Raw genomic sequence first — 144,179 nt, 5'->3', positions numbered from 1 at the left:
GGTAGTGAGTGAGGGCTAGTGGTAGTGGGTGAGGGCTAGTGGTAGTGAGTGAGGGCTAGTGGTAGTGAGTGAGGGCTAGTGGTAGTGAGTGAGGGCTAGTGGTAGTGAGTGAGGGCTAGTGGTAGTGGGTGAGGGCTAGTGGTAGTGGGTGAGGGCTAGTGGTAGTGAGTGAGGGCTAGTGGTAGTGGGTGAGGGCTAGTTCAATTCAATTCAATTTTATTTATATAGCGTCTAATACAACAGATGTTGTCTCTAGACGCTTCCCAGAGATCCAGAACATGAACATAAACATAAACATAAACCCCCGAGCAATTATTACATAAACAATGGCAGGTAAAAACTCCCCTAGTGGGAGAAAAACCTTAAGCCAAACCGTGTCAAGGAAAAACTCCCCTTTAGGAGGGAAGAAACCTTGAGCAGGACCTGGATCATAAGGGGCGACCCTCCTGCCGAAGGCCAGACTGGGGGAGTCAGGGACGTCAGCAGCACACAGCAGGCAGGTGGAAGCAGCAGCGGGATGACCAGAGGGGGGGGCGGGCGTCAGCAGCACACAACAGTCATGTGGAAGCAGCAGCGGGATGACCAGAGGGGGGGGGTGCAGGCAGGCGGAAGCAGCAACAGCAGACATCCACGTAGGCAGGTGGAAGCAGCAGCGGGATGACCGGGGAACTAGTGGTAGTGAGTGAGGGCTAGTGGTAGTGAGTGAGGGCTAGTGGTAGAAAGTAGGGGGTGTATTGGGATTGGCCATTCGGGTGCTGTAGGTCGTGCAGTTGTCCCCTCCCGAATTCCTGCAGAAATCACTCCGATGAGTTTCGGGAACAGTTTTATGGATTTTTTTCAGCGAAAAAGTGGTGATAGAAAATCAAAGAGTCTGGGATTGCCCTGAGATTCTCTGATTTCCTTTGCCTTGTCAGGCGTTTTCACTGGTGGATCAAAGCGATGACACTTGTATACAAACAAACTTCACAAAAAGATGAAAACCTCTGTTCACATCTCTGATCCGCAGTTAGAAAGTCTCTTCTTCCTGTTCTCAGACGTGACCCTGCGGCTCAGGAAGCTCCATGCAGCTGTACCACCTTCCCAACCGTGACAGCAGCTCTGAATGGCAGGATGTCCTGTGTTACGTTCCCCTGGGAGAGTCCGTCAGAGGTCAGCAGCCTGGCAACATTCACGGGCCACGGGAAGGTCCACCAGCCCTGCACAACCAGATGGATGCACCGGCATGTCAAACTGGCAAAGCTGACCAGCATACCAATAATATCACAGCTGTACAGATCGGCAGGATGCAGTGAGACATGCACTGAATAAATGTTTGTTAAACAAATAAATGAGAGCAATGTCAAATCTCTTCCATGGTTGAAGTTCATGTAAAATCTGCTGAAGCACCAATTTGTTTTTACCCTTCAAATTATTCACAGAAAACATTCATTTGAAAAATGCAGCTTCTGAACTCAATTTGCCCTGTTTTATGTAAACATATTTAAACTTCATTTAAGCAACCCTAACCCTTTTTTTTTTTTTCTTGTTTTTCTTGAAATGAGGGCTTTTTTGCCCCTTAAACGTGCCCAAAAATTAACCAAATTTTGCACCAAGCCAGGCCTGGCGAAAAATTTGATATTTAATGGTTTGCATTAATGGGCGTGGCCTAATGGCTCAACAGCGCCCCCCGGAAAACTTTGTGCCTCAAGCCCCAGAATACGGTTTGACGTACATGGACGAAAATCGGTACACACCTGTATCATGGGACAACTTAAAGAAAAGTCTCTTGGCGCCATGGCCGAAACTGAACAGGAAGTCAGCCATTTTGAATTAATCGTGTCATTTTGCCGCAATTTATGCCATTTCTTCAGCCGCTTCTTCGCCCAAACCGTAACCTCCATCCTGCGACGATGCGCATTTACTACGTTTAATTACTGGAAATGTGTCCCATTTCCATTTGCTTGGCAACTCAAAGTGACAAGGGAATGTGGCAGACCCAAATGCAGCACAACGGCGCAGAGTGTTCAGTAAAAGTCTTTATTAAAGTCAACCTCACAGCAGACGATAGAGCAGAGTTCAGTCCTCTGGATCGTGGTAACGCTCAGGGTCGCAGGAGAACCAATACCAGAAAACGGTCAGTCAGAGGAATTACCAGGCAGCCCAGGGAGGCAAACAGAAACCAGAGATGCTCAGGCAGAACTCGTGGTCCGGGACAGAAGGCTGAGGTGATTACCTGGACGGAGACAGGCCAACAGGTCGGGGTCAGGCAGTTCTCAAGTTGTAAAAAAAAAAAATAAGGGGGGATGTTGGATTTTATCATATGGGGACAGATCATTTGTGCTGATTACAAATAATATAATATATTACAAATAATAGCACTGACCAAAACACCTGCAGAAATACTGCAGGAATGACATAGCAGCAGTTAAATGCAGCCTTCTGTAAGCTTTAAATATCCACTGGGCTTACATCAAATACATCAAAACACAACAATAAAAAACACTTTTCTGAACTTATCAATATGACTCTGTCCTTCACAGGATAAGTAACATGGATCACTGCAAAAACTCACAATCTTAACAAGAATATTTGTCTTATTTCTAGTTAAAATGTCTCATTTTAGTAAAAAAATCTCATTACACTTAAAACAAGACTCATCACTGGAAAAAAACAACAATTTTCACCTGTTTCAAGTAGATTTTCACTTGAAATAAGTAGAAAAATCTGCCAGTGGAACAAGATTTATTTTGCTTGTAATAAGAAGATAAATCTTGTCCTACTGGCAGATTTTCCTACTTATTTCAAGTGAAAAATTACTTGAAACAGGTGAAAATTGTCAAATAAGTTATTTTTCTGGTGATGACTCTAAATGTTGAAATAGCAGTAAAACCACATTCATTGATGAAATGACATAAGGGATGGAAAAGAGGGATGCCAGTTTTACAGGGGGGATGATTTGGACCGTTTTTATTTCAGGGGGGATGATTTGGACCGTTTTTATTTCAGGGGGGGATGATTTGGACCGTTTTTATTTCAGGGGGGATGATTTGGACCGTTTTTATTTCAGGGGGGATGATTTGGACCGTTTTTATTTCAGGGGGGGATGATTTGGACCGTTTTTATTTCAGGGGGGGATGATTTGGACCGTTTTTATTTCAGGGGGGAGGATTTGGACCGTTTTTATTTCAGGGGGGATGATTTGGACCGTTTTTATTTCAGGGGGGATGCCGTCCCCCCTCACCCCCCTCATCCCCCCTCATCCCCCCTCAAACTCCAGTACTGACAACAGGTGATCAGTCCGGGGAAAAACACAGGCATGACACAAGAACAATCTGGCAGTGACTGGCTGGGAGTGGAGTGCTCAAGGTGAAGCCCAGGGCTGATTGCAAAAGCGTGAGAAACCATAGTGACATGAGGAGGCGGAGCTGGTAGGGGAGTGAGGCAGGTTATGGAGCTGGAATGGATGTGACACAAAGCTGTGGAGACCATGGGCCTCATGTACAAAGAGTGCAGCGCACAAAAAACGTGCGTATGCTACTTTCTACGCTCACGGTCGGATGTTCAAAAAGTGATTTGAATGTGGAAAGTTGCGATCCTTTCACGGACACAATCTGGCGTACGCACTTTTCTGAGGTTTTGTCCATTGGCGACACTCACTGGTGATGCAGTGGAGTGCAGAATATGAGGAAACGTGACGTCAACAATATGTTCACGACCACGTGAAGGACACGACAGTCCCGACATCACCAGATAACATACAACTAAAGGTAGGAGCACAACAATGTAACCTGCAAATCCCGATGGCAGCCGTGGTTCTGCTAGAGGAACCTGCTGATGCAGGATCAGGAGGGAGACAGTCTTCAGGCACCACAGCCATCGTCTGGTCCAGGATGAAGACTGGACCATCAGCTGGTTTAGGTCACCAAGAGCATCCTGAGTCGCTGCCCTGAACTGGACCAGCTGCTCTGGTTGACGCTGACAGATCGGACATATCTCTGTCGCCATGACGACCGTATGGGACGAGTACTGGAGATTAAAGCACATTCTGAAACATCCCATAGCTGTGTCTGAACAGACAAACATTGATTGGTACGAACTGATGGGACTCAGCAATGAATGAATAAAGTGTTTATTGAATGTTTAGGCAACTTTCAGAGTCCGGAGGCCGGGACCTAGACCGGTCTCTCCTCCTGGTGATGGAGGCCGGGACCTAGACCGGTCTCTCCTGGTGATGGAGGCCGGGACCTAGACCGGTCTCTCCTCCTGGTGATGGAGGCCGGAACCTAGACCGGTCTCTCCTCCTGGTGATGGAGGCCGGGACCTAGACCGGTCTCTCCTCTGGTGATGGAGGCCGGGACATAGACCGGTCTCTCCTCTGGTGATGGAGGCCGGGACATAGACCGGTCTCTCCTCCTGGTGATGGAGGCCGGGACCTAGACCGGTCTCTCCTCCTGGTGATGGAGGCCGGGACCTAGACCGGTCTCTCCTCCTGGTGATGGAGGCCGGGACGTAGACCGGTCTCTCCTCCTGGTGATGGAGGCCGGGACCTGGACCGGTCTCTCCTGGTGATGGAGGCCGGGACCTAGACCGGTCTCTCCTCCTGGTGATGGAGGCCGGGACGTAGACCGGTCTCTCCTCCTGGTGATGGAGGCCGGGACCTGGACCGGTCTCTCCTCTGGTGATGGAGGCCGGGACATAGACCGGTCTCTCCTCCTGGTGATGGAGGCCGGGACCTAGACCGGTCTCTCCTCCCAGTGATGGAGGCCGGGACCTGGACCGGTCTCTCCTGGTGATGGAGGCCGGGACGTAGACCGGTCTCTCCTGGTGATGGAGGCCGGGACCTGGACCGGTCTCTCCTGTTGATGGAGGCCGGGACGTAGACCGGTCTCTCCTGGTGATGGAGGCCGGGACGTAGACCGGTCTCTCCTGGTGATGGAGGCCGGGACCTGGACCGGTCTCTCCTGTTGATGGAGGCCGGGACCTAGACCGGTCTCTCCTGGTGATGGAGGCCGGGACCTAGACCGGTCTCTCCTCCCGGTGATGGAGGCCGGGACCTAGACCGGTCTCTCCTCCTGGTGATGGAGGCCGGGACCTAGACCGGTCTCTCCTCCCGGTGATGGAGGCCGGGACCTAGACCGGTCTCTCCTCCCGGTGATGGAGGCCGGGACCTAGACCGGTCTCTCCTCCCGGGACTTAGACCGGTCTCTCCTGGTGATGGAGGCCGGGACCTAGACCGGTCTCTCCTGGTGATGGAGGCCGGGACTTAGACCGGTCTCTCCTCCCGGTGATGGAGGCCGGGACCTAGACCGGTCTCTCCTGGTGATGGAGGCCGGGACCTAGACCGGTCTCTCCTCCTGGTGATGGAGGCCGGGACCTAGACCGGTCTCTCCTGGTGATGGAGGCCGGGACCTAGACCGGTCTCTCCTCCCGGGACCTAGACCGGTCTCTCCTGGTGATGGAGGCCGGGACCTAGACCGGTCTCTCCTGGTGATGGAGGCCGGGACCTAGACCGGTCTCTCCTCCTGGTGATGGAGGCCGGGACCTAGACCGGTCTCTCCTCTGGTGATGGAGGCCGGGACCTAGACCGGTCTCTCCTCCTGGTGATGGAGGCCGGGACCTGGACCGGTCTCTCCTCCTGGTGATGGAGGCCGGGACCTAGACCGGTCTCTCCTGGTGATGGAGGCCGGGACCTAGACCGGTCTCTCCACTGGTGATGGAGGCCGGGACTTAGACCGGTCTCTCCTGGTGATGGAGGCCGGGACCTAGACCGGTCTCTCCTGGTGATGGAGGCCGGGACCTGGACCGGTCTCTCCTCCTGGTGATGGAGGCCGGGACCTAGACCGGTCTCTCCTCCCGGTGATGGAGGCCGGGACCTAGACCGGTCTCTCCTGGTGATGGAGGCCGGGACCTAGACCGGTCTCTCCTCCTGGTGATGGAGGCCGGGACCTAGACCGGTTTCTCCTGGTGATGGAGGCCGGGACCTAGACCGGTCTCTCCTCCTGGGACCTAGACCGGTCTCTCCTGGTGATGGAGGCCGGGACCTAGACCGGTCTCTCCTGGTGATGGAGGCCGGGACCTAGACCGGTCTCTCCTCCCGGTGATGGAGGCCGGGACCTAGACCGGTCTCTCCTCCTGGTGATGGAGGCCGGGACCTAGACCGGTCTCTCCTCCTGGTGATGGAGGCCGGGACCTGGACCGGTCTCTCCTCCTGGTGATGGAGGCCGGGACCTAGACCGGTCTCTCCTGGTGATGGAGGCCGGGACCTAGACCGGTCTCTCCTGGTGATGGAGGCCGGGACCTAGACCGGTCTCTCCTGGTGATGGAGGTCGGGACCCAGACCGGTCTCTCCTGGTGATGGAGGCCGGGACCTAGACCGGTCTCTCCTGGTGATGGAGGTCGGGACCCAGACCGGTCTCTCCTGGTGATGGAGGCCGGGACCTGGACCGGTCTCTCCTCCTGGTGATGGAGGCCGGGACCTAGACCGGTCTCTCCTGGTGATGGAGGCCGGGACCTAGACCGGTCTCTCCTCCTGGTGATGGAGGCCGGGACCTAGACCGGTCTCTCCTCTGGTGATGGAGGCCGGGACTTAGACCGGTCTCTCCTGGTGATGGAGGCCGGGACCTAGACCGGTCTCTCCTCCTGGTGATGGAGGCCGGGACCTGGACCGGTCTCTCCTCCTGGTGATGGAGGCCGGGACCTAGACCGGTCTCTCCTCCAGGTGATGGAGGCCGGGACCTAGACCGGTCTCTCCTGGTGATGGAGGCCGGGACTTAGACCGGTCTCTCCTGGTGATGGAGGCCGGGACCTAGACCGGTCTCTCCTGGTGATGGAGGCCGGGACCTAGACCGGTCTCTCCTGGTGATGGAGGCCGGACCTAGACCGGTCTCTCCTGGTGATGGAGGCCGGGACCTGGACCGGTCTCTACTCCTGGTGATGGAGGCCGGGACCTAGACCGGTCTCTCCTCCTGGTGATGGAGGCCGGGACCTAGACCGGTCTCTCCTCCTGGTGATGGAGGCCGGGACCTAGACCAGTCTCTCCTCCTGGTGATGGAGGCCGGGACCTAGACCGGTCTCTCCTCCTGGTGATGGAGGCCGGGACCTGGACCGGTCTCTCCTCCTGGTGATGGAGGCCGGGACCTAGACCGGTCTCTCCTCCCGGTGATGGAGGCCGGGACCTAGACCGGTCTCTCCTCCTGGTGATGGAGGCCGGGACCTAGACCGGTCTCTCCTCCTGGTGATGGAGGCCGGGACCTAGACCGGTCTCTCCTCCTGGTGATGGAGGCCGGGACCTAGACCGGTCTCTCCTCCTGGTGATGGAGGCCGGGACCTAGACCGGTCTCTCCTCCCGGGACTTAGACCGGTCTCTCTTCCTGGTGATGGAGGCCGGGACCTAGACCGGTCTCTCCTCCCAGTGATGGAGGCTGAGACCTAGACCGGTCTCTCCTCCTGGTGATGGAGGCCGGGACCTAGACCTGTCTGTCCTGGTGATGGAGGCCGGGACCTAGACCGGTCTCTCCTCCCGGGACCTAGACCGGTCTCTCCTCCTGGTGATGGAGGCCGGGACCTAGACCGGTCTCTCCTTTGGTGATGGAGGCCGGGACCTAGACCGGTCTCTCCTCCTGGTGATGGAGGCCGGTACCCAGACCGGTCTCTCCTGGTGATGGAGGCCGGGACCTAGACCGGTCTCTCCTGGTGATGGAGGCCGGGACCTAGACCGGTCTCTCCTCCTGGTGATGGAGGCCGGGACCTAGACCGGTCTCTCCTCCTGGTGATGGAGGCCGGGACCTAGACCGGTCTCTCCCGGTGATGGAGGCCGGGACCTAGACCGGTCTCTCCTGGTGATGGAGGCCGGGACTTAGACCGGTCTCTCCTGGTGATGGAGGCCGGGACCTAGACCGGTCTCTCCTGGTGATGGAGGCCGGGACCTGGACCGGTCTCTCCTCCTGGTGATGGAGGCCGGGACCTAGACCGGTCTCTCCCGGTGATGGAGGCCGGGACCTAGACCGGTCTCTCCTGGTGATGGAGGCCGGGACCTGGACCGGTCTCTCCTCCTGGTGATGGAGGCCGGGACCTAGACCGGTCTCTCCTGGTGATGGAGGCCGGGACTTAGACCGGTCTCTCCTCCTGGTGATGGAGGCCGGGACCTAGACCGGTCTCTCCTCCTGGTGATGGAGGCCGGGACCTAGACCGGTCTCTCCTCCTGGTGATGGAGGCCGTGGACCTAGACCGGTCTCTCCTCTGGTGATGGAGGCCGGGACCTAGACCGGTCTCTCCTCCTGGTGATGGAGGCCGGGACCTGGACCGGTCTCTCCTCCTGGTCATGGAGGCCGGGACCTAGACCGGTCTCTCCTCCTGGTGATGGAGGCCGGGACCTAGACCGGTCTCTCCTCCTGGTGATGGAGGCCGGGACCTAGACCGGTCTCTCCTCTGGTGATGGAGGCCGGGACCTGGACCGGTCTCTCCTCCTGGGACTTAGACCGGTCTCTCCTCCCGGTGATGGAGGCCGGGACTTAGACCGGTCTCTCCTCTGGTGATGGAGGCCGGGACCTAGACCGGTCTCTCCTCCCGGGACCTAGAGGGGGCTTGCGCCTCAATGCCCCATAATACGGTTTGACGTACATGAACAAAAATCGCTACACACCTGTATCATGTCACAACTTAAAGAAAAGTCTCCTGGCGCCATGGCCGAAACCGAACAGGAAGTCGGCCATTTTGAACATTCTGAATTCATTGTGTAATTTTGGAGCAATATGAGCCATTCCTTCAAGAATTAATACGGCCCGAACCGTAACGTGCACCCAGGTGTGTTATACATCAAAATGTGCGTCTCTATCCTGCGACTACACGCATTACTTTTCTCTTTCAAAAGTGTTACCGTGGCGACGCTAGATGCCAAAAAGCACGCCCCCCTTCATCTGATTGGTCCATATTCGATAATTCCCCAAAAGTCACCATATTTTGCATGAAGGCAGGATTGGTGATAAATTTGATATTTCACGGTTTGTATTAATGGGCGTGGCAAAATGGCTCAACAGCGCTCCCCGGAAAACTTTGTGCCTCAAGCCCCACAATACGGTTTGATGTACATGCACGAAAATCGGTACACACCTGTATCATGTCGCAACTTAAAGAAAAGTCTCTGGCGCCATGGCCGAAACCAAACAGGATGTCGGCCATTTTGAATTGTGTAATTTTGGCGCAATTTATGCCATTCCTTCGGCAATTAATACGGCCCGAACCGTAACGTGCACCCAGGTGTGTTATACATCAAAATGTGCGTCTTCATCTTGCGACTACCCGCTTTACTTTTCTCTTTCAAAAGTGTTACTGTGACAACGCTATACGCGAAAAAGCCCGCCTTCCCTTCATCTGATTGGTCCATATTTGATAGTTCTCCAAAAGTCACCAAATTTTGCATGCAAGCCAGGCCTGGCGATAAATTTGATATTTCATGGTTTGCATTGCGTCTCTCCAGTGTTAGCGTCGCTCCATTGGTTACCCGTAAAATTCAGAATCCAATTTAAAATTGTATTACTTGCGTATAAAGCCCAAAACGGCTTAGCTCCGCATTATTTGCAAGACCTGATAGTGCCTTATGTTCCTGTCAGAGCTCTCCGTTCTCAGAGTGCAGGTTTACTTGTAGTTCCTAGAGTATCTAAATGTAGATTTGGAGGGCGGGCGTTCTGCTATCAGGCGCCACTACTATGGAACCAACTTCCAATCTGGGTTAAGGGGGCTAACACCACCTCCACCTTTAAAACTAAACTTAAAACATTTCTGTTTAGTAAAGCCTATAGTTAGTGTTTAGTAAACCTCTAGCTGGTGTTGGTAAATCTCTAGGTAGTGTAAACTTTAGTGTGTCAGAGTCGCTCCTGTGGTTTCTTGTGCTGGCCCCCCCCTTCTCCTCCCTTTTCTCTCTTTTGTCCATGTTGCAGCATCCTTTGCCGGACACCGGAACCTGCAGGTGGTCGTGGGTGGCTTGTAGCTTGCATTACGGAGCACAAGTCTTTCCCCGACCCTGCACCCCAACCTGGGACTTGCTGATTGGGCCGGAGCTTCGGGAGCTGCGTGCTGGCCTGCGGTCCCCACCCCTGGTCATCCCGTTGCTGCCCCCCCCTTCTCCTCCCTTTTCTCTCTTTTGTCCTGCAGGTGGCCATGGGTGGCTTGTAGCTTGCATTACGGAGCACAAGTCTTTTCCTGACCCTGCACCCCAACCTGGGACTTGCTGATTGGGCCGGAGCTTCGGGAGCTGTGTGCTGGCCTGCGGTCCCCACCCCCGGTCATCCCGTTGCTGCTTCCACCTGCCTGCTGTGCTGTTGCCGTCCCTGACCCACCAGTCTGGCCCTCGGCAGGAGGGTCCCCCCTGATGAGCCTGGTCCTGCTCAAGGTTTCTTCCCTCCTAAAGGGGAGTTTTTCCTTGCCACTGTTTGGCTTAAGGTTTTTCTCCCACTAGGGGAGTTTTTACCTGCCATTGTTTATGTAATAACTGCTCGGGGGTCATGTTCTGGGTATGGGTCTCTGTAAAGCGTCTAGAGACAACTCTGTTGTATTAAATTCAATTCAATTCAATTCAATTTTATTTATATAGCGTCTAATACAACAGAGTTGTATTAGACGCTATATAAATAAAATTGAATTGAAAAAAAAAAATTGAATTGAATTAATGGGCGTGGCCAAACGGCCCCCTAGAATACTTTTCTCTGCCATAACTTTTGAAAGGTTTGACATAAAGAATCGTGGGTGGTGTCATGGGACTCGGTATTGAGTCCTTGACCATAATTGGTGAAAATTAGCCCCGCCCCTTCTTCTGATTGGTTGTCCCTATTTTCTGCTATAACTTTTGAATGGTTTGACATAGAGAGTCGTGGGTGGTGTCATCAGATTCTGTATGGAGTCCTTGACCTTCATTGGCCTGAATTAGCCCCGCCCCTTCTTCTGGTTGGTTGTCCCGATTTTCTGCCATAACTTTTGGATGGTTTGACAAAGAGAGTCGTGGGTGGTGTCATTTCTGATATGCTTATGGGGGGCGGTGGCCGTGAGTGCGAGGGCCCGTTCATCGCTGCTTGCAGCTTTAACTTTTTTCTTGTTTTTCTTGAAATGAGGGCTTTTTTCCCCCTAAACGTTTTATCTGGTGATGGAGGCCGGGACCTAGACCGGTCTCTCCCGGTGATGGAGGCCGGGACCTAGACCGGTCTCTCCTGGTGATGGAGGCCGGGACTTAGACCGGTCTCTCCTGGTGATGGAGGCCGGGACCTAGACCGGTCTCTCCTCCTGGTGATGGAGGCCGGGACCTAGACCGGTCTCTCCTCCTGGTGATGGAGGCCGGGACCTAGACCGGTCTCTCCTCTGGTGATGGAGGCCGGGACCTGGACCGGTCTCTCCTCCTGGGACTTAGACCGGTCTCTCCTCCCGGTGATGGAGGCCGGGACTTAGACCGGTCTCTCCTCTGGTGATGGAGGCCGGGACCTAGACCGGTCTCTCCTCCCGGGACCTAGAGGGGGCTTGCGCCTCAATGCCCCATAATACGGTTTGACGTACATGAACAAAAATCGCTACACACCTGTATCATGTCACAACTTAAAGAAAAGTCTCCTGGCGCCATGGCCGAAACCGAACAGGAAGTCGGCCATTTTGAACATTCTGAATTAATTGTGTAATTTTGGAGCAATATGAGCCATTCCTTCAAGAATTAATACGGCCCGAACCGTAACGTGCACCCAGGTGTGTTATACATCAAAATGTGCGTCTCTATCCTGCGACTACACGCATTACTTTTCTCTTTCAAAAGTGTTACCGTGGCGACGCTAGATGCCAAAAAGCACGCCCCCCTTCATCTGATTGGTCCATATTCGATAATTCCCCAAAAGTCACCATATTTTGCATGAAAGGCAGGATTGGTGATAAATTTGATATTTCACGGTTTGTATTAATGGGCGTGGCAAAATGGCTCAACAGCGCTCCCCGGAAAACTTTGTGCCTCAAGCCCCACAATACGGTTTGATGTACATGCACGAAAATCGGTACACACCTGTATCATGTCGCAACTTAAAGAAAAGTCTCTGGCGCCATGGCCGAAACCAAACAGGATGTCGGCCATTTTGAATTGTGTAATTTTGGCGCAATTTATGCCATTCCTTCGGCAATTAATACGGCCCGAACCGTAACGTGCACCCAGGTGTGTTATACATCAAAATGTGCGTCTTCATCTTGCGACTACCCGCTTTACTTTTCTCTTTCAAAAGTGTTACTGTGACGACGCTATACGCGAAAAAGCCCGCCTTCCCTTCATCTGATTGGTCCATATTTGATAGTTCTCCAAAAGTCACCAAATTTTGCATGCAAGCCAGGCCTGGCGATAAATTTGATATTTCATGGTTTGCATTGCGTCTCTCCAGTGTTAGCGTCGCTCCATTGGTTACCCGTAAAATTCAGAATCCAATTTAAAATTGTATTACTTGCGTATAAAGCCCAAAACGGCTTAGCTCCGCATTATTTGCAAGACCTGATAGTGCCTTATGTTCCTGTCAGAGCTCTCCGTTCTCAGAGTGCAGGTTTACTTGTAGTTCCTAGAGTATCTAAATGTAGATTTGGAGGGCGGGCGTTCTGCTATCAGGCGCCACTACTATGGAACCAACTTCCAATCTGGGTTAAGGGGGCTGACACCACCTCCACCTTTAAAACTAAACTTAAAACATTTCTGTTTAGTAAAGCCTATAGTTAGTGTTTAGTAAACCTCTAGCTGGTGTTGGTAAATCTCTAGGTAGTGTAAACTTTAGTGTGTCAGAGTCGCTCCTGTGGTTTCTTGTGCTGGCCCCCCCCTTCTCCTCCCTTTTCTCTCTTTTGTCCATGTTGCAGCATCCTTTGCCGGACACCGGAACCTGCAGGTGGTCGTGGGTGGCTTGTAGCTTGCATTACGGAGCACAAGTCTTTCCCCGACCCTGCACCCCAACCTGGGACTTGCTGATTGGGCCGGAGCTTCGGGAGCTGCGTGCTGGCCTGCGGTCCCCACCCCTGGTCATCCCGTTGCTGCCCCCCCCTTCTCCTCCCTTTTCTCTCTTTTGTCCTGCAGGTGGCCATGGGTGGCTTGTAGCTTGCATTACGGAGCACAAGTCTTTTCCTGACCCTGCACCCCAACCTGGGACTTGCTGATTGGGCCGGAGCTTCGGGAGCTGTGTGCTGGCCTGCGGTCCCCACCCCCGGTCATCCCGTTGCTGCTTCCACCTGCCTGCTGTGCTGTTGCCGTCCCTGACCCACCAGTCTGGCCCTCGGCAGGAGGGTCCCCCCTGATGAGCCTGGTCCTGCTCAAGGTTTCTTCCCTCCTAAAGGGGAGTTTTTCCTTGCCACTGTTTGGCTTAAGGTTTTTCTCCCACTAGGGGAGTTTTTACCTGCCATTGTTTATGTAATAACTGCTCGGGGGTCATGTTCTGGGTATGGGTCTCTGTAAAGCGTCTAGAGACAACTCTGTTGTATTAAATTCAATTCAATTCAATTCAATTTTATTTATATAAATAAAATTGAATTGAAAAAAAAAAATTGAATTGAATTAATGGGCGTGGCCAAACGGCCCCCTAGAATACTTTTCTCTGCCATAACTTTTGAAAGGTTTGACATAAAGAATCGTGGGTGGTGTCATGGGACTCGGTATTGAGTCCTTGACCATAATTGGTGAAAATTAGCCCCGCCCCTTCTTCTGATTGGTTGTCCCTATTTTCTGCTATAACTTTTGAATGGTTTGACATAGAGAGTCGTGGGTGGTGTCATCAGATTCTGTATGGAGTCCTTGACCTTCATTGGCCTGAATTAGCCCCGCCCCTTCTTCTGATTGGTTGTCCCGATTTTCTGCCATAACTTTTGGATGGTTTGACAAAGAGAGTCGTGGGTGGTGTCATTTCTGATATGCTTATGGGGGGCGGTGGCCGTGAGTGCGAGGGCCCGTTCATCGCTGCTTGCAGCTTTAACTTTTTTCTTGTTTTTCTTGAAATGAGGGCTTTTTTCCCCCTAAACGTGCCCCAAAAATTAACCAAATTTTGCACGCAAGCCAGGCCTGGCGAAAAATTTGATATTAAATGGTTTGCATTAATGGGCGTGGCTAAATGGCTCAACAGCGCCCCCTAGAAAACTTTGTGCCTCAAGCCCCACAATACGGTTTGACGTACATGCACGAAAATCGGTACACACCTGTATCATGTCGCAACTTAAAGAAAAGTCTCTTGGCGCCATGGCCGAAACCGGACAGGAATTTTGAAATAATCGTGTAATTTTGCCGCATTATATGCCATTTCTTCGGCCGCTTCTTCGCCCGAACCGTAAAGTGCACCCAGGTGTGCATCAAAATGTGCGTCTCCATCCTGCGACGATGGGCATTACTTTTCTCAGTCAAAAGCGTTACCGTGGCGACGATAGACGCCAAAAAGCCCGCCCCCCCTTCTTCTGATTGGTCGATATCTGATATTTTCTGCCATAACTTTTGCATGGTTTGATATAGAGAGTCGTGGCTGGTGTCATCCGCTAAATGTCCACAAGTGCTTCCACTGCAGCCTGAACGTGCACAAGGGTGCGAGGGCCCGTTCATCGCTGCTTGCAGCTTTAATTTTTATTTGTTTTACTTGTTTTTCCAAGTTCCTTGTTAGGATGAATAATTGAAATCCACGCACTCTTTGTACATGATCTTCTGTAAGGTACACCCCACAGAAGGAAGTGATGAAGTTGTTCAGTCTACTCCAGAAATGCAGTTGATATAACCAGAGTTCATGTTAGGTGAGTGGCTATACTCCAACTCTGCAGCACTTTCACCAAACAATGCCACAGATGTTTCATTGAGATCTCAGGAAATTGCTGACTTAGCAAATAACTGACTCAGACTGGAAACATAGTTTAGAAAACTGTCCAAAAAGTGTCCAAAGAGTCTGCTCAAGGGGTTAGTTCGTCAGAAAAACCTCTGCTGGCTGAAATCTGAGTTGATACAGAAAGTGTGCGAATTCCATCTGCAGGATTTTCCTGTGCACAAACAACAGGAGGACTATTTTTTATTAAATTCAGTTTACTAGCGTCTGGTCAGACACTTAGCACTTATCTTCCTTATCTACATGCAAGTTCCCAAGACTTCAGATAAATCCTGTTTTTCTTCGCAACATGTATGCCAACATTGTTAAGTAAGCCACTGCCATGGCTTGTTAGAGCAGTTTGACACCGGGGGCTGTGGGACGGCTCTCAGGATGACACCATGACTGCATCCCATCAGAATGCCAATGCCCCTGGCCAGCTGAGTTCAGCTGCTTCCTGGGGATCAGGGTTTTCTCTCATGCGCCACTGAATGGGGATGGTGTGACAGCACTGAATTGGGTTCCTGTTTTTGTTCGTCAATCGAAAGTGATCTCCTTGCCAAGTTTCTGCCCACTTTTCACCTTTCTACCCACGAACACAGAACGAAAAGCAAAAGGAGAAATTAAAATGAGTGCGAGGCTGAGAAAATCCCCCCTGATCTTTGACGTTCCCCTCACAGACCACAGAAGGTTAGAAAAGGTTTTAGATGGAAAAGACACCTCTAAATGTCCAACGACAGAATTTGCTTGAGGGTTTTTCTCTTAAAGAGGAAGAACATTATTCTGATCAGCCAGAAACAAAAACAGACCAATTGTAACCCGACTAACGCCATCCAGTTCCAGACTGAGTTATCCATCACTTCCCCTTTAACATGCAATGTATTTCTGACGTCCTAGAATGAAGAACAGAACAGATATACAGTGTATTGTGAAGTTCTTTTCTGTAATGTTTTCTGTTATGCAATTAAAAAAACAAAAATGTCATACATACTGGATTCATTACAAATCAACTGAAATATTGCAAGCCTTTTATTATTTTAATATTGCTGATCATGGCTTACAGTTTAAGATTAAGATTCCCAGAATATTCTAATTTTTTTATATTTGAGTTTTCTTAAGCTGTAAGCCATGATTAAAATAATAAAAGGCTTGCAATATTTCAGTTGATTTGTAATGAGTCCAGAATGTATGACATTTTTGTTTTTTTAATTGCATTATAGAAAATTAAGGATTTTATCACAATATTCAAATTTTCTGAGACAGTCCTGTACAAATGTTGAATTTGCTTTTAACAACCCTCTGCTCAGAATGTGGCTGTGTGCAAAAAGATGACAAAAAACCATTGTGTAATTGGTGTCTGTGGTGTTATTTAGCATTTATAATTGACTATGTCAAATCATTTTACCAAACCAAATAAGTAAACAATAAAACAAAAAGGATTAAACTGTTCTGCAATGATTCTGCAGACAGTTTCCACATGAACTTCATTTAATTGGTCAGTCTATATCCATTTTTGAATTTTCGGCCTGCAAATCATTCTGAAAAGGGTTTTTATGGTTAATGACACACGTGAGATGAGCAGCCATGACATCCAGTCCCCCATGCATTGCATCAAGAACCAGTGTTCATTATAGTTGACACAAGTGCATGGACCATGGATTACTGTGGAAAACCTTTATGTAGCACAATGATATGACGCTACATTCATGAATGTCACGTAAAGGCAAAATATGTGGTGAGGTTGCACTGGACCACATGGTGTCACGTCTGGGGGTAAGGTGTGGACCCAAACGCAGGAGAGAGAGAGAGGCAGGAGGCAGGAGTTCTCAAAAAACAAAAGGATTTATTCCACAAAGGTAAAAACAAAAAGCACTGCTTGGCAGGATCTAAACTTAACATGAACGGGGATCAAAAATCAGGAGCACATGGAGGGAAGAACGGTACGGTCCGACAGGGAACAAGGGAATGACAAGACCAGATATACACAGGGGATAACGAGACATGACGAGGCACAGGTGCAGACACAATCAGGGCAGATGGGACACAGGCGGGGCAAAACAGAAACTGAAAAGCTGGGGGGAATATCAAACCTTGACACATGGAGGCAGGACATCAGAAGGAAGTTCATGTGTCAGCCCCTGGCATAAGACTTCTAAGCTGCTGAGTCGGGCTGTGTCCTGTAAGGGTTTGAGTTTATACACAGACCGTTTTGTATGTAACACAGATGCACGTCGGCACTTGAGGAAAGTAAACAACTAAACTGAACGCACCTCTCCGTCTCATCCTTTATATGTAAACTATAAAGTTTATGACGTTTACATAACAGGCTGTATCTGACATCATCACACTACAGGCCACCGATTGGTCGGGGGGTTGGAGTCAGACGTCTGAGTCAGGAGGAGGAAATCAGAGAAAGAGACTCTGACGGATTCTTGTATTTTATTCGACAGGCAATGGCAGCAAAAGTCTGTTTTGCGCTGCTCTGAGGGTCAGATGTTCATAAACCTGGTGCTGAGGAGAGAATTAAAAAGGGATCTAGACGGAGATAAGGAACGACCAGATCTACCAGGAGCTCTGTCTCTTCATAGCTACTAAATAATAATAATAATAATACATTTTATTTATATAGCGCTTTTCTGGGCACTCAAAGACGCTTTACATTAAAACAAAACACATAATACAAATTACAATTTACACAGGACAGTACAAAAGGACACAACATGAGACAGGACATTAATCACACATTAAAAGCAGTTCTGTAAAGGTGAGTTTTGAGATGGGATTTGAATGCTGGGAGGTCTGTACAGTCACGGATGTTTTTGGGGAGGGAGTTCCAGAGGGTGGGTGCAGCGATGGAGAAGGCCCTGTCGCCCCAGGTCCGGTGCTTGGTTCTGACTGGAAGGGACAGGAGGTTGGCGTCAGAGGAGCGGAGGCTGCGGGAGGGAGTGTAGCGGTGGAGCAGGTCGGTGAGGTAGCAGGGGGCCTGGTTGTGGAGGGCTTTGTGGGTGAGGAGAAGGATTTTGAAGTGGATCCGTTGAGGGATGGGGAGCCAGTGGAGCTTCTGGAGGACTGGGGTGATGTGGTCTCTGGAGCGGGTGTGGGTGAGCAGGCGGGCGGCAGAGTTTTGAATATATTGGAGTTTATTGAGGACCTTGGAAGTTGAACCGTAGAGGATGCTATTGCAGTAGTCGAGTCTTGAGGTGATGAAGGCGTGGATCAAGGTTTCAGCGGTAGAGAAGGAGAGTGATGGACGGAGACGGGCAATATTTTTCAGGTGGAAGAAAGCAGTCCTTGTGATGTGGTTGACATGGTGTTGGAAGGAGAGGTTACTGTCCAGGATAACTCCGAGGTTGCGGATGTGAGTGGAGGGAGACAGAATGGAGTTGTCCATGGTGAGGGTGAAGTTGTGAGCGGTTTTGGTGAGGGATTTTGGGCCGATGATGAGCATGTCCGATTTGTTGTAGTTGAGTTGGAGGAAGTTCGAGTGCATCCATGACTTGATTTCGGCGAGGCAGTTGGTCAGGGTAGAGTGGGTTGCAGAGGTGAGGGATTTGGTGGAGATGTACAGTTGGACGTCGTCGGCGTAGCAGTGGAAGTGGAGGCGGTGGCGGCGGATGATGTTGCCAAGGGGGAGCATGTAGAGGATGAAGAGTAGAGGACCAAGCACCGAACCCTGGGGGACGCCTTGTGACAGAGGGGCAGTGGAGGAGGAGCAGTTGTTGATGCTGATGAATTGATGTCTGTTGGTGAGATAGGATTTTAACCAGGAGAGGGCGGATCCGGTGATGTAGAGAGATGATTCCAGGCGGGAGAGGAGGATGGTGTGGCTGATGGTGTCGAAGGCTGCTGTGAGGTCCAGGAGAAGGAGAATGCTGAGGTTGCCGGAGTCGGAGGAGAGAAGGAGGTCATTGGTGACTTTGATGAGGGCTGTTTCTGTGCTGTGACGTGAGCGGAAACCAGATTGAAATGTTTCAAACAGATCATTGGAGGTGAGGTGGGTCTTGAGCTGAGTGGCGATGGCGCGTTCCAGAATTTTTGACAGGAAAGGGAGGTTGGAAATGGGCCGGAAGTTGTTCATGGTGTCAGGGTTGAGTCCAGGTTTTTTGAGGATGGGGGTGACAGCTGCCAGTTTGAGGGTGTCCGGGACTGATCCAGAGCTGAAGGAGGAGTTGACGATGTTGATGATGAGTGGGGAAATGGCTGGGAGACAGTTTTTTATAAATGTGGATGGGATGGGGTCCAGAGCACAGGAAGAGGTTTTCATGCCCATCATGACAGTGGAAAGAGACGCTGAAGACATGGGAGAGAAGTGAGACAGGGGCTGAGTGGTGGAGGGGGGGTAAACAGGTGGGGAGGTGGAGGGGGTGGAGGAGGTGGTCAGGTTACTGTATATGGTCTGGATTTTGGATTGAAAAAATGAGAGGAAGTCGTTGCACTTAGAGACTGTGAAGGAGTTGGAGATGTTGTCACTGGGTAGCGGCTCCAGCTGACTTTTCAGCAGTACTCTCATTGTTTAACTTGATATGGAACACAAGCCACAGATCCAGCAGCACATTTATCATTTCCTCCATGTTCTACATCTTTAGTGGTGTTGTACTAGTGGAAAAGTGCCAAAAATTAGATACCACCTCCCCCAACATGTCTAGAACATGACTAGTCACGTTCTGTGTTGTGAAACACAGTACGGTGACACCACTGTGGAACAACTAGCAGTGTAAATTGAACGTAAATATTTTGTATTTATTGATAGCAACAGTTTATCCTACTTGCCAATGAAGACTGTATTTAATTTCTCTATTTGCTTACAGATGTCTCCACTAGTGAAAGTGACATCAGTGTTGACCCTCGTTTTGGCTCTTATTTTATAGCACAATTTCATGGACTCCAGGTTTTTTTTTTTTTTACTGGAGAAGTTCCTGTTGGAGGTGAAATGCTCCATTTGCCCTCAGCGTTTGTGAATTCATCATCTTGCAACCCGAATGAGGTCACAGAGACATCACAATGTGACAGCGACTCATTCATCCAACATGTCTCAAAACCACTTTTGTCAGCAAAACACATGCAGGGTGTAACCAAACACATGACACAAGTTCTTTATTTGAAAATGGGCCACTTGGAGAACATGGGTGAAAGAATAAATTAACACACACAGGCAGAAGACTGTCTGAGCTACAGAGAACAGTGCATGAGTGAAAAATTGTTATCTACTCGGATTGTAGTACAAACTGTTGTGTTTTCTCTTTGTTTTGTGAATTTCAATTCAATTCAATTTCATTTGTATAGCGTCTAATACAACAGATGTTGTCTCTATACGCTTTCCAGAGGTTGAGAACATGAACATAAACCCCTGAGCAATTATTACATAAACATTGGCAGGTAAAAACTCCCCTAGTGGGAGAAAAGCCTTAAGCCAAACAGTGGCAAGAAAAACTCCCCTTTAGGAGGAAGAAACCTGGACCAGGACCTGGACCTGGACCTGGACCAGGACCTGGACCATAAGGGGGGACCCTCCTGCCGAGGGCCAGACTGGGGGGTCAGGGACGTCAGCAGCACACAGCAGGCAGGTGGAAGCAGCAACGGGATGACCAGAGGGGAGAGAAGAAGGGTGAGAGGCACCGCCCAGCGGATCATGTCGGTCCCCCCTGCAGCATAAGCCTATAGCAGCATATCTACCACCAAGCTATATTTGAGACTAACTATTATAGTCTTGTTCTATAGCTGCAACTATGACTACTATTCCCTTCCTCCTGGGGACCTCAACCCATTCCTTGGTCTCTCATTAGCCATGGCTCCAATTGGGATTCCCCCTAAAGCTCCAGATGTTGGAGATAACCATGACATTTGTTAAGTGTTTCTGTCTGGTTTTAAATCATGTCATAGCACAGAAATTGCTCTTCATAGAGTTTTTGATGACTCTTTCGGCTGTTGCTGCAGGGGATGGCAGGGAATGCAACCATTCTAGTGCTTTCAGACCAGTTTTCAGTGTTTAACACACTGGATCACAATATTTGGTTGTCAAGACTTGAGCCCCGGGTCAGCGTCAAAGAAACAGTTTTGAACTGGTTTAATTCCCAGACCTTTTCTGGGCACAATAGTGAATGTTCCTCCTCTGCAACTCCTCTACATGTTGTCTTTGGGGTCTGTTTGTAGGAAACACAATATTTACTTCCACTGATTTTTTATGATATGGGTTTCTTTGCCCATGAAGTCTGACAACAAAAGTCCACTACAACCTTTATCAAGCTGTCTTAGCGATCTTAAAACCTGGATGAATATGAACTGTCTTGATCTTAATGACAACAAGACGTAGGTCATTTGGTTTGGTTTATTCTGCCTTTCTGCTGCCACTCTTGGTCCTTTGGCTCCATGTAATTGCTCTGCGGTCAGAAATCTAGCATTTAATTTTGACAGCTCTTTCAAATTGGATAAACAGACCGGTAAATGCAGCTTTTTCCAACTATTGCCAAGATGAAAGATTGTCTCCCCTTATCTGACATGCAAACCGTTATTCACACTTTCATCACCCATCGTTTAGATGACTCCAGTGCACCGTACTGTGTATACATCAATTTTCATTTGCATTTAATTTCTGAACACAGCAACTTGTCTTTCCCCTGGCAAAAAAACGGTGACTAATTAATTCTGGTGATAGTATTTGTCCACTAGGTCTCTGAACACAAGGTGATTTTAAGTTTTAATTGTTGACTTTTAAAGTTTAATGGATTAGTTCCTTCTTTTCTATCAGTCTTCCTACACATCCACACCCCCACTAAATGCCTCAAGATCAAAATAAAAAACATACAGATGATTGGGCATATGCATTGGCAGATTCAAAGACGTGGGCTGATTTGCTTTGTAGTTGCACCTCTATTTTTATGTTCACGTCACTGATAAACTCACATTTCTTCCCCTTGGTTTTTGATTGTGAACAGAGAACTAGATTTGCTATACTGGTATTTCTATTTTACAGGTTGGTTATTCTTATTTGCTGTGTTTTTAAATTTAAATTATTGGCTTATTGTTTTTAATTATTGGACTGTAAAAGCACTTTGGTCAAAGTTGTTTTTAAATGTGTAATATAGATAAATGTGACCTTCAACTTGAGCTGTATTTGCGGTATTCATCCTTTTCTAGAGTATTATAGGCTTTTGGAGTAATGTAAGGTGGAAAGTCACTCTAGAGGAGCCAGAGACAGTGACTTGTCCACAATTTTGAAATTAGGCTGCAGCCTCCCTCAAAAATGTTGCCATTGATCAGAGATTAATACTAGATGAAAATAAGCATACGATGGAGATGTCCAAGATTCAAAATGAATGTTCCGCCAAAAAAAAAAAAAAGCTGTTGTGAATGTGCGCATGAATAATTAAATAGCTAGGTCCTGATTGGTTGTCAGTTCTGTGAATCAGCTGATTTACAGCAAAGTGGAGTTATGTGTCCAAGGTACGAATTTGCACTACTGACTAATATCAATGAAGCTGTTGGTGGTAACCCATGGAGGTCTCTGCTATTCAAGCTCATTGCGTGTTTCCGTCATTTAAGATGAACAATCACTCGTTTCTGCTGCTCTATTACTTCTGCAGATTTCATGGATGTCAGCAGGCATATTGTCTGATGTATGAAATCAAGTTCAATGTCAAGCTTAACCCCAGGTTAAACTTGAGCCGGTGCTAACTGATTCGGCATTGGTTCATAGTTTCTAGCGCAGGCTTGCCCTAAATCCTCCCCCGGTGATGCACCGGCTTCTGGTTGGCCAGGAAGTGTCATGGTTGGTCCTCCAGCCGTCAGTGGCTTTCCACATAGACATTTATACGTAGACGCCCCATTGAGCGCTGAGCCGTACGTCAACGTCGCCGCCATATTGGATGTTCAAGACTGCGCTGTAAACTAATACAAGTAAATGGACTTATTTTCATAAAGCGTCTTTCTACAAAGAAATGTACGTTTTACGTCTCATTTATTCATTCACACACGCACTAATATACTTGGGAAACAGTTAGGTAACAAATATAATATATTTAATTTTCTCAGACGGCAAAAATAAGAACTTTATTGATCCCACATAGGAGTAATTCATGTTATATCAGCTCACAAAAAATAAAGAAAAATCACAAATATAAGAAAAATAGAAAAACATATTTTCTCATCAACAAAACATATTTTACATAAACATATTTAACATTTTTCAAGTAACAAAATAACATATTTGAACCATTTTTCAGTTATTTTATTGTCTTAAAAAATGGTTCAAATGTTATTTTATTGTCTGAAAAATGGTTCAAATATGCTATTTTGTTATTTGAAAAATGTAAAATTTGTTTTGTTGATGAGAAAATATGTTTCTCTATTTTTCTTATTTTTGTGAGGGGGGATATATATTGTTTTTCGGCACTACCTTGTTCTCTATAGCTGATATAACATGAATTACTCCTATGTGGGAACAATAAAGTTCTTATTTTTGCCATCAGAAAATTAAATATATTATATTTGGTGCGTAATTGTTTCCCAAGTATATTAGTGCGTGTGTGAATGAATAAATGAGACGTAAAACGTAAATGTCTTTGTAGAAAGGCACTTTATGAAAATAAGTCCATTTACTTGTATTAGTTTACAGCGCAGTCTTGAACATCCAATATGGCGGCGCCGTTGACGTATCGCAGCAGCGGACAAAACCACTCGATGCGGCGTCTACGTATATATGTCTATGGTTTTCCACTCCACTCTCTCCTGCTCACTCCATCTGCCAGCCACGCCCACCTCGTCACTCACTCCTTTCACCTGCTCTCCCAGCTGCAGCCCCTCAGCAATCAGGACAGCATAAAAGCTCCTCACTCCAGCACTCTCACTGCCAGATCGTCACTGTTTGTAGATGCAAGACTTCCCAGCATTCCCTGTCTTGACCCCCCGTTGCCGACCCTGCCTGTTCCTGGATCCTGCCTTGTCTCCTGCTCTCCGTTGCCTGACCTTTTCTTCCGAACTTGACACCGATTGCTGCCTGATCCTTGTTTTGCATTCCTGCCTGCTCTTCGTCCCGGTTGAGGGTAATGTCCAAGACTGACTTCTACAAGGACACTTCTACGTATTTTTGTGTCAACTGTGCTGCAGCATCGGCGGTCTGATATTCTTGAGCTCAGCAGAAAGTGGGCTGGTGTTTTCCAAGTTTGTCCAGGCCAACACACAGTCAGAATACAGGGGGCCTGGGCATTGGGGCAGACCGGCGAGACAGATCAGGTAGCCGCCCTCGGGACCGGGTAGACAGATCAGGGGGCCATTCTCGAGGCGTCGGCTCGGGCCTGAACAGAGTCCCGGGCAGTGGCGTGACCTTGGACCTGGCTGAAGTGCGAGCAGGGTCCTTGGCCGGGGCCTGGGGGCCGGCTGAGGGGCAAGCCGTGTCTTGGGCAGGTGTCTGGGTGCCGGCTGAGGTGCATTCAGAACGCCCACTGGAACAGGTGCATCCAGGATCACCTCGGGAAGAGGGACAGGCTGGGGTACGTCCAGGACCACCCTTGAAACAGGGACAGGAGTGGATTGCCCTCACCCTTGTCTCTTTTGCCTGCACTGAGCCTGAACACTCTTGGGTCCACCGAAACCCAGACGCGTTCCCCAGAAGGGGGACTCCTCTTTCTTGAACCGTGGCATGTTACTCTGCCTCCCGGCGAAAAACTCCCAAAGGGTAATGTGCTCTCCTGCTGGGTCCATGCTGGCTGGTCCGTTCTGTCACAAGTTGGTATATGAGGACTCAAATGCAGAAGAGACCAGGAGGCAGGAGTTAAAAAAACAGGTGATTTAATATCAAAAAACAAACCAAAAGCACTGCTGAGCAGGGTTGACCAAAAAACACGAGAGCAGGGAGAAAAGCCTAACAGCAAACATGGAGGGATGAAACAGTACAGACCAGCAGGTAGCAAGGGAAAGACAAGACAAGCGGTGCGTCCGAACAGTATATACTCAAAAAGTATACTTTAGTTCGACAAACTTTTAAGTAAATATCAGTAGTATGCATTAATTCGGACGTACTACTCAGAGCACACACGGCACTTCCTGCCGTTGGGAGGGGGAGTTGTTACCATGGTAACAACTCCTCCAATGGCACTTTTACACTAGTACCTACTCAGCGCGCCACTACTCGCCACGCCCCCGTTTTGCGCTTTTACACTACGGGCCGAGGCGGGTGGAGGTGTGCCGAGTAGATACTTTTTCTGTACCTATTCTGCCGAGGTTCTAAGCGTCTTGAGTCGGCCCTGGATCTGACGTCATCACACTACAGGCCACCGATTGGTCGGGGGGTTCGGAGTCAGACGTTTGAATCAGGAAGCGGGAATCAGCGCAAGAGCGACTCGCGGCTCTTCATTTTATTCAACCAGCAATGGCAGCAAGTCTGTTTGGTATCCAACTCTGAGGTGCAGATGTTCCTAAACCTGGTGCTGAGGAGAGAATTAAAAAGGGATCTAGATGGGAGATTTGGAACGACCAGATCTACCAGGCGCTCGGTCACTCACGGCTCCCAGCTGATTTCTCAACAGTGCCGACACAAACAAAATTTTTTAAAAAGCGTTGCCGCTTGAAGCTTCTTTCACTCTCATTTTTTAACTTGATATGGAACACAAGCCACAGACCCAGCAGCACATCTATCATCTCCTCCAGGTTCTACATCTTTAGCGTTGTTGTCTTCTCCGTTTAGATCACACAATCAAATACGTCACAGCAGCTTCACTCCAACCTCCTACTTCTGATCTGGATGTTGAAAAACAAACGAGGACGAGGCGAGTGGAGGTAAGACGAGGCGTGACGAGTCGAGTTGCGCTGAGTAGGTACTAGTTTAAAAGCGCCAAAACACAGCTGCATTGCATTGTGGGAAGTTTCTGCTTAGCTAGTGTCCATCAATCCATACTAATACATTTCTCCAGAATGAGTATGGATAGCGCAAACTATTGAGTACGTACTAATGTTTCGGACGCACTAAAAAATCTCACATACTTTTTTTGCATACTCATTAGAGTAGAAGAATGCAATTTCGGACGCAGCCCAGATATACACAGAAGGGTAACGAGACATAGGTGCAGACAATCAGGGCAGATGGGAACCAGGGAAGTCAAGACAAAACTGAAACACAAAGACACGTTTTCAAAATAAAACTGGAACCGAAACAAACTGTGACAGAAACAAGATCTCAGCAGCCCTCCGGAGATGGCGCTGTAGTCTCTGAGTGTGTCACGGTGGTGATAAAGCCTTGCTCTCATAAGTCTGAATGCTGTTTGATAAGCTGAGTCTGTTTCAGACAGACAGAGTCAACTGAAACAGGTAAGGGAAGTAAGCAGTGATGCAGATGGACTCAGGGTGACTTTTGCCTCTTATATACCTTCAATAAAAGTAGGGAAAATTTCAGTTTTAACATATGAACACAACATTTTTTTTGAGGGATGGGGGGGTAACAAGAAATGAATGAAGCACACCCAGATTGATGGCTCATCCTATGGCAACATTTTTACACATCAGTCTTCCCAGTACTCTGCTTTTCTTGGCCAGCTTTGCAGGGAAGAGTGCAGCGGTATGACGCACACGCAGACCAGGGGTGAGTTCTGGGTTTACGGCGCTGGCTGGGTGTATTGGGGTGGTAACATACAGCTCAGGGTTTGCTATTATTTCAGCTTCCTGTCTGGCAGAGCTGTGAGAGAGCTGTGAACACTTGCTGCTTGGCTGTCACGTCTGAGCCTGATAAGTACCACAACAGTCCTGCAACTCTGCCTGGATCTACTGTTAAGACAGGGGCCTCATGTTCCAAAGTTGTGTCGATTTCTTCTTAAACTCTTGTGCAGAAATCTTTCAAGTTTTCTCTGAGCATCACAATCAAGGTGAAATTGAGGAGACGCAGATAAGAATGATCCAGAGAGACTGGAACAGGGAAAGTAAAACCAGAAACATACGTTCAAACTAAAACAGGAAGTAAATAGACCAAACAGTCCTCAGTAAAAGAATCAAGAAATGTAAGAAAACCTACAAAATACAAAATGTGAACCCAAAATAATAGCAAAACAACAAAAGAACACAGAAGTCATAAGAAAATAACACAGGGATGCCAGCAAAAACCCTGCATCCTTACCAGGGATTCACATCGAAAGCGGCAAAAATGGCCTGTGCTCGCCAGCGCACTAGCATCACACCGCTCACCAACACTTGCCGTCGCTAGCAGGCGCTTGCAGTGGGCGGGCTTCCAAGCTGTGCTTTCGAAGGGACAAAAGTGTATATACACATGTGGCAGCACGAAGAGGTAGTTTTGGTTACAGCAATATTTTAAAAGGATTTTTAATGTGGCCAGACAATGCCACCCTGGGAGTTTCACCCAGGGAATTTAAAGTAACGAGTTCAGTAGAAAAAGGCACTCAGGTCCGTCACAAAGTGAGGCAGAGACAGTCGTTCAATTATACAAAAATAGGTTTGTTTTATTATTCACAATTTTTTCTGTAAAAATGATCAATTAAAATAAGTCATTCACTAGGGGAGGGATTTTAAAAAGGGGACCAATCAGGGCTGAGACTTTCTGGTGTGGATGGGTCAACTAAGATGGGATTCCTAAAACACCACACGTGCAATAAAATAAATAAAGTGAAAAACTTAAACACAGCACACAACAAAAGGAAGGGGCACCACCACCGGACACCAATCCACCACCGTCGGCTCAGCACCTGAGAGGGGGGAGACCAGAGGACAGTTAGGGAACAAATTAACACAAAAAGAAAGGAATAAACTTAAATTAAACGTAATTAGGCTCAACAATGACTTATTGGCCACCCAAAATATACAAAATCACAAATACCTCAAAAGGAATATAAATAACTGAAACTAAACAAACTATAAATTCCTGAATGAAAGAAAATACAAATAAACAGAACCAACAAACACACAAAACCACAACCAATAAACCCAATTCCCACACTGTTCTCTCTCACACATACACACACACACACACACACACACACACACACACACACAGACACTAAAACGTGGCTGAACAGCAAACAGCGTGCAGAGCAGCAATACGCCCAGCCAGCCAACAGTCAAGCCAGACAGAGCGAACAGGGCGGGGTCGGCCGTGGCAGCGGTGGTTAGCTCGAGCAAGCAGCAGACGCAAGCAGTCATGCAGCAGCAAAACGGCGTCTGAACGTCACGGAGCTCGGGGGGGTGCAGGCAGGCGGAAGCAGCAACAGCAGACATCCACGTAGGCAGGTGGAAGCAGCAACGGGATGACCGGGGATGGGGGGGGGGGGGGCGGTAACACAGGCCAGAACGCAGCTCCCGATGCTCCAGCCTGCAAACATGCACAAAAGAGAAAAAAAGGGGGGCCGGCACAAGAAACTGCAGGAACGATGAACAAAGATGATAGCTATGAGATATTTATAATAAATAAAAATGGTAATGGAGAAGAGAGGCAGGGAAAAGGAGAGGAGAAGAAGGGTGAGAGGCACCGCCCAGCGGATCATGTCGGTGCCCCCCTGCAGCATAAGCCTATAGCAGCATATCTACCGCGAAGCTATATTTGAGACTAACTATTATAGTCTTGTTCTATAGCTGCAACTATGACTACTGACTCTAACACACTAGAGTTTACACTACCAAGAGATTTACCAACACCAGCTAGAGGTTTACTAAACACTAACTATAGGCTTTACTAAACAGAAAGGTTTTAAGTTTAGTTTTAAAGGTGGAGGTGGTGTCAGCCTCCTTAACCCAGATTGGAAGTTGGTTCCAAAGTAATGGTGCCTGATAGCAGAACGCCCGCCCTCTAAATCTACATTTAGATACTCTAGGAACTACGAGTAAACCTGCACCCTGGGAGCGGAGAGCTCTGCCAGGAACATAAGGCACTATCAAATCTTGTAAATACTGCGGAGCTAAGCCGTTTTGGGCTTTATATGCAAGTAATACAATTTTTAATTAGGGCCCGAGCACTTGCAGTGCGAAGGCCCTATTGTATTTGCAGGAATTTTTATTATTATTTTTCTTCTGACAAAGTGATGGCCTTTTTGGCCCCCTTAACATGCCCAAAAAGTCACCAAATTTTGCACCCAAGTCAGGCCTGGCGAAAAATTTGATATTTCATGGTTTGCATTAATGGGCGTGGCAAAATGGCTCAACAGCGCCCCCTTGAAAACTTTGTGCCTCAAGCCCCACGATACGGTTTGACGTACATGCACGAAAATCGGTACACACCTGTATCATGGGACAACTTAAAGAAAAGTCTCTTGCCGTCATGCCCGAAACCGAACAGGAAGTCGGCCATTTTGAATTAATCGTGTCATTTTGGCGAAATTTATGCCATTCCTTCGGCAGTTAATTCAGCCCGAACCGTAACGTGCACCCAGGTGTATTATACATCAAAATGTGCGTCTCCCTCCTGCGACCGCACGCATTACTTTTCTCTTTCAAAAGCGTTACCGTGGCGACGCTAGACGCCAAAAAGCGCGCCCACCCTTCATCTGATTGGTTCAGACAGAAAAAACTTTGCGCCTCAAGCCCCATAATACGGTTTGATGTACATGAACGAAAATTGGTACACTCCTGTATCATGTTGCAACTAAAAGAAAAGTCTCTTGGCGCCATGGCCGAAACCGAACAGGAAGTCGGCCATTTTGAACATTCTGAATTAATTGCGTAATTTTGGAGCAATATATGCCATTCCTTCGAGAGTTAATTCAGCCCGAACCGTATTGTGAACCCAGATGTGTTATACATCAAAATGTGCGTCTCCATCCTGCGACTACACGCATTACTTTTCTCTTTCAAAAGTGTTACCGTGGCGACGCTAGAACCCAACAAGCGCACCCCCCCTTCATCTGATTGGTCCATATTTGATAGTTCCCCAAAAGGCACCAAATTTGGCATGCAAGCCAGGCCTGGCGATAAATTTGATATTTCATGGTTTGCATTAATGGGCGTGGCAAAATGGCTCAACAGCGCCCCCCGGAAAACTTTGTGCCTCAAGCCCCACAATACGGTTTGACGTACATGCACGAAAATCGCTACACACCTGTATCATGGCACAACTTAAAGAAAAGTCTCTTGGAGCCATGGCCGAAACCGAACAGGATGTCGGCCATTTTGAATAAATTGTGTCATTTTGGCGAAATTTATGCCATTCCTTCGGCAGTTAATTCAGCCCGAACCGTAACGTGCACCCAGGTGTGTTATACATCAAAATGTGCGTCTACATCCTGCGACTACACGCATTACTTTTCTCTTTCAAAAGTGTTACCGTGGCGACGCTAGACGCCAAAAGGCGCGCCCCCCCTTCATGTGATTGGTCCATATTTGATAGTTCTCCAAAAGTCACCAAATTTTGCATGCAAGCCAGACTTGGCAATAAATTTGATATTTCATGGTTTGCATTAATGGGCGTGGCCTAACGGCTCAACAGCGCCCCCTAGAATACTTTTATCTGCCATAACTTTTGAATGGTTTGACATAGGAAGTTGTGGGTGGTGTCATGGGACTCTGTAATGAGTCCTTAAGCTTCGTTGGCCTTAATTAGCCCCGCCCCTTCTTCTGATTGGTTGTCCCGATTTTCTGCTATAACATTGGAATGGTTTGACATAGAGAGTCCTGGGTGGTGTCATCAGATTCTTTATGGAGTCCTTGACCTTCATTGGCCAGAATTAGCCCCGCCCCTTCTTCTGATTGGTTGTCCCTTTTTTCTGCTATAACTTTTTAATGGTTTGACATAGGGAGTCGTGGGTGGTATCATGGGACTCTGTAAAGAGTTCTTAAGCTTCGTTGGCCTTAATTAGCCCCGCCCCTTCTTCTGATTGGTTGTCCCGATTTTCTGCTATAACATTTTAATTGTTTGACATAGGAAGTCGTGGGTGGTGTCATCAGATTCTGTATGGAGTCCTTGACCTTCATTGGCCTGAATTAGCCCCGCCCCTTCTTCTGATTGGTTGTCCCTTTTTTCTGCTATAACTTTTGAATGGTTTGACATAGGAAGTTGTGGGTGGTGTCATTTCTGATATGCTTAAGGGGGGCGGTGGCCGTGAGTGCGAGGGCCCGTTCATCGCTGCTTGCAGCTTTAATTATTATTATTATTTTCCTGACAAAGTGAAGGCCTTTTTGCCCCCCTTAACATGCCCAAAAAGTCACCAAATTTTGCATCCTAGTCAGGCCTGGCGAAAAATTTGATATTTAAAGGTTTGCATTAATGGGCGTGGCAAAATGGCTCAGCAGCGCCCCCTTGAAAACTTTGTGCCTCAAGCCCCACAATACGGTTTGACGTACATGCACGAAAATCGGTACACACCTGTATCATGGGACAACTTAAACAAAAGTCTCTGGGCGTCATGTCGAGAAACCGAACAGGAAGTCGGCCATTTTGAATTAGTCGTGTCATTTTGGCGAAATTTATGCCATTCCTTCGAAAGTTAATTCAGCCCGAACCGTAACGTGCCCCCAAGTGTGTTATACATCAAAATGTGCGTCTCCATCCTGCGACAACACGCATTACTTTTCTCTTTCAAAAGCGTTACCGTGGCGACGCTAGACGCCAAAAAGCGCGCCCACCCTTCATCTGATTGGTTCGACAGAAAAAACTTTGTGCCTCAAGCCCCATAATACGGTTTGACGTACATGAACGAAAATCGGTACACACCTGTATCATGTCGCAACTAAAAGAAAAGTCTCTTGGTGCCATGGCCGAAACCAAACAGGAAGTCGGCCATTTTGAACATTCTGAATTAATTGCGTAATTTTGGAGCAATATATGCCATTCCTTCGAGAGTTAATTCAGCCCGAACCGTATCGTGAACCCAGATGTGTTATACATCAAAATGTGCGTCTCCATCCTGCGACTACACGCATTACTTTTCTCTTTCAAAAGTGTTACCGTGGCGACGCTAGACGCCAACAAGCGCACCCCCCCTTCATCTGTTTGGTCCATATTTGATAGTTCCCCAAAAGGCACCAAATTTGGCATGCAAGCCAGGCCTGGCGATAAATTTGATATTTCATGGTTTGCATTAATGGGGGTGGCAAAATGGCTCAACAGCGCCCCCCGGAAAACTTTGTGCCTCAAGCCCCACAATACGGTTTGACGTACATGCACGAAAATCGCTACACACCTGTATCATGGCACAACTTAAAGAAAAGTCTCTTGGAGCCATGGCCGAAACCGAACAAGATGTCGGCCATTTTGAATACATTGTGTCATTTTGGCGAAATTTATGCCATTCCTTCGGCAGTTAATTCAGCCCGAACCGTAACGTGCCCCCAGGTGTGTTATACATCAAAATGTGCGTCTACATCCTGCGACACCACGCATTACTTTTCTCTTTCAAAAGTGTTACCGTGGCGACGCTAGACGCCAAAAGGCGCGCCCCCCCTTCATGTGATTGGTCCATATTTGATAGTTCTCCAAAAGTCACCAAATTTTGCATGCAAGCCAGACTTGGCGATACATTTGATATTTCATGGTTTGCATTAATGGGCGTGGCCTAACGGCTCAACAGTGCCCCCTAGAATACTTTTCTCTGCCATAACTTTGGAATGGTTTGACATAGAGAGTCGTGGCTGGTGTCATCAGATTCTGTATGGAGTCCTTGACCTTCATTGGCCTGAATTAGCCCCGCCCCTTCTTCTGATTGGTTGTCCCTTTTTTCTGCTATAACTTTTGAATGGTTTGACATAGGAAGTCATGGGTGGTATCATGGGACTCTGTAATGAGTTCTTAAGCTTCGTTGGCCTTAATTAGCCCCGCCCCTTCTTTTGATTGGTTGTCCCGATTTTCTGCTATAACTTTGGAATGATTTGACATAGAGAGTCCTGGGTGGTGTCATAAGATTCTGTATGGAGTCCTTGACCTTCATTGGCCTGAATTAGCCCCGCCCCTTCTTGTCATTGGTTGTCTCTTTTTTCTGCTATAACATTTTAATTGTTTGACATAGGAAGTCGTGGGTCGTGTCATGGGACTCTGTAATGAGTCCTCAAGCTTCGTTGGCCTTAATTAGCCCCGCCCCTTCTTCTGATTGGTTGTCCCTTTTCTCTGCCATAACTTTTGAATGGTTTGACATAGAGAGTCGTGGGTGGTGTCATGGGACTCTGTAATGAGTCCTTAAGCTTCGTTGGCCATAATTAGCCCCGCCCCTTCTTCTGATTGGTTGTCCCTTTTTTCTGCTATAACTTTTCAATGGTTTGACATAGGAAGTCGTGGGTGGTGTCATTTCTGATACTTATGGGGGGCGGTGGCCGTGAGTGCGAGGGCCCGTTCATTGCTGCTTGCAGCTTTAATTGAATTTGGAATTTTACAGGTAGCCAATGGAGCGACGCTAACACTGGAGAGACGTGGTCTCTCCTGCTGATTCCTGTCAGCACTCGTGCTCCTGCATTCTGGATCAGCTGGAGCCTATTCAGCAAATTACTTGGACATCCTGCTAACAACACATTACAGTAATCCAGTCTAGAAGATACAAACGCATTAACTAGTTTTTCTGCATCACTCTGAGAGAGGATTTTCCTAATTTTTGCAATATTACGGAGATGGAAAAACGCTATTTTACAAACCTGATTAACATATGGTTTAAACGACAAATCCTGATCGAAGACAACACCAAGGTTTCTCACAGTTGCACTGGAAGCCATCGCAACACCATCTAGTCCCTTCCTAAGATGCTCTGGACCAAGAATGATAACCTCTGTTTTATCTGAATTTAGAAGCAAGACATTTCTGGACATCCAGTCCTTGATGTCCCTAAGACATGCCTGAAGTTTAACCAACGGTTCTGTCTCATCCGGCTTCATAGACAAATAGAGCTGCGTATCATCAGCATAGCAATGAAAGTGTATGCCGTGATTCTGGATTATACTTCCCAACGGTTGCATGTATAAACTGAACAAGATTGGCCCTAGCACTGAACCCTGCGGAACACCATAACAGACCCTTGACTGTTCTGAAGAAGCCTCATGTACATGAACAAACTGGAACCTGTCAGATAGATATGATTTAAACCAACGTAGAGCTGTCCCTTTAATGTACAGAACGGTACAAGCAGTGAGCAGCATGCAGCCAGCAGCAACACCCAAGCGAGCCTCTACACCCAGGGGCGGAAGTGACGGACGTCAGGTGACAACGAAGCCCGGCCTCCGGGAGCAAGAGAAAGACAGGTATTGCAACCCCCCTTTTATACCGTCACTGCCCACTAGAAGTGACGTCACAGGACCGAGGACTGTGTCCTGCTACACACATATCTTTATATATAGCGTGCTCTTTCACCATGGGTCACAGTTTGGGAAGTCTTCTTTATATTTCAGCAGTGCATTAGCTGAGGAAGCGCAGGGCCCGTCGCCGTCGGTCCATCTGGCAAGTGCTGCGAACCCGGCAACGGGGAATTTCATTGTCTGATAGTTGTATTGTGTTGATTATGTCGTCAGATAGATATCCTAAGGTTTCTTTTGACACCAGACAAAGTTCCGACTGCTTACCTTCCGTTCTGAGAGTTTCGGCGGATCTCCCGCCTTCCTCAGAGTGTCACGTGATGGGAAGTGACAACGTCCTTATCAGGTGTTGTTACTATACTGTCTTCCCGCCGCTCCAAGATGCTGGTCCATGTGAGAGAGCATGTATGCTCCCTCATCCCTGGTCATCGTATGTTGTCCTTGTTTCCTTATTTCTATGGCCTCCATGATCCAGCGCTGGTGTCTGTTATCCTCAGTGCGGATGATTCTGGCTTTGTCCCAGTTCATGATATGATTTTCCCTTTTACAATGGTCTGTTATGGCTGACTCTTGTAATGCCTTCTCTTTTATTCAAGATTCAAGATTATCTTTATTGTCATTGTAACAAGTGCAACGAAAGGTAGGGTGCAGGCCTTCAGTACAAAAAAAAAAAAACCAGTGCAATATTAACAATAATTAAAGCTGCAAGCAGCGATGAACGGGCCCTCGCACTCACGGCCACCGCCCCCCATAAGCATATCAGAAAAGACACCACCCACGACTTCCTATGTCAAACCATTCAAAAGTTATAGCAGAAAAAAGGGACAACCAATCAGAAGAAGGGGCGGGGCTAATTCAGGCCAATGAAGGTCAAGGACTCCATAAAGAATCTGATGACCCCACCCACGACTCCCTATGTCAAACCATTCCAAAGTTATAGCAGAAAATCGGGACAACCAATCAGAAGAAGGGGCGGGGCTAATTAAGGCCAACGAAGCTTAAGAACTCAGTACAAAGTCCCATGACACCACCCACGACTTCCTATGTCAAACCATTAAAAAGTTATAGCAGAAAAAAGGGACAACCAATCAGAAGAAGAGGCGGGGCTAATTCTGGCCAATGAAGGTCAAGGACTCCATAAAGAATCTGATGACACCACCCACGACTCTCTATGTCAAACCATTCCAATGTTATAGCAGGAAATCGGGACAACCAATCAGAAGAAGGGGCGGGGCTAATTAAGGCCAACGAAGCTTAAGGACTCATTACAGAGTCCCATGACACCACCCACGACTTCCTATGTCAAACCATTCAAAAGTTATGGCAGATAAAAGTATTCTAGGGGGCGCTGTTGAGCCGTTAGGCCACGCCCATTAATGCAAACCATGAAATATCAAATTTATCGCCAAGTCTGGCTTGCATGCAAAATTTGGTGACTTTTGGAGAACTATCAAATATGGACCAATCACATGAAGGGGGGGGCGCGCCTTTTGGTGTCTAGCGTCGCCACAGTAACACTTTTGAAAGAGAAAAGTAATGCGTGGTGTCGCAGGATGTAGACGCACATTTTGATGTATAACACACCTGGGTGCACGTTACGGTTCGGGCTGAATTAACTGCCGAAGGAATGGCATAAATTTCGCCAAAATGACACAATTTATTCAAAATGGCCGACTTCCTGTTCGGTTTCGGCCATGGCGCCAAGAGACTTTTCTTTTAGTTGTGACATGATACAGGTGTGTAGCGATTTTCGTGCATGTACGTCAAACCGTATTGTGGGGCTTGAGGCACAAAGTTTTCCGGGGGGCGCTGTTGAGCCATTTTGCCACGCCCATTAATGCAAACCATGAAAGATCAAATTTATCGCCAGGCCTGGCTTGCATGCCAAATTTGGTGCCTTTTGGGGAACTATCAAATATGGACCAATCAGATGAAGGGGGGGTCCGCTTGTTGGCGTCTAGCGTCGCCACGGTAACACTTTTGAAAGAGAAAAGTAATGCGTGTAGTCGCAGGATGGAGACGCACATTTTGATGTATAACACATCTGGGTTCACGATACAGTTCGGGCCGTATTAATGGTCGAAAGAATGGCATAAATTGCGCCAAAATTACACAATTAATTCAAAATGGCCGACTTCTTGTTCGGTTTTGGCCATGGCGCCAGGAGACTTTTCTTTAAGTTGGGACATGATACAGGTGTGTAGCGATTTTCGTACATGTACGTCAAACCGTATTGTGGGGCTTGAGGCACAAAGTTTTCCGGGGGGCGCTGTTGAGCCATTTTGCCACGCCCATTAAAGGAGCTTGAGGCCGGATTGTGGCAGGATTTATGAAAAAAATCCGTATACATTTTAAGTTTTCTAGTAATAATGTCAGATGAAGCGTTCCAAATCAAAAACAATGAGCCCTCTAGTGTATCTCTCCGTTGACTTGAACAGGCTGTGTGCTGCAAAATGTGCTGCAATTCGGTCCCGAATTTCCCGCGCTGTCCTGCGGATGTGACGTCACATGACGCTGCATGCGCGTTCTCCCCGTTCTCCCGTGCCGGCTTCACTGTTGGCTGCAGTACCCCCGACGGCCGTCGTGGTGAAGGGTGGCGCTAGAGAGTCTCATTTCTTAAAAGGAGCCTCAAGCTCCTTTAATACAAACCATGAAATATCAAATTTATCGCCAGGCCTGCCATGCATTCAAAATATGGTGACTTTTGGGGAACTATCAAATATGGACCAATCAGATGAAGGGGGGCGCGCTTTTTGGCGTCTAGCGTCGCCACGGTAACACTTTTGAAAGAGAAAAGTAATGCGCGTAGTCGCATGATAGAGACGCACATTTTGATGTATAACACACCTGGGTGCACGTTACGGTTCGGGCCGTATTAATTCTCGAAGGAATGACTCATATTGCTCCAAAATTACGCGATTAATTCAGAATGTTCAAAATGGCCGACTTCCTGTTCGGGTTCGGCCATGGCGCCAAGAGACTTTTCTTTAAGTTTCGACATGATACAGGTGTGTACCGATTTTCGTTCATGTACGTCAAACCGTATTATGGAGCTTGAGGCGCAAAGTTATTTCTGTCTGAACCAACCAGATGAAGGGTGGGCGTGCTTTTTGGCGTCTAGCGTCGCCACGGTAACGCTTTTGAAAGAGAAAAGTAATGCGTGTTGTCGCAGGATGGAGACGCACATTTTGATGTATAAAACACCTGGGTGCACGTTACGGTTCGGGCCGTATTAACTGCCGAAGGAATGGCATAAATTGCGCCAAAGTGACACGATTAATTCAAAATGGCCGACATCCTGTTCGGTTTCGGCCATGTCGTCAAGAGACTTTTCTTTAAGTTGTGTACTGATACAGGTGTGTACCGATTTTCGTGCATGTACGTCAAACCGTATTGTGGGGCTTGAGGCACAAAGTTTTCCCGGGGGGCGCTGTTGAGCCATTTTGCCACGCTCATTAATGCAAACCATTAAATATCAAATTTATCACCAGGCCTGGCTTGCATTCAAAATTTGGTGACTTTTGGAGAACTATCAAATATGGACCAATCAGATGAAGGGGGGCACGCTTTTTGGCGTCTAGCGTCGCCACGGTAACACTTTTGAAAGAGAAAAGTAATGCGCGTAGTTGCAAGATGAAGACGCTCTATTTGATGTATAACACACCTGGGTGCACGTTACGGTTCGGGCAGTATTAATTGCCGAAGGAATGGCATAAATTGCGCCAAAATTACACAATTAATTCAAAATGGCTGACTTCCTGTTCGGGTTCGGCCATGGCGCCAAGAGACTTTTCTTTAAGTTGCGACATGATACAGGTGTGTACCGATTTTCGTTCATGTACGTCACACCGTATTCTGGGGCTTGAGGCGCAAAGTTTTTTCTGTCTGAACCAACCAGATGAAGGGTGGGCGCGCTTTTTGGTGTCTAGCGTCGCCACGGTAATGCTTTTGAAAGAGAAAAGTAATGCGTGTTGTCGCAGGATGGAGACGCACATTTTGATGTATAACACACTTGGGGGCACGTTACGGTTCGGGCCGTATTAACTGCCGAAGGAATGGCATAAATTGCGCCAAAGTGACACGATTAATTCAAAATGGCTGACTTCCTGTTTGGTTTCGGCCATGTCGCCAAGAGACTTTTCTTTAAGTTGTGTACTGATACAGGTGTGTAGCGATTTTCGTGCATGTACGTCAAACCGTATTGTGGGGCTTGAGGCACAAAGTTTTCCGGGGGGCGCTGTTGAGCCATTTTGCCACGGCCATTAATGTAAACCATTAAATATCAAATTTTTCGCCAGGCCTGACTTGCATGCAAAATTTGGTTACTTTTTGGGCACGTTTAGGGGGGCAAAAAGGCCCTCCTTTCGTCAGAAGAAAGAAAGAAAGAAAGAAAGAAAGAAAGAAAGAAAGAAAGAAAGAAAGAAAGAAAGAAAGAAAGAAAGAAAGAAAGAAAGAAAGAAAGAAAGAAAGAAAGAAAGAAAGAAAGAAAGAAAGAAAAAAAAATTCCTACAGATACAATAGGGCCTTCGCACTGAAGGTGCTCGGGCCCTAAATATATAAAACAACATAAAAAAAAAATATATATATATATATATAAAAACAACAATATAAAAACAATATACAGACTTAAAGAATGTTTGAAGCATTTATGGCTCTGACAGCGGTTGGGAAAAAACTGTTTTTCAGTCTGTTTGTCCTGGATTTGATGGCCCTGTAGCGTCTTCCTGACGGCAGAGTCTCAAACAGGTAGTGGCCTGGGTGGGATGAGTCCTTCATGATGGTGTTGGCTCTCCTGAGGCAGTAAGAGCCGTGAAGGTCCACAAGTGTGGGTAGAGGGCACCCAATGACCTTCTCAGCTATTCTGGTGACCCTCTGGAGCTCTTTCCTATTTGCCACTGTGCAGCTGGCAAACCATGTGCAGAGGCAGTAGGTGAGGATGCTCTCCATGGTGGAGCGGTAAAAAGACACGACCAGTCTCTGGCTGATGTTGTTCTTCCTGAGGATTCTCAGGAAGTGGAGTCTCTGTTGTGCCTTTTTTACCACCTGTGTGGTGATCTTGTTCCAGGTCAGTTTATCCTCTATGTGGACCCCGAGGAAGCGGAAGTCACTGACCCTTTCCACAGAGGTCTCACCAATGTGAATGGGCTGAAAGTCCGTTTTATTTCGCCTAAAGTCTATGATTAGCTCCTTTGTTTTGGATGTGTTCAGGAGCAAGTTATTTGCTTTACACCACACAGTCAGCTGTTGCACCTCATCGCGGTATGCGGATTCGTCCCCTCCAGTGATGCAACCTACCACTGTGGTGTCATCCAATATGCATATTGCTCTTGTTTGAATTTTTTCCGTCTCCTTCTCGCATTCCTTTTGATGTTCTTTTCTTCTCGTGTTGAAACTTCTTCCCGTTTCTCCGATGTACATTTTATTACACGATTGGCATGGGATTTCGTATATTACGTTGCATTTTTTGTTGTGTGTGTTGTTGTTTGGAGGCCATAGAAATAAGGAAACAAGGACAACATACGATGAACAGGGATGAGGGTGCGTACATGCTCTCACACATGGACCAGCATCTTGGAGCGGCGGAAGGACAGCGGGGGGCGTGGCCCACCAGCGGGGGGCGTGGCCGAGCAGCGGGGGGCGTGGCCGCCATGTCAAACTTGGCAGGTTGGCCACTCCCTCATAGTAAAAACAGCTGATAAGGACGTTGTCACTTCCCATCACGTGACACTCTGAGGAAGGCGGGAGAACTGCCGAAACTGTCAGACGGAAGGTAAGAAGTCGGAACTTTGTCTGGAAAAAAGAAACCTTTCATTGAAGACCATTCATTGTCTGATATCAGAACTCCATTTTGAAGATGCTTGGTTTCTGCATTATTTCCGCGTAGATAAGAGTGAGTTTGATGCTTTCCTTAACAAGGTTGGTCCCCGGATAAACAGGATGGACACCAATAATGAGCACCACTGACACATACCGGGCAGTAGCCAATTTGGTCATATTGTTTAAACTGTGTTTTGTGATTAAAAAGCACTTTTTCTTTATGATTTTGACTTGGATTGATGTAGCAAAATAAAATTGTCCAGACCTTATAGCTCCTCAACCATCAGTTAGCCCACGTTTTTCACATTAGCAGAGCTCCGGGAAAAACACTTGTACATTAGCATTAGCTCCGGTAAAAACAGCAGTCAAATCAGCAAAAATATCAGTTTGCTAGATGAAATATATGAATTCCTGATCAAATAAGTGTGTTAGTGCACAGCTATGCTCCTGTACGCATGTGAATGAGTTTAAGTTTGTGTGTCCACTAAAGTACAATGTGCATTGAGGGTTTTTGCTTTGGGAATTCCTGTCTGTGATTGGACGCTGCCTCGGCGTCTTTGCTGCTCATTTGCATAAAGGTGAGATTTTCTCAACTTCAAACTGAGGCTCTGGACGCCTCCATCGCGCCGCTCCCAGCGCCTCCAACGCCTCTCGCATCGAGCTTTCATACACAATGAATGGCAGCTGGACGCCTATAACACCCGTGATGTTTCGGTGTGAATGCACAGTTACAGAAAAGAAGATTCACCGCAGTTCCTGCTAGACTGGTTTTATTAATCCATCTAAATCTGGACTCTAATGGACTGAATTACATTAATTAAAGTACAATGAATCGTATTTAACTGGAATAATTGGACTGAGTTGGATTGTACTTAAAAGGACGAGACGGAACTTGTTTGTTGTCTACATGAAGAGCCTTCAGATGATTTTTGTTGGAATTAAATAGTTAAATTGGAATGAATAAGGAGGTTTTTCATAGTAGTGTTTTTGGTTTCAAAACTCTCCAACATTATTTGCCTTTTTAATGTGCACAGATTTATTATTTCCTGTCTTGTTGAAAGAAAATATGGATGCTCCTGAACTAGACGTGGTCCTGAAGGCAGCATATAAGCTGAAGTCTCAGAGTTCTTTTTCTGCATTCATGTTGCCATCACAAAAGTGAAAATGAGCTTGAGACACTGATACAACCCCAATATCACCTTTGCCCCAGAACATATGAATACTGATCATTGTGACTCCATCACATCCTGGGACTGTGTAATGGTCCGTCTCTTCAGGCCTACGAGCTCAGAGATATCCAGGCCAGCCCTGGACTCTGGGACATACAGCTTCATTTTTGAAAAGGCATTGATGTAATCCGTCAGTGTAGCTCTGTATTGTAGCGCTCGCCAAATTTTATCGCAGTAATCTCTTGTGCACGTGGTTATGTCAGTTATTGATAAAAGATATGTCTTGTTGCTGTGTCGTTTGAGGAATCAGACATCACGTGTGTCTTTGAACTAGTTTAGACCTGTTTCCTTGTCTTTTATTCACAGAAACTCCTTTTAGTTTAATGATATTCTGCACTTCAGAAGGATGAACATGTAACCTTCCAATCTTTCTTTGAAGAATATTGTTTTCAAACATTTCAATTATTTTCTCACATCTTCTTGTACATTTTTTCTCATGCTTATTGCAGAAGTGGGATCTTTTGTCCATCTTTGCTCCTCAAAGACTCAGCGTTTCTTAAAAAACGCTTTTGTACCAAATCACCATGACAATCACCTGCATGAAATAACATCATTATATTTTCTGTAACCACTTTGTTGGCTCTAAATTGTTCTCAAACAAGATTTTGTTTTGAACTGTCTTACAGGCTTGACGAGTGAAAGTGGATGCATATTGATCAGTGAAAAGAGGCTGATGATTGCCTGTGTTTTGTTTTTCTCTCCGTATCATGTCTTGGGGGCTTGTACGTGCAGACTTGTCCTGCGTTACAAACATTCCAGCTGTTTGCTGCAGCTCAGCTTCCCACGAAACTCCCGCTCTGTGAGGGAACTTCAAAGTTGTCCTGGTTTTATTTTGGGTGCACAACACCTGCAGACTAAACTGAATGATCCATCCTCATATCTGGCTGTGCCTACAATTCTCTGTTTGTGTGTACAGGCGTTCATCCTTTCCAGTGGGTACGAAATATGGCCTCATCCTTTATGGAAGTCACAGAAATTCAAACAAAGCCAAGAGTGTCCACTTCCACAGCATCTTTCTGTGTCTCTGGCAAAGAATCCAGATGGTACGAGTCTTTACATTACAGCATAATGCTATTTCATTGTACATAGACTTGTTTGGCATGATGTGTGCTTCTTTGTGAAAAGCCGTCACAAAAGTACATTCACAGACACCACTCCCTGTGTTCTCTCTTAAAACCAGACGACATAACGGTGTCATTGTCTTTTGCCTGTGGTTCCAGAGCGACAGTGGCTGGTAAAAAGGCATTTCATTGACTTTGCACCCTTCATTTAGCAACACACATACTTTTATAATGATACATCCGACCCAGAGGCAGTAAATGTACAAAGAACAAGAGGCACATAACTGATAAGAAGGAAGGAATTGTGGAAAGCCATCTCTTCGAATTCCCGGGCTGCTTATGATGACATGCACAACTACTTCAGGCATTTCCTTTCATTTTGTTAAAAATTATGAGAATGTGATTGTTGATTCATTGCTAGCAAAAAGCAGTTTACGTGAGAGCAAAGCTCCCCGTTGTCTACCATAAAGGTTGTCTAGAAATACCTGTTTGCTTCAACTTTCAAAGCCAGTGGGATTAAAAGGCCTCTGCGGGTGTTTCTACTGTCAGACTTGTTGGGGCAAGGCATTTTTAAAAACCAGAGTTCTAAACAATAACTGGAGCTCTAGACCTCTTCATCTCCCGTTACTCCAGGTCGGTGCTTCTGGGATCTGAACTCAACTATTTTATCAGAAACAAAGCAGACTCGACACAGACAGCAACGTTTCTCCTGCAGAGACTGTTAGGGCAGTCCAAGCAAAATCAGGCTGCAGGCTTAGTTGTGGTTCCTCGAGTTTCCAACAGTTGAATGGGAGACGGAGCCTTCAGTAATCAATTTCTCTCTGGTGGAATCTGGATCAAGAGGCAAGATCCCTTCAAGTTCCCTCCAAGATCAGGCTTAAAACTTTCAAGCTATAAACCTCATAGTTAGGACTGGCTCAGATAACTGTCTTTCATATAACTGGAGTATAGTTGGGTTATTGGACTGAATTTGATAATATTTGAAGGACCATCTGGAGTTACAACAGCCTTAGTGCTCACTTGGTTAGCCGGGGCACCATTTATGGAGACTATCGTCCTTGTGCTGGCAGTTCCGGTTCAACTCCTCTGACAAGATTCAAAAATCTCATTCCAGTAAAGACAAACCAAGGTAATTTCAACGTTGTGTCTATATAAAGAGTGTAATAATTACTCGGGAGCTTCGCCTTTCGACTCAGCTCCTTCTTCACCACGACGGTCCAGTACATCGACCGCATAACTGCGGACGCTGCACCGATCCGTCTGTCAATCTCCCGCATCATCGTTCCATCACTCGTGAACAATACCCCGACATACTTGAACTCCTCCACCTGAGGCAGGACTTCTCCACCCACCCGGAGAAGGCACGCCACCCTTTCCCGGTGGAGAACCATGGCCTCGGTTATGGAGGTGCTGATTCTCATCCCTGCCGCGTCGCACTCGGCCGCAAACCGCCCGAGCACATGCTGAAGGTCCCGGTCCGATGAAGCCAACAGGACAACATCATCTGCAAAAAGCAGAGATGAAATCCTGTGGTTCCCAAACCGGAACCCCTCCGGCCCCTGGCTGCGCCTAGAAATCCTGTCCATAAAAATTATGAACAGGACCGGTGACAAAGGGCAGCCCTGCCGGAGTCCAACATGCACCGGGAACAAGTCTGACCTACTGCCGGCAATGAGAACCAGACTACTGCTCCGATCATACAGAGACCAGACAGCCCTTAATAGAGGGCCCCGGACTCCATACTCACTGAGCCCCCACAGAATGGCACGAGGGACACGGTCACATGCCTTCTCCAGATCCACAAAGCACATGTAGACTGGTTGGGCAAATTCCCATGAACCCTCGAGCACCCTGCGGAGGGTATAAAGCTGGTCCAGTGTTCCACGACCGGGACGAAAACCGCATTATTCCTCCTGAATCCGAGGTTCAACTATCGGCCGTATTCTCCTCTCCAGTACCCTGGCGTAGACTTTCCCGGGGAGGCTGAGAAGTGTGAACCCCCTATAGTTGGAACACACTCTCCGGTCCCCCTTTTTAAAAAGAGGGACCAGCAACCCTGTTTGCCACTCCAGCGGTACTGTCCCCTTCCTCCATACAATGTCGCAGAGGCATGTCAACATCCGCTGCTAGTCCAACACGCGAAAAACACATGCAAACGCACAACGAGCACACGAGCCCTGGAAATCTGCAAGGGAAAAAACAAACACGAGAACAGGCAGAGATACGAGCAGCAACTGTCCCAGGTCCCCGGGACCCAATCAAAGCTAGGCTAGGCTACCGCGACTATCATTTTTTTTTTTTTATATTTCTATCCCGGTTTTTTCCCCCATTTTATCACCTAGTGCTCCTACCTACACCTGGGGAGCATCTTTTCACCAGACAGGATGGGGCTTCTCTGGCCGGATGTAGCGCGTGGAAGGATCACGTTATTCCGGCCAGATCCTCCCCACCCCATCTGACTCCCCGGTTGGCCAGAGGGGGCAGTAGAGCCCAGGACTGCTGCATGTTTTTGTGAGGGAAGCTCACATTAACTACCCAAGGGAACACGGGGAGAACATGCAAACTCCTCACAGAAAGATCCTTTCACCAACCCCACCCAGGGTGTGGGCGCTGAAGTCATGGGGAAACTAACACGCACTTCAGCGCCCACAGCGTCCCCGGCGGGAATCGAACCCAGGACCTTCTTGCTGTGAGACGGCTGCACTACCAGCTGTGCCACCGTGCCCCCTCTACCGCGACTATCTGACCCCCAAAACTGCGGAGCTAGCATGCATGTTAACGAGCAGATGTGTATGTCTGTGTAGCTGTGTGTTTCCAGTCCAATCGATGCTCCACCTGAACTGTAACTGTGGTGGAGGAGGGAGGGCGCAACCCCACCACCCGAGAGACCAGAGGCCGACAAGGAAGAACCCGGAACCCAGACCACCAGCAACCCCACAGAGGGGAGAAGAGGGCGGGAGGAAACCCACCGCCAGCGAGGCCCGCCCCCTCCCAGCGGTGACCAAGGAAACCCGCGGGCGTGGCCCCCACGACCACGGGAGGAGGCAGCCAGGGAACCCACGGTGATGGACCGGGACCCAGGCAAACCCTAACCCCCCGGCATGGGCTGAACATGCAGCCAAGAGGCCCACACGCCCCAGGCCAACAACCCCCACGCGGCGAGAGGCCAGCCCGCCCGGAGAGACGGGGCCACCCCGACAGCCGACGCAGACAGGTGCACCCGCCCCTACGAAAGCAGCCCTCCAGGACCAAAGGAGCGCCCCGCTGCAGGTGGATAACATTTTTAATTGGATTCTGAGTTTTACAGGCCCTGCGATGGTGAACCCCTGCCTCTCACCTGAAATGAGCTGGGATAGGCTCCAGCCTATGACCCTGCAAAGGATAAAGCGGGTATCGAAAATGGATGGATGGATGACTTTTACAGGGAGTCAATGGTGTGACTCTAACACTGGAGAGGCGTGGTATCTCTTGTTGATTCCTGTCAGCACTCGTGCTGCTGCATTTTGGATCAGCTGGAGCCTACGCAAATTACTTGGACATCCTGCTAATAACACATTACAGTAATCTAGTCTATAAGATACAAACGCGTGAATTTGTTTTTCAAACTGGAATCTGGAGGTCCAGTAGAACCAGTATGGACACTAATCCCTTATCTGAGGCCATAAGGTCATTTATGACTCGATTTTTGACACTATCTTGATGCTTTTTGTTTGTTTTTTCTCCTCCTGATGCTTTTTTTTCCTTCTCTGATTTTTTGCCTTACGTTTCTTACTGCCAGATGGATAGTGACTCTTCATTTTGATAGACCCTATCTCATCCGGCTTGTTTACATAAAACACAGCAAGAGTGAGAGGTAGTAAAAAGTAAAAAAGTGGTTAATTAGTGGCCAAGGCTGTCAGCATTAAATTGTAGTGATTCATTTTCCTGCTTGCTGCCCTGCCTGTCATGTTGCCTATTAGTTTGTCTTGTGTTTAGAGCTTTAGTCTTGTTTGTTTTTTGCCTGTTAGTGTGTTACTGTGTCTCGTGTTATTAATGTTGATGTTACTGTTGCTGCTTCATGTTGTTTCTGTTTTTGTTTGTAGCAATTGTCTGTTGTTGAGCTTATGTTAACCTGTGTGTGTATGTATTTTAGCTTAGTCTCTTACCTTTTAATCTTGATTCTGATGTAGCCTTCTTATTCGGAAATGTTTTATTGATTATATCTTAATAACTTTTCTTTTAGGTTGACTATTTTACACCAGTCCAGGGACAGCAGATGCAAAATAGCCTTATTGGCTAATTCTGGCATATTTTACATTTTTTTTAAATGTATTATTAATGTGCATTGTCCCTGATAACTAAACCTTTAAATAAATACATAAATAAATAAGAGGCGGGGCCCCCGTTTACGGAGTTCTCCGCCGCCCGACCACTGTCATTCCAAATTCTCTTTTGAATCGAAATTGTTGCAATTTAAAGTTGGTCGGCCTTCTGGCTCGGAGCCCCAAGCATCTGCCTGCTATGCCAGTTGGCAAGTCTTTCCTCTGATCATACTTGCAGTGTCCAAGCATTCATTGTTTCATTTGTTCATACTGAAATGGCAGGGGGCGTGTCCCCCACTGTGCTACAGCCTCATTTTACAAAAGTGAATACTCCAGAGCTGTACCTTCATGTAGCACTGCAGAAAGAGACATAAAAAGAACACCACAAATCCTCGTGATTTACTCTTTGCTGTGGAAATTTCTCACCGCAAATGTTTGTATCGACCACATCTGAAAGAATTACAAAATCTTTTGTTGCTTGTGGATGCAATTAAGTGAACTCCCCAGAGCACAATTCATCTGGCAAAACTGTATTTGATGGAGTTGAGAGCTAAACCACATAAACACTGGAGATTAAATAACTGAAGGCACTAAATCAACTGAGTTTTCTGCCATCGTGAAGAAAAGTTGATTGATTTACGAGTGCAACAATCCAGAAAACATCAGTCATTAAATGCAGAGCAAAACGCACATGAACAAACAAGTTTGGCAGCATGTTTGTCATCATTATTTCTATAACAAACATTATGCATGACCTCTCCTAGTTAGCTCTACTTTATTTAGTGGATAACATGCATGTATCTTGTGCAAAAAGGCAGATACAGCTGCGATTTTCCTTCACTTGATAGTGATAAATGAGCTCATGCAAAAACTGTGCTGGTTCTTATTCCAGATTGAAGGCCTTTTCTTTTCCAGAGATTTTTGTGTAGAGTAACGTTATGAAATACAAACACCTCAGTAAGACACCTGTTGGTGCGTTTGATATTCAAGCTCTTATCTGCACTGACAGCAGTCTCATTAACATGCTGACAAGTTTTATTGCCAGGCTGATGAGATACAAATGTCCTGACAACAAATCACCGCTGCAGCAGTGCAGATAGATCATGTCTCGATGTGATTCTGTACACGTGTTAGGAAATACGACAGAGCCCTCGTGACATGAAGGGCCGAGAGAAGTTTGTGTTGAAATGGGACAAAGCATGTCCCACGTCTATCTGAGACCCTTCGGACAGTAAGAAGACGGATTGAAACCCTTTGGAATTGACTGGTGTTTCTGTATTTATTTGGCATAAATTAGTCACAATAATACAGGTAGATCAGCGCTACAATACGCTAACCACTTTAATAGTTAAAGCTGGTGCACCTTATAAATTCGACAGTGATCATATGATAATTACTTGAATTTTTATTTAAGTCCCCCATTAAACATCACACCAACACACTGTGGTAGAGGAAAGAGCGAACGAACCCTACAAGCTAATTACGTCAAACAAAGCTAATTTGTCTCAGTGTTTTGTACACCTGGAGTCCAATTAATGAATAAGATTTGGAGTTGGGGTTTCAAGCAGTACTCGAGTTGTAAAAATGATCAGGGGGGATGGTGGATTTTATCATATGGGGACAGATAATTTGTGCTGATTACAAATAATATAATATATTACAAATAATAGCAGTGACCAAAACAGCTGCAGAAATACTGCAGGAATGACATAGCAGCAGTTAAATGCAGCCTTCTGTAAGCTTTAAATATCCACTGGGCTTACATCAAATACATCAAAACACAACAATAAAAAACACTTTTCTGAACTTATCAATATGACTCTGTCCTTCACAGGATAAGTAACATGGATCACTGCAAAAACTCTAAATCTTAACAAGAATATTTGTCTTATTTCTAGTTAAAATGTCTCATTTTAGTAAAATAATCTCATTACACTTAAAACAAGAACCATCACTGGAAAAAACAACAATTTTCACCTGTTTCAAGTAAATTTTCACTTGAAATAAGTAGAAAAATCTGCCAGTGGAACAAGATTTGTTTGCTTGTAATAAGAAGATAAATCTTGTTCCACTGGCAGATTTTTCTACTTATTTCAAGTGAAAATTTACTTGAAACAGGTGAAAATTGTCAAATAAGTTATTTTTCTGGTGATGACTCTAAATGTTGAAATATCAGTAAAACCACATTCATTGATGAAATGACATAAGGGATGGAAAGGAGGGATGGCAGTTTTACAGGGGGGATGATTTGGACCGTTTTTATTTCAGAGGGGATGATTTGGACCATTTTTATTTCAGGGGGGGATGATTTGGACCGTTTTTATTTCAGGGGGGATGATTTGGACCATTTTTATTTCAGGGGGGATGATTTGGACCATTTTTATTTCAGGGGGGATGATTTGGACCATTTTTATTTCAGGGGGGGATGATTTGGACCGTTTTTATTTCAGGGGGGATGATTTGGACCGTTTTTATTTCAGGGGGGTGCCGTCCCCCATCATCCCCCTCAACTCCAGTACTGGTTTCAAGGTATTTTGATTGATAAAAGACAAATATTTTTAGTTTGCTGTTCATAAGAAGCATCTGTTGACGCATGCCTCGCAAAAGGGAGATCTCTGAACATATACAATCCAGATGAGTTGATCTGCATGAGGCTGGAAGGAGTTACTGAATCATCTCCAAGTGTTGAGACATCCATCAGTCCACAGTTAGACAAACCATCTGGAAAAGTTTGGCTGCTCTTCCAGAGCTTGACATCTAGCCAAGATGACTCCAAAGATACAACGCAGAATCCTCAGTGAGGTAAAGAAGATCCCACAAGGAACATCCAAAGACTTGAAGACATAACTGGAACTGGAAACATCTCTGCTAATGCAGACATTAGACCAGCGGTCGGCAACCCAAGATGTTGAAAGAGCCAGAGTCTTGTAAAAGCCTTACAATGAAGACAACACATGCTGCATGTTTCTATATTAGTATTAACTGGGGGAAGATTTTTTTTTTTCATTATGCCCATCGAGAAAAAAGTCGGAATGTCGAGAAAAAAGTCAAGATTTCGAGAAAAAAGTCGAAATGTCAAGATTAAAAAGGAAAAGAAAAATAAGAAAAAAAGAGAAAAAAAGGAAAAAAGAAAAAAGGAAAAAAGAAGAAAAAAAGAAAAAAAAGAAAAAAAAGAGAAAAAAAGAAGAAAAAAAGGAAAAAAAAGGTCAAACATTTTTGAAAAAGCTCCAGGAGCTCCATGTGGCCGCATGTGTGCAGGGGTTGCCGACCCCTGCTTTAGACAAAGGCCCTGGATAGCTCAGTGGGTTGAGCAGGTGCCATTTACAGAGGCTATTGCCCTTGTGTAGACAGCGCAGGTTCGAGTCCTGGCCTGCTGCTCTTTGTTGTTTCTCTAGCCCTTTCTCTACCCATTTCCTGTCCACCTGCTTACAATAAAGGCCACTATAATGAATAATAATGAATGACTTGGATTTATATAGCGCCCTTCAAGGCACCCAGAGCGCTTTACAGAAATCATTATTCATTCATACACATCCTCACTGGTGGTGGTAAGCTACGTTTTGTAGCCACAGCTGCCCTGGGGCAGACTGACAGAAGCGTGGCTGCCATATCGCGCCTAACGGCCCCTCCGACCACCACCAACATTCATACACATTCATACACATTCACACGGGGCAAGGTGGGTAAGGTGTCTTGCCCAAGGACACTACGACAGCAAACTGGGACAGAGCGGGATTCGAACCGCCGACCTGCAGATCATTGGACGACCCGCTCTACCACCTGAGCTACTGCCGCACAATATATAATATAACACAAACTCTTACAAAAATGTACAACGGTGCAGTGGAGTAGGAAGGTTGCTGCATCTCTGTTGTTGGTTATTATGGCTTTGAATTTGTTGTGGGTTCATGACAGAAACCTGGTATTAGGTCAGTGAGTAAGTCAAGGCAGGAGACAGGAGTTAAAATATGGAACAGCCTAAATAATGAATTAAAAAACTGTATCAATAAATACATTTAAAACGATGTATAAATCCAATATAATCGAAATATACAGAACATTAGTGTGATACAAAACTATATATATATATATATATATATATATATATATATATATATATATATATATATATATATATATATATATATATATATATATATATATATATATATTATGCTACATACTATATGAAACGATTACAATAATAAGAATAATTGTTGTTGTAATAATAACATTTATATACCAAAAAATATAATGATTGGTCTTTGGTTTCCTTTAGTTTTCACTCTTCTAGAGATTGTTGTTGATTATTTACTTTCTCTGTTAGTTGTTTTTCTGAGATCCGTCTTCTGTTTGTTTTTTACTGGATTTTTCTGTCATATTTACATTTGTCTTCCTTCTAGTTTTGCATGTGTGTTTACTTTACTGTTTTTGTTGTTGTTGTAGATTGTTTATTCTGGTTGTATTAGTACAGTAGTAGTACTGGTTGTATTAGTACAGTAGTAGTACTGGTTGTATTAGTACAGTAGTAGTACTTGTTGTATTAGTACAGTAGTAGTACTTGTTGGATTAGTACAGTAGTAGTACTGGTTGCATTAGTACAGTAGTAGTACTTGTTGTATTAGTACAGTAGTAGTACTGGTTGTATTAGTACAGTAGTAGTACTTGTTGTATTAGTACAGTAGTAGTACTGGTTGTATTAGTACAGTAGTAGTACTTGTTGTATTAGTACAGTAGTAGTACTTGTTGGATTAGTACAGTAGTAGTACTGGTTGCATTAGTACAGTAGTAGTACTTGTTGTATTAGTACAGTAGTAGTACTGGTTGTATTAGTATCAACTATGAAGTAAACAAAGTAAAAGGGTCTGCACAATAAGCTCAGGCTTCAGCTACACCTTTTGGTCGGTTTATTCCTTCTTTTTGTTATTATTTCTTTCCTACAAAAGAAATGAAATGCAATGTATTTATCAATGTAAACTGATCCACCAAATAAACTACTTCATCATCATCATCATCATCATCATCAAGGCAAGTTCAAGGCGCTTTACATAATGAAAACATAAGAGGTAAAGAGAAGAAAAAAAGATCATGAGACCAAAAAAGACCAAAGCTAGAGTTACAGTGTGGTACTGAAATGAACATTGTTTAAATTGTAAATTAAGAATAGTTTCAATATTTCCCTCAAATCAAGCTGTTAACAAATGCGTTTTCAACCTTGATTTGAAGGAACTGAGGGTCTCAGAGTTCCTGCAGTTTTTCTGGAAGTTTCTTCTAGATGCAGAGAAGTTTGTTTGTTTGGTTCTGGTTCTGGGGAGTCGGACACAGAGCAGACCTAAACCAGAAGACCTGAGAGGTTGGGATGGTTGCTATGGCAACAACAAGTCTCTGATGTATTTGGGTCCTAAAACATTCAGTCATTTATAAACTAATGTCTATTCTCCAGGGAGACAGTGTAAAGATCTCAGAACCGGAGTGATGTAGCCACTTCCTTAGTTCGGGTGAGAACCCGGCTGTAACTGCACACATGTCAGTTTAATGTTCTGATTTATTTATATATTTTTTGGTTCTTACCTGCCATTATTGTGCGGACGTATTGTTTGTATTTTTGTTTCTGGACGGTGCCACCTTTGGCGACACCAACTGGCAAAGCATGGTAACGGAGAAAACGGATGGTTGTTTCCACAAGTGACAAATTTAATGTTGGTAACAAATTAAATATTCACAAAGAAAACAAAGAAAGAAGAAAGGACAAGATTCAGCCCCTTTTGGTAGTGTGCAGCCTACGAGGTGTGTTAATTTTGTGTCTGTGTAATTATGTTAAGCTACAAGCTTTTGCACGTGTATTTACATGATTGCATTTTTATTTTCTTTAGTTCTCACGGGTCGGTCGGTGACCGGGAATAAACCCTGTTTTCTAAAACGAGCTCGGGTCTCATACTTTCTACCGGGAGGAGCTACAGTGAGAACTCGACTGCTTCGCGTGAGTAGCCGAGGAAGACGCTGCTGGAGCAGGTGATCCGCGGACGGGATGAAGCTTCTCTACGTCGCGGGTGCGCCGGTAATTACCGTCCTCGCAGCAGCCAAGGAGGCAGCCAGGAAGCTGAAGCTGCTATCGTGTGGATTTGTCTGAATAAACTTTGAGTGCCTTGCACAAGAGACTGAAATATTTATATATATATATAAATTTTATAAAAAAAATTTTATATATAAATTTTCAAGTTGTTCTTACCTTTATTGCTGAAGTGTGTTGACGTTCTTTGAAGCAAATCCTGCTAATGGCGAAGCTGTGTTTACCGCGAATTACACTGTAAAAATTGCGTACTTCGTTAAACCAAGTAGTGTTCATCGATAATTACACTGTCAAATTTTTTCTGTTAAAACAAGTCATGTAAATATTAGATAACAGCATCGCAGTAATTTAAAGGTGCATTACAAGTGTTTATTACATTTCTAACTTATCTGTGCTAGATTTAACACTCAATGGTAGTAATAAGAGCATAATTGAATAAGCCAAACTATTGAACAGAAAGGCATAATCATTTGCTACATGTAAAACAGAGTTTTAATTCAGCTACATTAAGGTTATTGGGCCATTCTGAAAATAACTACTAGGCTAAGAGTAATATCACGGTAAAAAAAAAATTTAAATTAAAAAAAATATAAATAAATAAATAACTAAAGTAATCAAAGTAAAATGTCACACATACATGAGAGTGACAGAAATGGTGGTAGTGAAGACATACAGCAACATGAAACAGACATGCAACCACAAGCATCTGAAAGCATCGAAGCTGCTATCCAGGCTTCTTCGCCAGAGCCACAAAGAAGTCAAAGAGCTCGCAAGTTGACGGTAAGGGGCCAAGAATTGCACAAGGAGCAATTAAAAAGGGTTCAACACCGTTTCATCAAGAGCTACGACAAGTGGAAAGCAGTCATTAAGGATGCTAAAGGACAGCTGAGTGAAGAGTGTCCAAACAGCCTGCTGCATGAACACATTACTAAGGTGAATGATGCTGCATATGACCTGAACAATGTCTATGAAGAGTTGAGACGTATTGATATTCCAGACTCTGACACACGTCGCAGAATAGACACCTGTGAAGCAGTAACAAAGACAATTAAAGCTGCAAGCAGCGATGAACGGGCCCTCGCACTCACGGCCGCCGCCCCCCATAAGCATATCAGAAATGACACCACCCACGACTTCCTATGTCAAACCATTCAAAAGTTATAGCAGAAAAAAGGGACAACCAATCACAAGAAGGGGCGGGGCTAATTCAGGCCAATGAAGGTCAAGGACTCCATACAGAGTCTGATGACACCACCCACGACTCTCCATGTCAAACCATTCAAAAGTTATAGCAGGAAATAGGGACAACCAATCAAAAGAAGGGGCGGGGCTAATTTCACCAATTATGGTCAAGGACTCAATACCGAGTCCCATGACACCACCCATGACTCTTTATGTCAAACCATTCAAAAGTTATGGCAGAGAAAAGTTTTCCGGGGGGTGCTGTTGAGCCATTTTGCCACGCCCATTAATGCAAACCATGAAATATCAAATTTATCACCAGGCCTGGCTTGCATGCAAAATTTGGTGACTTTTGGAGAACTATCAAATATGGACCAATCAGATTAAGGGGGCACGCTTTTTGGCGTCTAGCATCGCCACGGTAACACTTTTGAAAGAGAAAAGTAATGCGCGTAGTCGCAAGATGGAGACGCACATTTTGAGGTATAAGTCACCTGGATGCACGTTACGGTTCGGGCCGTATTAATTGCCGAAGGAATGGCATTAATTGCGCCAAAATTACACAATTAATTCAAAATGGCCGACTTCCTGTTCAATTTCGGCCATGGCGCCAAGAGACTTTTCTTTAAGTTGCGACATGATACAGGTGTGTACCGATTTTCGTTCATGTACGTCAAACCGTATTATGGGGCTTGAGGCTCAAAGTTTTTTCCCTCTGAACCAATCAGATGAAGGGTGGGCGCACTTTTTGGTGTCTAGCGTTGCCGCGGTAACGCTTTTAAATGAGAAAAGTAATGTGCGTCGTTGCAGGACAGGGACCAGTGCCGATCCTGGCTCCCAGGGGGCCCTAAGCAGGAAGCGGCGATTTGGGCCAATTTGGGCACGATTTGGGCCGATTTGGACTGATTTTGGCCAGTGTTTTTGCAGGGTTTCTTTCACCTTAAAAACTGTTAAAATCCATATTCAGAGTAGGTAGACAAACACATCAGAATGAGGTAGAAACATTTATTGAATATTACACCAAAACTCCAGAGAATGTGGTGCAAATCTTTCTCAGCAAACTTTCTTTTTTTTTTTTTTTGCTTCTGGGGAGGTTCCTGGAACAACATATTCTGAGATTGGAGTATGTGGCCAAATACAGATATATGCAGTACTCGAGTTGAGGGGGGATGGCATCCCCCCCTGAAATAAAAACGGTCCAAATCATCCCCCCTGTAAAACTGCCATCCCTCCTTTCCATCCCTTATGTCATTTCATCAATGAATGTGGTTTTACTGCTATTTCAACATTTAGAGTCATCACAATAAAAATAACTTATTTGACAATTTTCACCTGTTTCAAGTACATTTTCACTTGAAATAAGTAGAAAAATCTGCCAGTGGGACAAGATTTATCTTCTTATTACAAGCAAAAAAATCTTGTTCCACTAGCAGATTTTTCTACTTATTTTAAGTGAAAATCTACTTGAAACAGGTGAAAATTGTTGTTTTTTCCAGTGATGAGTCTTGTTTTAAGTGTAATTAAATTTTTTTACTAAAATGAGACATTTTAACTAGAAATAAGACAAATATTCTTGTTAAGATTGTGAGTTTTTGCAGTGATCCATTTTACTTATCCTGTGAAGGACAGAGTCATATTGATAAGTTCAGAAAAGTGTTTTTTATTGTTGTGTTTTGATGTATTTGATGTAAGCCCAGTGGATATTTAAAGCTTACAGAAGGCTGCATTTAACTGCTGCTATGTCATTCCTGCAGGATTTCTGCAGGTGTTTTGGTCACTGCTATTATTTGTAATATATTATATTATTTGTAATCAGCACAAATTATCTGTCCCCATATGATAAAATCCACCATCCTCCCTGATTCTTTTTTACAACTCAAGTACTGGATATATGTAATACTGAGGCTCTTGGTCATAGTTTGAGAACCACTGACACTGACATAAATAATAAACTGTTGGCTGGTTACCTGACTGTTGTTGACGCAGCTCATCATTCCGTTGCTTCTTTTTCTTTTTTTCGCACCCTGAAGGATATATCCTTTTTATTTTGCAGTCTGCAGTGTTGGTGTTACTGTTACTACTGTAACTCTGAACTAGGTTTTCTTTCTAGCGCCGGCTCGGTCGCCGGCTCGTAAACGTAAACAAACAGCTGCTGGCTGCTGCACCGTGCACGCATGAGATTGAACGTCAAGTTACGTTTTTGGATTCACAACGCACCACTGCGCAAATACCGTAGCAGCAGCTTTGGCGAGGGGTCTGTCTGTAGTACTCAGATAGTGGGAGGGGATCCGTACGTTCTTTGCCTAAACTCCGCAAATTCGCTCAGGCAATTGGGGGCCCCTGGCCGTCGGGGGCCTTACGCAATGTGCGTACTCTGCGTATAGGAAGGGGCGGGGCTGACAGGGACGCACATATTGATGTAGAAAAAAAAAAATTGCTGACAAAAAAGTCTGGATACTGCGGGAATCGAACTCTGATCTCTGACTCCAAAGACGGGAAAGCTCTGGCTGAGCTAAGACTCAGCTTCTCATTTCTATGTGACCTACTGACTTAGGAGAGACCAACATATCGATATTTAGTAATGTAAGTCTGGAGCAGTTTTTTCTAATTTTTTTAAATATTTGTAAGTTATAAATATTAGTAAAACCCTACTATTTTAATTATTACTTTTTCTGTAACTATTCTGCCAAGGTTGTAACCGGGCTGAGCTGGGAATATTTCTGACGTCACCACATTACAGGGAGCTGATTGGTCGGGGGGCGGGGCCGTCATCACCCTACTCGCCACTGATTGGTCGGGGGGCGGGGCCGTCATCACCCTACTCGCCACCGATTGGTCGGGGGGCGGGGCCGTCATCACCCTACTCGCCACCGATTGGTCGGGGGGCGGGGCCGGCAGACGTTTGAATCAGGAAGCGGGAGTCAGCGCGAGAGCGACTGGCGGCTCGTGGCGATTTTATTATAAAAAAGGGACAACCAATCAGAAGAAGGGGCGGGGCTAATTCAGGCCAAAGAAGCTCAAGGACTCATTGCAGAGTCCCTTGACACCACCTACGACTTCCTATGTCAAACCATTCAAAGTTTATAGCAGAAAAAAGGGACAACCAATCAGAAGAAGGGGCGGGGCTAATTCAGGCCAATGAAGGTCAAGGATTCCATACAGAATCTGATGACACCACCCACGACTCTATGTCAAACCATTCAAAAGTTATGGCAGAGAAAAGTATTCAAGGTGGCGCTGTTGAGCCGTTAGGCCACGCCCATTAATGCAAACCATGAAATATCAAATTTATCACCAGGCCTGGCTTGCATGCAAAATTTGGTGACTTTTGGAGAACTATCAAATATGGACCAATCACATGAAGGGGGGGCGCGCCTTTTGGCGTCTAGCGTCGCCACGGTAACACTTTTGAAAGAGAAAAGTAATGCGTGGTGTCGCAGGATGTAGACGCACATTTTGATGTATAACACACCTGGGTGCACGATACGGTTCGGGCTGAATTAACTCTCGAAGGAATGGCATAAATTTCGCCAAAATGACCCAATTTATTCAAAATGGCCGACATCCTGTTCGGTTTTGGCCATGGCTCCAAGAGACTTTTCTTTAAGTTGTGCCATGATACAGGTGTGTAGCGATTTTCGTGCATGTACGTCAAACCGTATTGTGGGGCTTGAGGCACAAAGTTTTCCGGGGGGCGCTGTTGAGCCATTTTGCCACGCCCATTAATGCAAACCATGAAATATCAAATTTATCACCAGGCCTGGCTTGCATGCCAAATTTGGTGCCTTTTGGGGAACTATCAAATATGGACCAATCAGATGAAGGGGGGGTGCGCTTGTTGGCGTCTAGCGTCGCCACGGTAACACTTTCAAAAGAGAAAAGTAATGCGTGTAGTCGCAGGATGGAGACGCACATTTTGATGTATAACACATCTGGGTTCACGATACGGTTCGGGCTGAATTAACTCTCGAAGAATGGCATATATTGCTCCAAAATTACGCAATTAATTCAGAATGTTCAAAATGGCCGACTTCCTGTTCGGTTTCGGCCATGGCGCCAAGAGACTTTTCTTTTAGTTGCGACATGATACAGGAGTGTACCAATTTTCGTTCATGTACGTCAAACCGTATTATGGGGCCTGAGGCGCAAAGTTTTTTCTGTCTGAACCAACCAGATGAAGGGTGGGCGCGCTTTTTGGCGTCTAGCGTCGCCACGGTAACGCTTTTGAAAGAGAAAAGTAATGCGTGTGGTCGCAGGAGGGAGACGCACATTTTGATGTATAATACACCTGGGTGCACGTTACGGTTCGGGCTGAATTAACTGCCGAAGGAATGGCATAAATTGCGCCAAAGTGACACGATTAATTAAAAATGGCCGACTTCCTGTTCGGTTTCGGGCATGACGGCAAGAGACTTTTCTTTAAGTTGTCCCATGATACAGGTGTGTACCGATTTTCGTGCATGTACGTCAAACCGTATCGTGGGGCTTGAGGCACAAAGTTTTCAAGGGGGCGCTGTTGAGCCATTTTGCCACGCCCATTAATGCAAACCATTAAATATCAAATTTTTCGCCAGGCCTGACTTGGGTGCAAAATTTGGTGACTTTTTGGGCATGTTAAGGGGGGCAAAAAGGCCATCACTTTGTCAGAAGAAAAATAATAATAATAATTAAAGCTGCAAGCAGCGATGAACGGGCCCTCGCACTCACGTCCACCGACCCCATAAGCATATCAGAAATGACACCACCCACGACTCTCTATGTCAAACCATTCAAAAGTTATAGCAGAAAAAAGGAACAACCAATCAGAAGAAGGGGCGGGGCTAATTCAGGCCAATGAAGGTCAAGGACTCCATACAGAGTCTGATGACACCACCCACGACTCTCTATGTCAAACCATTCAAAAGTTATGGCAGAAAATCGGGACAACCAATCAGAAGAAGGGGCGGGGCTAATTCAGGCCAATTATGGTCAAGGACTCAATACCGAGTCCCATGACACCACCCACGACTCTTTATGTCAAACCATTCAAAAGTTATGGCAGAGAAAAGTATTCTAGGGGGCGCTGTTGAGCCGTTAGGCCACGCCCATTAATGCAAACCATGAAATATCAAATTTATCACCAGGCCTGGCTTGCATGCAAAATTTGGTGACTTTTGGAGAACTATCAAATATGTACCAATCAGATGAAGGGGACGCGCGCTTTTTCGCGTCTAGCGTCGCCACGGTAACACTTTTGAAAGAGAAAAGTAATGTGCATCGTCGCAGGACAGAGACGCACATTTTGATGTAAAAAAAACACAAAAATTGCTGACAAAAAATTTCATCATAGGTACAGCCAGGCTCGAACTCTCAACTTCTGGCACCAAAGACCACAATGCTGCGGCTGAGCTATGTCTCAGCTATCCCTTTCACTTCGACTTACTGCCTTAAGAGAGACCAACATAGCGATAAAATGTCTGGAAATTTTTTTTCCTAATTTTTTAAATATTTGTAAGGTATAAATATTAGTAAAACACTACTATTTTTATTACTTTTTCTGTAACCATTCTACGGAGGTTCTAACCGGGCTGAGCACGGGTCTATTTCTGATGTCACCATATTACAGGGAGCTGATTGGTCGGGGAGCGGGTCGTCATCACCCTACTCGCCACTGATTGGTCGGGGAGCGGGGCCGTCATCACCCTACTCGCCACTGATTGGTTGGGGGGCGGGGCCGTCATTACCCTACTCGCCACTGATTGGTCGGGGGCGGGGCCGTCATCACCCTACTCGCCACTGATTTGTCGGGGGCGGGGCCGTCATCACCCTACTCGCCACTGATTGGTCGGGGGGCGGGGCCAGCAGACGTTTGAATCAGGAAGAGGGACTCTCTATGTCAAACCATTCCAAAGTTATAGCAGAAAATCGGGACAACCAATCAGAAGAAGGGGCGGGGCTAATTAAGGCCAACGAAGCTTAAGGACTCATTACAGAGTCCCATGACACCACCCGCGACTTCCTATGTCAAACCATTAAAAAGTTATAACAGAATAAAGGGACAACCAATCAGAAGAAGGGGCGGGTCTAATTCAGGCCAATGAAGGTCAAGGAGTCCATAAATAATCTGATGACACCACCCACGACTCTCTATGTCAAACCATTCCAAAGTTATAGCAGAAAATCGGGACAACCAATCAGAAGAAGGGGCGGGGCTAATTAAGGCCAACGAAGCTTAAGAACTCATTACAGAGTCCCATGACACCACCCACAACTTCCTATGTCAAACCATTCAAAAGTTATGGCAGAGAAAAGTATTCTAGGGGGCGCTGTTGAGCCGTTAGGCCACGCCCATTAATGCAAACCATGAAATATCAAATTTATCGCCAAGTCTGTGTTGCATGCAAAATTTGGTGACTTTTGGGGAACTATCAAATATGGACCAATCAGATGAAGGGGGGTGCGCTTGTTGGCGTCTAGCGTCGCCACGGTAACACTTTCGAAAGAGAAAAGTAATGCATGTAGTCGCAGGATGGAGACACATATTTTGATGTATAACACATCTGTGTTCACGTTACGGTTCGGGCTGAATTAATTCTCGAAGGAATGGCATAAATTTCGCCAAAATGACACAATTTATTCAAAATAGCCGACATCCTGTTCGGTTTCGGCCATGGCTCCAAGAGACTTTTCTTTAAGTTGTGCCATGATACAGGTGTGTACCGATTTTCGTGCATGTACGTCAAACCGTATTGTGGGGCTTGAGGCACAAAATTTTCCGGGGGGCGCTGTTGAGCCATTTTGCCACGCCCATTAATGCAAACCATGAAATATCAAATTTATTGCCAGGCATGGCTTGCATGCCAAATTTGGTGCCTTTTGGGGAACTATCAAATATGGACCAATCAGATGAAGGGGGGGTGCGCTTGTTGGCGTCTAGCGTCGCCACGGTAACACTTTCGAAAGAGAAAAGTAATGCGTGTAGTCGCAGGATGGAGACGCACATTTTGATGTATAACACATCTGGGTTCACGATACGGTTCGGGCTGAATTAACTCTCGAAGGAATGGCATATATTGCTCCAAAATTACGCAATTAATTCAGAATGTTCAAAATGGCCGACTTCCTGTTCGGTTTCGGCCATGGCGCCAAGAGACTTTTCTTTTAGTTGCGACATGATACAGGTGTGTACCGATTTTCGTTCATGTACGTCAAACCGTATTATGGGGCTTGAGGCACAAAGTTTTTTCTGTCGAACCAATCAGATGAAGGGTGGGCGCGCTTTTTGGCGTCTAGCGCCGCCACGGTAACGCTTTTGAAAGAGAAAAGTAATGCGTGTTGTCGCAGGATGGAGACGCACATTTTGATGTATAACACACTTGGGGGCACGTTACGGTTCGGGCTGAATTAACTTTCGAAGGAATGGCATAAATTTCGCCAAAATGACACGACTAATTCAAAATGGCCGACATCCTGTTCGGTTTCGGGCATGACCCCAAGAGACTTTTGTTTAAGTTGTCCCATGATACAGGTGTGTACCGATTTTCGTGCATGTACGTCAAACCGTATCGTGGGGCTTGAGGCACAAAGTTTTCAAGGGGGCGCTGTTGAGCCATTTTGCCACGCCCACTAATGCAAACCATGAAATATCAAATTTATCGCCAGGCATGGCTTGCATGCCAAATTTGGTGCCTTTTGGGGAACTATCAAATATGGACCAATCAGATGAAGGGGGGGTGCGCTTGTTGGCGTCTAGCGTCGCCACGGTAACACTTTCGAAAGAGAAAAGTAATGCGTGTAGTCGCAGGATGGAGACGCACATTTTGATGTATAACACATCTGGGTTCACGATACGGTTCGGGCTGAATTAACTCTCGAACGAATGGCATATATTGCTCCAAAATTACGCAATTAATTCAGAATGTTCAAAATGGCCGACTTCCTGTTCGGTTTCGGCCATGGCGCCAAGAGACTTTTCTTTTAGTTGCGACATGATACAGGTGTGTACCGATTTTCGTTCATGTACGTCAAACCGTATTATGGGGCTTGAGGCACAAAGTTTTTTCTGTCGAACCAATCAGATGAAGGGTGGGCGCGCTTTTTGGCATCTAGCGGCGCCACGGTAACGCTTTTGAAAGAGAAAAGTAATGCGTGTTGTCGCAGGATGGAGACGCACATTTTGATGTATAACACACTTGGGGGCACGTTACGGTTCGGGCTGAATTAACTTTCGAAGGAATGGCATAAATTTCGCCAAAATGACACGACTAATTCAAAATGGCCGACATCCTGTTCGGTTTCGGGCATGACCCCAAGAGACTTTTGTTTAAGTTGTCCCATGATACAGGTGTGTACCGATTTTCGTGCATGTACGTCAAACCGTATCGTGGGGCTTGAGGCACAAAGTTTTCAAGGGGGCGCTGTTGAGCCATTTTGCCACGCCCATTAATGCAAACCTTTAAATATCAAATTTTTCGCCAGGCCTGACTAGGGTGCAAAATTTGGTGACTTTTTGGGCATGTTAAGGGGGGCAAAAAGGCCTTCACTTTGTCAGGAAAATAATAATAATAATAATTAAAGCTGCAAGCAGCAATGAACGGGCCCTCGCACTCACGTCAACCGCCCCCCATAAGCATATCAGAAATGACACCACCCACGACTTCCTATGTCAAACCCTTCAAAAGTTATAGCAGAAAAAAGGGACGACCAGTCAGAAGAAGGGGCGGGGCTAATTCAGGGCAAAGAAGATCAAGGACTCATTACAGAGTTCCATGACACCACCCACGACTCTCTATGTCAAAACATTCAAAAGTTATAGCAGAAAATAGGGACAACCAATCAGAAAAAGGGACTGGGCTAATTGTCACCAATTATGGTCAAGGACTCAATGCCGAGTCCCATGACACCACCCACGACTCTCTATGTCAAACCTTTCCAAAGTTATGGCAGAAAAAAGTATTCTAGGGGGCGCTGTTGAGCCGTGAGGACACGCCCATTAATGCAAACCATGAAAAAAAAAATCTGATCACTCAAATGAACGACGATCATACAATACAGCTGTATCTCATGGTCCAGAATGTATGATATTATATTAATCTATTATACCATATTATATTACATGTTGTTATTTCATATTAGCGTACCCAGTAATATAGCATATTGTATTATTGCATTGTATGTTGCTTCATTTCATATATTTTTGACTGTATTATATTGTAAAATTATATATCATAGCGATTGCATTATTATATAATTTCAATTTATAACACTAATATACAATTCCTCACACACACACTCCTTCCAAATGTTTCTTTTTTTCTCCATTATGACAATTGTATGCTGTCATCCGTTATGTTTTTTGTTTTTAAGCTTGTTATGTCTGTTATTCAAATATATTAATACATTCATTAATATGCTATACTGTATTTTGTATTGTGTATATTGTGTGTGTGTGTGTGTGTGTGTGTGTGTGTGTGTGTGTGTGTGTGTGTGTATATATATATATATATATATATATATATATATATATATATATATATATATATATATATATGTGTGTGTGTGTGTGTGTGTGTGTGTGTGTGTATACCTGAAGTGTGACTACCTGCAGAACGTATTTTAGCATGAAAGCTTGCATATTTAACGTACATCAAGCATCCTGTATCATAGCTACATGTCTGCCGTTTGTAACAAAGCAAACCGCGTGAAAATCGGTTGAAAATCAAGTGAGTTATAGTTATTTTACTTATGCAGACACCTCCTTCCACAATAGAAGTGAACGCTCTAGAGTTAAAGCGATACCGATCCAAGATGGCGGCCACGCCCGACGTTCTCAGGCAGTCAATGCGGCGCCTCGACCAAGATGGCGGCCGCGCTGAACATCAGCCCCTCCCCCCGCGGGAGCTGCGCGCGCAAACTCCACTCAAATTCAAAAGTTATGGCAGAAAATCGGGAAGACCAATCAGAAGAAGGGGAAAGAGAAAAGTAATGTGCGTCGTCACAGGACAGAGACGAACATTTTGATGTAAAAAAAAACACAAAAATTGCTGACAAAAATTTTGGCATTTCAAGCCAGGCTTGAACTCTCGACCTCTGGCAGCAAAGACCGCAATAATCTGGCTGAGCTAAGTCTCAGCTATTCCTTTTATTTGACCTACTGTCTTAGGACAGACCAACATAGCGATAGAATGTCTGGAACTTTTTTTTTCCTAATTTTTTAAATATTTGTAAGTTATAAATATTAGTAAAACCCTACTATTTAAATTATTACTTTTTCTGTAACCATTCTGCCAAGGTTGTAACCGGGCTGAGCCGGGAATATTTCTGAAGTCACCACATTACAGGGAGCTGATTGGTCGGGGGGCGGGGCCGTCATCACCCTACTCGCCACTGATTGGTCGGGGGGCGGCGCCGTCATCACCCTACTCGCCACTGATTGGTCGGGGGGCGGGGCCGCCATCACCCTACTCGCCACTGATTGGTCAGGGGGCGGGGCCGGCAGACGTTTGAATCAGGAAGCGGGAGTCAGCGCGAGAGCGACTGGCGGCTCGCGGCAATTTTATTATAAAAAAAGGACAACCAATCAGAAGAAGGGGCGGGGCTAATTCAGGCCAATGAAGGTCAAGGACTCCATAAAGAATCTGATGACACCACCCACGACTCTCTATGTCAAACCATTCAAAAGTTATAGCAGAAAATCGGGACAACCAATCAGAAGAAGGGGCGGGGCTAATTAAGGCCAACGAAGCTTAAGGACTCATTACAGAGTCCCATGACACCACCCACGACTCTCTATGTGAAACCATTCAAAAGTTATGGCAGAGAAAAGTATTCTAGGGGGCGCTGTTGAGCCGTTAGGCCACGCCCATTAATGGAAACCATGAAATATCACATTTATCGCCAGGCCTGGCTTGCATGCAAATTTTGGTGACTTTTGGAGAACTATCAAATATGGACCCAATCAGATGAAGGGTGGGTGCGCTTTTTCGCGTCTAGCGTCGCCACGGTAACACTTTTGAAAGAGAAAAGTAATGCGTGGTGTCGCACGATGGAGACGCACATTTTGGTGTATAACACACCTGGGTGCACGTTACGGTTCGGGCTGAATTAACTGCCGAAGGAATGGCATAAATTGCGCCAAAATTACACAATTAATTCAAAATGGCTGACTTCCTGTTCGGTTTCGGCCATGGCTCCAAGAGACTTTTCTTTAAGTTGCGACATGATACAGGTGTGTATCGATTTTCGTGCATGTACGTCAAACCGTATTGTGGGGCTTGAGGCACAAAGTTTTCCGGGGGGCGCTGTTGAGCCATTTTGCCACGCCCATCAATGCAAACCAGGAAATATCAAATTTATCGCCAGGCCTGGCTTGCATGCCAAATTTGGTGCCTTTTGGGGAACTATCAAATATGGACCAATCAGATGAAGGGGGGGTGCGCTTGTTGGCGTCTAGCGTCACTACGGTAACACTTTCGAAAGAGAAAAGTAATGCGTGTAGTCGCAGGATGGAGACGCACATTTTGATGTATAACACATCTGGGTTCACGATACGGTTCGGGCTGAATTAACTCTCGAAGGAATGGCATATATTGCTCCAAAATTACGCAATTAATTCAGAATGTTCAAAATGGCCGACTTCCTGTTCGGCTTCGGCCATGGCGCCAAGAGACTTTTCTTTTAGTTGCGACATGATACAGGTGTGTACCGATTTTCGTTCATGTACGTCAAACCGTATTATGGGGCTTGAGGCACAAAGTTTTTTCTGTCGAACCAATCAGATGAAGGGTGGGCGCGCTTTTTGGCGTCTAGCCCCGCCACGGTAACGCTTTTGAAAGAGAAAAGTAATGCGTGTTGTCGCAGGATGGAGACGCACATTTTGATGTATAACACACTTGGGGGCACGTTACCGTTCGGGCTGAATTAACTTTCGAAGGAATGGCATAAATTTCGCCAAAATGACACGACTAATTCAAAATGGCCGACATCGTGTTCGGTTTCGGGCATGACCCCAAGAGACTTTTGTTTAAGTTGTCCCATGATACAGGTGTGTACTGATTTTCGTGCATGTACGTCAAACCGTATCGTGGGGCTTGAGGCACAAAGTTTTCCGGGGGGCGCTGTTGAGCCATTTTGCCACGCCCATTAATGCAAACCTTTAAATATCAAATTTTTCGCCAGGCCTGACTAGGGTGCAAAATTTGGTGACTTTTTGGGCATGTTAAGGGGGGCAAAAAGGCCTTCACTTTGTCAGGAAAATAATAATAATAATAATAATAAAAATTCCTGCAAATACAATAGGGCCTTCGCACTGAAGGTGCTCGGGCCCTAATAATAATAATAATAAAAATTCCTGCAAATACAATAGGGCCTTCGCACTGAAGGTGCTCGGGCCCTAATAATAATAATAATAATAATAATAAAAATTCCTGCAAATACAATAGGGCCTTCGCACTGCAAGTGCTCGGGCCCTAATAATTTAAACTGCTAAAAGTTATCTACTCAGAGAAACTGATGAAGATCATGGGACTGAAAACCAAGACAGCAAGGAGAGAGATAGAGAATCTGTGTTTAAGTCTGCAGCATCAGATAGAACAAGCATCTCTCACCATAGCAAATTGAAGTCCACCAGGTCTTCTGTTCATTCTCGAAGTGACTCAAAGGTCTCATCCAGAGGCTCCAGCCAGTATTCTGCTCACAGACGGGAGGCTGCTGCTGAGGTTGCCGCCAATGAAGCTGCCTTGCAAGTACTATTAGAGAAAGAACGTCATATCAAAGAAATCGAACAACTTGAGGCTGAAAATGCAGAGAGGCAAAGGGCACTACAGGCCAAGCGACGAGAATTGGAGCGATTGGAGACAGTAAAGAATCTAGAGGCTGCCAAGGCACGTCAGAAAGTGTATGAAGAAAGTGAATGTTCAGATGATGAGATAGATCAACTGCTTCATCATCCTGTTCCGCTGAAAGAGAAGGGAGAAATTAAAGTTGAAAGTTACCTGTCTCCGCATAAACGTCCAACACAAACACTGACACAACTAGAAAGAGAAGACAGCACAATGGCTCTTGTGAGAGTGTTTGCAGAGTCCATCAGTGCAAGTCGCCTTCCTATACCAGAACCGACGACATTCAGCGGTGATCCACTCAGATTCAATGACTGGAAGACTTCATTTCAGACACTCGTTGACAGAAAAAACATACCAGGTGAAGAAAAGATATATTACCTGCGAAGGTATGTGAGTGGCACAGCCAAGAAAGCCATAGAGAGCTACTTCCTGCTAGGCACAGAGTCAGCCTATCGTGCAGCATGGACCATCCTAGAAGAGAGATATGGCAATCCATTCCTCATCGCCAAAGCCTTCAGGGACAAGCTTGATTCATGGCCCAAGATAAACTCCAAGAGCAGCATGGAACTTCAAGAACTTGCTGATTTCCTCCGCAGCTGTGAGGCGGCCATGTCTCAAATCAAGAGCCTTGAAATACTGAATGACTGTAATGAAAATCAGAAGATACTCGCTAAACTTCCAGACTGGCTGACCTCTAGATGGAATAGGAGGGTCATGGAAGTGCAAGAGCAAAGTCACGAGTTCCCAAGCTTCAGCAACTTTGTTCAGTTCATCGCACGTGAAGCCAGAATCGCTTGCAACCCAATAACATCTCTCTATGCTCTCAAGCCAAGTGAAGGTGAAAGGAACAAGATTTTGAGGAACTCCGGAGCTCCAGGAGCAAAGGTGCTGGCAACAAACTCAAATGAAAAAAATGTTGTTGCCAGTTGCGCTTTCTGTGAAAGGACAGGTCACAGTTTACTCAAGTGTTTCAAGTTCATGGATGAAACAGTCTCTGCACGAGTTAAGTTTGTTCAGGAAAACAAGTTGTGCTTTGGCTGTCTGCAATCTGGCCATCGCTCAAAGGAATGTGAAAGGCGACAGACCTGCAACATATGTGAAAGGGGACATCCAACTTGCCTCCATGATAACCGCACTAGAGAAAGAAAGATGCTAACAAAGGCTAATGGAGCAGGTAACCATGACAAGCCTAAGGACAGAAGTACTGAACAAGACACGACAACCACAAGACAAAGACAAGACAAAGCAGTGAGATCCTCCTTTGAGGCAATGTCAAACAGAGTCATACAGAACTTCAAAGACACTCATACATCCACAATCATTCCAGTGTGGGTGTCAGCCTCAAGTGAGCCTGATTGTGAAATTCTTGTGTACGCACTTCTAGACACACAGAGTGACACAACCTTCCTTCTTGAAGAAACTGCGAAGGCTCTGCATACAAATAATGAACCAGTTCAGTTAAAGCTGTCTACCATGGCTTCAAGAAACACCATCGTGCCATCTCAAAGAATTACTGGCCTGCAAGTAAGGGGATTTTACTCAAACAAGGTAATTCCTCTGCCAGTTACCTACACAAGATACTTCATACCTGCAAATAGAGAACATATTCCCACACCAGAGACGGCTAAACTTTGGCCTCACCTTGAACACATTGCAGCCGAGATAGCTCCTCTTCAAAGTTGTGACGTTGGTTTGTTAATTGGCTACAACTGTCCTCAAGCTCTCGTTCCAAGACAGGTAGAGTCTGGTGAAGGAAATCAACCATTCGGACTGAGAACGGACTTGGGCTGGAGCATAGTAGGCTACGGCAACCTCCATCTCAATTATGGAGATGCAATAGGAGTAAGTCATCAAGTTGTTGTGAAGCAAGTAATTCCAGAGTGTCAGTTGGCTTCAAATGTCCCAAGTGAAGTGCCTTATGTCTGCAGAACACAGATAAAACAGGTAGTCTCACCTGTAGATGTCATCAAGGTCCTGGAGTCTGACTTCGTCGAAAGAGCTTCAGATGACACAAGCATCTCTCAAGAAGACCTCAGATTCCTGTCACAGATGCAAGGGAACATCTGGCTCAACGATGATGGTCACTATGAGATGCCTCTACCATTCAAGAAGGAGAGACCTAACTTACCAAACAACAACATCTGCGCCATCCACCGTCTCAGATGCCTAGAAAGGAAACTAAAAAGAAATGAACAATACTACAAGGACTATAAAACATTCATGGATGACATCATAGCTCGTGGAGATGCAGAAAAGATTATTGAAGAAGACATCAACAAGACTCCTGCATGGTATATACCCCATCACGGGGTGTATCACCCGCAAAAGCCCGGAAAGATCCGCGTCGTCTTTGACTGTTCTGCGAGATTTCAGGAGACTTCCTTAAACGACCATCTACTAACTGGCCCGGAGTTGACAAACAACTTAGTCGGAGTCCTTTGTCGTTTTCGTAGAGGTCCTGTGGCGATAATGTGCGACATCGAGCGCATGTTTCACCAGTTCTTTGTGAAGGCAGAAGACCAAGATTATCTACGCTTCCTTTGGTGGGAGGAAGGAAATTTGGAAGCTCAACCATCTATCTATCGGATGAAAGTCCACCTGTTTGGTGCAGCTTCTTCCCCAGGCTGCGCCAACTTTGGACTCAGACATCTCGCTGATGAAGGACGGGGAAGATTCAGTGAAGACACAGTTCAGTTCATCAAGAGAAATTTTTATGTTGACGATGGGCTGGCAAGTGTCGCATCACAAGAGCAAGCCATCCAACTAGTGAAGGAAGCAAGAGAACTCTGCAGCACGGGCAAACTCCGGCTGCATAAGTTCATCTCAACGAGTGAGAAAGTCATGGCCACAATTCCTCAGGAGGAATGTGTTGCAGCAGCCAAGGATCTGAACATGGCGCTGGGTGAACATCATGTGGAAAGAGCGCTCGGCATTCAATGGTGTGTGACCTCGGATGAATTCCAGTTCCGAGTAGTAGTCAAACCGAATCCACTCACCCGAAGAGGAGTCTTGTCCCCGGTCGCCTCAATATTTGACCCGCTCGGATTCGTTGCACCATTCATCCTGGTAGGAAAAAGGATTGTCCAGCAGATGTGTCGTGACAAGCTCAGTTGGGACGGCACCTTACCTGATGACCTGCGACCTCTCTGGGAATCTTGGCTCCTAGACCTGAAAACCCTGGCTGGTGTGAAGATCCAGAGGTGCTACGTACCACTAAACTTTGAAGCCCTGCACTATGAGTTGCATCATTTCTCCGATGCTAGTGCGTCAGGATATGGAGAGTGTTCATACCTCAGAGTGATCAGTACATCAGGAGAAGTGCACTGTACACTAGTCATGGGAAGATCAAGAGTTGCTCCCACTAAGGTGACGACCATACCGAGACTAGAGCTATCAGCGGCAGTGGTGGCAGTCAAGGTCAGTGACATGCTCAAAAGAGAGCTTGAAGTGGATTGTGTACAAGAAGTCTTCTGGACTGGAGAAGATTTCATGTCTTCGTAGCCAATCGTGTAGAACGCATCAAACAGAGTACAGAATCTGCACAATGGAGGTATGTAACTTCAGAAGAAAACCCAGCAGATCATGCCTCAAGGGGTCTCTCAGCGGACCAGCTGTTAACATCTAACTGGTTCACAGGCCCAGACCTGCTTTGGCAGATGAAATTACCAACAGGAGATGTCAAGGTGGGAGAGATCCCAAGTAGTGATCCAGAGCTCAAGAAGGCCCAAGTTTATGACACACAGGCAAAGGAGGTGAGGTCACTATTGGATCGCTTACACAAGTTCTCAGATTGGTCAAGGTTGGTGAAGGCCATCGCTTGGCTAAAACGCCTTGCTAAAGCAATCAAAGGTCTGCAGCCAAGGTCCGTTGAAGCTACAAGTCTAGAAGAAAGGAGGCAAGCACAGCTAGCAAAAATAATGCTGGTTCAAGAAACAAACCTCTCTCAAGAGATCCAGTATCTCCAGCACCACAAGGAGATACCACAAAAGTCCAAGCTGCATAGACTGAATCCATTCCTGGATGATCAAGGCATCATTAGAGTTGGAGGCCGCTTGACTCATGCTTCTTTACATCCACATGTAAGGCATCCCGCGGTTCTTCCAAGAGACAGCCACATCTCATCATTGCTGGTCAAGCACTATCATGAAAGAGTGCACCATCAAGGCCGGGGAATGACCACAAATGAGCTCCGTTCCAACGGCATATGGATCCTCGGATGCAGCACTCTGGTCTCATAATATATTTACAAGTGCACCAAGTGCAGGAAATGTAGAAGAGGTTTGGAAGAACAAAGGATGTCAGATCTTCCTGTAAACCGAACAGAAGCCACACCACCATTCACTTTCTGTGGCATGGATTGTTTCGGTCCGTTTTACATCAAAGAAGGGAGAAAGGAGTTAAAGAGGTACGGACTGTTGCTCACCTGTATGTGCTCCAGAGCAATTCACATTGAAATGCTCGATGACTTGACCTCGGATGCCTTCATTAATGCCCTGCGTTCTTTCATCGCTATTCGTGGAGCAGTGCGGCAGATAAGGTGTGATCAGGGGACAAACTTTGTTGGCGCGAGGCGAGAATTTGTTGATGCTTTAAAGGAGATGGATCAAGAGGAACTCAAAGAGAGAGGATGCGAGTTCATCTTTAATACCCCAGCCTCAAGTCACATGGGCGGAGTCTGGGAAAGACAGATCCGCACCATCAGAAGTGTTTTGATGTCTATCCTTGAACAGTCTGCCAAGCTACTGGACTCCTCCTCTCTACGAACCTTTCTTTATGAGGTCATGGCAGTAGTGAATAGTAGACCGCTGACTACGGATAACCTGAATGATTCATCCAGTCCAGAGCCATTGACACCAAACCACATTCTGACCATGAAGTCCACAATCCTATCACCTCCGCCTGGGAAGTTCGTCAGGGAAGACCTCTACCTCCGTAAGCGATGGCGTCGATTTCAACTCCTGGCCAACAACTTCTGGTCACGCTGGAAAAGGGAGTATCTTTTGAATCTCCAACATAGACAAAAGTGGACTAAAGACCGCAGAAATGCACAGGTCAACGACATTGTTCTGCTGAAGGATGATGGGATACCGCGAAACAAATGGAAGTTGGCCAAGGTTACGCAAGTTCATCCTGGAAAGGATGGGAAAGTGAGGACGCTCACGTTGTTGCTAAGTAATCCCACGCTGGACAGAACGGGAAGACGCACTTCCAAACCAGTCTACCTGGAGAGACCTATTCAGAAGACGGTCACGCTGTTGGAAGCTGAATAAAGAGCACAATCTACCATTCACTCACTCTCAGTTTATTAGCTGGCTTTATTGATTGTTACTGATTCGTAACAATCAGTTAAATAAAGTTAAAGTTAAAGTTAAATAAGTTTAAGTATTCAAGTTATGTTCATACACAGTATATGTGTCTTTCATAAGTAATTCTTAGAAAATCACTTGTGATTTGGTGGGAGTGTAACTGCACACATGTCAGTTTAATGTTCTGATTTATTTATATATTTTTTGGTTCCTACCTGCCATTATTGTGCGGACGTATTGTTTGTATTTTTGTTTCTGGACGGTGCCACCTTTGGCGACACCAACTGGCAAAGCATGGTAACGGAGAAAACGGATGGTTGTTTCCACAAGTGACAAATTTAATGTTGGTAACAAATTAAATATTCACAAAGAAGACAAAGAAAGAAGAAAGGACAAGATTCAGCCCTTTTGGTAGTGTGCAGCCTACGAGGTGTGTTAATTTTGTGTCTGTGTAATTATGTTAAGCTACAAGCTTTTGCACGTGTATTTACATGATTGCATTTTTATTTTCTTTAGTTCTCACGGGTCAGTCGGTGACCGGTAGGGGTGTAACAATATATCGTGCCACGAAATTTCGCGATACAAAAACGTCACGATACGTGTCGTGGAGGTGACAACCTGTATCGCGATATTATGTTATTAATATTAATCTATTGTGTTGACTAGAAACGCGCATCCGACCGCGGCCGCGGCTGCGCGGACCAAAATCTTCCTCCGCTCAGGAGAAAGTAGTCCCGTTTTGCGGTCCTGTTTTGAGCTCTGAACCTTTACTGATGTAAGTCTGGTGTAGAGTTAAGCCTTACCTTATTAAATTAAACCTTTTTGGGGTCGTGAGTAGGATAAACACGGAGACAACTTCTGCGTGAGTTTGCGTGTACTTCAATGTCCGCTCAACAGCGTAGGATTTCAGAACATCAACACAACACCTAGTGCTGTATCACTCCGCCCAATCTAAAACATACTAACAACTGATATACTGACTAGTGTAATTATAGTCCCTGATTTACAGAATAGGCTATAAAGAATATATTTACAAAATAATGAACCCTGAATTACCAAAATAACCTTCTTAACAAAAATGAATCTCCTCTTACACTTATAAGGTGAGCAGGAATAAATCTTTTTATGATGTAAAATTGTATGTATTTATTTACTTGTATTTATTTATTCAATTTTAGTTGTTAAATTTCTGGAAAAGAAAAAAGTCAAATCATACATGAGAGAAACTATTCAGTTTGTGGCAAAATATTTTTATTATATGAAACTGAAGATCATAATGCAAACCTGACATTTACTTTTAGTTCAGTTTGTGGAAAATGGTTGGCCTGGCTTTCTCTTTAAAACTTAAACAGTTATAAAGCATTACAAACTGTAAAAATAGGGCAAACGCACAGCATTGTTTTGTATTATGTGTCTTTCAAATAAAAGACATTTTTTTCCAGTTATATATTCCTCATTCAAGGTTGTTAAAAAATACTGCTATAATATCGTATCGTATCGTTATCGTGACCTCAATATCGTGTATCGTACCGTATCGTGAGATTAGTGTATCGTTACACCCCTAGTGACCGGGAATAAAACCTGTTTTCTAAAACGAGCTCGGGTCTCATACTTTCTACCGGGAGGAGCTACACCGGCAGCAGCGTTCTGGATCAGCTGGAGCTGTCTGATCGACTTTTTATGCAGAACTGTGAAGACAATGTTGCAGGAATCAAGTCTACTGAAGATAAACGCATGGATGAGTTTTTCAAGGTCCTGATGAGACATTAGTCTTTTGATCCTGGATATATTCTTCAGGTGATTGTAGACCCACTTTGTCGTTGTTTTAATGTCTCTGAAGGTTCAGGTCTGAGTCCATTACTACAAGATTTCAGGCGTCATCAGTGGTTTGTAGCTGTAATAGCTGAATCTGTGTGCTGACTCTGCTGTGTGCTGATGCTCTTCTTTTGATCCTAAAACAATTACTTCCGTTTGGTTTTTGTTTAACTGAAGAGAATTTTGGCACATCCAATCATTGATTTGTTGACATTGTAACGTACACCTGTGGGTCATCTGCATAGTTATGATAACTGATCTTGTTGTTTATTATGTTGTGCCACAGAGGGGGTGATGTTTCAGTTATCAAAGAGCTGTTAATAGTTGTCCTTCGACAATTATAAATAATTAATAAAGTTGATTATTTATCAAATTGAATTATCAAAATGAATTAACCAAAACGGGGCACCACCTGACATAATGAGGAAAATGATAACTAAACAGCAAAATCAGTCTCAAGGTAAGTTATTGTTCAGAATAATAGTGAAGAAAGGAGTCCGAGCACAGACCTTTGCAACCAGCAGTTATGACAAATATGTATAAAATAAACACAAACAACTTCTCTCAATCAAATGAATCAGAATCTATTTACACAAGTGTTAAAAGATGATAAAACAACACTTATGATAAATTCTGATGGCTAAACTACGCAAAAACAACTAACTAACAGTAAACACAACTTCAACTAACTAACAGTAAACACAACTTCAGATTATATATATATATGTGTGTGTGTGTGTGTGTGTGTGTGTGTGTGTGTGTGTGTGTGTGTGTGTGTGTGTGTGTGTGTGTGTGTGTGTGTGTGTGTGTGTGTGTGGTGACTGAGTCTCACGTGACTCAAAATGGCGGACGAGATTTCGTCTCATCCAGTGAAAACAAACTCGGAGGCTTTATGACCAAGATAAGAGTGTACGTGTGTGTGGGGGGTTAGTAGGAGAGGATGAGAGGAGAAAAGTAAAACCCAAGACACTAGAATAACTTCTCACCACCAGAAAACCATGTTTTTCTGATGATTCCCACACGCACAAATGTAAAACTAACTTCACATGTGCACTCTGGTCATTCAACTGGGACATGAGGAAAGGCATTGTTTTCTGTTGTGGAAGAACATGCCATCAAGATCCAGCAACGTGGATGCCACATTAGAAAAATGATAAAGTAAACAAACACACTTAAACTAATAAACACAGTTGTGACGGGATCAGCGGTCTGGCTCACAACGCAACCAAACTTGTTAAATATGTTGATGTTTCTCTGCCCAGACACAAAACAGCCTTTTACATGGATCTTTGTAGTTGAAGAAAAAGGGTGGTTTGGTCTGGCCGGTCAGCATTCCTTGGTGAACAAAAAGTTGATTACACTCAGCAGGGGATCCTGATAAAGAGCGACTCTGTCTCTCCGGGTCCTTGTCTCCGTGTGGATGAGGGGATGCAGTATAGATACAGCAGCTGGGCCCTTCTTCAGCTCCAGGTCGGTCCAAAGGCGTTCACGTCGGGGCGTCGTAGGCTCTGCGTTGGTGTAACGTGGAACCATAAATCAGCCTTCAGTTACCCCTTTTACACCAAGCTGGTTCCAGGGCTGGTTCTGGGCTAGAGCCGACGCGCCGTACGCCGTAATTTCTTAACAGGCGTAGCTACAACTGATAGATTTAATCTATTAAACCAATATTTATCTTCCTAAATGATTTATTTCATCCAGCGTAATTCTCAACAGAGCTGCAGGTTTCTCCCCCGGGAAGACGGCGCAGGTTGAGCCGGCTGAGGAGCTGCTGTGCCCCGGGGCTGCCGGCTCTCGAGTCAAATTTCTTAACAGGCGTTATTTGGATAAACTGAGCCCAGGTTGGGGATCTTAACGGTTACTTTTAAGCCTGAAAAAATATTAAAACTTAATAAAGTGCCATATTAACAGCGCTACAGCTGAAATTAAAACAGCTTTTGGCTCTCAGCTTCCTGATCAGGGTAGGGATTAAACAGAGGGGGAGTGGTGGTGACGTATACAGTAACGTAATGACGTGGCTCTCTGGCCAGCACCAGCTTGTGTAAAAGCAAACAGTTCTCAACCGGTTCTTACTAGAACCAACCCGCGAACCGGCTCTAGCACCAGCACTAGCACCAGCCCTGGAACCAGCTTGGTGTAAAAGGGGTAAGTGTGTGCTCTGTGTGCTGTTCTGAACTTCTCTGTTGTGCTCATTTTGCTGGGACGTCGGGTCCCTCCGCCGAGACACAACTTTTGCGGTGTGTGTTCATTGTTGTGTCTAAAAATGATACGCAGTGCCCACCTAATCAGAAACGGTACAGATATTTTGGGATTTTTTTTATATATATAAAAAAATTTAATTATAAAAAAATAAAGGATCCCCATAACTTTGATTGGGTGGGCAGGACACACGTTTGGGTGGACACAGCCCACCCCTGCCCCCCCCTAAAACCGGCCTCGAGTTCCAGTACTCAGAAGTCCGACGGGAGGATTATGAGCGTATAGTGTGAGCAGACGGGAGGATTATGATCGTATAGTGTGAGCAGACGGGTCGCATCCGAGCATCGGGTCGTACAGTGTGAGACCATAAATCTTGGGCTGTGAACTTTTGAACTCAGCGATCTAGTCGTGAGGTGTGAGATGGGGCAGTCTCAAATGATTTAAAATATCGCACAGTGTATGCCCAGCTTTAGTGATGAATGGAAGATTTGAGATGGGTCTGTAATTTAGCATTAGCAATTTGTCCAGATTGTTATTTTTCAGCAGTGATTTGATGGCTGCTGTCTTCAAGGTCTTCAAGGTCTGGGGAACAACACCTGACCGCAGGGATGAGTTCACTATCTGAATCAGATCAGATGCCATGACGGGTAAAACTTTATTGAAGAAAGCTGTGGGTAAAACATCAAGACAAGAGGATTGGTTTAGCTGATACACAATATCCTCCAGGTTGTTGGAGTTAAACGGATGTTTTGTGTCATTTTGTGCAAATTGGTTTTAATTGGAGACAGCACTGTGTCTGAACTTGATGCTGATGCACTGATTGCTTTTCTAATCGTCTGGATTTTCTCGGTAAAGTTGGTAAACTGATTGCTGGCCCTTGTAGAGGAGTTCAGATGCTGCTGACACAGGAGGGTTTATTAACCGGTCCACAAACCAGGCACGACTATTATTGATGTTTTTGTTGATGATTTCAGAAAAGAAGGATTCCCTTGCATTCGTCAGTTAGAGATTATATCTATGAAGTCTCTCTTTATAGATGTCATAGTGAACCTGGTGTCCAGTCTGTCACCACTTTTTCGACACTCCTTTATTCACTTCTTATTAGTGGGGCATTTCTCTACTGAGATTTTTTCTTACCAGAGACGACCTTCACCTTAGTGGGAGCGATGGAACCAATGAACCGTTTGACATCATTTACAGCTCTATCACCCGCCACCATCAGGGGTTGAGGTCCATTACTGAAGGTCCTCTTTCTGAAGCCGTTTAAACTACGATCTGGTCTCGTAGATGACTTTTCCTTCAGGGAGTCAAGGTCTTGCAGAAGTGGAGAAAACCTGTTTTGTAGGGAATTCATTTGTTTTCTGTCAGCCACAGTCTGCTGCTGTTTCCTTGTTGGTGCTGGGGTTGAAGAAACATTTCTCTTCAGCGTCGGCCAAGTCATTTCATCCAGGTGCTGAGTTCTTCCTGTCAGCCTTCTGCCCAGGTCTGAAGAGAGAGAGTTCCAGGGAGGACTAGTGTCAGCCTGCTCTTTTGTTGTGGGTCATCGGTAGAGTTGTTTCATTTCCATATAAAGCATCAACCTCAGCATTCACTTTGGGGAATTTTCATTTCCATTACTGCAATTTTCTGGAGAGGTTTGTTGTACTCATCTGTGGAAAAGGGAGGCACCTTGGGCTGATTAGCTGGTGTTCCCAGAAACAGATGCAGCTGCTCCCACAGTTGCCTCGCCCTCCTCTCAGAAAAGATTCAAGAAAAATAATAAAAACTGCTTAATAATCCTAGTCCTAGTCACCGCTCCTGTTCATAATTTTTATGGACAGGATTTCTAGGCGCAGCCAGGGACTGGAGGGGATCCGGTTTGGGAACCACAGGATTTCGTCTTTGCTTTTTGCATGATGATGTTGTCCTGTTGGCTTCATCGGACCGGGACCTTCAGCATGTGCTGGGGCGGTTTGCGGCCGAGTGCGACGCGGCAGGGATGAGAATCAGCACCTCCAAAACCGAGGCCATGGTTCTCCACTGGGAAAGGGTGGCATGCCTTCTCCGGGTGGGTGGAGAAGTCCTGCCTCAGGTGGAGGAGTTCAAGTATCTCGGGATCTTGTTCACGAGTGAGGGAACGATGGAGCGGGAGATTGACAGACGGATCGGTGCAGCGTCCGCAGTTATGCGGTCGATGTACCGGACCGTCGTGGTGAAGAGGGAGCTGAGTCAGAAGGCGAAGCTCTCAATTTACCGGTCAATCTACGCACCTACCCTCACCTATGGTCATGAACTTTGGGTAGTGACCGAAAGGACAAGGTCGCGGATACAAGCGGCCGAGATGAGTTTCCTCCGCAGGGTGGCTGGATGCTCCCTTAGAGATGAGTTTCCTCCGCAGGGAGGAGCTCGGAGTCGAGCCGCGGCTCCTTCACATTGAGAGGAGTCAGCTGAGGTGGCTTGGGCATCTGTACCGGATCCTCCTGGACGCCTCCCTAGGGAGGTGTTCCAGGCATGTCCCACCGGGAGGAGACCCCGGGGAAGACCCAGGACACGCTGGAGAGACTATCTCTCTCGGCTGGCCTGGGAACGCCTCGGACTCCCCTCGGAGGAGCTGGAGGAAGTGTCTGGGGTGAAGGAAGTCTGGGCATCTCTGCTGAGGCTGCTGCCCCCGCGACCCGGGAACGGATAAGTGGCGGACGATGGATGGATGGATGGATGGATGGATGGATGGATGGATAAAAATCCTAGTTTAAGTCCAACTTCCTTGCAGATTTCGTAGGAAGTAAGAAAATATGATTAAAAGAAGCAAAGCAAGCTGAGTAAGCGTCCCCACTGTAAGGAAGCAGGAAGTATAAGGAATGAGGAATGATTTGAGAACCGGCTTCGGTTTAATTCTTGGAGAAAAGGTCACAGTCTATAACTGTTGATGCTAAAGCCAAGCATGAAGGAGCAAGTGACTCAGTACTATGTTTGGGACAAAATGGACACAGCTTAACAAGATCCCAACAGTCAAACTTGGTGGAGGGAGCAATACGGTAAATGTTACTGGTCTGAGTTTGCCCAATGCTAAGACCCAGCACCATTAGATCATTCTTATTATGCTTTACACAAAACTAGGGATGCCCCGATACCGATACTGGTATCGGTATCTGGGCCGATACTGCTCTCATATACTCATACTCGTACTCGCAAAAATTCCCCGATACCCTAGCACCGATACTTCATTGTTGTTGTAGTTACTGGTTAGTGCCGCTAGGGGGAGATGTTGAGCCGCCCCGCGGCTCCCCGGGTCTGTCTGCAGCCTGGCTGAGCAGCTACAGCCACAGAGCTGCTGCTCAGCCAGCTGTTCCGTGTTTCAGTTTGTTCTATCTTCTTTAATTATACAAACTGGAAGATTGAGTATTACCCTTACTAACAGGGAACTTTATTAAACACTCCACGTAATTCACAGTACAACATAAACAATCCCATTGTTACATTCCGGTTAGCCGTTAGCCGTAAGCCGTGTTAGCCGCGCCGACAGCCCGCAGTCTGCCTTGCTTCTGTCATCGTCCCTTATTTTGAAATATGTCCACCCTGCTGACATCCCGCTTGATTGTCGCTATCTTGCCTGAAACGGCACTGCCAGTCTCACCCACGGGCACCACTCTCTATAACCGGACTGTAACAATGGGATTGTTTATGTTCTTCTTCTTCTTCTCTGTTTTATTGGCGGATCGCAACCAACTGTAAGGGACATACCCCACCTACTGTACGAGAGTGTGTAACTTCATTTCATTTAGCCTGTTTTTTTAATTCTATTTGATTGTTTATGTTGTTTCACACGGACGGCTTCAGGTGAAGCACCGCACATGCTCAGTTGATGTTCCTGCGATGAGACTAAAGCGCAGAGGAAAGACCGGCCAGCTGAGTTTTGTTTAAAATTAAATTTCTGTTGCAAATAAAACCTGTCTTCCAATTCATTGCATTTTTCATTGCATTTTTAGCCTAGTTATTTTTGATGTAGAAGTATCATATCGGTACTCGGTATCGGCGAGTACACAAATTAAAATACTCGTACTCGGTGTGAAAAAAATGGTATCGGGGCATCCCTACACAAAACAAAGAAAAGAACGAGCACCTACATTTGCAGATGACTGCATTTGTAATTGCAAAAAATATGTTATCTGAGCAACTGTCTGAGAGACAATACGAATAAGGCAGAATGCTCAGCGACTGGGATAAAAATAAGCCTCAGGAAGTAGCCAGGTTATTTATCAATGTCTATTTAAACCGTCTCCCTTCAGCGAGACGACTTCAACAGGAGATTGCTTTAAGACTCCATCCATTCTTACTACAGGAGTCTGTAGGATTGATTTTTGTGCTCAGCGGTTGTTCTGGCACGACCGGGAGCCAAGAGCTGGGAGGGAATATTGTCTGTTCCCAGAGGGACTGGATCAAGGGGGCTCAGCCTTATATGTGCAGACAGAACCATCGATTCAGAGCCTCTGAAAACACATTTTCTTTTGTAAATCCGAAACGTGCTTATTCAGCCACGAGAGACGTTTTTTCATCTGTAATAAGGCCCTAATAGACGATTATTTTTGTAGCATATGGTATTCTTTTAATGGAATATAATATATTGAAGGTATATTTTCTTAAACTTTGCATTTATGAAATATTTTTACCTTGGTTACCAACATTCATACCTTGTAGTGATGCAGAAGCTTTTAATAAATACAAAATCTTCCATCTATCCATCCATCCATTATCTATACCCGCTTTATCGTTTGCAGGGTCACGGGGGTCTGCTGGAGCCTATACAAAATCTTATGACTTAGTTCTAAAAAAGGGATAAAAAAAGGTTTTAAAAGTTAAACAGTGATGTTTTAGGTTCATTACGAAGTTCATTACGAAGTCCATGTTTGTGATGAATATAAAGATGATAAGAAACTTTGTGAATGCTTGTAAACAGTATTTAATACTGAGATTCAGTGAATGGCTCGATCCAAACATGTACTTGACACTTTTATAAGGTTATTAACACCTTTACATATGTAAATAAGTCTATTAGTTTATGTCTATGACATAACATGAAAGTACTGTACCTTTTTGTGCTTGTGTCACACCTTTATTCCACCTCACTGCAGTTAGAAGGTCCTGGTTTAAATCTGGGTTGGACTTTATGATTTTGGATTTCTGCATGTTCTCGCCTGGCTTATGTGGGCTCTTCCTCTGGGTCCTCCAGCTTCCTCCACCAGCCCCAAAACATGTAGGTTAGGTTAGCCGGTGACGCGAGTGCAGCGCTTCTCATTTTAGGCATGTTTTAGACGGTTCCCGGCTCCAGGACACCTAACATAAATGGCTCATTAACAGACTAAATGAGAAGCTGAAGAGTGATTCGTTCATTTGCATCAGGTATGGTGGAGCAGGGGATCATCTAAAACAGTGGTCCCCAACCCCCGGGCCACGGCCCGGTACCGGGCCGTGGGTCATCTGGTACTGGGCCGCACAGAAAGAAAATATAATTTCTGTAAAATCCCTAACTGATGATGGATGACTCTCAAACTGATGGTTCACAATGTTTTCATTCCTTGGATGTAAATACACTGCAAACACACCGTAAGAGCTATAAAGAATAAAATAAAATAGAGTTAAGGCGCCTTCAAAATAAAAGCACTAAATATCTGTCTCCTTAATATATAAGAAATAAAATAAAAGCCTGGCTTTAATTAACGTTAATGAGAAAACAAACATAAAAACACATTGATAGAAATACTCATATTAAAGGTAATTTACAATTTCCATTTGTATTAAATTTTTTCGAAAATGACGTTTTATTATTATTATTATTATTATTATTATTATTATTATTATTATTATTATTATTATTATTATTATTATTACTATAGAGAAAATCCCACAGTTTTTAATGCCAATCTTGTCATTTTATTTAGTTTCAGCTACACCTTTAGATTGGGCCGTGAAAATATTGTCAGACATTAAACCGGTCATGGTACAGAAAAGTTTGAAGACCACAGGTCTAAAACACGGAGGGCGCCGGTGCCGGTGGACCAAGACTGAGACTGACAGCAAGAATGAAGAGGCATCAACATTGTTATCATGGGAAGTATCAGACGATACGAGCTGACAGAGACGGAGACCAGGAGAAGCTAAGTGCTTGTCAGGAAGAGACGGATGATCTTGGACACGTGATGGCGAACCGTTGTATCCCAGATGTTAAAGTGTTGGCTGTAAGTTGGGTTCCGCGCTGTCTCCTGACCCTTCACGTATGTTACCTGCTAATGATACACATCAGTGCTGTTGTTGCCAGGCAACAAACACAGTATTCCAGCGCACTGGTGACAATCTCTGGAGGTTTGAACCAATCCTCACCCTCTGCTATAGCTTTGCTTGTCTGCTGGTGTGTGGTTTCACTTTTTCTTTCTTATACAGGACTGTCTCAGAAAGTTAGAATATTGTGATAAAAGTTCTTCAATATTAAAATTTTCTGAGACAGTCCTGTATATCGTCCTTCATCTTTTTTCCTTTGGAGATTAATACAAAAATCATCAAATTCATTTCAATTCAGTTCAATTACACATAAAACCGTTTAATTTATTCATAAAAGACAGCATCTCCTGGACTAGAAAGCACTGGATTTTCTGTAAATGCTTTCATAGAGGAGAAGTACAGATTTGACATACTTTTGTGTTTATGTATTTGAAAGTTTCATCAGACAAAAATACAGCAAAAGCAGTGGAATCCAGTACCGTGTCAGTTTTAAGGTAACACTTTTCAAGTGCCTCATTAGCCATGTCATCGACTGTGTTACTGCTTGCAACTCCAGAGTTTTTCCAACTTTTCATGCTAACGATAAGAACCTGTGTGTCTGTTCCAGCTCATCTAAAGACGGTAGCATGCTTAGCTTTTACATCTTCTTCATCAGCCTGTCAAAATGAGCACTAATAAACCTCCACATGCCTGAAATTGCCAGCAATTACGGGAGACAGAGTGCCACCGAAGTCACTTGACTACTGTAATTGTGATGAAAGGACAGAAATTGAAGTTTTTCTGGAAGTAACAAAGTATTATCTTTTTCCTTCAGACATAAAGCTGATCAGTTATAGCCAAAATAAGATTCACTTGCTATTATAATGCATTTTTCTTGAAGACAAAACAAACATAATAGTGTTTGGAACCAAGGAAGAAAAATTAAATGTCAACACTCATCATCGAGCAATAAAGATTAGAATTTAAAGCTGCAAGCAGCGATGAACGGGCCCTAGCACTCATGACCCCCGTCCCCCATAAGCATATCAGAAATGACACCACCCACGACTTCCTATGTCAAACCATTCAAAAGTTATTGCAGATCGGAAGTATCACATATCGACCAATCGGAAGAAGGGGCGGGGCTAATTCAGGCCAATGAAGGTCAAGTACTCAATACTGAGTCCGATGACACCACCCACGAGTCTTTATGTCAAACCATTCAAAAGTTATGGCAGATAAAAGTTTTCTAGGGGGCGCTGTTGAGCCATCTTTCCACGCCCATTAATGCAAACCATTAAATATCAAATTTATCGCCAGGCCTGGCTTGCATGCAAAATTTGATGACTTTTGGAGAACTATCAAATATGGACCAATCAGATGAAGGGTGGGCACGCTTTTTGGCATCTAGCGTCGCCACGGTAACGCTTTTGAAAGAGAAAAGTAATGCGCGTAGTTGCAGGATGGAGACGCACATTTTGATGTATAAAACACCTGGGTGCACGTTACGGTTCGGGCTCTGAAGCGGCTGAGGAAATGGCATAAATTTCGCCAAAATGACGACGATTAATTCAAAATGTTCAAAATGGCCGACTTACTGTTGGGTTTCGGCCAAGGCGCCAAGAGACTCTTCTTTAAGTTGCCCAATGATACAGGTGTGTACCGATTTTCGTGCATGTACGTCAAACCGTATTGTGGGGCTTGAGGCACAAAGTTTTCTAGGGGGCGCTGTTGAGCCATTTCGCCACGCCCATAAATGCAAACCATTAAATATCAAATTTACCGCCAGGCCTGACTTGCGTGCAAAATTTGGTGACTTTTTGGGCATGTTTAGGGGGAAAAAAGGCCCTCCTTTCGTCAGAAGAAAGAAAGAAAGAAAGAAAGAAAGAAAGAAAGAAAGAAAGAAAGAAAGAAAGAAAGAAAGAAAGAAAGAAAGAAAGAAAGAAAGAAAGAAAGAAAGAAAGAAAGAAAGAAAGAAAGAAAGAAAGAAAGACGACTACAAACAAATTCCTACAGATACAATAGGGCCTTCGCACTGTAAGTACTCGGGCCCTAAAAGCCTGTTAAAGGACTAAAGGCTAAAGGACTGATGTTTCAGCAGGACTTGGAAGAGCCTATTTAGCTTTTATATAGACTGGACTACTGTAATGCTGTTACAAGAGACCAGAGTCCTAACCCAAGTACTCGCTAAAAGCAAGAGACACGAGTACTCGCTAAAAGCAGGAGACCCAAGTCCTACCTAAGACCAAGAGACCCGAGTCTTCGCTAAGATAAAGAGACCGGAGACCTTGCTAAGACCAAGAGCCCAAAGTACGCGCTTAAAACAAGAGACCCAAGTCCTCACCTAGACCAAGAGACCCTAGTCCTACCTAAGACCAAGAGGTTGCTGATTACATCTGGCAGGGGGACTACCGATGTAAATCAGCCTATGGCTGCAATCTGGGTGCATCTACATTTTATTTTTTTATTAAAAGAAAATGTTGATTGATGTACACTGTCCCTACCAAAATAAATAAATTGAAATTGAGACCTGAGTCCTAGATAAGATCAAGACTCCAGAGTCCTCGCTAAGACCAAGAGACCCTAGTCCTAGATAAGACCAAGAGACCCGAATCCTAGCTAAGACCAAGAGACATGAGTATTCACAAAGACCAAGAGACCCAAGTACTCGCTAAAAGCAGGAGACCCAAGTCCTCACAAAGACCAAGAGACCCGAGTCCTACCTAAGATCAAGAGACCCTAGTCCTAGCTAAGACCAAGAGACCAGAGTCCTAGATAAGATCCAAACACCCAAGTCCTCACAAAAACCAAGAGATTTGTGTCATCGCTAAGACCAAGATACCCGAGTCATAGCTCAAACCAAGAGACCTGAGTCCTGATGTCCAGGCCCGTCTGAAGTTTGCTAGAGAACATTTGGATGATGCAGAAGAGGATTGAGAGAATGTTATATGGTCAGATGAAACCAAAATAAAACTTTTTGGTAGAAACACAACTTGTTGTGTTTGGAGGAGAAAGAAAGTTGAGTTGCATCCAAAGAACACCAAACCTTCTATGAAGCATGGGGGTGGAAACATCATGCATCATGCTTTGTGTGTGACTTAGCACCCTTCCGGTATTGAAGTATTGTTGAGCTTTTACTAGAAGTCATGAGGGAAGGCGCTCTTCCACTGCCAAAGGTTTATTTTTTGCAGATTGGCAAAACCCAAGATGGTGCCCAATGAGCGTAACAAGTAACTACCATCCCAAACTTTACACACATCTTTGGCCATTTTGAGCACACCAGCTGCATGTTTCCAGCTTATTTGGACACACTCATGCACTCAAAACAGTAAATATGAGAGCAAGTACGTGATTTGGAGCCTCCAGGGTTCCGTTGAGTCTGCCACACATGCCCTGCTGGCTCATTGGAAAGCTGGTCCAGATCTAGATATCTTTACTGCTCGGTGATGTTTTAAAATTACTTTTGAATATGAGAATGCACCTTTGACGTCAGTTGTTAACAGCTACAGATGTTTTAACCTTTGTGCTTTCTTCGGGTCAAGGAAGGAAGGAAGGAAGGAAGGAAGGAAGGAAGGAAGGAAGGAAGGAAGGAAGGAAGGAAGGAAGGAAGGAAGGAAGGAAGGAAGGAAGGAAGGAAGGAAGGAAGGAAGGAAGGAAGGAAGGAAGGAAGGAAGGAAGAAAAGAAGGAAGGAAGGAAGGAAGGAAAGAAGGAAGGAAAGAAGGGAGGAAAGAAGGGAGGAAAGAAAGAAGGAAGGGAGAAAAGAAGAAACGAAGGGAGAAAAGAAGGAAGGAATGAAGGAATGAAGGGAGAAAAGAAGGAAGGAAGGGAGAAAAGAAGGAAGGAAGGGAGAAAAGAAGGAAGGAAGGAAAGAAGGTAGGAAGGGAGAGAAAAAGGAAGAAAGGGAGAAAAGAAGGAAGGAAGGAAAGAAGGTAGGAAGGAAGGAAGGAAGGAAGGAAGGAAGGAAGGAAGGACGGAAGGAAGGAAGGAAGGAAGGAAGGAAGGAAGGAAGGAAGGAAGGAAGGAAGGAACAGGAGAATGAGGTCATTTTGACCCAAAGACAGTAGACCAAAGGACTCCCTTCCTTCATTCCTTCTTTTCTCCCTTCCTTCCATCTTTTCTCCCTTCTTTCCTCCCTTCCATCTTTTCTCCCTTCCTTACTCCCTTTCCTACTTCCTTCCTTCTTTCCTTCTTTTCTCCTTCATTCTTTTCTTTCCAGCACGCAACCCTTTCAAGGGTTAAAGTTGTTAAAGTTGTTAAAGCTATATTTTCATAAAGTAAAATTACCGCTAGTTTAAATGTCACAATTAAGTTGTTGCTCTGCTCGCTTTTCTTTTGAAAATAACTCGTAAGAACCTGCTTTCCGGTGCTGCATGCTGCCAAAACAATGCTTCAGATCATCCATTTAACAGTTTTGACTTGATATTTTCCAGTATATTTTTAGGTCTGTTAGGGCCTGAGCCAGACAGATCCTTTCCCATCGTCAGTGCTCCACGCTCTCTGATTTTATACACCAGTGATCTCACTTCCTCTGTGAAAACTGAGTGAAATAACAGTTTACACTTCCAGACCATTGATAAATGAAAGTTTTTCAGGCAGTGTTGTCTGAAGGATCAGAGAGCAATTCGGGCTGGTGCCCTTGTCCTTTACTCTCACATTTCTCCTCATTCCTCGACATTGATATGTACTGTAGATGGAGAAATAAGCAAATCCCTTTCAATCTTTCTTTGGGGATCCTCGTTTTTACACATTTCAGAGACAGAGAAACACTTAATTTTGTTGACCAAGTGGAGATCTGTCCATCTGTGCTCATCAGCCCCCCTTTTGACACTGTTTTTCTACCATTTCTTCTCCTTTCACCTGCTTACTAGCACTAAATTGCACCGTATCATCCTAAGATGTGTAAATATATGTATATTAGGAAATGAAATGAAGTGGATGAGACAAACTAGGAGACATCTTGGTTTCATAGCATCTGTAAATGAGTTTGGTCAGTCATTCTCCACATCATTCCAACTTTTACTGATGTGCTGTTGTAAAACAACCACTGATGGGACTAACCGGGTGTATAGCTGTCTGGGAAATCTTTCTTTATGTGACTATAAAATTTGTGAAAAGTTATCATTTATCAAGCCAAAGGAAAAGTAATAGTGTTGATGTTGTTTAATTGAAGGTGTCCCTGTGTCCTTGGAACACTATCACCAACTTATGTCTTTGGGTCAAAAGGACCTAATCCTCCTAGCCTTCTTCCCTCCTGCTCTCTCCTTCCTTCTTCCTTTCCTCTTTTCCTCCTTTTTTACCCTCCTTTACTCCTTTTTCTTCCTACCTCCCTTTCGTCATTTGTTCCTTTATTAGCTTCTTTGCTTTTCCTTCCTTCTTTCCTTATTTTCTCCATTCCTTCCTTCTTCCCTTCTTTCTTTTTCTCCCTTCTTTCCTTCCTTCCATCTTTTCTCCCTTCCTTACTCCCTTTCCTACTTCCTTCATTATTTCCTTATTTTCTCCTTTCTTCCTTACTTCCTTCTTTCCTTCCTTCCATCTTTTCTCCCTTCCTTCCATCTTTTCTCCCTTCCTTACTCCCTTTCTTTCTTTCTTTCTTTCTTTCTTTCTTTCTTTCTTTCTTTCTTTCTTTCTTTCTTTCTTTCTTTCTTTCTTTCTTTCTTTCTTTCTTTCTTTCTTTCTTTCTTTCTTTCTTTCTTTCTTTCTTCCTTATTTCCTCCCTTCCATCCTTTCTCCCTTCCTTACTCTCTTTCCTACTTCCTTCTTTATTTCCTTATTTTCTCCTTTTGTCCTTAATTCCTTCTTTCCTCACTTCCATCTTTTCTCCAGTCCTTACTACCTTTCCTACTTCCTTCCTCCTTTCTTCCTTCCTTCCTTCTTTCCTCCCTTCCATCTTTTCTCCCTTCCTTACTCCCTTTCCTACTTCCTTCCTTCTTTCCTTATTTTCTCCTTTCTTCCTTACTTCCTTCCTTCCATCTTTTCTCCCTTCCTTCATTCCTTCTTTTCTCCCTTCCTTCCATCTTTTCCCCTTTCTTTCCTCCCTTCCATATTTTCTCCCTTCCTTACTCCCTTTCCTACTTCCTTCCTTCTTTCCTTCTTTTCTCCTTTCTTCCTTCCTTCCTTCTTTCCTTCCTTCCATCTTTTCTCCCTTCCTTACTCCCTTTCCTACTTCCTTCCTTCTTTTCTCCTTTCTTCATTACTTCCTTCTTTTCTCCCTTCCTTCTTTTCTCCTTTCTTCCTTACTTCCTTCTTTCCTTCCTTCCATCTTTTCTCCCTTCCTTCATTCCTTCTTTTCTCCCTCCACCCTCCCTTGACCCCAAGACAGCACAAGGGTTAATAATAGTGTTGATATTGTTTAATTTAACCTTGGAACACTATCACCAACTTAAAATGAAAACAACATCAGACATAAAGCACTTCAATAATGAGAAAAGTAAAAAGATGATCCTTTCAACCAGAGATTCCCTACTGTGGTAGGGAATCCCAGTCCTGGCCGTCTCCGTCTCCACCAGGCCTGGAGGTGTCAGAGCTCTACCGTAATCCTCCCGTGGTGAAAGGTCGGCCAGACCTCGGCCGTCGGGCTGCAGGCGTTGCTGTCAAACGCAGGCGAGTAAATGTGGACGTGCACGTCAACGCGACAGCAGCAGCAATGCCTCCAGCATTCTACCCGCCAAGTTCATTAACGCAATGTCCAAGGACATCTGTTTAGCGGACGGGCTGTTACTCCATCTCACCTCATCGGGCTGTTCCTCTGGGAAATCAGCCTGGAGAGTTAGAGACGGCGTCAAAAGCAGCTTCTCTGCCGTTCGCAGGGTCATCACTGTAATGAGGATCTCAGCTGGGAGGAACCGCCATGGAGGGAAAGAGATATATACATATACACATGTAAGTATAACAGTGGCCTTATTCACTTGATTTCTGTTGAGGTTTTTAGTTGATGGTCTTAGATACGACACCCCAAGATAAGAGATAAGAACCATATTCTGATTAAAAACCAGAGGTATCAAGTAACGAAGTACAAATACTTTGTTACCTTACTTAAGTAGAAATTTTGGTTTTGTTTCATTCCCTCCTGACTGCCAGTGGCAGTAAACAGAGTGGATATGTCTCCTCGCGCTCCGCGCAGGTCGAGATTTAATAACAACAGTGTCACGTGAGTGACGTATAGGCTACCTGTGCGTCTATAAATAGCGCCCGGTAGACTACATCCGGCCTCTTGAATCTTCTCGCTGTTAACCTGACGTACATCGCGGGTTAATCGCTCCGTAGATCCGTGTTTCGGATCTATATTTTCTGCAGGTTCGGGGAGGTAAGCTCAACTCTGGTTGGTGGTGTTTGACAGCCTGCCTGTGACTCTTGGTCGGAGCGCACGTTGTGCCCTCTAAGGCTGTGGCTGTCAAGCCATCTTACCTCTCCCTTTTTCCATCTGGAGGATTCGAGCGCCCGTGTCTCGGGCTGGCTCGCTCCCCAGCCACACAAACGGTCTTGAATTGTTTGTTGTTGGGCTGATTCTTCCACATGCTAGATGTCCCAGCCGCGTTCAGTGGTCAGCCCACTGCTCTCGTCTGTTGGTTCCTAGCCTGGCTTGGTAAGTATTTTTTACTTAAGCTTTAAAAAAAAAAAAAAAAAAAAAAAAAAAATATATATATATATATATATATATATATATATGTATACATTTAAAAATATATATATATATATATATATATATAAAAAAAAAAAAGAAGCTAGTCCAGAGGTTCCGGACGCGTTCTCGCCTGGATTGCCTAGCTCCACACTAAATTGTTTGGATTAAAAACAGTGGTGTGGGGGTCTGTTAGATGTTCTGATCGAGTCTCGGTTCTCGCCCAGATTTCCTAACTTGACCCTTTTATTTTTTGGAGGAAGCGATGATGGCTTGTACATCGTGTGGCACTCTACTGTTGGTAGAGGATGGCCATGAATTGTGCCCCCAGTGTCTGGGGGTGGGGCACCTGAGGGAGGCCCTCTCCGACCCCTGCATCAACTGCAGCATTTTGCCGCTCTCGGTGAGAGAGGAACGGCTGCGTCAGGTGGAAGGCCTCCTGTTAAGGAGCGACCTCCCACCCTCTGGGCCCGCTCATGTCAGTGCAGGTTCCCGCAAAAAACACCGGGACAAGCGCAGAGCGGGGCCCCATGATGAGCGCAGTGGCCCTGCGCAGAAGAAGGCGAAGGATGCTCCCTCACGCAGTGAGATGGAGGATTTACGGGCTGAACTGGAGCAGCTTAAGGCCTTAGTGAGGGAGCGGGCTCTGCCCTCCCCACCTCTGGCGGTCCCCTGGGAGTCAGATTGTGGAGACGATGCTATGTCTACCAGGGCTTCAAACTCCATGTTTCAAGGCCGTGACAGTGTGTTTAGCTCTGGCGAGTATCCCTCCCCTGAGCTGCCGTGTCTGGTGGTTGACCCAGCTAGCATACAGGCAGAGGCTGGCTCGGAGACATCCCTCAGGAGCTCTGGGAGCACTGAGCTGGGAGAGGGCCCCTGCCCTTTGCAGGCAACACTGCGTGCGGCCCTGGCTAAGGTCGGGCTGGATGATGCGCCCGCTGCCCAACCGGCAAGCAACCCATTCTTTCGCCGGACTCCTCTAGCCCCGCCGTTTGATGTCCCGCCCTCGCCTGCTTTTTTGCAGGAGCTGCAGCGCTGCTGGGCAGATCCAAAGGCGTTTGCCTACCATGGCAAGGATGCGAGGACTTTGGCCTCCATGCGCCAGGCGGAGCAACATGGCCTGGTTCACATGCCTCTGGTGGACCCGTGTATCGCCTCACTGGTCCTCACTGTCCTAGGCCTCAGTGCCGGGTAACGGATAGCCTTCTCTCGACGGCTTATGATGCGGCAGGCCGCATGGCTCGCATTGGGAACTCCCTCTCCGTGCTCCTCCTCGCCCAGTCCCAGATGTTGCAGTCGGAGCATGAGGGCAGGGAGTTGGGTGACACGAACGACGCTGCGCTCCAAGCCTTCGGGTTGATGACCAGAGAGCTTGGCCGCCTGATGTCCACCCTGGTGGTGACACGGCGTCAGGTGTGGCTGGCGCAGGCACCCATGTCTGACGATTGCAGGCAGACGCTACGGAAGCTTCCGGTAGTGCCGGGCCAGTTGTTTGGGCCAGAGGCAGAACGGGCTTTGGAGTGCAGGAAGCAGTCGGGTCAGGCATCAGAGGCCTGGAGTCGTCGGAGTGCGAGCATGGGACCCCCAGCTCAGCACTCCAGGAGACGGGGCGCACAAGACCTGCGCCGCTCACATCCCCCGAGCCCCCCTCCGCAGCCCTGGCAGCACAGCCGGGTTGCTGGGGGTGGTGGGCGTCAGCCCAGGGGCGCACACCCTCCACCTCGCCGGTCTCAGCGGGTGCAGGGGCAACACCAGCGTCCCCCCCAAACCCCCAAATAATCCTCGAGGCACTCTATGAGGGCCTCGGGCCGGCGGTGGGCAGGTTTTCACATCAGCACCTGGCCTATTGGGCAGCCCATTCTCAGGATGTATGGGTTTTGAAAACACTGTCCCAGGGCTACAGGTTGCAGTTCCGCCGCCGGCCCCCACCACCCTCCGGGGTCAGGGAAACCTCAGTCAGAGACCCCGGGAGGTCCCTGTGTTTGTCACAAGAGATAGCCAAACTCTTGGACAAAAAGGCCATCACAAGAGTTCACCCACATACACAGAGCAGTGGGTTTTACTCAACATACTTCCTCATTCCGAAGAAAGACACTTCTCTTCGGCCTGTGCTGGACCTTCGGGGCCTGAACCAGTACCTGAAGGTCCTCCCATTTCGGATGCTGCGTACACGCGACGTCCTTCAATCTGTCACTCCAGGGGAGTGGTTCACCTCCATAGACCTCAAGGACGCCTACTTTCACATCCCAATACACCCAGACCACAGACGGTTTCTCAGTTTTGCCTTTCAAGGCCACGCCTACCAGTTCACCGTCCTGCCTTTCGGCCTGTCCCTGGCTCCTCGCATCTTCACCAGATGCATGAGGGCGGCCTTGACATCGCTATGCCTGTCGGGAGTAAAGATTCTCCCATATCTGGACGACTGGCTTATATGCGCCCCCTCGCTCCAGGAGGCGGAGCTGATGACATCCAGGGCCCTCACACATATCGAGGCTCTGGGCATGTCGGTAAATTGGGAGAAGAGCTTGTTGCGTCCTACGCAGCAGACCACCTTCATCGGCCTGTCCCTCGATTCTGTATCGATGCAGGCACGCCTTACTGCAGAGCGGGCAGAGCGGATTCAGGACCTGCTACGGTCCTTCCGCCTCGGGATGAGGTTGCCCGTCCACGCATGGCTCGGACTGCTGGGGATGCTGTCGGCGGCCTCGGCTGTGACACCTCTGGGGCTGCTGCACCTGCGCCCCCTGCAGATGTGGTTCAACAGCCTCCAGATGGACCCTCGCCTTCACAGGTGGGTCAAGGTCAAGGTTACACACCAGTGCCTTATTCATCTCCACCGGTGGCGGGACAGCACCTTTCTATTGCACGGTGTTCCTCTCGGCTCAGTCCCTTCGAGGCGAGAGGTGGTGACAACAGATGCCTCACCTCAGGGTTGGGGTGCGGTATGGCAGAAGAGGTCAGTCCAGGGGGTTTGGGGCCCTCTGTGGCGGGGACGGCACATCAATGTCCTAGAACTCCGGACTGTCTACTTGGCGCTGAGGCACTTATTGCCCTTTCTCAGGGGCAAGCATGTCCTATGCCGGACAGTCTGTTAAAAACTGCTTCAGCTAAAAGTGAACTAAGAGGATGATTAGAAAATGACACCGTCTTCACTCGTATGGCACGTCTTGTCCAAAGAGACAATAGATGAAGAGGAGTGAGCATGGATGCTAAGGATGAGAAATGGCTCCACATCTAGGACTTCTGCATCCATGTCCTGCGTCCATGGAGATAAATGCCTTCTGTTCTCCCGAAGGTCCACCAGCAGGTTTATCGCTGATAAGAGTTCGGATTATTATGAAAGACAATATGAAAAAAGACAAAACTGTTCCTACCAAATATATCACTGCTGCAACTATTCTACCTAAATAAATACATTTTAAAAACTTGATGGCTTGATGAGGATCTTTCACAGGGACGTGCATTCTATGTGTGTTACTTTCTCTTCTTCTGAAGAAAAAAAATGTAGTAGGTCAATCATATCAATAATAAAAAAGAGACACCAAATGTCGAAAATGAGATATTTTACCACTTCATGAAAAATATTAGTGCATGTTAAATTTGATGACATGAGCAACGTCAGGTAGAACAATTGAACTGCCAACATATCAATGGGTATAAAAAGAGCAAATAAGAGACGCAGAACCGACAAACTTAGGTTCACCAGGCTGAAAAATACTGCATATGCAAATTGTAGAATGATTTCAGAACCAAGTTCATCATCTACAGTACATAATATGAAAAAGATCAGAGATCTGGAGGAATCTCTGTGTGCACAAGACATGACAGAAAATGAGTGATCTTTGTGTCCTCAGACAGAGACGCATGACAAACAGACATGACTCTGTGAGGAAATCACTGCACAGGAACACTTCCACAAATCACTGACTAATGTTGATTAAAGTGGTGTCATGCAAAGAACAGCCATATGTGAACATTATACACAAATATTGTTTCCTACTCTGAACTTGGACCTGGGCATTCAGGGTGTTTTTGTTGTTTGTTGTAATTATCTGTATTCAAAAAGGTCCTAATGGAGTAGCAAAAAGTAAAACCGGCGTGCGCACACACACACACACACACACACACACACACACACACGATCACTCTCTGGTTTGATCTCCTAATGCAACTGTTTTCTTTGCAAAAGTATAAAAATGTTGCTCTTTCTTAAAGTGAAAGACTGAAAAGTTTAGTTTTTAAAATACACTCTTGAATTTTGAGACGACTGAAAAGGAGAAAAATGTTAAGGACCTTGAACAAAATGCTTTTATGTTTTGTAATTCCTGAGATTGATGACTGATGACTGAGATTCTCAGCCCGTCTCTAAGGGAGAGCTCCTGCAGAGGAACCTCCTGTCTGCTGCTTGTATCAGTCACTACCGACCCCTCAGGACCAGGGGAGGGGAGGAACATAGTCCGACTGCTAAACCCTCCGGCTCAGCTCCTTCTTCACATCAACAGACCGATGCAGAGTCCCTGCAGATCCCAAACTGATCCTCCTTTCAATCTTCCCCTCCATTTTTCTCTCACTGGTGAACAGTGGCGGATGGTGATAAAACATGTTGGGGGGGCGCACTGGCGAGTGGGGATTACAACACAACTATAAACTCTACTGGAACATACATTTTTTTACGTTATTTTTTATTACATATTACTACATATACATATACATGTAGCATATTTTACATAAACAAATTTTCAAGTAACAAAATAACATATTTGAACCATTTTTCAGATTTTTTCAGCTATTATATAGAGATATTGACAGATATTATCTGAAAAATGGTTCAAATTTGTTTTGTTGATGAGAAAATATGTTTCTCTATGTTTCTTATTTTTGTGAGGGGGATATATATTGTTTTTCGGCACTACCTTGTTCTCTATAGCTGATATAACATGAATTACTCCTATGTGGGATCAATAAAGTTCTTATTTTTGCCATCTGAGAAAATTAAATATATTATATTTGGTGCCTAACTGTTTCCCAAGTATATTAGTGCGTGTGTGAATGAATAAATGAGACGTAAAACGTACATTTCTTTGTAGAAAGGCGCTTTATGAAAATAAGTCCATTTACTTGTATTAGTTTACAGCGCAGTCTTAAACATCCAATATGGCGGCGACGTTGACGGATCGCAGCAGCTCCATGGGAGGAGGAGGAGACATGTCTATGGCTGTGACTCCGTTTGTAGTGAGTGACAGATGCAGTCGCGCGTCTACACTGTCAGGGGTGTGACTTTGATTGACAGCTCATGAATCAATCAGATTGGATGAAGAATGACAGAAAACACGATGATTGGCCACGGGCGCAGGGAGCTGCGCAGGAAGCTTGTTCACCAGCCACTGCTGGTGAACAAGCTCCCGAGCTACTTGAACTCCTCCACTTTGGGCAGTAAGTGATCCCCGACCGGGAGGGGGCGCTCCATGTTCTCAGAGTTAGAAGAAATGATTCTCAGCCCAGCTCGGAACCTCTCCAGTGAGAATTGAAAGTGTAGGTGTGACGCAGCCAACAGAACCACATCATCTCCAAAAACTAGAGAGCCAATTCTGAGGTCAACAAACCAGACCCCTCTACCCTTTGGCTGCAGCTAGAAATTCTTTCCATAAAAGTAATGAAAAGAATGGATGAAAAAGGGCAGCCCTCATGGGAAATGTTTGTTACACAAACACGTATCAACGGGAATTTATCTTTCTTTCTTTCTTTCTTTCTTTCTTTCTTTCTTTCTTTCTTTCTTTCTTTCTTTCTTTCTTTCTTTCTTTCTTTCTTTCTTTCTTTCTTTCTTTCTTTCTTTCTGGCTCATTTCTTTCTTTCTTTATTTCTGGCTCATTTCTTTCTGGCTCATTTCTTTCTGGCTCATTTCTTTCTTTCTTTCAGGCTCATTTCCTTCCTTCCTTCCTTCCTTCCTTCTTTCACGTACTGTACGTTGTGCGTGGATTCAACAGAACCATTAATCAGTTTTACACAAAAACGTCATCAACGGGAATTTATCGTTTTTACCACGAGATGACAAATTCTTACCGTGGGGAATTTTTTTGACGGTTTATCGTGAACGGTAAAATATCGCCCATTCCTAGTCCCCAAGGAACGGGATGAAAACCACACCACTCTTAAATCTGAGGTATGACTATCCAACTCATCTTTAGTCCCACTAAACAGACCTAACCAGGGAGGTGGAGGAGTGTGATCTGTCTATAGTTGGAGCAAACCCTCACCCCCCCTTCTTAAAGAGGGGTACCACCACCCCAGCCTGCCAATCCAAAGGCACTTTCCACACGATGTTGCACAAGCGTGTCAACCAAGACAGCCAAACAACATCCTGAGCCTTAAGGAACTGAGGGCAGATTTTATACACCCCTGTAGCCTTGCCACCAGGGGAACTTCTCCACCAACTCAGTGAACTCAGGCCCAGAAATATGAGAGCCCACCTCCAATTCAAGTCAATTTTATTTATATAGCGACTAATACAACAAAAGTTGTCTCCAGACGCTTTCCAGAGACCCAGAACATAAACCCCGAGCAATTATTATATAAACAATGGCAGGTAAAAACTCCCCTAGTGGGAGAAAAGCCTTAAACCAAACAGTGGCAAGAAAAACTCCCCTTTAGGAGGGAAGAAACCTGGACCAGGACCTGGATCATAAGGGGGGACCCTCCTGCCGAGGGCCAGACTGGGGGACTCGGGGACATCAGCAGGAAATAGCAGGCAGGTGAAAGCCGCAGCGGGATGACCGGGGGTGGGGGCCGCAGGCAGGTAGAAGCAGCAGCGGGATGAACGGGGGTGGGGACCGCAGGCCAGCACACTCCAAGTTCACAAACTCTGCTTTCTCATAGGCAGGGGTTGTTGGTGGGATTGAGGAGGTCTCCAATGCATTTCCTCCACCAGCTTAGAACACATCCCAACTCAAGGTCAGCAGTGCCCCATCCCCACCATTCAGTGTTGGCGGTCTAAAAGCAGGTGGAGTGCGGAGTGATTAAAGCACGATGCGTCTCCGTCAGGTCATTTCTTTATTATATACAATAATAAAACACAATTCACTAGCAAGGACCACGCCATCAACAGAATACGTTTAAATGATTTATTGATACGAAGATGATGACGATGACGATGGTGATGATGATGGCGATGACGATGACAATGACGATGATGATGATCTATGGATCGGTCGATGCGTTGTGGGGAAGCTGGTAGGGAATCCGCCGCAGCCCCCGGGCAACGACGAACCCCCTAGGAATCTATGAGGTAGAGAAAGAGAGGGAAGAAGGAGAAGAGAAAAGGGGTGGGGGGGAGGGGTGCAGAGACGAGAGCGAAGATAAACTGAGGGTTAGGCTGGTATTTGAAGGTTTGCCGGAAGAGGCGTGGTGCCGGAGGAGGCGTGGTTGAGGCGTGGTCCTGCTCCCGAAATTCGCTTGTTAAGCTCCAATTCACTAGCAAGGACCACGCCATCAACAGGATACGTTTAAATGATTTATTGATACGAAGATGATGACGATGACGATGGTGATGATGATGGCGATGACGATGACAATGACGATGATGATGATTTATGGATCGGTCGATGCGTTGTGGGGAAGCTGGTAGGGAATCCGCCGCAGCGCCCGGGCAACGACGAACCCCCAAAACCGTGGATTATTTAAGGAGATGAGACTGGGCGGATCTGAGGTCGCTAAGATCTGAGCGAATGTAGCGATGATAGTTGGGAGGACCATCGGCCCATGGGCTGTATGAGGTGCTCTGGGATACGTGGCGGGAGGCTGAAGTGGCGGCTCCGATCCTAAGGAGTGACCGGAGTAGTGCGTTGGGGAGATGCCAGATAAGGAGAGTATATGGCGGAAGCGATGGTGAAACCAGAACTGGTGACGACTGTCCTGACTCGGACGCAAGGATCTGTCGAAGATGCTCTGTGTTTTCCAGGAAGACAAGTAGTTGGCCAGGGTCTCGAAGTATTCAGGGGAGATTGGTCTTCGGGGATGAGAAACGAGAAAGAGAGTCGGTGATGGTGGTGGAGTGACCGGGGACATGTGCTGCATGGAGGATAAATTGATGTATGGCTGAGTGCCAGACTAGACGGCGCATGAACAGCATGATGGATGTGGAGTTGGAGCGTCCTTTATTAATTATGTCGATACTTATCGATATGAAGATGATGGCGATGATAACGGCGAAGAGAAGACGATGATGATGGCGATGAATGATGATGGCGATGATGATAGCGATGACGATGATGATGATGGCGATGATGATGGCGATGACGAAGGCGATGACGAAGGCAAAGGCGATAACGATGACGATGAAGATGGTGATAACGATGACGATGACGATGCCAATGATGATGGCGAAGATGATGGCGATGATGATGGCGATGATGATGGCGATGATGATGGCGATGATGACGAAGGCGATGATGAAGGCGAAGACGAAGGCGATAACGATGACGATGAAGATGGCGATAACGATGACGATGCCAATGATGATGGCGAAGATGATGGCGATGAAGATGATGGCGATGACGAAGGCGATGATGAAGGCGATGACGAAGGCGATGACGATGACGATAACGATGCCAATGACGATGCAAATGATTATGGCAATGACGATGGCAATGACGATGATGATCTATGGTTCGGTCGATACGTTGTGGTATTCGTTTGCACGCTCTGAGGGCCATCCTGCTGCGAATCATCTGCCATCGTAAGCCCCCAAAACCGATTGAAGGAGCAGCATCAGTGTATGGATTGATGTCGTGGGGGTGAGCCAGTTGGTCATCATGAAGAAAGTGATCCCCTTCCAGGTGGCAAGGAGGTTGAGCCACAACGAAGCTCGGCACGGCTCGAGTTGTCTGGGGAGATGGGAAGGCAAGTGGGAGATGAAGGCCCGCCCTTGGGGAATAATGCGCATGGCAAAATTGAGGTGGCCCAGGAGGGAGAGGAGTTGGCGTTTGGTGCAGCCTGGGGCTAACAGGAAATAAGAAGACCGATAAATAAGAAGACCGATTCGGTTGAGCTTTTCGGTTGGAAGAGAAGCCTGAAACAGATCCGTATCAAGAGTGATACCGAGGAATTCGAGGTAGGTGGAGGGGCCCGCCGTTTTCTCAGCGGACAATGGAACCCCGAGTTCGGAGAAAACGGAAGTCAGGGTGACCAGGCCAGAAGCGGGGTGGCGATGAAAGAGGGGTAACGATGAGGAATCATTCAAGAGATGGACGAGGAAGGAATGCCGTGGTTGTTGGAGAGGATCCAGCAGAGGGCCTCTGAAGGTGTCGAAAAGTTAGGGGCTGCTCTTGCGGCCGAAGGTGAGCCTGACTGCAAGTAGTATGCACCTCGCCAGCAGACGCTGAAGTACACCAGCCCGGAAGCGGGTGGCGATGAGAGAGGGTGCCAGAAACCCTGGCCGGATCTAGCGGCTGTAGTTGGTGGAGGTGGGCTGGGGGGGGCAGTGGCATCCCGGTGCCAGTAACCCCGGCTGAAGTTAGCTGTTGTAGGTGCTGGAGGTGGATTAGGTGCTGGAGGTGGGCTGAGGGGGCCAGTGGCATCCCGGTGCCAGTAACCCCGGCTGAAGTTAGCTGTTGTAGGTGCTGGAGGTGGATTAGGTGCTGGAGGTGGGCTGAGGGGGGCAGTGGCATCCCGGTGCCAGAAACCCCGGCCGGATCTAGCTGCTGTAGTTGGTGGAGGTGGGCTGAGGCACCGGGTGGCATCCCGGTGCCAGAAACCCCAGCCGGATCTAGCTGCTGTAGTTGGTGGAGGTGGGCTGGGGGGGACAGTGGCATCCCAGTGCCAGAAACCCCAGCCGGATCTAGCTGCTGTAGTGGCATCCCGGTGCCAGAAACCCCAGCCGGATCTAGCTGCTGTAGTGGCATCCCGGTGCCAGGGACCTTGGGGAGGGGAGGGAGGAGATTGCTGGTGTGGGTGGAAATCCGACCTGCGACGACGGCTATGGGCTGATCCGGATTGTCCGCGTCCTCTTCCCTCCGATGGCGGAGGTGGGCTGGAAAGGCTGGAAGACGGTGAGCTGCAGTGATGCCGGATGTTCAGAAGGGATGAACCGGGTGGAATGTGGACGACTGAAGAGACAGAAGTTTCTGGGCGGCTGTCGGGCTCGGGAGAGCGGTGTTTCGGGCACGGCGGCGGCTGAGGAGTTTACCTCCTCCGAAACATGGCGGGGTGTGCTAGCATCCCGGTGCTAGTAACACCGCTGAGTTAGCTGTTGTAGGTGCCGCGGGTGGGCTGACGGGGATGCTAGCATCCCGGTGCTAGCGGCCCCGGCTGAGTTAGCTGTTGTAGGTGCTGGGGGTGGGCTGGGGGGGGTTAGCAACCCGGTGCTAGTTACCCCGGCTCCGAAGTTAACTGTTGTAGGTTTGTTTGCGCAGGTTTGGCCGGAACCGGAGAAGTGCGGGAAGCGAAAGCGTTGGGATGACGGGCGGCGGGACCAGCCGCGGACAGGGCGAAACGAGCAGCTGCCCGCGGGGCCGGAACGAGTCGAGGAAGAAAACCGGGCCGAAATGCGGTGGGAGGGAGGCCAGGCACTGGCCGGAACTGGGGAACGGCGGGAAGCGAAAGCGTTGGGATGACGGACGGCGGGATTAGCTGTGGACGGGGTGAAATGAGTAGTTGCCTGCGGGGCCGGAACGGGTTGAGGAAAGAAACTGGGTTGAAATGCAGTGGGAGGGATGCCGGGTACCGACATCACGATTCCGGTGGCCCCCAACCGAGGTAACCTGTTGGGACTGATGGAGCTGGGAAGCAGAGGATCCTGGCAACCCGGTGCCAAGAGCCCCTTCTAGCGCTGGCGGTTGAGGCTGCTGAATGAGCATAGTGGGGGTTTCTAGCATCCCGGTGCTAATAACCCCGGCTAAGTTAGCTGTTGTAGGTGCCGGGGGTGGACTGGGGGGGGGGGGGGGGGGGGGGGGCTAGCAACCCCGGCCGGATCGCTGCTGTACTTGCTGGAGGTGGGAGCTAACAACCCGGTGCTAGCAACCCCGGCCGGATCGCTGCTGTACTTGCTGGAGGTGGGCTGAGGTAGGAGCTAGCAACCCGGTGCTAGCAACCCCGGCCGAAATTAGCTGTTGTACTTGCTGGGGGTGGGCTGAGGTGGGAGCTAGCAACCCCGGCCGAAGTTAGCTGTTGTAGTTGCTGGAGGTGGGCAGTGTAACGATGGAATCGTTTATGTTAGGGCTAACCGCGGGCTCCGCGTGTGGCTGAGAGAGAGAAAAAAGGGTTAGAGGAACACGTGCGCGGCCGTCAACCTGCGCTCTCGGGTTGACGGCGAGGAGACCCAGGAGAGGAGTCGGGGACCCGCGGCGACGATCCGGATGTTCAGGAGCGATGGACCGGACGCGGACCGCTGAGGAGACGCGGCTCGGCCGGCCCCACGGCCGCCAGGGAGAGCGGCGCTTCGCGGCGCGGCGACGGCTGAAAGTTTTTCTCCTCGGGATCTCGATCGGCTGGTGTTTGCTGTTGGTACCCTGCAAGCCGATCGTTGTCCGATGGTGATAACGACACGAGATCCATGCCGGCCGTCGAGGACCCCGCCGGAGCGTGGCGACGCCGGGACCGGTGGATTGCGCACCTGCGGCGCTTCCGGCATGGCACGGCTGAAAGTTTTTTCTCCTCCGGATCTTGATCAGCTTGTGTTGGCTGATGATCCCCTGCAAATAAGTCATCATCCGATGGCGATGATGACACGAGATCCATGCCTGAACGGGTGAGTAACAATCTGAGATACGAGCGTGTAGTAGTGTTGTTGCTTGCGGTTCTGGTTCGGAGAACGAGAGCAAACGTGCTGCAGAGACGAGAGCGAAGATGAACTGAGGGTTAGGCTGGTATTTGAAGGTTTGCCGGAAGAGGCGTGGTGCTGGAGGAGGCGTGGTTGAGGCGTGGTCCTGCTCCCGAAATTCGCTTGTTAAGCTCCAATAAAACACACAAAATTGTCGCCATTACGCATGGGCTTCATTTTACAACATTGCATTGTCACATTCCCTTTTACTCTTCAGTTATTTGTAACTTATAGTGGGGAGAACAAGTATTTGATACACTGCTGATTTTGCAGGTTTTCCCACTTGCAAAGCATGTAGAAGTCTGTAATTTTTATCATAGGTACTCTTCAACTGTGAGTGATGGAATCTAAAAAAAAAATCCAGAAAATCACATTGTATGATTTTTAAGTAATTAATTTGCATTTTATTGCATGACATAAGTATTTGATCACCTGTCAACCAGTAAGACTTCCGGCTCTCACAGACCTGTTAGTTCTTCTTTAAGAAGCCCTCCTGTTCTCCACTCATTACCTGTATTAACTGCACCTGTTTGAACTCGTTACCTGTATAAAAGACACCTGTCCACACACTCAATCAAACAAACTCCAACCTCTCCACAATGGCCAAGACCAGAGAGCTGTGTAAGGACATCAGGGATACAATTGTAGACCTGCACAAGGCTGGGATGGGCTACAGGACAATAGGCAAGCAGCTTGGTGAGAAGGCAACTGTTGGCACAATTATTAGAAAATGGAAGAAGTTCAAGATGACGGTCAATCTCCCTCGGTCTGGGGCTCCATGCAAAATCTCACCTCGTGGGGCATCAATGACCATGAGGAAGGTGAGGGATCAGCCCAGAACTACACGGCAGGACCTGGTCAATGACCTGAAGAGAGCTGGGACCACAGTCTCAAAGAAAACCATTAGTAACACACTACGCCGTCATGGATTAAAATCCTGCAGCGCACGCAAGGTCCCCCTGCTCAAGCCAGTGCATGTCAAGGCCCGTCTGAAGTTTGCCAATGACCATCTGGATGATCCAGAGGAGGAATGGGAGAAGGTCATGTGGTCTGATGAGACTAAAATAGAGCTTTTTGGTCTAAACTCCATTCGCCGTGTTTGGAGGAAGAAGAAGGATGAGTACAACCCCAAGAACACCATCCCAACCGTGAAGCATGGAGGTGGAAACATCATTCTTTGGGGATGCTTTTCTGCAAAGGGGACAGGACGACTGCACCGTATTGAGGGGAGGATGGATGGGGCCATGTATCGCGAGATCTTGGCCAACAACCTCCTTCCCTCAGTAAGAGCATTTAAGATGGGTCGTGGCTGGGTCTTCCAGCATGACAACGACCCGAAACACACAGCCAGGGCAACTAAGGAGTGGCTCCGTAAGAAGCATTTCAAGGTCCTGGAGTGGCCTAGCCAGTCTCCAGACCTGAACCCAATAGAAAATCTTTGGAGGGAGCTGAAAGTCCGTATTGCCCAGCGACAGCCCCGAAACCTGAAGGATCTGGAAAAGATCTGTATGGAGGAGTGGGCCAAAATCCCTGCTGCAGTGTGTGCAAACCTGGTCAAGAACTACAGGAAACGTCTGATCTCTGTAATTGCAAACAAAGGTTTCTGTACCAAATATTAAGTTCTGTTTTTCTGATGTATCAAATACTTATGTCATGCAATAAAATGCAAATTAATTACTTAAAAATCATACAATGTGATTTTCTGGATTTTTTTTTAGATTCTGTCACTCACAGTTGAAGAGTACCTATGATAAAAATTACAGACTTCTACATGCTTTTCAAGTGGGAAAACCTGCAAAATCGGCAGTGTATCAAATACTTGTTCTCCCCACTGTAAATTCCTCAGTACATTACTGGTCAAAATCCACTATACATAGTGTTAACAGCACTTCGCGGGTCTAAATACCCCTTTAAATAACTCTGTGGTACACACAGGGTTACCCAACGCATTTGTGTCAATAATATATACAATATTCAAATAAAATACAACAGAAGTCACCTTAATTGGTACCTTAATGAGCGTTCGACTTGACCGTGCACTATACGTGCTCGTCGTGTAATGGTGGGCGTTCGGGAATTTTCCCGTTTCTTATGCCATTTCGTACAAAACCAATTAAGCAGTTAAACCTTTCTTCCTTAGTTCTTATAACAAGAAAACAACAATATAAAAACCACATTCTTCGGTCTTAAACCGTATACTGACCTGTAAAAAGAAGGTGGAGTGCGGAGTGATTAAAGCATGATGCGTCTCTGTTCTCCGCCAGGTCATCTCTGAAGTGGCCGAGGCAGGTGCACCACTTTTACCGCACCCCGGAACCCCTGGAGCGACCACAACGTTCCGCCCCGCTGCTTCCCAGTATAAAACGTTCCCCTTCACAACGGTTATTACACATCAAATACAATACATGAAAATAAAATACACTTCTTAATGAAGGTGTCCCATTTGTACACAAAATAAAAATCACATTATTGTGACCACTCCCTAACAGGGGTGTCACACTTGGAATGGAGCCCTGCCCCCAGGCCTGGCCTCAGGGTGGGATGATGGTGATCCGTGTCCCGACTAGAGTAAATGGCGGTCCACGTTTTTCTTCTTCATGAAGGGGGGTTTTGACCATCCACGTAAATGAAGAATATGCACAATTGTTGTATCTGTATATTATTATCATTTTCTTTATTTGGTATGGACATCACAATTACATAGGACAAACCAAATGCACTGTTTGAGTGTTTCAGCATACATGCTAATTTGCAACACTTGTCCACAGGAGGCTTTTAAAAAAGTACAGACAATAAAATATATAATAAAATTAGAGGATGACATAAGATATAAAGCAAAGACAACATAATTCCAGAGCAGAACCAGACCTGACCTATTCATGTAGGCACTGTTGTTTAGATTTGAGCCATAGTTTGAGTCCTCTGTTGAAAATATTGCCAAAATATTGCTGCGTTTCTAATTTTAAATTAGTGGGTAAAGAATTCCAGAGTTTTGCACCTTCACAGAAAAGACAGACTCACCAAAAGAGGTCTTATACTTTGGGATACGACAATCACCGTTGGTGGAGGCCCGTGTGGTTACTCTACCTAGTAACTACTTCAGAGAACAGGGGGAAACATGATTATGGAAACATTTAAAAACCAGTTTAAGACTACTAAAATTCACAAAGTTTTCAAAAGTGAAAAGGTTGTGTTTTCTTAAAATTTCACAGCGGTGCCATCTCATAGGTTTCATAGGTTTAATTTTTATTGCCTGCTTGTATAATGATATTATAGGTTTTAGAGTTGTTGGAGAGGCAAATGACCATGATGTGATGCAATATGACAAATGTGAAAAGATCATTGCATGCATGCACTAGTTAGGAGATAGACTCTCAGGGCATTGCTTTGGAAAAAGGAAAAGCAAAATACATGTTTTGGTGACTGAAATCGAATCCTTTGTAAAACTCCAGGGTGAAAGTATTTAAAAATGTGGGTTTCATTGTTGTCATGTGCAGGCAGTAGCAGAGTCTTCGGTTTGCCACGTCAGATCGTCTATCATTTTCTCTGTTGTTTTTTTACTACACAAGTTCAGATGTGGGATTTCAAAGTTTATCAAGTTTAGTACAGCAGACAATAATTAGAGAAAAGAACAGCTTTGTTTGAGTCGGTATATCAAAACTTTAGAAGGACACTGGATGATCTCTGCAAACAGTAGGGTGAAGGCTTGTCACAGAAAGTCTCAACATTCAACACTGAGATCCAACACAGTACTCACAGGACTTTAAATGTTTTTAAAGGCTTTTTGATTAAAATGGTCGATCCATGCATCATTCCTTGTTTCTCCAAATGTTTATGTTCCACCGGCGTAAATGAGAACCCAAAGGATTTTCAAGGTTTGTGTTCTAAGTCTTGTTTTCGTGTTTAAATTCATGTATTTTTGCCAGATAAACTCTTAGCAATAGGAAGTGAATTTCTTCTGTGAGGAAAGATGGGAATGTCAGAGGCTCAATACACACCCCAACCCTGTTCTGTTTAACACTTTTAGATGTGTTCGTAGGGGAAATGGGACAAAATAAGTAAATGGTAAGTTTTACTGCCAACACTTTTGGAATACGTTGCAGGCCTGAAATGCAAAAGTAGATGTAGATCAACAAACCAAATTACACAGATGAGAAAAAAACAAATACAGGAGTGTCTCAGAAAATTAGCATATTGTGATTTTCTGTAATGCAATTACAAAAACAATTAAAGCTGCAAGCAGCGATGAACGGGCCCTCGCACTCACGGCCACCGCCCCCCATAAGCATATCAGAAATGACACCACCCACGACTTCCTATGTCAAACCATTCAAAAGTTATAGCAGAAAAAAGGGACAACCAATCCGAAGAAGGGGCGGGGCTAATTCAGGCCAATGAATCTCAAGGACTCCATACAGAATCTGATGACACCACCCACGACTTCCTATGTCAAACCATTCAAAAGTTATAGCAGAAAAAAGGGACAACCAATCAGAAGAAGGGGCGGGGCTAATTAAGGCCAACGAAGCTTAAGAACTCATTACAGAGTCCCATGACACCACCCACGACTTCCTATGTCAAACCGTTAAAAAGTTATAACAGAAAAAAGGGACAACCAATCAGAAGAAGGGGCGGGGCTAATTAAAGCCAACGAAGCTTAATGACTCATTACAGAGTCCCATGACACCACCCACGACTTCCTATGTCAAACCATTCAAAAGTTATGGCAGAGAAAAGTATTCTAGGGGGCGCTGTTGAGCCGTTAGGCCACGCCCATTAATGCAAACCATGAAATATCAAATGTATCGCCAAGTCTGTCTTGCATGCAAAATTTGGTGACTTTTGGAGAACTATCAAATATGGACCGATCAGATTTCAAAATGGCCGACTTCCTGTTCGGTTTCGGCCATGGCTCCAAGAGACTTTTCACAAGAGAAGTTGTGCCATGATACAGGTGTGTAGTGATTTTCGTGCATGTACGTCAAACCGTATTGTGGGGCTTGAGGCACAAAGTATTCTGGGGGGCGCTGTTGAGCCATTTTGCCACGCCCATTAACGCAAACCATGAAATATCACATTTATCGCCAGGCCTGGCTTGCATGCAAAATTTGGTGCCTTTTGGGGAACTATCAAATATGGACCAATCAGATGAAGGGGGGCGCGCTTTTTGCCGTCTAGCGTCGCCACGTTAACACTTTTGAAAGAGAAAAGTAATGCACGTAGTCGCAGGATGGAGACGCACATTTTGATGTATAACACACCTGGGTGCACGTTACGGTTCGGGCCGTATTAAGTCTCGAAGGAATGGCTCATATTGCTCCAAAATTATGCGATTAATTCAGAATGTTTAAAATGGCCGACTTCCTGTTCGGTTTCGGCCATGGCGCCAAGAGACTTTTCTTTAAGTTGCGACATGATACAGGTGTGTACCGATTTTCGTTCATGTACGTCACACCGTATTCTGGGGCTTGAGGCGCAAAGTTTTTTCGGTCTGAACCAGCCAGATGAAGGGGGGGCGCGCCTTTTGGCGTCTAGCGTCGCCACGGTAACGCTTTTGAAAGAGAAAAGTAATGCGTGTTGTCGCAGGATGGAGACGCACATTTTGATGTATAACACACTTGGGTGCACGTTACGGTTCAGGCCGTATTAACTGCCGAAGGAATGGCATAAATTGCGCCAAAGTGACACGATTAATTCAAAATGGCTGACTTCCTGTTCGGTTTCGGCCATGTCGCCAAGAGACTTTTCTTTAAGTTGTGTACTGATACAGGTGTGTAGCGATTTTCGTGCATGTACGTCAAACCGTATTGTGGGGCTTGAGGCACAAAGTTTTTCGGGGGGCGCTGTTGAGCCATTTTGCCACGCCCATTAATGTAAACCATTAAATATCAAATTTTTCGCCAGGCCTGACTTGCATGCAAAATTTGGTGACTTCTTGGGCACGTTTAGGGGGGCAAAAAGGCCCTCCTTTCGTCAGAAGAAAAAGAAAAAGAAAAAGAAAAAAAATTCCTACAGATACAATAGGGCCTTCGCACTGAAGGTGCTCGGGCCCTAAAAATGTCATATATTCTGGATTCATTATAAATCAACTGAAATATTGCAAGCCTTTTATTATTTTAATATTGCTGATCATGGCTTACAGTTTAAGAAAACTCAAATATCTCAAAAATCTAAAAGAATTAGAATATTCTGGGAATCTTAATCTTAAACTGTAAGCCATAATCAGCAATATTAAAATAGTAAAAGGCTTGCAATATTTCAGTTGATTTGTAAAGAATCCAGAATGTATGACATTTTTGCTTTTTTAATTGCATTACAGAAAATAAAGAACTTTATCACAATATTCTAATTCTCTGAGACAGTCCTGTATATAGGGTTGAAACTGTCAAGACAGACTCTTGAAGCCCAGCAATTGAGCTGAGGGAAAAAAAAAGCACCATTACGAATGACTCTGTTGGTGTAAAGGTTGAGTCTTCCCTTTCTAAGTTCTGTGCAAAGTGGGAAAATGAAAGTGCATGTCTGTGGTTTTGTGAGGAGTCAGCTCTGCCACAGTCTGGCTGTGGCACACATGGCCCAGCTTGTCCTCTCTGTGGAAACTTCCTGAATGCTCAGCATTCTTGTCAACTTCAAGAAAAATTCACACAGAACCTAAAGCGGTAAACAGGAAGACAAGTCCACTGAGTGATAAAAAAAAAGAATCTTTACCAGCGGGATCATGAGGGCAGATCAGGATCTGGGATAGACATAGGACAGAAAGTAGGCCGAACCATTACATGGTGTCCTCTATGATGCCCAGCTGCTGTGATATATTCATCTAAAGTTTGTTTTTTTTGTTTAATTTGGGCAGATATTGTGTTACTTCCTTTGGGGAGCAGAAAAAACAGCCGTGCTGGCAGAATGAGGTGCACTAAGAATTGCGGTGGACGTTTCCTGCACATTCAGCACCTTAAATGAATGACTGTTGCTCCTCCTCTTTTCACAGCCTGTTAAAAACTCCTGGTGCGTATCTGCTTCGCATCAGGATGTGGGATGCAATTACAGTTACTGGGTTAAGAAAGAGGAGCCGCAACGGGGCACACCACTTTGTTTATTCCCAGGTGCCAACTTCCTTGTTCCAGCACGGAGCCCCCGGGTTAACTCTGAGTTTGCATATAGAATCTGATTTGAATGCATAAAGGTTATGTGCACATGAAGAAAAAAAATCATAACTATCATTAAAACTTGGAGGCACAAACAACAGTTTTTTATACTGTATAGAAGGGCTTCAAGTAAGCACGATAAAGGAAACTAGAGCAAAGCTGAGCAGTAGTGCTAACCGACAAATGTTTGATCACATTTGAAGACCTCAGTTAAACAGGCAGGTTGAAGTACAGTACATTGCTTTTCATGTTGACATTTACATGTTCTCTAGATGGAAAGTCATCCCTTTGTATCTGTTTGTTTTAAGTGAAGACTTCTGCACTTCCACAAATAAGTGAATCCAAAGCAACATCAAGCCGCTGATGTCCAGAACCAAACATGCAGCTTCTGGCATGGTGGATTTCCCGTGCACCGATGGCACTGATGGCCACCAAAAAAAAATCTTTTTATTTTGAGTGTGTGTGCTGATAAGAGTAATTTGTCCATGAGGAACAAAACGTTGACTGGAACACCTGTCTACAGCTGGAAATGATTGTCCATGGTGACCAAAACACGTGTCTACAGCTGGAAATGATTGTCCATGGTGACCAAAACACGTGTCTACAGCTGGAGATGTTTGTTAATGAAAAACAGAACACCTATCTGCAAGGTCGCGGATACAAGCGGCCGAGATGAGTTTCCTCCGCAGGGTGGCTGGACGCTCCCTTAGAGATGAGTTTCCTCCGCAGGGTGGCTGGACACTCCCTTAGAGATGAGTTTCCTCCGCAGGGTGGCTGGACGCTCCCTTAGAGATAGGGTGAGGAGTTCGGTCACCCGGGAGGAGCTCGGAGTCGAGCCGCTGCTCCTTCACATTGAGAGGAGTCAGCTGAGGTGGTTTGGGCATCTGTACCAGATCCTCCTGGACGCCTCCCTAGGGAGGTGTTCCAGGCATGTCCCTCCTCCCTAGGGAGGTGTTCCAGGCATGTCCCTCCTCCCTAGGGAGGTGTTCCGGGAATGTTCCTCCTCCCTAGGGAGGTGTTCCGGGCATGTCCCTCGTCCCCTAGGGAGGTGTTCCAGGCATGTCCCTCCTCCCTAGGGAGGTTTTCCAGGCATGTCCCTCCTCCCTAGGGAGGTGTTCCAGGCATGTCCCTCCTCCCTAGGGAGGTGTTCCAGGCATGTCCCTCCTCCCTAGGGAGGTTTTCCAGGCATGTCCCTCTGGGAGGAGACGCCGGGGAAGACCCAGGACACGCTGGAGAGACTATGTCTCTCGGCTGGCCTGGGAGTTGGAGGAAGAGATGGAGGAAGAGCTGGAGAGATGGAGGAAGAGCTGGAGGAAGAGCTGGAGGAAGAGCTGGAGAAAGAGTTGGAGGAAGAGCCGGAGGAAGAGCTGAAGGAAGAGCTGGAGGAAGAGCCGGAGGAAGAGCTGGAGAAAGAGCTGGAGGAAGAGATGGAGGAAGAGTCGGAGGAAGAGCTGGAGGAAGAGATGGAGGAAGAGCTGGAGGAAGTGTCTGGGGTAAAGGAAGTCTGGGCATCTCTGTTGAGGCTGCTGCCCCCACGACCCGGGAACGGATAAGCGAAAGAAGATGGCTGGATGGATGGATGGATGGATGGATGGATGGATGGATGGACGGATGGATGGATGGATGGATGGATGGATGGATGGATGGATGGATGGATGGATGGATGGATGGATGGATGGATGGATGAACCTATCTGCAGATGGAGACGTTTGTCCATGAAGAACAGAGGACACCTGTCTACAGGTGGAGAAGTTTGTCCATGAGGACTGAAACACCTGTCTACAGCTAGGAATGATTGTTTGTGGGGACTCAAAACACCTGTCTACAGGTGGAGATGTTTGTTCAAAGGACCAGAGGACACCTGTCTAAAGATGGAAACATTGTCAATGAGAACGGGATCACCTGTCTGCAGCTGGAGACTTTTGTCCATGAGGACCAGAACACCTGTCTACAGGTGGGGACCTGTGTCCATGATGTCTGGGACAGCTATCTTCAAGTAGAGACATTTGTCCATGAGGACCAGAACACCTGTCTACAGGTGGACACGTTTGTCCATGAAGACCAGAACACCTGTAGACAGGTGGAGTTGTTTGTTCATAACGACCAGAGAACACCTGTTTAAAGATGGAAACATTGTCCATGAGGACCAGAACACCTGTCTGCAGCTGGACTCGTTTGTCAATGAGTACGGGAACACCTGTCTAGAGGTGGAGAACTTGGTCCATCAGTACCTGAACACCTGTCGGCAGATGGACACGTTTGTCCACGAGGACTGGAACACCTGTCTGCACCTGGAGACGTTTGGCCGTGACGATCAGAACACCTGTCTGCAGATGGACTTGTTTGTCCTTTGGTACCAGAACCCCTGTCTAAAGGAGGAAATTTGGCAATGAGGACTGGAACACTTGTCTACAGGTGGATATCTTTGTCCATGAGGACCAGAACACCTGTCTATAGGAGGAGACGTTTGTTCATGAGGACAAGAGGACACCTGTCTACATTTATTAATAAAAACCAGAACATCTGTCTGTAGATGGACAAGTTTGTTTCATGAGGACAAGAACACCTGTCTACAGCTGGAGAATTTTGTCCATGAAGAACAGAGGACACCTGTCTACAGATGGATACGTTTGTCCATGAAGAACAGAGGACACCTGTCTACAGATGGATACGTTTGTCCATGAAGAACAGAGGACACCTGTCTACAGATGGATACGTTTGTTCATGAAGAACAGAGGACACCTGTCTACAGATGGATACGTTTGTTCATGAAGAACAGAGGACACGTGTCTACAGATGGATACGTTTGTTCATGAAGAACAGAGGACACGTGTCTACTGATGGATATGTTTGTTCATGAAGAACAGAGGACACCTGTCTACAGATGGATACGTTTGTCCATGAAGAACAGAGGACACCTGTCTAAAGAAAGAAATATTGTCCATGAGGACAAGAACACCTGTCTACAGGTGGAGACGTTTGTCCATGAGGACCAGAACACCTGTCTACAGGTGGAGACGTTTGTCCATGAGAACAAGAACACCTGTCTACAGGTGGAGACATTTGTCCATGAGAACAAGAACACCTGTCTACAGGTGGAGACGTTTGTCCATGAGAACAAGAACACCTGTCTACAGGTGGAGACGTTTGTCCATGAGAACAAGAACACCTGTCTACAGGTGGAGACGTTTGTCCATGAGAACAAGAACACCTGTCTACAGGTGGAGATGTTTGTCCATGAGAACAAGAACACCTGTCTACAGGTGGAGATGTTTGTCCATGAGGACCAGAACACCAGTCTACAGGTGGACAGGTCTCACTGAGAGACTCATCACTGATTGAAGTGAGTGCAACTACAGGTGAAGTCGGGGGTCTGTACTTGTTTGGCTAGTTTCAATAAAGCACTTGGAATGTCCTTGTATGTTGTACATGAAATTCAAAAGTAACATCTGATTTGCATTGGTCGTGTTCAGTCAGTTCATATTCAGGACTACTTTTGTTTGGTTCCAGTTATTGCAGTGTCCCCTCTGGGCTCTTTCATGGAGGGTTCCACGTGCAGATGTGTATGTGTGCTTGTTGTCTAACGGATAGACAGAACCGCTCCATTGCAGTTAGCCGTACTCGCAGACATGAACCGTTGATTATCTTTATTCATGAGATAAGTACATTGATGACACTCAGGGGAAAAAGGCTATTCTCTTCACATTTAAATAATGATAAGCTATCTTATTTAAATGTCACTCTTCTCATCTATTCATGTGAAAATACACAATACATAATACAGTTTCACTTCAGAAGAAACTGCTTACTATGGCCTCAAAGAGTAGTATTTTTCAGCAGATGTATGAGGCAGTGGTTAGAAGGTACAGTATGTGCATACCTGCCAACATTGGGCTGTGAAACAGAGGGAGATTTTCTGGGGTAGCGGTTGGAATGCTCCCCGCCCTGATACAAACAAGACCACTTTTAATGAGCTTTAAATACATAGCTACAATGAAATGTGCTAAAATGCACCTCCCAAAATGACTCTACAGCCTTCTTGGAGGCAAATGTGTTTAATATTAATAACAATAAAATACAATATACAATTGTACATACAATAATAACAAAAAACAATGCTGTCAATAATGTCGTCTTCTAAACCACACACATACTGAATCACACACTGAGGTGGTGGTGTGTGTGTGTGTGTGTGTGTGTGTGTGTGTGTGTGCGTGCGTGCGTGCGTGCGTGCGTGCGTGCGTGCGTGCGTGCGTGCGTGCGTGCGTGCGTGCGTGCGTGCGTGCGTGCGTGCGTGCGTGCGTGCGTGCGTGCGTGCGTGCGTGCGTGCGTGTGTGGGCGTGTGGGCGTGTGTGTGTCCAGGACTTCAGTTTTCCAGGTCTTTGTCACCCAAGGACCTGTTGTAATTGTAGGTGTCAGACTTTGCAGCTTCAATCACTTTCTTGGAGGAACATACTTGTGGCCAGGGCTGGTATGGTTTATCTTGTAAGAAAGGATTGCGCAAAGAGTAGAATTATCCAAACTCATTGTGTTTTCTGTGAGGATGTTTTCCACCATGAATGACCTCTCTGAGCTTGCATTCCTGTGAGGGATGCAGAGCATTGATGAATCAGTGATGCCAGATTTGTAAAGCTCTCCTCTTTCCCTAGAAGAACCCAGAACCTTCAACTCTCTCTTCCTGTGGGAGATCCTTGCTTGCTATGACTTAATACTCCACCAACTCTTCCCTCAGATTTCTTTCAAATCATTTTCTCAAACAAGACAAATTTTAAAATGTTCAAATAACAAAACATATTTGAACCATTGTACAGACAATAAAATAACATTTGAACCATTTTTCAGACAATAAAATAACTGAAAGAATCTGAAAAATTGTTCAAATACGTGATTTTGTTACTTGAACAATTTAAAATATGTTTATGTAAAATATGTTTTGTTGATGAGAAAATATGTTTCTCTATTTTTCTTATTATTATGAGGGGGATATATTGTTTTTCGGCACTACCTTGTTCTCTATAGCTGATATAACATGAATTACTCCTATCTGGGATCAATAAAGTTCTTATTTTTGCCTTCTGAGAAAATTAAATATATTAGTGCATGTGTGAATGAATAAATGAGACGTAAAACATACATTTCTTTGTAGAAAGGTGCTTTATGAAAATAAGTCAATTTACTTGTATTAGTTTACAGCGCAGTCTTGAACATCCAATATGGCGGCGTCGTTGACGTACGGCTCAGCGCTGGATGGGGCGTCTACGTAGATATGTCTATTGTAGCAAGGCTTGCTGCTACGGGGTCACCCGACAGGACAGAGGACGCAGGGTTTAGTGCAGGAACTCCTTTATTCAATCACACCGCCACACAACCTTCTCCCAGCAGACCTCTGGCTGGTGTGCAGCCACTTCTTATGTAGCCAGGCAGGGTGGAGTGGTTGATTGGGCACAGGTGTGCCCAATCGGCTGAGTGGCTGCTCCTCCACCCTGCCACATCTATGTTCTCCATCCCACTCATTTTGTGTAGCCCGGGAATGGACGTGAGCTTGGACGTAGCAGTGACGTATGGCATGCAAGGCACGTAGGTCGGTGCTTTCGGGTTGGGTTGCCAGGTTGTCAGGTATCACGACACATGAAACTCCATTGACTCATTTCACTTTAAAATCGGGAGATAAGCGGGAGAAATTACAAATCGGGAGCAGGGCGGGAGAAATGGTTGAAAATCGGGAGACTCCTGCATAAATGGAGAGTGTTGGCAGGTATGGGTATGTGGTAGACCTTCAGCTTCATGTTAGGTTGGTTTTCATGGTTTTATGGGAGGGCTCAGGAGGTGGAGGGGTTGGAGGGGTTGGAGACAATCCCTGCAGAGCGATGTCTTGCTCACACTGGACTACAATGACCTCTGAACCTGCAGTAAGTCTGAAATTACACCCCGACATCTGTGTCTAGTTCAGCCCACTCACGCTGGATAAGTGAAGTGTGTTTTACCGGGATTTACAGGAAGTGAATTACCTTTTATTAAACATTATATGTGAATATTGAGTTAAAAGAGTCTGACCAGACAATCGGGATATTTCAGTGACGACATCACATGTGACAAAATCAGAAAATGGCGTATCGGCCTATTTTTAAGTTGCCACGGTAAGAGTAAACCTAACGATAAACGTAATTGAAGCTTTTCCCAAATCTGGGAACTGTCAAGAGCTTCTGATTGGTTGATTTCCTAGCTCCGACGGGGTGGGAAACTCTAAAAACTGGATCCTGAGCTGGACAGGAAGCCTGTTAAGGGTTCCCCACACAGGGGTGACCCCCTCCCACCGTTTCTTTCCTGTCAAAATGCGAGCTGCTGCATTCTGGACGGATGGTAACTGATGGACCAACAGCTGATGGATCCCAAAGTCAGGCCCGGTTCTACGAGGGTGCATAAGCATTGCACCCTCAGTTTATGTGTTTGCATTTTCAGTTGAAAAGACAAAAAAAAAAAACTGACAAGTGCGCGCGCGTTAAGCCTCATTTTTAGTCAAAAAATCTCATTACACTTAAAGCAAGAGTCATTACCAGAAAAATAACTTGTTATTTGACAATTTTCACCTGTTTCAAGTAAATTTTCACTTGAAATAAGTAGAAATATCTGCCAGTGGGACAAGATTTATCTTCTCATTACAAGCAAAAAAATCTTGTTCCACTGGCAGATTTTTCTACTTATTTTAAGTGAAAATCTACTTGAAACAGGTGAAAATTGTTGTTTTTTCCAGTGATGAGTCTTGTTTTAAGTGTAATGAGATTTTTTTTTACTAAAAATGAGCCATTTTAACTAGAAATAAGAAATATTCTTGTTAAGATTTAGAATTTTTGCAGTGTAGATCTCTGATGGGTGAGGTAGCCCAGACTAAGGGCCTGATTTACTAAAGGTTTGCGTGCGTAAAAACGTGTTCAAACTTGACAGCACCCGCAAACCAAAGTGCCAGCTGATCTACTAACAGCGTGCAAAGACGACTGCGTCTCTGAAATACGCAAAATTGCACACGCAATCCATTTAGTACTTTTGCCCTGATGAATAATCAATATGGGGCGTACCCGCCAGAAATCCTAAATACTGGGAGGGGAAGATGCAAATTGCTCCATTTACCACGCGCAATGAGATTTACCAAGCCTGAAAGTAATTGCGCGTATTGTGATTGCGTCTGTATTTAATACGTTTGAAAGAAAGGTGCTAATCTGCTGCTGCTGTTATTGTGGCAAGGAGGCGACATCCAAAATCAAAGAATACGCAGAGAGAGAGTCTTTATTCTGCTGCATGCTATTTTAAAAATGGTTGCACAAGTTTTATTAAAGGCCACTTTTTCTTTAGTTATGCCTTATATCTTGCCACCTTCTTTTAATGTGCCCCCCTCCACTCGCCCACAAACAGGCCAAGCCTTTGTGCCAAAACTTTGTATTTTATTGATTACTTATCTTATTGAACGTGAAATCATCCTTCGTAAATTACATTTAATTAAAACCCGTGCTTTTACCCGTCTTTTATTTTGGAAAGGAGAACAACTGCCCACTTTTGAAATGTTCAAAGAACAAATTATACAATTCCTCCCATTGGAGAGGTTAACTCTCAAAGGACACGGACGAGAGCAAATGTTCCGTGAACTGTGGTCTCCACTCCTAAAAAAAAAAAAAAAAAGTAGGGGGAGAAAACATGGACTGACATGACTCACTAATTGAGTTGACCATTTGTCAAAAATGTAGCTGCTATTTCATGTATTCACTGTATTTATTAACCATTGTCTGCGTTTATTTTTTGTCTGTTTTTTTTTTTTTTTTCTTTTCTCATGTTTTGTTTTGCCAACGCTTGTCGGGGCTCCTACTATAAAACAACAAAAAGTTTAAATTTAAAGAGAAAGGGGAAAAAGGAAGGGGGGGAGGGAGGGGAGAGAGGTGAAAAAAAAGAGAGAAAAAAAGAGAATATATATATATATATATATGTATGTATATATAGAAGAAGTAAAAAAAAAAAAAAAAAAAAAAAAAAAAAATATGTGTTGAACTTGTTAAGGGTTAGTCTTACTGTTTTTTCTTATTTTTATTCCCCCCCCCCCCAAGTCTTAATATGTCCATTATGGAAGGGGAGGATTTTTCTTGGGAAGCATCGCCCTGGATTTTCCCCCCAGGAACTGATGTGCTATACACTGGGCTAACCCACGAATGTCTATGAAGTCTGACAAAATATCTGATATTTCCCAGCAATCTATCTATCTATCTATCTATCTATCTGCATGCGAAATACTAGTACAAATACGTGAAAGTTGAGGCTATTGTGCTCTCTGCAGTTTTCATTATGGACCAATCTGTGTGCTGAAATACGGAGAACACTGGAAACAGCTCCGCTCACTTACTCAGACAACTCAGCTGCAAAACTTTATGGGCGTGTTAGCGCCGGCATATCATTAGAGCAAAATCTTTTGTGAATAGGACCTTAAAGCAGGGAAAATTGCGGGCGCTAATGCAGCGCAATTCCCAGCGCTATTTGCGGGCGCAATCTGTTCTTTGTGGATTTACCCCTAAGCATCCCAACTTTCCTTCCTTGACATCAAGGCAAGGGTTGCGGTCTTTCCACTCTTCCACCTGCTTCAGTGTAAAAACACCGGGCAAGTCATTGCTAGCAGCGGGGGGCGCAGTAGCATCTGCCCAGGAACACTCAGCCTCGACTTCACTTTCTTCAACAGAGGGTGGGAGAGGAACGGGACCTTCTGTTGGGACATTGTCTATATCCTCTATCCTCATCTCTGGCTCTGGCTGATCTCTGGCCTTTTTCGATGTGAACCCAAAGTGTGCAAGTGACACACTCTGGGTTAGCTTCCGCTTCGCCATGTTATCGTTGTCGACTGTCAACTGTCAACTAGCCGGTCATTGCGTTGTGCTGGCACACATGGCTAATTTGCATATATAAAGGGGCAGTTTCGGCGCCATGGGCGGGCACCAGGGGGCAGTGCCCGCTTACGTCAGTCACTGTGCCCCCTCACTTTTCTTCTTTGGCGTTAAACAAATTTTCCGAAAGCGAACTATTGCGAAGGAGAGATTGCGAACGATGGCTTGGTTACAGTGTGTATAGGCTACAGTTCCCCCTCGTGCTTTCAAGTGCCTTGCCAAACTCGCACGGCAGAGTGCAAGGACCTTGTGCTGTGCAAATTCAGCACCTCGAGCCGCAGACTGCAGCTTTTCTAAGCGCACTTTCTTCAGTGCGACTCAAAATGTAAATATAAATCAATGCATCGTTGTTCTTGTTCTATATGCTATATTGAAAACATGTATGTGACCTCGTTGTGTGTTACGAGTAAAACGTTTTCAGTCAAAGATAAATGTGTGCTTCCTTGCATTATTTACACCTAAGTGATTTGATTTCTCCACGTTTTAGACCAGCCTTTCTCAAAAACCGGGGTGTCGCAGCACCCTGGGGTGTCGTCTGACTGCTTCAGTGGTGTCGTAAAAAAATTACCTATTCTGACATTTCATATATAAATACCGTATTTTCGCGACCATACGGGTGCCGTGTGGAAAGGCATACCCTCAGTTTTGTGTCATTTCTGTATTTAAAACAAACACACACACATGGCGCTCCGACCGAAAAGGTGCCGTCTACACACACACACACAAACACACACACACACGCGCGCCGCAGAACACACACACAAGCACACAAGTGTGCCTATTTAAAAATAGAGCTGGAGTAAAACTTTGTTTGATTGTACTTTATTTCAGTTTTTACATTAATCAAACCCATCGAAGTCCTCATCCTCTGTTTCTGCATTAAAGAGCTCCGCTAAATCAGCTGTGCCAGTCCGAATTCCCTCGCTGTCAGAGTCACTTTCCTTGCTGTACGGCGCCTCAGAAATGAGGCTTTTGGCTTTTGCAAAAGTTCACAAAATAGTCCCAGCAGACACGTTAGCCCACGCATCAACAATCCATCTGCAAACTGTGGCATAACTTGCCCGGCGCTGCTTTCCACTCTTGGTGAAACTGTGTTCTCCCTCAGTCATCCATCGTTCCCACGCCGCTCGCAGCTTTAAGGCTGATTTATGGTTCTGCGTTACACCAACGCAGAGCCTACGTCGGAGGTTACGCGGGGACGCGCACGTACGGTGCTTCGCCTGGTGGCTGAGGAGAGAATTAAAAAGGGATGTAGACGGGTGATAAAGAATGACAAGATCTACCAGGAGCTCTGTCACTTCATAGCTGCTCAAGGCTCCAGCTGACTTTTCAGCAGTGCCGAGACAAACTAAAAAGAATTAAAAAGCATCGCCGCTTGAAGCTTCTCTCACTCTCTTTTTTTAACTTGATATGGAACACAAGCCTCAGACCCAGCAGCACATCTATCATCTCCTCCAGGTTCTACATCTTTAGTGTTGTTGTCTTCTTCCTTTAGATCACACAATGAAATACGTCACAGCAGCTTCCTCCAACCTCCTACTTCTGCTCCAGGTGCTGATTTGTTATGGAAAAGGAACTAGGCCCAGTCGAGTCGAGCCGGGCTGAGATGAGTAGAGCCGAGTAGGTTCTAGTGGAAAAGTGCCATAAGTAAAAGGCCTGGAGTCAGTCAGTGACAATAAGATGTTCCTTCTGTTTCATCTCTGTGGTGCAAACACCCTTGACCCATGGGTGTGAACTGCCCTGTGTGAACAGACCTGTCCTAGTAAAGGCCAACCGTCAGTCAACTGTCAGCTGTATCACCAAACAGCATCTAACAGCCAACTGCGTTTATGGTGCTTTGTGGTTCTGAAAATGCTCAGGACTAGACAAAGCCATCTCCACACAAATCTTATGTTACTGCAGTATTAGTGGTCTTTCAAATGCTATATTGCCACTGGTGGCTGCATCAGGCACCTTTCTGATTTACAGTTTTGCAGCCTCAATAAATGGCAGTAATGTAGATTAGTGTCAGAGTGTTGCTGTGATACTGTGACAAAATGGGCAGTAATCCAGAGGAGCTACCAGATTTTAATGCCTCCCAACATCCTACCAATGTGATTCTGTATTTGTACTGACTGTTAGCTGTATGGATTAGCTCTAATTATGCCGGTCAGGGGCTGGTGGGAGACGTTTCACTGTGAAATGTGAGAAAAACAGCAGAAAAGGTCAAAGAAAACAGACATGCCTTCAGCTTACCTTGACCTACAAAACTGGATTTTCCCACATTCACTTGGACTCCATCAGGATCGATGCAGACAGCTCTGGCTTCAGTGTCATCCTGAGAGAAAAATACCCACAAAACCCAGTATTCTGTTCCTCCGTAAGCAAGCTCTTCTTGTTGCTCATCTTCTGGCAGCATCACCTGTTGCATTAAACTGGATGTTGGTGTTTTACGAGTCAAAGTCAGGCCACATGGACAGATGATGGATTGATTTTTTTGAGAAAAAAGAGTGACGAGGCTTACTTTGGAACAAAACTACGAGCAGACACGTCGTGCGCCTCGGCTTAGAGGTATTCATGGTGCGTATCGCTTCAGGGTGGATGTGAACTGGGTGGACCAGGCTGTGTAATATTATCTCCGTAATATTGCAAAGATTAGGAAAATCCTCTTGCAGAATGATGCAGAAAAACTAGTTTATGCATTTGTATCTTCTAGACCAGGGGTTCTTAACCTTTCTGACCTTGGGGCCCAATTTTTTCAGTACAGAGTGGCCCGGGGCCCATTAAATATAAACACTGTATAGCAGGGGTATTCAACTAAAACTTTAAGAGGTCCATTTAGAGAAAATTTACTCAAGCGAAGGTCCAGAACATCATAATATATATATATATATATATATATATATATATATATATATATATATATATATATATATATATATATATATATATATATATATGTGTGTGTGTATATATTCAAGTAGCCTCATAGTTGTATCAACATCTGCATCTGACTGTTATACTAAAAAAAAGTACATATTTGCCAATTAACATGTTTAACTTGAATTAAACATATTTTTTTCTCTTAAAAGTAAAGTAGATTTTATTTTATTTTTCAAATGCTATCTTATTTTATTTCTCTACCAGCAGTTTGAATTTCCCCTTTTCTTTGGTAATTGTCTCAACACATTTTTATACTAAATTAATATAAACACATCTTAACAATTTAACAGTTTTGCAGTTTTTCTTTCTTACCCTCTTATAATCTTATGCCCCCACATTCTGTCAATCAGTGAGAGAACTGAGCTCTAACTTCTCCTGTCAGGACTTTAAATCTGGGCTGGATGGTGTCAGGTTCTCATATGCATGTGGAGGTGCTCATTGTTGAGCCTGAAACGATATTTAGTTTTAATTATGTTCACTGTGGAGAAAGCTGCTTCACAGCTGTATCTGGACCCAAACATGGGCAGGATGTTTTAAGATGGTCAGTTTATTTTTCTGTGACGTCAGTTCAGACTTGAGTGGATATGTTTGATGAAAAACTTTGTGTTTTATTTCAGTGGCGTTTCACTTTCGCACTTTGAACGCCACGGTCTCTGAACGTATGAGACACTGGTTTTGTCCCAGTGGGAAGACTGAACAGGATGAATTTGTCCATTCCGGGTTGCATATTTAAAAATACAGCGACGACAAAACTTAGTTTGATTTTACTTTAAGTTATTTACATTAATAAGTTGTCAGGACTCAGTGTGTCAGGTTTCATCCGAGCCTGATCAGCTGCGACGGGCACAGCCCGCACCGCAGCTCTCTGGTCGCGCTGCAGCAGTTACTTTCCGATGCTTTTTCGAAAGCCCGAACAGTCCAGTCCAGCAGACACGACAGCCCATGCATCTACATCTACCATCTTTCAGCAGTAACGACGGAGCCCACCGCCCGAGCGGCAGCCTCAGCCGACCTCCCCGGCCGCGGGGACGCGCCGGGATAAATGAACACGCCGCGCTCGCTCGCTCTGGGCGCAGACCCAATTAATCGATCCCTAATCCTGGCGGATCTAAACCTACTCTGTGCAAAATGAAGGATTTTCTCTGTAAAGACACACCATTTCTCTTACTATTACACGTACAGCTAGCTGAGTGTCTTCTTCTCCTCATTTGGTCGGGAGTTGCTATGCAGTCCCGCGGCCCTCGCAGCCCACACGTACAAAACTGAATTTTTTTTGGCGGCCCACTAGATGGCGCTCGCGGCCCAAGTGTGGGCCGCGGCCCTATGGTTAAGAATCACTGTTCTAGACTGGATTACTGTAATGTGTTATTAGCAGGATGTCCAAGTAATTTGCTGAATAGGCTCCAGCTGATCCAAAATGCAGCAGCGCGAGTGCTGACAGGAATCAGCAGGAGAGACCACGTCTCTGCAGTGTTAGCGTCGCTCCATTGGCTACCCGTAAAATTCAGAATCCAATTTAAAATTGTATTACTTGGGCTTCCGGTTGGTGAGCAGATGGAGTAGACGTGTTTCGTGAGTGCTCCCGTGAGTGCCAAACTTTTTAAACCACCAAGCCCTCAAACTTTCAAACTTTTTCCTTTAAAAAGGATTCCCTGTTGCTGTTTTTCTTTTTTTTTGTCTCGAACGAGCCCACTTACCTCCGAGATGGCTTCGAAGAGCGGCAAGTCGGGCAAGAAGGACGATGCTGGCGCTGTCTTAACCCTGGCGGCCATTACCACGTTGCTGGAGGAACACCGCGCTGCCCTGGCCGCCGAGTTCAAAAATACTTTCAGTCAGCTCGACTCCAAACTCGACCAAACGCGGCTCGCGGTCGAGGACCATGGCCAACGTGTTTCGTCCCTTGAACTCGCCACAGAAGACCTCAGCCAGCGAGTTACGGATCTTGAAGGCATCTGCTCGACTCTACGGGATGATAATGCTCGGCTGAAGGCCAAGGTGGTGGATTTGGAAAGCCGGAGCAGAAGGCAGAACATCCGTATCCTGGGCTTACCGGAGTCGACCGAGGGCGGGTCTCCGGCGGCTTTCTTCTCCAAGCTGCTGTGTGAGGTGTTCGGGAACGATACGCTGCCGTCACCGCCAGAGATAGACAGAGCGCACCGCTCGCTCGCCGCCAAGCCGGCCCCGGGACAGAGACCGCGTCCGGTCATCCTCCGCCTGCACCGGTACCAGATCAAGGATCTCCTCATCAGGGAGGCGCGCCGGAGAGGAAAGTTGGAATATCGCGGCCAGCCCATCCGGGTCCTGGAGGATTACAGCCCCGAAGTTGCCAGCCAACGAGCGGAATACAGCGGAGTCATGTCGGAGCTCTACCAGCTGGGTCTGAGGCCGGCTCTGCTCTTCCCCGCCCGGCTCCGGCTCACGCTGTCCGGGGGGGCCAGGAAGTGGATCGGCTCCGTGGATGAGGCGCGCAAATTCATCACGAGTCGCAGCAAAGCTTCAAACCCGCCGTAACGGGACTGTTGGAGGCTGCCACGGCTCCGCCTGCAGCCCGGTGCGGCTCACTGACGCTCACGGACTGACTTTTTTTTCTCTCTCTTTTTTTTTTTTACGTGAGTCACATTATTCCTGAGGGGAGGGTGAGTAACCCCGCGACAACCAGTATTTTCTCTGTTGTTAGTTGGACTGCCCCTTTGCAAATATTATTAATTTGCAGTTATTTTTGGCTATTTGAGGGAAGGGGAAAAATAAGTGGTGAAGAGGGAGAGAGAAAAAAAAAAAAAAAAAAAAGCTTTTCCGATTTACCTATAAGTTTTGTAATAATTGTAAGCTGTTAACCTTACTTTTACGCTGCTTAAGTCGGACGTTTTATATTTTATATTTTTGTACAAATATTTCTGGGCTCATATCGGGACTTGCAGGTCAAGATTTGAGAGGGTATTTCTTTTTTTTATTTATATCTACACGTTTTAAGGTGCTAATATGTATACACCCATGATACGGGAGCAAAAGCTATTAGTGTGTAGGATAGGAAGATGCGTTATTGCACTTTGTTTGTTTTGAAGAGCTTGCTGCTTTTTTTTTATTTTTCTATAGCAGCTGTCTTAGTTGGGGAGGGTGGGTCGGGGGGATATGTCACTGCCAGAATCTTTGCATTAACTCTTTTCAACTCATTACTTAATGTGGGTCACATTCAACCTCCTTTCCGTTTTCTTTTTTTTTGCCTAGGTCATTGTGCACACCTAATTTTTCTTCTTAGATATTATGAGTAGATACTTGAAGTTGGTGAGCTGGAATGTTAAGGGTCTGAATCACCCTGTTAAGAGGAAAAGGATCTTCTCACATCTAAAACACCTTAAAACAGAAATAGCCTTTCTACAAGAAACTCATATTCGCAGTTCTGATAATAGCCGCCTGTTCCCGAGGTGGTCAGGGCAGAGATTTCACTCCTCCTTTCAAGCTAAGGCCCGAGGAGTTTCAGTTCTGATCAGTCAGGATGTTTCATTTGAGCAGCACAATGTGATTTCTGACAAGTTTGGTCGCTACGTGATCGTTTCTGGGAAATTATTCAATACATTGGTCGTACTTGTGAACGTTTATGCCCCTAATTCAGATGATGCAGTCTTTTTTGAACGACTGTTTTCACTGCTCCCTGACCTTAATACATATTCTCTCATACTGGGTGGTGATTTTAATTGCTGGCTCGACCCAGTCCTAGACCGATCCTCTACCAACCCCGGCACAGCAAGTAAGTCAGCCCGTCTTATTCAGGCGTTCCTTTCTGACTACGGTGTTTGTGATGTGTGGCGTTCTTTACATCCATGTGACAGAGAATACTCCTTTTTCTCACAAGTGCACCACACATACTCGAGGATTGATTATTTTTTTATTGATAATCAACTGATTCCCCTGGTTCATTCCTGTGCTTATCAGAGCATTGTCATTTCCGACCACGCTCCTGTGGTTCTAACCATGTCCCTTCCTGACCTACCTCAGAGAGACAGACAGTGGCGATTCAATTCAACTCTGCTGTCGGACACAAATTTTGTTAAATCAATGGAAACGGAAATAGCCTTTTTCCTATCCACGAATATGACTCCAGGAATGTCTAGTCTAACTGTCTGGGATTCCCTCAAGGCTTATCTCCGGGGACAGATTATATCCTACACTGCTAGGGTGAGGCAAAAATCTTATAGGGAGCGATCAGACCTTGCCCGCCAAATCAAAGAGGTCGATGAAGAATATTCTCGGACTAAATCCCCAGATCTTTACAAAAAGCGGCTAGAACTTAAAACTAAATTTGACCTGCTTACCACTCACCCAATTGAACAGTCACTTCTGAAAAGTAAAACCAGGTTTTATGTTTATGGAGACAAATCTGACAAATTATTAGCCAACCAACTTAAAGGCTCTAAGGCTAAACAAAATATTTCTAAGATTCGATTACCAAATGGCCATGTAACTACAGACCACTTACTCATAAATGAAGCATTCAGGGACTTTTATACCCAGCTATACACCTCGGAATCTCAGACTGATCGAGATGAGATTGCGGACTTTTTAAATAGTCTTAGTATTCCCAGTCTTTCACCAGATCTAAGGAAGACATTAGAAGAACCGATATCCCTGATGGAAATTACTCGAGCCATTTCTTCACTGCAGTCGGGTAAATGTCCTGGCCCTGATGGCTTCCCGGCGGAATTTCTAAAGAAATTTTCTACTCTGCTTTCCCCATTGCTATCTACAGTTCTTTCAGAATCCTTCAGCCACGGTTCCCTCCCTCCTTCTTTTTCGGAGGCCTGCATCACCCTCATAGCTAAAAAAGGGAAGGATCCTACTGAATGCGCCTCCTACAGGCCCATCTCCCTCTTAAACACAGATGCTAAAATCCTAGCTAAAGTCCTAGCCCATAGGCTGGAGAATGCCCTCCCCACAATTATATCTGAAGACCAAACTGGCTTCATTAAAGGTAGGCAGTCTTACTTCAACACAAGGCGACTGTTCAATATTATCTACTCTGCCTCTGAGGCTATCCCTGAATGCGTTGTCTCTCTGGATGCGGAGAAAGCATTTGATCGCGTCCAATGGGATTATCTCTTTGCTGTGCTGGACAGGTTTGGTTTTGGTCCGAACTTTGCTCTGTGGATTAAACTTCTCTATTTACACCCAACAGCCTCAATTCGTACTAACTCTCAACGGTCAAAACCATTTAATCTGCATCGTGGAACCCGTCAGGGGTGCCCCCTTAGTCCCATGCTTTTTGACATGGCTATCGAACCGCTTGCCACAGCGCTCCGATCTTGTGAGGATGTGTCCGGTATCTGGAGAGGTGGCAGGGAACATAAGGTCTCGCTTTATGCCGATGACCTCTTGCTTTTCATCTCTCACCCTCTGGCCTCATTACCCCCTGCGCTGTCACTTCTCAGTCAGTTTGGGAAACTCTCAGGCTATAAACTGAATCTCAGCAAAAGTGAGCTTTTCCCTACCAATCTCGAATCGCATGCTTTAGACCTTTCCAATTTTCCCTTTAAAATCGTAAATGACAAATTCTCCTATTTAGGCATATCTGTGACAAGGAAACACAAAGACCTGCTCCAAGAGAATCTTATCTCATTGTTAAATGAGACCAAACAAACCCTTACACAATGGTCACCCCTGTCAATGTCTCTTGTGGGTCGCATCAATTCAGTTAAAATGACCATTTTACCTAAATTTTTGTACCTTTTCCAGACCTTACCACTCTTTATTCCTGGTTCTTTTTTTCAGTCCCTTGACTCAGTTATATCTTCATACCTATGGCGGGGTAAACGGCCACGTTTGAACAAAACTCATCTTCAAAAAATTAAGTCTGCAGGTGGTCTGGCCCTCCCAAACTTTCGTTATTATTATTGGGCTGCTAACCTGCGCTGCCTTGCATTCTGGTCCTTCTACTGCGACGGCGCTGACCGCCCTGACTGGGTGGCGATGGAGTTACATCCAACTGATGACCTGTCAATTCCTGCCCTACTCGGCTCCTCACTTCCACTTCCTTCACTTAAATCAATCAAAAACCCAGTGGTTAAACATTCTCTTAGAATTTGGGCCCAATTTAGGAAGTTTTTTGGTTTTCACAGCTTCTCTCTTCTTAGCCCCATTGCATCAAATCACTCTTTCAAACCATCCCTTGAGGACCCCACCTTCCAGGAATGGCACAGGAGGGGTATGAATCGTTTTAGAGATATGTTCATAGACGGCACCGTGGCATCTTTTGAGCAGTTAAGTAGTAAATTCAGCCTTCCAAAATCACATTTCTTTAGGTATCTTCAGGCTAGACATTTTGTTCTTTCCCAGACACCCAGCCCTGGTGCATCGATAGGCTTGACCACAGTTGACAAAGTTCTTGCCACAGACCCATTCAAAAAGGGGCTCATTTCGTCTTTCTATGGCATGTTGCTGGATCTTAGGAGTGCCCCTACAGATAAACTCAAAGCAGCATGGGAGCAGGACTTAGGGCTTCCCTTATCAGAGGATACCTGGGAGTCCATACTCAAACTGGTTAATACAACCTCCCTGTGCGCACGTCACTGCTTAATTCAGTTTAAAGTGGTACACAGGGCTCATATTTCCAAAGCAAAGTTATCCTCCATGTACCCAGATATTAGTCCATACTGTGTAAGATGTAAAGTAGCAGAAGCCTCTCTCATCCACATGTACTGGTCCTGCCCATGTCTAAACAAATACTGGATGGAAGTCTTTCATACTCTCTCTCTGGTGCTTAAAATCAGATTAGAACCAAACCCACTGACTGCCCTGTTTGGGGTCATGGAGGGAGGAAGGAAGTTAACCACTGCACAGGGGCACACTTTGTCTTTTGCCTCCCTTTTGGCTCGTCGGGCAATTCTGTTCAGGTGGAAGGATCCCTTCCCTCCTACTCGTGCACAATGGCTGGAAGACATCATGTCCTGCTTAAAACTGGAGAAAATTAGATACTCGCTTCAGAAATCAAATAAGTTCCAGAAAGTGTGGGGACCTTTTCTAGAAGCATTCCAGACCCTGTGAACTATACTTCATATTTATTTTGTATTCCTAGTGCAGGCTTTTGATGTTAGAGTGACCTCATATTGTGATTAGTAATCTGGCAGTGACATGGGAGGGATTAGTTTGGTCTGTAGTTTGTTTTTGTTACTATTTTATATTTTTTCATACTGTTTAATTGTTTTTTATATTTTGTACACTGGTGTATGCTATGATTAACATGCCCATGCCTACTCAAAATATTTGTAATTGACATGCAGCATTTCACCTTTTTTACTTTGTGAAAATTTTAATAAAAAGATCTTGAATTAAAAAAAATTGTATTACTTGCTTATAAAGCCCAAAACGGCTTAGCTCCGCATTATTTGCAAGACCTGATAGTGCCTTATGTTCCTGGCAGAGCTCTCCATTCTCGGAGTGCAGGTTTACTCGTAAATTCCTAGATTATCCAAATGTAGATTTGGAGGGCGGGCGTTCTGCTATCAGGCACCATTACTATGGAACCAACTTCCAATCTGGGTTAAGGAGAATGACACCACCTCCACCTTTAAAACTAAACTTAAAACCTTTCTGTTTAGTAAAGCCTATAGTTAGTGTTTAGTAAACCTCTAGCTGGTGTTGGTAAATCTCTAGGTAGTGTAAACTCTAGTGTGTTAGAGTCAGTAGTCATGATTGGCTTCCTTCTGTCTCGCAAGACAATGGGGTATGCGCCAGGGATTAGTTTGTTACTCGCGAAGCGACCTCTCCAGGGTGCATGCCTCGGCCTTCTTCTTTTCACATCATTATTACTTTTTATACTCCAAACTGATAGTTGATCAGAATTCTCAAATAAGTACATTTTATGTTCAAAAGTTTCGAACAGAAGGGACTGTCTGAAACATTTGCTGTGTTTATAAACCTTTCAAAACTGGCAATAAATAAGAAGACAAACATAATGGATTTCACATCCACCAAAGAAATAATACTTCCTCATAGCAGAAATAAATAAAGGCCTCAGTAAAATATGTAAAAGGGAACTGATATTTAATATCATGCATTTCATCAACAAGCCTCAATTGTCTTGAAATCGTAATTATTGACCTGAGCTGACACTGCTAAGAAATTAAAAGACAGTGCAGCGGCCTCAATGAGCAACTAAAATCTGTTGCATGATTGCAGTTTATGTCAAGAGTCACGCTAGCAACACCGCCGTATAATTAATACCAGCAAAGGCTGGAACAATGCGTGCTATGTTTAGTGGTTTGTTTCACAGTTTCAGGGTCTGGACCATTGGACATCACGGAGATTATCTCAGTTACCAACTTTCCCCAAACCTCCTCCAGGATACTGTCAGGGTGTCCGTCCAGCATCTGTGCAGGGGCTGTGGGATGGCTGCGATACTGATCAGGTTTTATGTCAAAGGAAGAGAGAAAAGCTGTTAATCACAGGACTTTTTCCTCACCGGTGTAGTTTTAAAAGAACTGAAAGGGCGAAAGCAACAAATCAGCATTAGGAAATGAAACTATAAAAGAACGTGTTTAAAAGTCCCTGACATTAATAAAAAGACGTGGGCGACACACAGCAGCTTCCCCGTCGCTTTCACTTCTTCTTGGTTCCAGTATTGCTGCACTCAGCATCCCACTGGGTTTTGTCTCTCTATAACTCTGTGGCTTATTTGTTCTCCCCCTTGTGAAGTGGCAGCGAATAACACCTCCAGTCACGCAGGACTTGCAGGCCACAAATGAGGCTTAGCGTGTTTTTCAAAAACCTTTTTTGGAGCGATGATAAAAACCCTCGAGAGGCTGGAAAGGTAGACAGCTCAGCTGTGAGGAGGAGGAGTTGTAATCAGCTGACAGAACAATGACACGGCATCAAAACGAGGTTATCACAATACCAGCGGTGGTCTTGATGGAGGACCGCTCGGCTAAATTCTACATGGCAGTTAGACTGAGTTATGGAGTCGGTGGCTGAGGGTCCGGGTTGAGAAAACAGCAAACAACAGCAGAAAGCATGCGCACGTGTTGTAGGTCTACCACTTTAAAGCCTGAATTATGGTTCTGCGTCAAATCAACGCTGTGCCTACGCCGTCACCGTGACGCCGTCACCGTGACGCCGTCACCGTGACGCCGTCACCGTGACGCCGTCACCGTGACGCCGTCACCGTGACGCCGTCACCGTGACGCCGTCGTGAACCCTTCAGACTTCTCCGTCACTCCATTTCTCTGCGGTGCAGTACCCCCCGTGACCGCTAATTCGTGATCTTTTCCTGAATGGTTTATCCGACTTTTTACGGTCATATTGAATCAAAGAGATAAGGAAAACTATTGTGCAAAAAAAACAAAAACAAAAAATCACACATACACGAAGAAAAGAGCGCTGAAATACGTTGCTACCAAGCGAACCAATCACAGCCCTCTCGTCTGCGTTTGGTCTGCGTCGCCTCGACGTGTAGTTACAATTTTCGGGAGGTGCACGTCAGTGACGGCGTCAGCGACGGCGTCAGTGACGGCGTGTGGTCTGCGTCGACGCGTACCCTACGGCGTAGGCACAGAGTCGTTTTGACGCAGAACCATAACTCAAGCTTAAGTGGAGTAGGGATTGCCCCAAAATTACTATCAAAACTGTACAGGTAATGTCCAAAATAGATAACTCAGTCTCCCTTCTGATCCCAAAATGGGAGGCTGACTTATCTCTTAATACTAATAAAAGTTCTTGGTCATAAATATGTTTAAATACTTTCACTATGACCAAGAATCCAAACTTGCAACTTATACTACTACAAAGTTCTTTACATAACATATTATACAGGACAAAGGATGTTCCAGATGGGTTTTGCATCCTGTAATATCTGCTCACAGTGCACAGAGAACATTCCAGATAATTATATGCATGCTTTATGGTTTTGTGCACCTCTGCAGAAATTCTGGCTGGAGGTATGTGAAGATTTATCCAAATGGGTCAATTACAGAATTCCATAGTGTGCCCCGCACTATGGATACTAGGTCACCTGGGTGACACCCACATGGAACCTAACTTAGCTCACTTGGTTCTCACTGCCTTATGTATCGCAAAGAAAACCATTCTAACGAACTGGAAACAAAAGTCTAATCTATGTATTAATCAATTTAGGAATCTTATGGTAGAACATATCAGTAATGAGATAATGTCTGCTTCCACTAAACATAATTCGGGAGAACTGCATTATCTCTGGTCCCCGATTATAGGCTTCATTACCTAGTGGGGGCGGGTGGGTGGTGATCCTGTGGCCCTTGGGACTGGAGACTGATTTGGGCCCAATCCCAATACACCCCTTACTTTCTACCACTACCCCTAAAAAAGAAGCCACAGATTTTAGGGCCCTTGAAATCTTCCCAGGGGCCTGTCCCAATACACCCACTACTCCTACTTTCAGCACCACCCCTAAAATCAGGAAGCTGAGAGCCAAAAGCTGTTTTAATTTCAGCTGTAGCGCTGTTAATATGCCACTTTATTAAGTTTGAATATGTTTTCGGAGATGCCGGCTTGGAGCAGCCGCAGCCGGAGTACAGACGTGATCGCCCTGCGCCGTCGTCCTGGGGGAGAAACCTGCAGCTCTGTGGAGAATTACCGCTGGCTGAAATAAATCATTTAGGAAGATAAATGTTGGTTTAATAGATGAAATCTAACAGTTGTAGCTACGCCTGTTAAGAAATTTGCTCTGAAAATTTCGAGATTTCTGCCTGCCGGCTCCGGAGCTGATTTATGGGTCCGCGTTAAATCGACGCAGAGCCTACGGCGTAGGGTACGTAACCTACGCCGTAGTTCTGCATTGGTGTAATGCGGAACCATAAATCAGCCTTTATTCTGGCGTGATCTTCGCAACAACGGGGGAGTGATTATGTACATTCACTGAGTGAATATTATGAAAGTAAAATATATATTTCTCACTAGAAATGTAATCAAAATGCATTTTTATGCAGAAATTAACTCAAAATCTTGATTTTATTAACTAAAAATGCCGACAAAAAGCATTCTGGGAACCTTTTCTGGCCCTAGATCAACTAGTGAGCATCGGAAAACCCTCGACCCTTGATCCAACTCTGAGGTGCAGATGTTCATAAACCTGGTGGCTGATGAGAGAATTAAAAAAGGGATGTTGACGGGCTGTTTTACTCTCAGCCGCTCGCGGCTCCAAATGATTCCTCATCTGCGCCGACACGAACAAAGCGGTTGCGCAATCGAGTACGTCACAGCAGCTTCACCTCAACCCCCCCACTTCTCACCTGGCTGTGGAAAAGCAAACGGGGACAAAACGGATAGAGGCGGGTAGAGGCGGATAGAGGCGGGTAGAGGCGGGTAGAGGCGGGTAGAGGCGGGTAGAGGCGGGTAGAGGCGGGTAGAGGCGGGTAGAGGCGGGTAGAGGCGGATAGAGGCGGGTAGAGGCGGGTAGAGGCGGGTAGAGGCGGGTAGAGGCGGGTAGAGGCGGGTAGAGGCGGGTAGAGGCGGATAGAGGCGGGTAGAGGCGGGTAGAGGCGGGTAGAGGCGGGTAGAGGCGGATAGAGGCGGGTAGAGGCGGGTAGAGGCGGGTAGAGGCGTGACGAGCCAAGTCGGGCTAAGTAAGTACTAGTGGAAAAGCGCCAATAGTGTCTTTGGAGGGGGTGGGGGGGGGCACTGCCAAATGGTGCCCTGACCTCCCTCTCCATGTTTTAACTACATTAGTCACACACACTCTTCACAAGGTGCGGGAGTGAGGTCTTCCTCCTCCCAAGTTTCCCGCATTCGGCCTGGGACGGGGGAACCACTGGAGGGACTGATGGCCAGACCTGGGAATGGGCTCACCGTGCTGCCTGGGAGGGTGGGGGGCTGCTGGGCTGTCCCGGGCCTCCAGGGGGAGATGGGAGTGGTGAGAGAATGATGTCTTTGTCAGTGAGTGTATGTCCGTGTCTGTGTGAATGGGTGTCTTGCGGTGGACTGGTGGCCTGTCCGAGGTGTCCCCTCACGCCTGTAATTAGCTGGAACAGGTTTCAGCAGACCCCCGTGACCCTGCAAAGTTGTCTTGCCTTGTCTAACCCGGGTTTGAGGCTCTTTGCTGTTGGGCTTGTCTGGGTGGCTCCTTGACGGGGGGTTCTCGCGCACCGTGCCCGTCTCCGCTTCCCCCCGCTGCCCTTGCAGCTGGGCGCGCCTTCGGCTCTGGGGTTCCCACTTTCGTAGGGGCGGGTGCCAGCTATTTAGTTACTTTAAATAAAAAACATTTTAAATGCTCCCATTAATCCCCTCTAGCCTTCATTTCAGCAGGTACGTATGGATTTGTATTGTGCCTTGTGTTCTGCATTCTGATTGGCTAAACAGTCTCCCTGCTTCTTCACTTCCTGTGTCAATAACGTTGGTTGCTTAGCAACAAGCTGAGAACAGCCAATGAGCTTCAGCAGCAGCTCAAGAAGGGGAGCCTTTGATGAATCGTTCATTACAGTCTCAGATATAATCCATGGTGGCATGTCGGTTTATAACAATCTTTTTACCCAGAAGAAAAAAGAGCATCAAAACGACCCATAACTATTTTTTTCTCTCGAAAAAACACTCCTGCACCGCGGCTTTAGGAGAAAAAGACGCTACAGAGTCGGGATGCAGCGGCTCAGAAGAGCAGTGGAATACGTGCGAGACGGTGCTGATCTCTGCAATTTGAAGCCTTCTATAATAATTGTAAAAAGAATTTAACTTACCACGGGTTCTTTTTGGAACGTAACCACTGCGAAAAACGAGGGATTACTGTAATGACAATATCTCCAGGTTGTGAAACTCGCCTTCTCTTGGCTCATGACCGTCATGTTTTTGAACACACGCCCACTACCTTTCCTCCGGTCTCCGCATGTGGGTAAAAAAAGCTTCACTGTAGCCAGAAATAACGGAGGAACGCACCGTTTGGTAACGGTAACTGCGTTACTGAATTTAAAAAGTAATGCGTTAGAGTATTAGTTACCTCAAAACTAACGGCGTTACTGTAACGCGTAACTAAATAACGCGTTAGTCCCAACACTGGTGACGATACAGACGCTATCACAGGCAAAGAAGATTACGTAGACGTATTGGGGCCGCGCCTCAAGACAGCCAAGAACATAGAGCTTGGGTGTTGATGGGTCTTCCCATCATGTACGCTGCAGCCTTTTAGGGTACCTTGTTTACTGGGTGGTTGTTTGTAAAATACTGCACTACGACTCGATCATGCTCACACGTTTTTCTGATGTCAGACTGAGGCCGGCAGGTTTTCCTGAGGTCCGTCGGATGCTTCTCTGTAGATTGCTGTTTGGTTCCAGAAGGTATTTGTACACAATTTGAACCTTGGTAGTGCCACAGCAGGCGTTTAGGTTTGAGTTATTGTGTTCTTGTAATCATGTTTCAAACGTAGGTCTCTGGGTGAGACGAACACACCACACAACTTACCCACAACAAAAGCAGCAAACATGGCACCAAAGGTAAATATGTCTGCGTAACCCTTTCAAATATTTGGGTTTTACATACAACCATTGATACATCTGTGCGGGAACTGCGTGCTCGGGACTGCCGCCTGTTACTGCTACTTTGATTCCAGTACAGGGGTGTATTTGAAATGTTCGTACTGTATGTGCAGAGCGTGTCCTCAGACTGGGATACACTGAGGGACAATAAGATGTCTAGTCAAGGGGAAATTTATGACAACTGAGTATTGCTAACCTCCTATTGTGTACTTTCCTCGTGTAACTGAGTTCTGTGTGTTCATGAAGAGTTGCCACATCTGCTTTCGCCTGTCGTTAATTTACTGTAGCTTATCTTTGTCTTTGTATTTTTCTCTGCATGAAGGCGTGGGTGGTGTTGTCTGCCCCGGCTGCAGACCACCACTGCCATATTTGCATATAGAATCATCTTCATTTCTTGGTCAGTGAGCTAACGCGTTATCCTTTTTGCTCTTCATCTTACCAGGTTAACTTTGAAGCTGTTTATGGGTCAGGTCGCCAGGTTCTGTCCAGGTTGGTCGCAGCTGTAAGTATAGTGACTAAAGGGATCTGCAGACAGCAGCAACACGTTCCTGTGTTCATGACTTGTCTTCAGCAGTCTGTACACAAAGGACAGTGCAAAATAAGTTCTTCCTCCTGGTGGTTCTTTGTGCTTGATATAACAAGAAATTATTAATTTGGTCAAAGTTAAGTTTCGGTTTTACTGTTGCAACACTTTGGGCCGGGCCAGTTCTAGAAAATGATGACTACGGTGCATCTCAGATCAGACGGGGTGCACATGCCTGGCACCTTATTCAACACTAAATTATGCATTTTCCCATAATTTCAAGCGGAATGATACTAGCAAAACAAGAATATTTAAAGTGTATATCAAATGCTTTATTGCAGCCATATTGCTGCAGAACAAAGAAAATGCTACATTTAGTCTGAGCTACCTCACCCATCAGACAATCTAGCAACAGATGTTTCTTACCCTGAAAATAAAACATAGAAATTCAAACTAATTTTATCTATACAGCTCAAAACCATCACTAAACATGACAGTCATTTCAAGTGGAATGATACCAGTCAAACAATAATATTTAAAGTTTCAGGTGCATTTTTGCAGCAATATTGCTGCAGAACAAAGAAAATGCTACACTTATGGCCCGATTTACTAAGATCCTAAATAAAGACTACTAAATTGCGTGTGCACTGAAAAAGTTTGCGCGTGCTGTTTGCGTGTGGTTTGCGGGTGATCAACTAAGATTGCGTGCGCAATTGATAACAGGTGCAAACAGCAGTATTTAAATGAGGTGTTTTAAGGTTTGCGAGCGCAAACTCTGCGCCATGGAGAGTCTGGATGGAAAGCACAGTCACAAGTCACAAGCGCAAAATGAAATTTGACGAGTTGGAGTTAGAGATATTAGTGGAAGAGGCAAATAAACACATTCATGAACTACAGCAAAGAAATTTAAACATTACCAAAAGAAACGCAATATCGGAGAAAACCTGCGATAGAATAAATGCAGTTGGTAACACAAAAAACAGAAAAACGTCTGGTTTTTCATATTTCAATTTTAGGCACAGATCAAAAATACGAAATAGAAAAACGGGCCACAGGACCGAATTTGATTTCAATATTGAATTGGTCGGGTTTGCGTGACCCGGCGGTGCTCGGCATGATCTGAGGAGAAAAAGACATCAGACACAGAGCGCTTTGATTCATCTATTTATGAGTTAAGTTTTTATTCAGATGTCCACAGTATATTGCAAATATTATATATTATATAGCAAACACTGACAGTAAATGTGTGACAGACGGGACCATCATATGGCCGAAAGAAAAGAAGTGTTCAGAACAGCACAGAGCGCACACTAAAGGCTGATTTATGGTTCCGCGTCACACCAACGCAGAACCGACGGTGTAGGCTACGCGGCGACGCACACCCCACCGCGACCCTACGCCGTCGGCTACGCCGTCCATTTAACGCAGAACCATGATTCAGGCGAAGCTGCAGTCTCTGTGCTGATCCTGACACACCGGGTCGGAGCGGATTTGGTCATGATGTTTAACCTGTGTTTTGTGATTAATAAGCACAGGTTTTTTTTTTTTTTTAATAATTTTTTTATTGGAAATAGTTTCACATTGTACAACAGTAGTAAAGCAAAATAACTGGGAATACTTCCATCCATCCATTTTTCCCATCTTTTTATATCCCTCCCACATTCCCATCCCAGACCCAGCACTCACAACAGACCCAGAGACAAGAAAAAACAACCAAATACAATATAAAGAAGAAAAAAAAAGAAATAAATAAATAGATAGCGGCTTGAAACGACGCTGCCGGGTTACATTAGAATCTGTTGAGAGCCCGCTGCGTCGGTGCTTGACGCTGAGGGCGACCTTGTGCGTCAGAAACTGACCAAAAATCCTGAGAAAAAATGGGACAAAAGATTAAACAAGATCTGACATTGCTGATGGGATGGTGGACAGCAGCATCTCCCCGGCTGAGGAGAGCTCCCATGTTTTCTGTTAAACTGATATCGAGAAAGAATTTAAAAAAATATGAATTTTGTTTATTTATTTTTATTTGGCACATTTAAAGGAGCTTGGGGCTGCTTTTAAGAAATGAGACTCTCTATCGCCACCCTTCACCACGGGGTACTGCAGCCAACAGTGAAGCCGGCACAGGAGAACGGGGAGAACGTGCATGCAGCGTCATGGGACGTCACATCCGCAGCCCAGCGCGGGAAAATCGGGACCGACTTGCATTACATTTTGCAAATAAAAAAAACAGCCTCAAGCTCCTTTAAAAACAAAATTAGGAGAAAATATTTCTGTAAATGCAGTGGTTCAGTTCATGTTCAACATAGGCCTACCGCCTACGTTATGTAGCTTAAGTGTAAGGTTTACGCAAGAAACAAGTTTTCATATAGCCTATACTGTTGGACCGCTGTTGTGTGGTAATTTTTCTGAAAAAAAAAGTTTCTCAAAATTATCCCCCCCTCTGGTTTTTTCACAAATCGCACCCTGTATATATGTATTGCTAGAAATGTAATCAAAACGCATTTCTATGCAGAAACTAACTCAAAATATTGTTTTTTTTCACAGCACTGTCCAGCAACCAAAAATGTAACGATTTCACGTTATTAAAACGTTCCAGTTTAACATTATTCTGACGAGATCTGAAAAAAACGTTGCAACCACGAGCAAGCAAGAGATTATGTACATTTACTGAGTGAATATTATTAAAGTAAAATATTTATTGCTAGAAATGTAATCAAAACGCATTTCTATGCAGAAACTAACTCAAAATATTGATTTTTTTCACAGCACTGTCCAGCAACCAAAAATGTAACGATTTCACGTAATTCAAACGTTCCAGTTTTACATTATTCTGACGAGATCTGAAAAAACGTTGCAACCACGAGCAAGCAAGAGATTATGTACATTTACTGAGTGAATATTATGAAAGTAAAATATGTATTGCTAAAAATTGTAATCAAAACGCATGTCTATGCAGAAACTAACTCAAAATATTGATTTTTCATCACAGCACTGTCCAGCAACCAAAAATGTAACGATTTCACTTTATTAAAACGTTCCAGTTTTACATTATTCTGACGAGATCTGAAAAAAAACGTTGCAACCACGAGCAAGCAAGAGATTATGTACATTTATATATTGCTAGAAATGTAATCAAAACGCATTTCTATGCAGAAACTAACTCAAAATATAGATTTTTTTCACTCAAAAATGAAAAATGTCCACCGTGTTTGTTGGTGTCACGGCCAGAATCTTAAAAGTCACGTGACTTGGACGCAAAACGAATAGGCAGAAAAATGTAACAGTTATACATTTCAAGGGCTAATATTGTAACCCCTCTACGTTTTTGCACTTTGGACCAACGTAGGCAGGGTACGTTTTTATGTGAGACTGGGTTGTAATGGAGGAGGCTGGCCCATAGCTAGTAGCTCTTCATGCTAAAAGAGGAGCTGTGGCCTTCTGCATAGCTCACAGAGAACTCCATGGGACCGTGGACAGGTCCGAGGTAGAAGAGATCTTGGAAACAAGATATAGGAGAAAGAGAGAGGGGGGAGCCTGCTCTTTATACCTGGGCCCAGGCTGCCATAAATCGGCAAGCGGCCCCTCCTGCGTTTTGGGTCTATGCCCAATGAGGGTGCTATTCCTAATCACCGAAGGGCCGTAAATCAAATCCTGCTCTGGCTTTGAGTCATTATGGAGGTTCCTTTGTTCCAAACCATGCGGCCAGCTGTAAGAAAATCAAGGCTGGTCTCAGAGTTAGGCCTCAGAGCTGGGCCTTAAAGTTCAAATTAAGGCTTCCCATGTTCACATAGGACTACATTCTACCTGACAGGAACTATTCCTCCCTTCACCAGTCATAGTCAGAAATACGGCTGTATAACTGCATAAACAGCTACCGACCTACTCTCAGATTCAGATTCAGATTACGTTTATTTGCCATTTGTGTAACACACATAGGAAATTGTCACGTTGGTAACAGTGTGCCTACTCAGTATTCTTTTCACATGTAAATAAATAAAACACAGACACAAACACCGTAGTGAGGATAAGCAAAAATAAAGTGCAGGCATATACATAAAACGACATCCACTGCCAATCCAGGAAGCAGGAACACACGGAAACACACGTCAAGCACTGGAAATCTGCAACAAAAAACCACAAACAAAGCACGAAACCGGCACGGAGCCGACCAAAACATGAACAGCAATCGACCCAAATCTTGAGATCTGATCGCAGTCTGAGCTAAGCTACCGCTACCGCTACCTAACCCCAAAAACTACAGAGCAAGCATGCAGGTGAACAAGCCAGTGTGTATGTGTGTGTATGCGTGTATGTATATGATCATGTCGATCATCGTGTGTGTGTGTGTGTATGTGTGTGTGTGTGTGTGTATATGTGTGTTCGTACGTGTGTGTGTACATGTCTTTGTGGCTGTGTGTGTGTGTGTGTGTGTGTGTGTGTGTGTGTGTGTGTGTGTGTGTGTGTGTGTGTGTGTGTACGTATATGTTTGTGTGGCTATGTATGTTTGTGTATATGTATGTGACTGAGTGGCTATATGTGTGTGTGTGTGTGTGTGTGTGTGTGTGTGTGTGTGTGTGTGTGTGTGTGTGTGTGTGTGTGTGTGTGTGTGTGTGTGTGTGTGTGTGTAATAAACCAAACAAAGCTCCACCTGAAGTGTATATAGTGGGGGAGGGGGGGGAGCGCCACCCGCGAGACCAGAGGCCGACACGGAAGAGCCCGGAACCCAGGCCACCAGCAACCCCACAGAGGGGAGAAGTAGGAGGGAGGCAACCCACTGCCCGCGGGCCCCCCCCCCCGGCGCGGAAAGAAGCAGGCAGAGAAGCAGGCAGGGGCCGCGACCCAGGCAATCCCCGGCCACCCGATCCGGGCCGGACACGTGGCCAGGAGGCCCTCACCCTTCAGGCCAACGACCCCCACCCGGCAGGGGGCCAGCCTGCCCGGAGAGACAGAGCCGCCCTGGCCGCCGACGCGGGCAGGCGCACCCGCCCCCACGAAGCTGGCCCTCCAAGACCAGAGGGGCGCCCCGCCGCAGAGGCAGCGGGGGGGGACCGGAGACGGGCCCGGAGAGAGGGAACCCCCCAACAGGCCCGACAACGGAGGGCCCCAGACCCAGGCATCCCATTCATTCATCCATTCACCTATCCGATACCTATACTAATAATAAGATATACTATAATAATAATATATACTATACATAATAATAATAATACTAATAATAATAATAATAATAATAATAATAATAATAATAATAATAACCATCTTTGTATAATATAATATTGATAAATTATTACGTTTTATTGTCCTGCCAATGGAGGCTCAAATCCTCCATGGCAGGACCCTTCCACACCGCATTCTCACCGACACAGACACACAATCACGCACCGTGAGCGGGTGTTTCTTGATACCCGCTCACAGGATTTTAAAGTATCTATTCATGGATATCATGTGACGTCACACAGTACTCGCAGCGCCATCTTTAGGACCGACTTTCAGCATGCCGTCTATCTGTTGTGCCGTGGGATGCGACAACAATAAGTCTAAAAAAACGGGATTGACCTTTTATCAGTGCTTTAAGTGGGCCGTGGGATATTGTGATATTTAAATGTTCTTTTATTTTCTTCCTTTCACTCGTGTTGAAAGCCGGTTGAAAGCGCTGTAGGAAACAGTCATGATGAGGAACGGCTGATCCAGTTAGTTGAAATGAGAAGTTATCTATGATTCCTCCTCATTTCACCACAAAAACCACAATAAAGTGGCAGAAATAAATAATATCCTATTATTATATAGGTCCTGGAACATCGGACGGGAGGGAGAGAAAAGGTCTGAGTTGGATTTGGGAGAGCCGCTTGGTGATGGAGACGTCACGGGACGCACCGCGCAGGAGATCGGGAGCGCAAGATGAACATTTGCATTAATAATATAATAAATCATATTTTATGTTTTAATAAAGTTTTATGGTGACATGATGATATGCTTTTACTTTCTAGAGTAGTAACGTTACTGAAAAAGTGAACTGCCTTCTTACTTTTCATTACATAAACGTATCCTGTGCAGGCAATTCAATGCTCATGCTATTCATCACCAGACTGTCACTTACCTTTCCTGTTACCACGAACATTTTTTTGGCCTCCACATAATAATAATAATAATAATAATGAATTTAATTTATAATGCACTTTCCATTCGGAAATCTCAAAGTGCTTACAAGAGAAAAAAAAAAAAAAAAAAAAACCTTCAGATCATTTATCATAGCTGGCATATGCTTTGATGAAGTTTGGCATCTTTAACCCATCCTGATGTGAAGTAGCAGTAAGCTTTGGTACTTTAAAAGCTTTGAGAGCTTTGCCGGTGTATGGAGAAGGATTGTGGACCAGGTAGATATATATGTCCGCAAACGACAAATCTGGCAGGTTTTTGGCAGACTGGAGTGGAGTCAGTAATTGATTAGATATTAGATACGGATCGAAACCTAAAGTGTCAATTTTCTGTAGATACCATTGCTGTTCTTCGGGAGTTAAGTGAGTTATTAGGTGAGACGTCATATTGGCTGCGCGACGGAAAGGTCCTCGGTCGGTCCTCAAGATGGCGCTGACAACAAAAAATGTCACGTGACTGAAACCCATGAATAGATCCCACAATATTGTTGTTCGGATACTAAAATTCCAACGGTGCGTTTCCAATGCTTTGAAATGTTTCTAAAAAAAAAACTGACAATGAGCCGATGTAAAACATCCCACGGCCTTCCTCTGTCTCGGGCCTGTTGGTCTGTTATTTCATCCTCTTTTCCATCCGAAACAGGTTTTTCGGCTCTCTTGGCTTTGTGCTGGGGCACAATGAGATTACTGAAAGAAAGACTCCAGTAAACATGTGAGCCAAATAACATGGTGAAGAAATGATATCTGACACCAGAGACTCCAATTTCAATCCCCATCCTCCAAAAAGTCGTGAAAAATCCTATTGTTTGAATTTATTCCTTTACGTTTTACCAGTTTAATTTAATTGGACAAACAAGTGCACTTTTAGTAAATATTCAGGTCAAATTTCCTCTCCTTTCATCTGATCTTTGTCTGTTGTGGTAGACTTCTCTTGAACATTTCTGTGCTTGCACTCTTTATTGTTGCAACCATCCATCCATCCATCTTTGACCGGTTGGAAATTTGTACATCAAGACCGTTTTTTTTATTAAGTACTGCCTGTCAGGGATGGATTTTAGGACCCAAGTGCAGTACAACGTCAGGTCAATTTTAGAGAAGTCTTTGAATAAACAGGAAGGTTCTTCAGGTGGAAACAGCTAACGGTCCTTAGAAGACTCGAGGAACCAACAGAAACCAGTGCTGACAGGCGGGATAGTGAGTGCTCTGGAACAGGAACACGACTCCTGTGGGTGATCGATGAAGGTGAGGACACCGTGGAGGGGCTAGCTGGAATCGTGGTCAAGGCAGAAGCAGTATCAAAACCTGGCAGACCATCAGCAACAAAGTCCAGAGGGAGCAGGCAGGAGGATTGTTGTGGACAGGCTGAAGGTCGGCACAGAGACAAGACATGATCAGGAGCAATCCAGAGACGAAACCAAGACGTCAATCCGATACTGTGTGCTGGAACATAGTGCATGCTTGCCCTGAGTGAGGCCTCGTGCAGCTTAAATGCTGCTGATGAGCAGCGAGGAGCTGCCACTGGGACCAAACACCTGTGGGACATGAAGCTGGTGAGGTGGTGAGGCCCGGGAGGAGAGTGGGCTCACTCACCACAGCATGTGACCACAGGGCAGAGTGTGACGCTGCCCGCTGGAGGAATGGACACACAGAACTTCAAGGACATTAAAATGAAATGAGCATTTTTACTAAAGAATATTATATTCTTCTCACATGAGTTGTAATGCACATATGCAAAGGACTGGCTTGTTGACTCACGAAGATGTGAGCACTAGTAGTACTACTACTAGTGGTAGTGCTAGTGGTTCTCTTTATTTTACCTGTATCAGGAAGTGAATAAATCTAATTTAAAACTGTATGCTGGTTTTAAGATGATTGTACTTTACTTTTATTCATTTGTTTTATTCTATCTATTTTTGCACTGTATCTGTCTTTGTTGTGATATGTCATGCATGCTGTATTTGTGTTTATGTCTATTGTGCATTTTTTATTAAATTTTTTCAAAAAGTCTATTAACGTCTGGCGAAGGGACTGCCGATGAAAATTAGCCTTTTGGCTAACTCGGGTACATTTACTTTCTGCAAGGAAACATTGATCAATGTACACTGTCCATTTTTAAAAATAAAGAATTATTATTATATTGTATTTTTCTTTTTTTTTCAGACTAACTCCTGATGCTAGCTAATGTAACCGTACATATATTCTGATAAAATCAGTCCATCCCATCATTATTTCTAAATTAGCCAACGTACGGGTCGAAGGTGGGGTTGCCACCTTTCAGAAATAGAAATGAGGGACGCCCCGATTTCAGCAGCGCAGGAGCCAAAAAAAAAAGCCCCAAAACTTCTAAACTGCATAGAAATGTATTTATTTTATATGAAAAAACAAAATGCTTCGATTTAAAGTTTAAAGTGCTTTAATAGCGTTGAACTTGCATGACTGTACAGACAGCCAACCATACTAGCAACTGAAATAATAGCAACTGAAGCCTCCTATGCTACGTACGTCCATATCAGCCCAGATGTATAATATAGCCTACAGGTGAAGAATATGGTGTAAAAGTTAATTTATTTCAATAATTTAACTAGAATATTGTGTAAAAGTTCATTTATTTCAATAATTCAACTAGAATATGTCGTAAAAGTTAATTTATTTCAATAACTCAACTTAAAAGGTGAAACTAATATATTACCTATTCGTATTACATGCAAAGCAAGACATGTTAAACCTTTATTTGTTATAATTTTGATGATGGAATTGTTTATTGATTTAATAAAATATTCTCTAATTTATTTTTTATTTGGGGTTTTCATAAAGTGTGAGCCATAATCACCAAAATCATAACAAATAAAGGCTTGAAATATCTCACTTTGAATGTAGGAAAATAGGAGGAAATAATATATTTGTTTCACCTTCAGTTAAATTTACTACGAATGAGGTTTTGCAATATATTCAAATGTTCCGACCTTCACCTGTATATTATGACATCAATAAATAAGAGCATAATCCGTATCGGTTCAATACGGAACGCAACTTTTAATTCCCAATTCCCAACCCCTACCTGGAGGTGAACCCCGAGTCCTCCCCGCTGTCTGGCACACACACATGTGTATATATATATATATATATATATAATAATAATGACATATAAAGATCTGGGCACAGACGCAGCAGGTCCTGTGGTCCCGCCACAAAGATTTTTCTGGCCTTAATGTTTCCTGTGTTTTATTTTGTTCATTATTGTTAAATTTAGTGTTGATGTGTGTGTCACAGACGTGTGTATGGGGCGTTAATGAAAATAAGGGACAAATCGCGTCCCGTATTAGTTCAATACGGGACGCAACATTTTTTTCTCAAATAAACGACAATTCCGTATTTTACGGGACGGGTGGCAAACCCTAGTGGAAGGTAACGTTTGTCTCTTGTTTACCTAAACATTGTGTTCGTACCTTCCAGGCCAAACGCCAGCTGGTTACGGCCGTCTGTTAGCAGCTAGGATTACCTGCAATAAAGCACACCGGCTTTAAAAGAAAAACAACGGTGCAGTCGGGTATTTGCTCACAGCTTACAAGTCGTGTCAGGTAATTATTGCTAC

This window comes from Cololabis saira, chromosome 18 (genome assembly GCF_033807715.1).
Source record: "Cololabis saira isolate AMF1-May2022 chromosome 18, fColSai1.1, whole genome shotgun sequence".
Taxonomy (NCBI): Eukaryota; Metazoa; Chordata; class Actinopteri; order Beloniformes; family Belonidae; genus Cololabis; species Cololabis saira.
The sequence above is the reverse complement of the archived record's forward strand: the minus strand, read 5'-3'. Positions refer to the sequence as shown.